Here is a 144,179-nt window from a genome sequence, read left to right as displayed (position 1 = left end):
ATGCTGTAAAGAGCAATATTGCATAGGAACCTGGAATGTTAGGTCCATGAATCAAGGCAAATTTGAAGTGGTCAAACAGGAGATGGCAAGAGTGAATGTCGACATTCTAGGAATCAGCAAACTAAAATGGACTGGAATGGGTGAATTTAACTCAAATGACCATTATATCTACTACTGTGGGCAGGAATCCCTTAGAAGAAATGGAGTAGCCATCACAGTCAACAAAAGAGTCTGAAATGCAGTACTTGGATGCAATCTCAAAAACAACAGAATGGTCTCTGTTTGTTTCCAAGGCAGACCATTCAATATCACGGTAATCCAAGCCTATGCCCCAACCAGTAACACTGAAGAAGCTGAAGTTGAACGGTTCTATGAAGACCTACAAGACCTTTTAGAGCTAACATCCAAAAAAGATGTCCTTTTCATTATAGGGGACTGGAATGCAAAAGTAGGAAGTCAAGAAACACCTGGAGTAACAGGCAAATTTGGCCTTGGAGTACGGAATGAAGCAAGGCAAAGGCTAATAGAGTTTTGCCAAGAGAATGCACTGGTCATAGCAAACACCCTCTTCCAACAACACAAGAGAAGACTCTACACATGGACATCACCAGATGGTCAACACCGAAATCAGACTGATTATATTCTTTGCAGCCAAAGATGGAGAAGCTCTATACAGTCAGCAAAATCAAGACCAGGAGTGGACTGTGGCTCAGATCATGAACTCCTTATTGCCAAATTCAGACTCAAACTGAAGAAAGTAGGGAAAACCACTAGACCATTCAGGTATGACCTAAATCAAATCCCTTATGACTATACAGTGGAAGTGAGAAATAGATTTAAGGGACTAGATCTGATAGACAGAGTGCCTGATGAACTATGGACAGAGGTTCATGACATTGTACAGGAGACAGGGATCAAGACCATCCCCATGGAAAAGAAATGCAAAATGGCAAAATGGTTGTCTGAGGAGGCCTTACAAATAGCTGTGAAACAAAGAGAAGCGAAAAGCAAAGGGGAAAAGGAAAGATATTCCCATTTGAATGCAGAGTTCCAAAGAATAGCCAGGAGAGATAAGAAAGCCTTCCTCAGCAATCAATGCAAAGAAATAGAGGAAAAGAACAGAATGGGAAAGACTAGAGATCTCTTCAAGAAAATTAAAGATACCAAGGGAATATTTCATGCAAAGATGGGCTCAATAAAGGGCAAAAAAGGTATGGACCTAACAGAAGCAGAAGATATTAAGAAGAGGTGGCAAGAATACACAGAAGAACTGTACAATAAAGATCTTCATGACCCAGATAATCACGATGGTGTGATCACTCACCTAGAGCCAGACATCCTAGAATGTTAAGTCAAGTGGGCCTTAGAAAGCATCACTACAAACAAAGCTAGTGCATGTGATGGAATTGCAGTTGAGCTATTTCAAATCCTGAAAGATGATGCTGTGAAAGTGCTGCTCTCAATATGCCAGAAAATTTGGAAAACTCAGCAGTGGCCACAGGACTAGAAAAGGTCAGTTTTCATTCCAATCCCTAAGAAAGGCAATCCAAAAGAATGCTCACACTTCTGCACAATTGCACTCATCTCACACGCTAGTAAGGTAATGCTCAAAATTCTCCAAGCCAGGCTTCAGCAATATGTGAACTGAGAACTTCCAGATGTTCAAGCTGGTTTTAGAAAAGGCAGAGGAACCAGAGATCAAATTGCCAATATCTGCTGGATCATCAAAAAAGCAAGAGAGTTCCAGAAAAACATCTACTTCTGCTTTATTGACTATGCCAAAGCCTTCAACTGTGTGGATCACAATAAACTGTGGAAAATTCTGAAGGAGATGGGAATACCAGACCACCTGACCTGCCTCTTGAGAAACCTGTATGCAGGTCAGGAAGCAACAGTTAGAACCGGACATGGAACAACAGACTGGTTCCAAATAGCAAAAGGAGTACGTCAAGGCTGTATATTGTCACCCTGCTTATTTAACTTGTATGCAGAGTACATCATGAGAAATGGTGGGCTGGAAGAAGCAAAAGCTGGAATCAAGATTGCCAGGAGAAATATCAATAACTTCAGATATGCAGATGACACCACCCTTATGGCAGAAAGTGAAGAGGAACTAAAAAGCCTCTTGATGAAAGTGAAAGAAGAGAGTGAAAAAGTTGGCTTAAAGCTTAACATTCAGAAAACTAAGATCATGGCATCTGGTCCCATCACCTCATGGGAAATAGATGGGGAGACAGTGGAAACAGTGTCAGACTTTATTTTTGGGGGCTCCAAAATCACTGCAGATGGTGACTGCAGCCATGAAATTAAAAGATGCTTACTCCTTGGAAGGAAAGTTATGACCAACCTAGATAGCATATTAAAAAGCAGAGACATTACTTTGCCAACAAAAATCCATCTGGTCAAGGCTATGGTTTTTCCAGTGGTCATGTATGGATGTGAGAGTTGGGCTGTGAAGAAAGTTGAGCGCCGAAAAATTGATGCTTTTGAACTATGGTGTTGGAGAAGACTCTTGAGAGTCCCTTGGAGTTCAAGGAGATCCAACCAGTCCATCCTGAAGGAGATCAGTCCTGGGTGTTCATTGGAAGGACTGATGCTGAAGCTGAAACTCCAATACTTTGGCCACCTCATGCGAAGAGTTGACTCGTTGGAAAAGACCCTGATGTTGGGAGGGATTGGGGCAGGAGGAGAAGGGGTAGACAGAGGATGAGATGGCTGGATGGCATCACCGACTCGATGGGCGTGAGTTTGAGTAAACTCTGGGAGTTGGTGATGGACAGGGAGGCCTGGTGTGCTGCGATTCATGGGGTCGCAAAGAGTCGGACATGACTGAGCGACTGAACTGAACTAAACTGAATATACATTTGATAACTCCAAATTCTTAGTTTATTCCCTTCATGCTATCCCCTGCATTTCATAATTTTTAAAAACCTTTTTGCTATCGGTGAAAGACAGAGAGAGTCAGAGACCTCAGATGACTGATGTGAAGTCACATCAGGTTTAACAGAAAACAGCCCAGAACCTAAGCTTACCAGTTCACATCAGAGTCTGGACCCTCCTCCAGGCTTCTTATTTCATCCTCGCCGAAGGAGATGGAGAAGGTAATACCATGTCCATGGAGAGCTGAAGGTCAGAAACACAGGACAAGTCAGTGTTTAAGGAGAAACCGGGCATACAAAGCCTAGTGTGGGCGTGTGGGTGACGAGGGCGTGGGCAGGAGAAGCTAAGGCATACAACGATAGAAACTGAGAAATGCAACAATAGAAGTCCGTGCAGGGTATGGAGCTTGTCCGGTTCAGTTCAGTCTCTCAGTCATGTCTGACTCTGTTGTACAGGAGTGGAAGTAATTAACTTCTCTAGATCCAGCTAATTGCAAATATATCTGGGTTGTAATCAAAACTCTAAGAATCTTGTGACTGGCGAGGCAATGTCTAAAGCTGCTGTTTTGTTTTGATGAGACTGCATAAGAAATTTAACAAGGAATCTTGGGGGGAAAATAGCCTTATGCTTATTGAATCAGAAACTTTGGAGATCCCTAAGTTAGTTCTCTCCACATTTCAAGTCTGAAGAGCACAGGTCTACAATATCCCTTTCCTGTTAAACCTTCACCTTATCAGAGAAAACCAGGCAATATGGTATAGTGCTCTTAGTGAACCCAAAAGGACTCCAAGCCGGCCCAACTTCTATCTCCACCTTCCTTCCCAGTCTAATGTTCTCCATGTCCATCACCCTCTGGTCAAGGGTTATAAAATACCAACTCAGATATTCTCGCAACTTTGGTTGAAATTCAATATCTAATTCATGGACACTCAAGAGTTTCAAGCATTTCCCAAATTCACCTTTGAAATATCTGAAAAGTAAGTCATCATTTGCACATCTCTAAAGATTTCCCTGGTGGCTCTGTGGTAAAGAATCCACCTGCAATGCAGGAGCTGCAGGAGACGCAAGTTCTATCCTGGGTGGGGAAGATCCCCTGGAGGAGGGCATGGCAACCCACCTTGTATTCTTGCCCAGAGAATCCCATGGACGGAGGAGCCTGGTGGGTTAAAATCCATAGGGTCACAAAGAGTCGGACACGACTGAAGTGACAGCATGCACACACGCACATCTCTAACTTCCCAGTAATCCTCTAACTTCCCAGTAATCCCACAGTTTCTTGCCAAGTAAAGCCCTTGGGCAATCCCATCTGCTGGCTTTCTTTGCCCCCTTATATGACAATCAATCCTTTGGATTCAGAGAGCCGGGTGTGTTCACAAGTATCTGAGGAAGCTATGATGAGTTCTATCCTATGCTGAAGCTTCAGGTTTCTCATACAAGTGTTCCTTTAAACCAGGCTCCATAAGGGCACCTGGAGAAGTTTCTTCTTGCTTGCAATTACTCGGGGAAACCCCTCCAGCCTCCATCCTAGGATAAGGGAAGAAGGAATTATCCTCCTCTGGTCCAATTCTCACCACTCAACTAAGAGCTTCATAGCTAGTGTAACTCATTATTAAAACATTAAGAGAAATTTTAAATAAATAAAATTGCTCTCAAGTCTACCACCCTGACAAGTTCATGGTCCATATACATGTAGAGCTAAGCTTACATATGGATTTGCTTTTTAACTTTCTTCAAAAGTATGTCGCATTTTCAAATATGGCTACAGATTTCGTAGCCTTGCATTGCAATCTTGATAGTCTATGTATATGGAATCAATCTACTTCTCTTGGACATCCAGTTGGCTTCCAATTTTTCATTTTGAGAAATACATTCTAAAAGCTAATTTTAGAGATTTTGAGAGATTCAATCCCAATATTGAACAATTATCCTTAAAGAAAAGAAGAAGCTGGCCCAAGGCCAGGATTACTTTGCTAACTTCCATTAGCCTACTCATAAGTGTATATCATTAGTCACAGGGGCGACCAGGCAGAAAAGTATAAAGAAAACTATATAAAATGGATCCATTTTATCTTAAAAATCAGCTGAATGTACATGTTCTACTAAGAGACCCAGAAGTATCATTTTTCACGTACGATTTACTATAAATAATATAGATGAAGTATGTTATTAATATATACAGGGTTGGCTTCATTGCACGGAAAGGTTCTGAGTTACAAACAATTCATGGGTTAGATAGTCGGCCACTTCCTGATTAGATGCCTTCACTTGGGTAGAGCCAGCTAGAGATTTGCTGCAGCCTAACATTGTAATGCAGCTGTAATTTGATTGCATTCTCACTTTCTGTTTTAGACTGTAGAATTGAAAACACATTAAAATCTGTTTAACCTTTATTTGACTACACTCAATCCAGCCATGGCACTGTGAGCTGGCCCAACATCTGACTTCTGTGTTCCCTTTTCTGTTCTATTACTTGTCCTTGTCCCCCCACCCTCCGCCCCATCACCAATGACAATGACATTGGTTTTGGTAGAGCATGAGGGAGACAGCAGAAGCCACACAAGCCCAACTTGGGGTTGGGGACAAGCTATCTTTTAAAATTCATTTTCTGCTTCTCCTGCCTAGATCTTCTACTTAGCAAAACAAGCAAAAAAAAAAAAAAAAAAAATGCCAGAGGAGCCCTTGTCACAGAGGACTTTAAAAGACAGGACAAAGAGTCTGGATAATAAGAAATTATTTTAAGCAAGAGTAAATCAGATCCAGATTTGTGCTCTGTAAAGATTTAGCTCGGTGAAGTGGATGGAAGAGAGAAGGGCCTGCCAAGGCTAAGTAAATACGGAGCTACAAATGCTTAAGAGCTGGTGAGAAGGGTCTGGATAAAGAGGCAGCAGTAAGAATGGAATGGACATGGGAATAAGAGAGGAACAAAAATCACTGGGTGAAGGAGGCAGGGAGAGTTATTCTTAGAAAGTTGTTATCTGGACAATCTCCTTCTAGGCCCTATGTCCTAAGCAAACACCAGATTTTACAAAGCCATCTTCTAAAATAGCAAAAGTCTATAAGACTCAGGTGTAAAACTGGCTGAAACAATCATTTGAACCTGGGCACCAATGTCATGATTGAAATGGAAATGTGTCGCTGACTTTGTGACCATATTTGAAAAGGACCAACAGTGTGATTTGGTTTGGTTTTTTGACTGATGCTGCCCAGTCTCTGAATGGCTCGTCACCTCAGTGGACATGCACAGCCCTATTACTAAACAGCTGGCAACAGTGATTAAGCTGCCTGGCCCTACCTGCCCTAGAAGACAGGAAATTCAGTGAAAGGCACTGTGGAGAGTCTCCATCTTCTTGGAGAAGCAAAGGCAAAGGAAAAATGAGAGCGGCTGAGTACATGTGGGTTTAAATAGAGTTGAGAAAAGTTGTATCAGAGATTCTGGTAGGACTTTCACTGAAAATTAAAATTGCTAAGTAATTTGCCAGTAACTTAAAACATAAAACATGCACATCCAGCAATTTCACGCTAAGTAGCCATGCTAGAAAAATACTCATAGCAAATGAGTAATATGCATAGGAGCACATGAGAAATACTTGGACTCATAAGGAAGTGTGTGCAGGTATATTCACTGCAGAGCTGTTTATAATATCAAAGGGAATCTACCTCTAATATATGGGAATAATACAGCTATTTTACTAGTCATAACATGGGGCTCTAGAAACAGAAAGAATGATCTGTATCTGTCCACTAACAAGGTAATCTCTCCAACATACTGACGAGTGAAAAAATCAAGAGCATAATGATATTTACAATATGAAACATGTTTTATACCAAAGACATCTTTTCCTCTAAAATAGTTCATTTTTTTTTAAAAGTCAAGTGAGGTATAATCCAGGAGTTAATGGTTGAATAGCAACAGATGATAGACAGACAAGCCAACCCGCATTGGCAAACTCTGTTAGAGCTACCAAATGTATGTAGGATTACCAAATTAGCTCTCAAAATAATGGTACAGGTGCCATAGATTAAATAATTTGGCAAAATAAATATCCAAGGACACGCCACTGAATTGTCAATGCAGGAACATCCTCATTTATGTCCTATTTAAAAGGGAATGTGAAATATTATTTCTTCCTGAGATGAAATCCAGCAATTGAGCTGATTTGAAATCAACTCCAAATAATCTAGACTGGAATTTATTCTCTCAAATATTTTTCTTGGTTTAGAAGTAAGTGGAAGCAAATCATTTTCCAAATTAGAAACTACATCTACAGTACCTTTCAATCAGTTCTAATTTTTGAGGACAAGGTAGAGCTGATGCAATTTTAATATAGTTTAGCAGATAGTGATTATCACAAGATTTTCTTTTGATCCCTTAGGACTTTTTCAGTTAAAAAACTTGATGGTGTTTATGGTAAAGTGTTGTAAGAGGGATTCTAGCACATAAGGGAAAAGAAAATATCAACCCACTATGCAGCCAAGAGCTGGATTAATCTCTTAAGCAATTCAAAAGAGCATCAGAACTTGAACCCTAAAAGACAGCTCAAGTATTCTGAAAACTGCTCGGCTACCTCCACTGCAACAGTCCACTTTAGTGGGTCTTCAGTTATTTTGGTCACCTTGCTTTGACTCATTCAAGTCTCAGAAGTAAGTTTTCACGTAAGTTGTTTTCTTTTTCATGTGTTTGAAAGTAATCGCCACTGAATATTTCTTTGAGCCGAAAAGTTGAACAGTCTGCCAGGCTGTGAGCACAGGAGGGTCACTCTGGGAAAAGGGTGTTTAATGAATAACTTTGCAGTAAAAGGCCTTGAAAACTTCCTCTAAACATTAGACCTGTGCTTACTTTTGGAAATACATTAACAGCCTCCAGAAAGCTGAGATGCTGGCAACGCTGTTAGGCAGACTTCAGACATCCCTGACATTTGAAGAGCATCACAAGATGTGCGAACACTCCCTCCCCTCCTCAGCCCTGACCCTGCTCCTTGCCACCCCCGCGCCCCCACCTCCACCCGCAGCCGGCGTTTGGAGATCATGTGGACTGGAGTTCTCCTGGAGAGAAAGATTGATAAAGCAAAGCCATCGGAGTTATTTCCTATGCATGAAATTGATTAAATGCTTCACTAAATGGCTTATAAATTTGCTTCTCATATTTCTGTCACCCACTGAAAAGATTACAGAAACTCTGCATATAACCATGTTGTATACAATACCAAATTACAAAAGGTTGTAAAAACTAATGTTTTGTTTAAAGTTTTGAGCAGGACCATATGCCTTCAGTGACCTTGAGTAAGCTATTTTAATTCAAAACATTTCAAAGAATAGAGAGGGGAGAAATATTCAACTCCATAACAAACCAGACAAGCGGTGGGTAGACCTCGGTTAACTCTGCTGAACTTCTGTTCTCTCCTCCAAGAGCGGAGAGTGAAGCCCTTCCCTCCGGCTAAACGCCTTGTAGTTGCAAAGCTGAGAAACGCATATGGTGTCAACAATATGTTTACAAAGGAGATGAGGAAAAAAGGCTTTGAGACCTCCCAAAGTTGAATCCGCTCTATTATTTTTAGTTCAGAGACACAACCCAGTGAGTCCCGTGTCTTGGCCAGACTTGCAGGACTATGGAGAAAAGATGACAAATGTTAGCATGGGTGATGGGATTGTTTTCTGTTTAGGATTCTTGTTTGTGTATATTTCATCTCTCCCCATCTTTCAAATGTCAGTTCTCTTCTTTCTTCCATTTGAGAGTTTCTCCCAACTCTTGTGTCACCAGAAGGGGACGGGGTGGGGTTTTTAGCAAAGAAGCCACTGGTAGGCAACCACGTGACCTATAGATGTGACTTGGGAAACTAATCCTTTGCCCAATGTGGCCTTAAAAGTACCTTCACTTCTACAAGAAAGATGATATTCTTTCATAACGTTTATAAGGCATCACATCCCCAGCAAGAATTAGCATTTGGCACTAATGCACAGCTCTGGAAAGAGCTTCAAGAGGAGACGTTTATAAGCAAGGGTGTGTTTAAGATCCCTGCTGGGCTGACCTTTGTGGTACACACCCCCAACCTCCTGTCACCATCATGATTAGCCAGAGGAGGAGCCAAGATCTGCCACAGCCACCACCATCTGGACCTCAGTGTGGGGGGAAACAGATAGGGCCTGCTGTCAATGGGATGGGCTTCCCAGGGGGCCTGGTGGTAAAGAATCAGCCTGCCAGTGCAGGAGACTCAGGTTCGATCCCTGGATCAGGAAGATCCCCCAGAGGAATAAATGGCAACCCACCCCAGTATTCTTGCCTGAAAAATCTCACAGTCCCCGGGGTCGCAGAGTCGGACACAACTGAGCAAAGACACACCTCAATGGGGAATGGGGGGAGGAGCGGAGGACAGGACTTTCCAACACCAGCTTAGGTACACATCTGCTTTTGTGGGACATTTCTGGGTACAGGCAAGGAATTACGATGGAACTACCCCTCATTTGTAAAAACACAGTGTGATCTCAGTAGTAAAATCCAGTTTGTTCTTTTTTTTAATGAGTACCTGTTCTGGGAGATATGCCAACAACTCAGAGATGATTTAACCAGACCATCAACAGCTGGACAACTTACTTAACTCTTTGGTGATGGCTACATGAACCTTCTTGTTGGCTTCAAGCCACCACATAATTAATGTTGATGCCAGACATACAGGGTTTAATAAATTATAACAAAGAGACTCCTTACTATACAACACAGAGAATAACTAGCTTCTCTCCACGGGTGTGAGCCATCTTAGAAGATATGAATGCATGCTTCCTAAAGGTTACTCCCTAGAACACTGATTCTACAAGGTTATCCTTTATAAACCTGGAGGGCAGCATGGTAACCCTCTCCAGTACTCTTGCCTGGAGAATCCCATGGACAGACAGGCATAGCAGGCTACAGTCCATAGCGTCGCAAACAGCGGGATATGACTGAAGCGACTTAGCAAGCATGCACACACACATTCTTTATAAAAAGGGTTTTGTTGATCAAATACATTGAAATGAAAGCCACTCGGTCACGTCCGACTCTTTGTGATCCCATGGACTATACAGTCCTTGGAATTCTCCAGGCCAGAATACTGGAGTGGGGAGCCTTTCCTTTCTCCAGGGGATCTTCCCAACCCAGGGATCGAACCCAGGTCTCCCGCATTGCAGGTGGATTCTTTATCAACTGAGCCACCAGGGAAGCAACACTCTTTGGGAGAATCGTAACACACAGGAAAGTGTTAGGACCCCTGTTGCAAACAATCCTATCTATTCAGTGTACCTACAGCTTCTCACTTGACATGAGATATTTTTTTATTTTTTGTATTAAGCTTAGAACCTGGGAATTTCTGTTTGTGGAAAACACTAATTTAAACATACTGCATATCTGGCAGACTGGGCCACCTCGTTTGAAAGTTTAACAAGTTCTGGAATGCCCCTTCAGTAAGATTCTCCAGCAAAATAAGAGAAATCTCTAACCTCACTGTAAGAAGGCCTCCTCCTTGCCATATACCAGCCTTGAATCATGCACACTTTCCTCTCCTAATTGGCACAGTTGCGTGGCTGTATAGATATATAAAATTTTGGCTCTGTTGAGTCTCAGTTGCAGGATACAGGATCTCTCCTTGAGATCAGCCTTTCCTTTCCTTCTCCAGTTGTGGCTCAAAGATTCCAGAGCCTACAGGTTCAGTAGTTACAGCACCCGGGCTTAGTTGCCCCGAGGCATGTGGGACCTTACTTCCCAAAGCAGGGATTGAACCCGAATTCCCTGCATTGGAAGGCGGATTCTTAACCACTGGACCACCAGGGAAGTCCTTATTTTTTTTTTTTTTTAAGTAGATCTGACTAATCTACACAAGCACCTGTGGGCATTGAATGCCCAGATGAATATTGCTATTTATCACTCAGTCGTGTCCAACTCTTTGTGACCCCATGGGCTGCAGCACGCCAGGCTTCCCTGTCCATCACCAACACCCGGAGCTTGCTCAAACTCATGTCCATTGAGTCAGTGATGCCATCCAACCATCTCATTCTCTGTCGTCCCCTTCACCTCCTGCCCCCAATCTTTCCAGCATCAGGGTCTTTTCCAATGAGTCAGCTCTCTCAGATGGCCAAAGCATTAGAACTTCAGCTTCAGCATCAGTCTTTCCAATGAATATTCAGGGTTGATTTCCTTTAAGATTGACTGGTTTGATCTCCCTGCTGTCCAAGGGATTCTCAAGAGTCTTCTCCAATACCACAGTTCAAAAGCATCAGTTCTTCAGTGCTCAGCCTTCTTTAAGGTCCAGCTCTCACATCCATACATGACTGCTGGAAAAACCATAACTTTGACTAGACAGACCTTTGGCAACAAAGTGATGTCTCTGCTTTTTAATATGCTATATAGGTGAATATTTGTTGTATTTATTAGTAAATAAATCCTTCACATGCCTTGATTTTTCTTTCTAAGATTTCTTATAAACCCACTTCCCTGTTCTATTTTAGATATAAGCCACAAGCCAGTGTTTCTCCTTTCCTTTCTGTAATCAAAGTCACTCAGACATCAAGATCATTCAAGAAAACCCAGTGGTATGTGGGAGTGAATGATAGTGACAGTGATTATGGAGAGAAGTTGGATCTGCCCTCATTTAATTTTCTTTTAAGTAAACCATTTGCACACTTCAATCTCCTCACTTGTATGGGTAGAAAATGACCCGTGAGGTGCCTGAGAGGAGATGGTTGATAGCGCTAGGTGACAAACCCCTGGCAAGGATCTTGGCTGGACAGCCTTGGCTCACAAACTGTGAGGAAGCATCAAAACCATCTGGAGGCTGTGTTTTAAAAAAAAAAAAAACAGGTCTGGGCCACACCTTCAGAGTCTGATTGATTGAATGTCTGTACACCGAAATACCAAGGGCTCCAGAAATGAGTCAGTGGGTCGGAGCACAGGCCTGAGGATTGGCGGGGCTAAGGAGCGCCCTGGCGATGCTGGTCTGGGACCGAACTGGGGGAGTTCCAGCTAGACCACAACTCCCCAACTTGCCTGATCAGTTACCTGGGGGTGTTCTTGCAAACACCAAAGAGCAGCCCTACCCCAGACTCCAGAGATGGCATCTCTAGGAAGGAAACCTGGGAGTCTGTATTTGTATAATAATAAACGCTGCAAAGCCATTCAAAACATCCAGGCCTGGACTACCTCAGCCAGAGAAGCAGAGCTTGCCTTTTAGATCAGGGCCCTGGGTCCTGGGCGCCCCGCCTGCCTGGCCCGCGGAGGAAGCCGCCTCGGTGCCCCGGGCCTGTTCAAAGCGCACGAAGGCCGAGGACCCGTGAATGCCTCGACCAATAACTTGTCTGGTAATTGGTATATTGATTGCTAATGTCATCATGTTTTAGTATACATAAACCCCTCACTCTATTCCACAGCCCCCAACAATCCCCAAAGTCATTGTTTATTCATCGTCACTCCCAAACTGGCCCCTGTCAGTTCCCGCTGGAGGGCTTGCTGATAAAAATCACCAGATGATTGGATGCACGCATTCTTAACATGACTGACTCATGACATCTCAGAGGGCAGTCTGGGAGCCTGTCATTACAGTACAATACTTTCCTTTCTTCCTCTTATCTAGCCCCAGATGACTTTGAGATTTTTATTAACTCATTAATGACTGAAGATGTCATTAGAACCAGTAGAAGGGTTTGTAATTTTTTTTTCTTTCATTCTTTCCTTCTTTTATTGAGAATAAGTGCACAATTTGCTCCTGGTGAGAGGGGCGAGGCGGGGGATGGGGTCATAGATGAAACAGCCAAGGAGAACCCAGTGAAGAGAGCCTTTAACTTTATTAGAACTTGAAATCTGATTGACAGGTACGAGAACTGAACATCTGTACACAGAAAAACCATGTTGCTTCAGAAATACACTGGGTGAGAAAAATGGAGCAACTGGAAAGGAAATAGCAACTCGTAAAATTCAGCAATTTCTATTGTGTGGTGGGACCAATCGTTCCAACCTAACAGCTAAATTAAAAAAAAAAAAAATTCAGAGGAAGGCTACTGAAACCTCTAAATGTTTCTTAACCTATACATTCATTAAACCATATCTTGTTTCTGCCTGCCTTTAATTTTCACATCTGCAGAATTGCTTTTAAAAATCAAATTAGATCTTTTGAAGGCACTTAAATTGCAACAACCTTATGTTTTTTTATATACTCTTGGGTTTCAGGCTTTTCATCTGGGTTGTGTGTCCAATTAATGGGATATCTCAAGGAAGCACTAATCATTTCGAAAACTTGAGAATCTGAAAAGCAAGCAGACTATTTTCATTATAACTGATTGGATTGAGAATAAGCTACAGAGGAAATGTTCAATAATTATGATAACTTTTTTTAGATGAGATCACAAAAAAATGTCAGTCACATAAGGTACTTTTCCCTGCAATGAAGTCTTTGAAGTTCGTTTCAGTGGATTCCTCTTCGGGTTCAGCCTCGGGCATGTCAGAAGGCTGCTTAGAGAGTGGGTTTACACTGATTTTATCAGGCTGGGTAATTCACTTGGCAAAGCAAATGTCTATTACTCGATGTATCTCATATGTTATTAAGTGTTTACGAAATTTTACTATTGTCAAAACACATTGTAAATTAACAGATTCTCAAAACACATGGAAACTACTCCACAGAAGAGAAAATTATTGTCTGAGGACCTAAAAAGATTTCTACCCAAGGAAACTGCTGTCAGTAAACTATGACCAAGATTTCAATGTGCCTGAAGCCAAGTTTTATTCTTAAATCACCTAATTATATCTTTCTGTATTTATTTGCCCGGTGGAGAATTTTACTCATTAAATGTTATGCTAAACAGAATAATTAGTTAATATCTGCAGATTAATTAAATACAATAATTTTCTCTAATTCAGTAATAACCATATTAATTTTTTTAAATTGTTCAACTTTCTGTACATGATGCCAAATACTCAGATAAAACCTGGGAGAAAATGATTTAAAAGCCCAGATGTTTTTAAACATCCAGATGTATGGTGTCAAGTAAACAAAACATCAAGGTTTTTTACTATTTTTTTCCCATTTTCATCCAGATGTTTGGTGTCATATAGACACACTTTTAATCTGTTCAGTCATAATCACAGTGTTCTTTAATATCATTTACCAATATTTGGATCCTTTCTTCACCATATTATTTCTAAAATTTTTGTTTAATTCATTCATGGGGGAAAACACAAAGAAGTAAAACATTTAACAGCCAGAAGACTCATAACACAAGACCACCAGCCAGAATGATGCCCAAGTCTTTTTGTTGCAAAACACTTTTCATCTGCATTTTTAAATGAGGAAAGACAATTCAGCTTAAATGGTTGGAATGGCAACTTAATTTTAATTGACAGGTACATGCTAATTTCAATTCTAGTAAGTATATAGGAGACAGAACCCCAGGCTCTCAAGTGTAAATGATGGCCATCTTTTCAATGGGTTCCTTTCCCAACTTCCCAAATCCCAGAAGAGATGACATTTTAGGAACAATTTCTGCTCTGGTGACTTTGGGAATGTAGAAGCTCTGACCTAGGACTTGAAAGACTTGCCATTGAACTTCAACTCTTCCATTTTCTGACTGGGTTACCCTGACCTCATCATTTAAGCTGTGAGCCTCAGTTTTTTCTTCTTTAAAATGGGAATAATAACCCTTCCCTCAGTTAACCTGAGGATCTATCTAATGAAAGAAATCTGGAACTGCAAAATGCTTCGCAGGTACAAATTATTGTTAGTTATAAAATATTTTATAATTATTTTAATGTATTATTAACATTTAAGTGGGGCTTCCCAGGCGGTGCTACTGGTAAAGAACTCACCTGCCAATGCAGGAGATCTAAGAGATGCGGGTCTGATCCCTGGATTGGGAAGATCCTCTAAAGAAGGGCATGGCAACCCACTCCAGTATTTTTTGCCTAGAGAATCCCGTGGACAGAGGAGCCTGGCAGACTAAGTCCATAGGTTTGCAAAGAGTCGGACATGACTGAAGCAACTTAGTAGCAGTGTTTAAGTATTAATAGGTAAAATGATTGTCATTGTTAATATGGAACAGTAAAGATAACCCACTCAAAAAGATCTGATTAACTATTTACAGTTTCCAAATTGTATACAGAAATGACTATAATTCTTGGGTGTACAAAACAACATCAGATTACATTACCGAATCCACGCTCACTCTGCTTGCCTCACGACAGGCCGATGAATCCAAGAGACAAGGTGTCGAGGCAAGGAAGAGGCTTAATCGGGGAGCCAGCAGACCCAGAAGACAGCAGGCTAGTGCCTCACAATAACCATCTTATTGGGGTCTGGATGCCAGGTTCTTTTACAGATCAGAGAGAAAGAAGCAATGAGGAACTAAAGTCAGAAGGCAGAATAGAGAGGGAGATGCAGTGAGGAACTACAGTGAAAGGGTCTTCAGTCCTGTGAAACATCTCCAAGGGGATGTCCAGCCTTCAGAAGGGATGTGTTCATCTCCTCTATTCACAGGGCAGGGACAAACTATCTCTCCTTGAGCTGAACAAAGGCACTTTAGTTTATAGTCAAGCAGAGGGGCAGGGTCCTCCAGGCAAGCCACGAGTATGATTATAATAATAAAAGCAAGTCAAAGAAACAGGTTCCAACGTGGAGTCAGATTGGCTTCCTCCCTACAAAGTTAAAACTCCTCTGTGTGTCTATGCCCTTCCTTCACTTCATCTAGGTAAATGGAGAAATAATTGTAGGGATATTCTCTTAGGTAACTAAATAGACTAGTTCTAGATCCCATTGATTTGGTCTCTACTACAATAGGGCACTCCTGCCGATCTAGAACCGCATTCTTGACCCACTGTTGCACTTAACTTTGATGGACTCGCCGACCCTCCTGGCTAATGCAAAGACTCAAACATCTGCATATAGTAATTTTGTGGGCTGCTAAATATTCAAACAGACCTCATGGTTTCTATCAAGGGAGAAGGCTTTTACGATTTTGTGCTATTAGCAAAACGTGCATTCTAAAACGTTGTTGTCAAAGAATAGGCCAACCTTCCTGCTATGATATAAGAGGGTTTCTAAGTGAGAAATCAGCTCATGCATTTGTAAAAACCCTAAACACTAAAAACCTTTCAAGCATTCTAATCTTAGACTTTTTCGTCATGACTCCAAGATTTGGGGGGGGAAAAAAAAACCTCAAAACGTTTGGGTTCTACTTTTAAGATACGGAAGGGTCCTTGAAGTACAAGAAAGGGAAGAAAATAAATGCAAGGAAGACAAACCTGGCTACATTTAATTAAAAAAAAAAAAAAATCCACAGCGTCAGAACACCACAGTACAAAAAAGCTGCCACGTTAAGAAATTTCTTTCAAAGTTGAGTCCAACTTTTTTCTTAATATGTGACCATAGAGGAGGTGGAATGAGGAATTGGGTTTTAGCTCCTCAACTTTCTGAAGTCACGGACCTCTCATCAGCATGTGGCTCTGTGTGATGAACACTTGCTGTGAAGAACCAGAAATCAATGCAAAAGGAAACAATAATAATAAAAGGGACGCTTTCCACCATCAGAACAGGGAAAGGTGTGTGAGCTGGAAGAAAGTACAGTACTGAAGCCCATGACAAGTCATGATAAATGGGTCGTTATAAAATTCATGTTTAGGCAGCACCAGGCCGGGGATAATGCCATTCGTCATGGCAACACTCGGCCGCTAATGAGCCCTCATTGCATATTCATGTCCGTGGCGTTTCTTCTCTCCCTCCCACCCCGAACTAGTGCCTGGAAATATCTCCACCTCAAACTGCAGCTCAGGCCTTCTTCTTCTTCTTCTTTCTTTTTTTTTTTTTTTTTATTTGTTATGTTGCAGCAATTACACTGTAAAAGTGCTGCCCAAGATTGATTGCTCTGATCTGTAGTTCAATTGTAAATTAGAATACACATCCCCCCAGGGACACACGGCCCCTATTTGTGATTAAGAAAAAAGCCCCATAATAGACTAATAGCAAAAGTTCTCTCTCTTTTACTTTCAGGCAATTAGCTTGATGAAATGGCCTCTTTTTGTGTACCCTGGAAGTGTAAACCGATATCATAATGAAGTATATGATGTTTATTCTATTATTTTCACCTTCCCGGGTATGCAGGAATGCATAAGTAATGGCTGCTTTGTCTGGGGCATTTACTGATTCACAAGTGAACTATTTCTTAAAGATGCAGTGTGTGCGTTCTGAGGCTTGAGGTAAGCAACCCCTGACTTTGGGTTAACCTCCACGGAAAGAACTCTACTAAAGAGGAGAGAAATTCCCAGGTAGTGGTGAGGGCAGGACTCACTGCCTGCTGGCTCTGAGGTGGGTGAGGTGGTAACATTGGAAGCACTGAGTCAGTGAAGACGCCGGGACAGCCTGGCACAGTGTCCAGCGGTGACTGTGTCCAGGGAGCGTCCAGGTGGCCAAAATGTGGGTTTCATCTCCCCCGCTTGGTTTTGGAACACCAGCTCAGTCTATGCTCCTGGGTTAGAGCAGTTAAAGCTAGGGTTAAAGCTAGCCCTACACCATGTATTTCATTGTACAACCATCTTTAAGTGAACTGCAGCCCCCCCCCAACAAAAAGTCTTGTCTTTTCAAGTTGCTAAACTGTCATAAGTTGTCAAGAAAATATTCTTCGACTTCCTACACAGGCCGGCTGACAAAGGTTTTGACCAGCAAGCCAAGGAAGGCAGCTGGTGCATTTCCAAAACTGTTTGTGCTCTCCATTTGCAATATTTTAATATTTATTTTATTTCATTCATGAGAGTCTCAGGAGTAAAGGAAGAAACAAGTGTCCCAACTGGCAAGACAGAAAGAGAAAAGAAGGAAAAACAGAACAAGACAAAAATCTATCTTGGTTGAAAATAGTTTATGGTGGGTTACTTACCAAGAGGTTGATTTCTGTCTCAATTCCACATTCCAATCTCCTGCCATTCATCAATAACCCAGTTTGTATAACCCACCAAACACTTCCTGGGCTTGTGTAGTCTGGGCCAATCCAACCCTCCCCTTTTTAATGGGAACCTTATTTGCTTTTCTCAAAAAAAAAATCACTTTTATAGCAAAAGGATCTCACTGACTTCTTAATGCTGAAGTGGACATGCACATTTAGATTTGTTATATTTTAAAATTAATGTTTGTGATAGTCTTTTGTTACATATAAAATGTGTTTGCATTTCCTCCTAGTTCCTGGTTAAATAAAACCTTTTGGGAAAGTTTATTACTATATCCTGTAAAGTGATACTAATGTTACATAATTTTGAATAGTACCACAAAATGAGCTACTCAGAAATATTTCAGAAAAATTTACTTGATACCTTTCTTGCTAAAAATCTAAAGTTCATATCAGTCCTTATGTGGGGGTTTTCTCCTTAATTTTTACAACATTGAACTCTGTGTAAAATATAGACCTGAAACATAATAAATGCACATTTTCATTGCTCCTTGAAATGTTTGACTGTGTAGCTGCCACATCGCTGCTGTGTTGGAAATAGATTATTGTAAACTTTCCAGTGGCATTAAGTCTAGGAAAGTTTCCTCCATAGCACTTCCTTGCTGAAACTTGTCACAATTTTTTAAGAGTATGTTTATTCTATAACAATAATGACTTATGTTTACCTTGCTCCATAGCTTTTGCAGTTCTTTCATATAAATTACACCATATAAATAATGCTTTGAGATAAATGAGGCAATAATTTCATTAATACCCCAAAGTTACAGGGGGGATAAGTGAAGTTCAGAGAGGTTCAGTCATCTGCCTAAAAGTTACCAATCATTAAATGCAAAGTTGGTCCTTGTCCCCATGCCTTGAACACCAAAAATCTGAGCACCTTCTGGCAGGCCACGCTGTTTCTTTTCTGGCTGCGAAGTCACTGTTAGCAGCAGCTCTTCAGAATCTCATAGCTCTTACCATAAACAAACCTTTCGATCTTTATTTATACTTGCGTAAGACTGAAAAATGAATATAAACACACACACACCCCTTGATAAACACCAATAAAGAAAAGAGTAGAATTCATACTGCACGGTTACTTCCCTACCTAAATTTAAGATAAATAATCTATATTTCATTATAAACATATGCTGAGACTGGAGAGATGTCAGCCACAAAACTGAAGTAGTTATCTAGATAATTATCTAGATAATAATTCTAGAGGTATAGAGCAAAGGCCAAAGGCAAAAGATCTCTTTTTAAGAGCTATTGGTTTGTATCCAAATTTTCCAAAGTCTAGGTCGAGTCTTTTCACCAAACATCTCTCCATGGCCTTTGAACATGCCCTCTGCCCCATCCTTATCCCTTGCTACCCGTTCCCACAGAACTAACTCAACCCTGACCATCATTCCAGAATCAGCTCAAAGATCACTTCCCTTCCAAAACAGTGACTGACTTCTATCTCTACCCTTGTTCCAAATACCTCCTTGATTTGATCTCAGCAAGCAAGCCTCATCCATCCCAGTAAAGGCCTCCTCCACCCTGAAGCCAGTGAAGATGGGATTTACATCCTAGAATCCGGAAAATACAAATTCTTTCAAGGGCGTGCCTCACTCATCTGTTGTTTCCTGCCCTCCTAACATGCCACGCTCATGACTCAGAGCCCTGAGCTTAGCAAGGCAGTTCTGGGTGGTTCTTTGAGAGAAACTGGCCACCAGTTTGATAAGAGACAGGCACCTGACCAATGGCTTGCCACTTGTAGAAGTGGCCTTGAGATGACAACTCTCTCAAATAAAACTACTTAAGCGGAAGCCTACGGGAGTAGGCAAAAGTCAAAGATAAAATCACACCAGCCACGATTTCCTATGGAAAAAACTATCCCTGCCTGAATTGGGAGAAAGAGAAGACACCAGAAATGGGCCCAAAACAAAGGATCCCCAAACAATGTGTAAGTATGATGTCCAAATCCCAGATGTGACGTTACCTGACCTTATGGGAGAAATGAGGGGATGTATCATCATTTCGTTTAGTCATTTACCCCTTCATTCAATGATTCATCCAACAGATACTATTGAGTCCTCAGGAGACAAGGGCAAAAACAGATATCATCCCTGCCTTCATGGAACTCACAGTTAAGTGAGGGAGACACATACATAATCACACCAAAAGACAAGATTGCATACTCTATAATACACACGGGAAGTATAAAATGGGGATAAGACGGGGACTCATAGTGGGATCTTGATATACAGAAAAGTGCTTCCATAGAGAAAGTCTTACACAGAAGCCTGAAGAATGAGGTTATAGATGAATGCTTAGGGAATGCGGGGAGGGGTGGACACATTCCTGGAAACAGAATGAGCAAAGGCCCAGGAGTACAACACAGCTTAGCAGGTTAAAGGGCCATTGAACAGGCCGGCATGACTGGACCACTAAGAAGTGGAAGGAAAGGATGTGTTGAAGCTGAGGACATAGGTAGGCAGTCCGTGTAGCGGCTTGTAGACCCCAGAAAGCATTGTGGATGCTACCTTCAACTAGTGCAAAGCGACAGAGGGGCTCTAAGCAGGAGGGGCTTTTGGTGACGATGTCACAGTTTGAGCAAGGCACCTCACTTTGTTAAGAAAGAAACACACGGTGGTTTTGTTTCTCTAGCCCTGGTACCAGCTGAGCTCTAGGGAACCACTGCCTCTTTGCTGCTGGAAAACAGCCCTCTATCTGATGTGTGAACCCAGCAGCAGGGTCCCAGTGCTGACGGAGGAGCTCTAGCCCAGCAGGGATGACACCAAAGACTGACACCAAAGACTGACTGTTCTAAGAAACAGTGACTGTTCTCAGGAGAGCAAGACAGCTGCTCAAATGCTGCCGCAAACCTGGAAGATGATGCACAGGCTCTGAATGACATGGATGAGAACAGGTCCCAAGATCCATCAGCGGTCAGGTTCAGAATCTTGGAACGCTGACTGGGCTACATGACATCCCCCTGATTCACTGTCCTGCCCCCTCTGACTGCTCAGGACCTACCCATTCTGAATCTCCCTGTGAGAGCACTCTGCTGGCGGGGCTTCTTAATGGTCTGTTTCCTCCACACAGCAGGAGGATCCGCAGAGCAGGAGAAGCAGGGATCTTAAGGCACCACTGATCACTCAGGCCTGGTACTGCGCTGGACACGTGTAGGTGCCTGGTAATGTGGGTTTGTTTCATTTGTATTATGTTCTACAACACTCTGTTGCCATTGTGGATTTTTTTTCAATCTCCCTCTGTGAGTTCTTTGAGGGCAATGTCACCATGTTTGCATCTCCAGTTGGCACTTGATATAGGATTGATTGTTAAGTAATGCGTGGATAAAGTAATTAATATGAAGGTACTTCACAAATGCCAACCTTCTCTCTAGAATCCTACATACCATCGGTATTCACTGATGAAAGATGCTCCCTTAACACTGACGGTTAATGCATTTCTACATTCTAATACACAATCAAAAAGAGAATGCATGTAAAAACTGCTGAATTCCAAATAAGGTCTATAACTGGGTTAATAGTAGTGAATCAATTTCCCACTGTTGACAAGGTATGGTGGTTACATAGGATGTTATCTTTGGGAAAGCTGAATGAAGGGAACAGGGGATATCTCTGAATTCGTTTCACAATTTCCTGTGAGTTTAAAACAGTTTTAAAATAGATTATAATGACTCAAAAAACAAATTTTAATTTTTTTGCTCTTTACCTCTCTATATATTTTTATATTTTTTACTTTTAATTTTATATCTATTTTGAGCATAGCTGAGAAAAATGTAATGATTTAAATGATGCTATCACACACTACACCAGCAAACAGGAAAGATAATGCCCTAATTCTGGGCACTGTTCTTTTGGTCCTGACAGGTTGGCATTTAAAATATGCTGGGAGAGGAACAAGAAGCATTACTTTTGCCTGATTCAAGCATATCCTCGAAATGGTAGTTTCATAAACAAAGTGCCGACGGCTATGATCTTCTCTCCTCTTCTCCTTTTATCCTAAGTCAGGTCAATAACAAGTATCTGTCTTCTGCAGAGCCCCAGTTTTGGAAGATAGAGAGCAATTGCAGACTACAGGGAACTATTCGTGGAAAACTCACAGGAAGCCAGAGTGCCTTTAAACTTCCTTCTGCTGAGCACCGTTCTTTGAAAAAAAATGTCAATGTTAGAAAAAGATGTTTTAAACAAATATGTTTAGTGTGTACACTCTCATGGTGTTCCTGGAGTTTTTAAATTACATTTTCAAGTGTCCACTGTCAGTTACATGGATAACAATATGGGTCATGACTGCAAAAATCTGAAGCATGGTAGGCAATTTTCCTACTATTGGAAGATCTGAAAACCACCAATAAGAAATCCCTGTGTACACAGATTAAGGTGAAATTGCAGTTTATCTTAAACTGCTTAAACATGGAAGGTCAACAAGAACTTCCCCAGCCTAAAAATCTGTAATTTCCAATACCATTCAATTAATAAGCTTCCTAGAAATCCATATGATGAAAATTATGAAAAACCCTGTAGATATCATAAACATAAAGTCAAATTCAAAGATAAATGACATTCCCCCATTTATTCATCCTTCTTCTTTTTCTGAAAACTGAAAACCTGTGAATAGGTACATCTAAGAAGAGTACCTGCTCAGAAGTCCCTGTGGTTTTGTGATAACCTGTTTAAATCAAGTTCAGCTCCAGGGATGGCACTGGGACATCATCTTAGCAACCCACAGGCTTGCCTGGAAAAGAGGCAGAAGGACTGTGTATGATAACCAGGTGCAGAAGAAGAATGCCTCTCTGATGGCTGGAAAAGCTCATTAGACAAGGGCATCCATCTTTACTTCTTCAGGATAACAGCCACATGCTGTAGGGACAGAATTTCACTTAATAAAAGAAAGGGAGGGGAAAATCCAAGAATGTTTTTAATATTTGGCTTATTGATTCACGAATCAAAGAAGAAGAAACTATAATTATCTCTGGTTCTATCAGAACTGAGAGATTTCTTCCACACAATCTTTTGTGTGGTGGGAACAAAGCTTTATTCCAAAGAAAATCCACTTTAAAATATCCCCAAAGAGATAAAATACCCGCAAGATTCTACAGCTCTTTAATGCTTGCCATGGGCCAAATTGTGCAATTAGAATCAGTCACTTTAAGTGCTGAAGTCATATAATGCTAATAGATCACTTTATAATGTGAGCAGTTTTTAAAAGTCGTATTTAATTTTCCATTATCACTGGACTGAATGCTAGCTGTGTCCATACAGTCAGTTAGAGAGTCTCCAGTCCAGAGAAGACGGACGGCCACTTGCTAGGGCATTGCTCCACCCTGGCTTTCATTCTCAGGTCTGAGTTGGAACTCTAAAATAGACCATATTTCCACTTTCTTCCTAACTGTGTTTATTTTTATTTCCAAACCAAATGACAAGGGCTCCTTTTGGTTTTGTTATTATTTTATTTCAAAAGTACAGATTGAGACACAATCCTCTGTGGGATGTGTGTGTGTGTGTGTGTGTGTATGTGTACATGTGTGTGGTTTTCTTTAAGAAAATGAAATGAACCATAAAATAAGCCCTTAACAGTAACCTTAGAAATAAAACAAAATCATTTACAACACATGGGATTGTTGCAGGATATGTCAAGATTAGATGGTTTAAGGGAGCTCTCCTGAATGTGGAAGCAATTATCATGAAATTCATGACTCATTAGCAAACATTCCATATTGTTTCGTATTTCTGGGTCAATGTTATTAGGAAATATAGACTTAAGATTTAGCTGTTTCATTGATTTTAGAGCTAGATTAGAGATAGTTGAACCATATGATAATATAAAGCAAAGATTCCATGGTTTTGAAGTTCTTCACTTCTCAGACATAGGCACCTTGGTCCTTGAGTTAAGAAGAATGAAATAACCTCGAAAGCATATAGGTAGGAATGAAGTTGGTGATAGAAGGGTTGTCTGTAAATGGAAAGCAAGAGTGTACGCTGCACATACGTACTGGCTGATGTCAGCTGGGATTTCGCAGACACGCTGCTTGGTATGCAAAATGGCTGGTGAACTCAAGTACCCAATACTGTATATAATGGGAACCAGATGTCTAACAGAGAGAGAAAAATATTTTATAGCAATAAATGTGACATTGACTCTTAAAGGGTTTGCTGCTTTTAAACAACTTCCCAATCTTTCCTTTTCCTAGTGTATTTTAAAGCAGATTGCGGAAAGAAATTATTTTCAGTTTTAAAGAAAAAGTGTTTAACTCACCATGAACTGCTAAACTGCATACGGAAGGGGAAATGATCTGAAAGAGATAATTTTGGAATTTGTGAAAGCCCTGTGCCCCCCAATGCAAAAAAGAAAAAAAAAAAACATTATTAAGGCTAATAAGGCCTAATTCCTCCTGCCCTTTAAGAACTTAAACATACAAGATGTGATAAGATGCATACAGCTGTTATGGGGACATGGCCAAAGCAGGCCCTGGGAAAGGGACACGCAGTACTCTGAGGACTTAAAGGAGGCCAAGAAAACCCCTAGGGCTGGCAGGTCCCATGAAGGAGGATCCCTCTGACTTATCCTGCTCTAGGCCTCCCATTGCCTCCTCTGCATGCACCAGTGTTGCCCTGGTGAAGGCCTTCAGCTCTCTGGCTTGCCACTGCAGTGGTCTCCCAGCAGTTCTGCCCTCAGCCGCCCCCCACCCACTCCCAATATAACCCTGATTTTGCTGCTGGGGTTGTTTCTGTTTAGTCACTTAGTGTCTGACTCTTTGTGACCCCACGGACTGCAGCACGCCAGGCTTCCCTGCCCCTCACTGTCTCCCAGAGTTTGCTCAAACTCATGTCCATTGAATCAATGATGCCACCCAACCATCTCATCCTCTGTCACCCCCTCTCCTCCTGCCCTCAATCCCTTCCCAGCATCAGGGTCTTTTCCAATGAGTCAACTCTTCGCATCAGGTGGCCAAAGTCTTGGAGCTTCAGCTTCAGCATCAGTCTTCCTGCGAGGGCAGGGGTTCTGAAGCCTTGGTGCTATCAGGGAAGCTGGTTACGTTGCAAGCTCTCTAGTCTGGCCTGGGTCCGCATCTTGCCTTGTCACTTACTGGTTGTGACCTTGAGGAATTCATTTATCCAACTTTCTTCAAACCTGTATTTTTTCATCTGTAGGACAAGGATAACCAAAGTGCAGGTCTCATGGGTTTGGTGTCGGGAACTGATGAAGTCTGCGCAGAATTTGCTTCAAAGTCAGGACTCTGTTGGTGGAAACTCTTTTAGCTCTTCTACTATCAATCATCAGATCCAGTTTTTTAAAAAACAAAATCTAGTGTGCTTGTTTTGGAGTGCCAGGCTGCTCAGGAGCTGGTGTTTGCCTGTTTCTCTAATTCTTTCTCTCCATCCCCTCCCTCAAACACACAACTCTCCTCCCATCCTTGTCTGCTTATCATCATCCAAAGAGGCCTTTGGGCTTCAGCCCCTGCACCTTGGCACAGGGTACCATGCCTGACATGGATGCCTCACCTTCCACCTACCTACACAGCCAATGCTTGCTGACCCTGCTCTCTAGCAGATCTCTCTGTCTTCCCTGACATCCTACGAAGAAAAAAATAAAGTGTTCCCTTTATGAGGCCAGTGGTTGCAAACTCAGGGTGCACACAGATAGCATAGCTAAGGGAAGCAGGACAAGGTGAGGCAGTAGGGAGTGGTGGGGACTGTGGCAAAAAGGAGAACCCCTGCCCTGGCTAAAGGGTCAGCCACTCCTCACTGTTGCCATGAGAAAATGAGCATTCAGTATTGCCAAAACTTCCACTGCTTCAAGGGAAGAAAGAAACCTACATTTTCACCTGAAATCCCCAGTCATTAATTGTTGACACCTAAAAGGATTTTTGTCTCCCAGGTGGCACTAGTGGTAAAGAATCCACCTGCCAATGCAGGAGACAGAAGAGATGAGGCTTTAATCCCTGGGTCAGGGAGATCCCCTGGAGAAGGAAATGGAAACCCACTCCAGTATTCTTGCCTGGAGAATCCCATGGACAGACCAGCCTGGAGGGCTACAGGCCATAGGGTCACAAAGAGTCAGACAGGATTGAAGCAACTTAGCACACACGCCAAAAGTTTATTAATGCTATAACTTCGGGCTGGAAAAAACCCTCTGGGAACCAAATGGCTAACTGTATGCAGACCTTGGCTCTTGAGTCACCAGACTTAGAGATTTCCTTACAGGTGCACACCTCCGTTCTTTGCCTATAATTGTTAGCACACCTACTTCTCCAAGAAGGACAAGGAACATGTTGGGTGTTCTTCATCTTTTCAATGCCTACAGAAGTGGCTCATAAAAGCATCTCAGAGTATTTAACATTGATGTTTCCTAAGCCTGAAAGACAGGGTAGGGTCTGCAGGTGGTAGGTCATTCCAGGCAGGTCAAAGAATCAAGGAGTTCCCATTCCCAAAGTCCCTCTTTCTAAAGAGAAGAGATTTTATAGATATCATCAGCCTCGGTCAGTATCTGACTTCCTTAGAACTGTCTGGGACTCTTCCTACAAAGTTTCAAAGTCTACTCCATGATTAGCAACATTGGAATCAGCCCTGAAAATATAAGCCTAGTCTATAAACACAGACTACATATAAATTAATCTGTACCTGGCACGTGAGTGAATAACTCAATGAATGAGCTAAATCTTCCTGCCAGAGCCCCCACTCAAGGGTTAGACATGACACTGTCTTAATTTTGTTGGAAGGTGATCAGAGAGCAAATGCTGGGTCAGAGACATGCTGTCTCTGAAACTGTAGATAAGAAGAAAATGTTAAAGACTGAGATGTGGACAACTCAGAAGATTCAGCAAAAGCAATGACAGTATGTTTTTTAAACTTTTTGAATACCCAGTCTTTGATCTGATGAGGTCCTTACTTCAAGGAATGAAAAGTGAAAGTGTCAATCACTTAGTCATGTCCAACTCTTTGTGACCCCATGGACTATAGCCTGCCAGGCTCCTCTGTCCAAGGGATTCTCCAGGCAAGAATACTGGAGTGGGTTGTCATTCCCTTCTTCAGGGGATCTTCCTGACCCAGGGACTGAACCCAGGTCACCTGCAATGCACGCAGATTCATTTACCATCTGAGCCACCAGGGAATAATCATGCGTAAATGCTTGGCTATAAGTATATTCACTGCAGCTTTGTTTATAATGTTGAAAAAATATATGAATTCTTACATGAGCAGTAATAGAGGATTTACTATTATTAATATTTATTAATTAATAAACTATTATTAATAATTTGCTGTTATTAATGACTATTATTAACAATAGGTGAAATCTATTGAACTCTTATTTATGTGGCAGACTATGTACTTGGAATGTTGGGTTCATTTTATCACTTAACCATAATGTTGTATCCATCTTACAGATGAGGACTCTGAGACACAAGAGTGTTTAAGTAATTAAGTCCAAATCACATAGCACAGGCATTTGAACTCAGTGCTTATTCAATACCAGAGCTTAAGCAGGATCTTCCCCTTCTCCTATAAATAACTGACATCCATTGTGGTCACTGTGAAGTGACTAAAATTATAATCTAGGAGAATATAGGATGATACAGAAAAAGCTTATGTAAAGTGGAAAATGCAGGTTACAAAAAAGGTTCATCTTGCTCTGGCATTGTTAGAGGAAAATATCAGAATCTGTCAGACACTGCTCCATCACTGAAGAAGGATTTGAAGTGAGAAGAAAGGCTACCTCACAAAAGTCACTGCAGGGCCAGTGTCAAATACAAGGAGTACCTCTCGCATCCTTCCATTTGTTCCTCTGCTTCGCACCCTGTGTCTCATTTACTTGTCTCTTGCAAACCACCTTCTTCTGTAATCTCACCTCAGTGTAACCGAGCTGGGGCCTGAGATTCCCCCTTGTCCACTAAGCTGGGGTCCAGGGCAAGAGTTCTCTAACAGCTGATCCACAGAACAGTAAATGGTCTGGAGGAAAGCACTGCCCATCTAAGGAATAATTCTATTTTTTGTAACTATAAACCATAAATATGTGGGGAAAAGATGGGAAAGATCCACATCAAGGTATTAACAATGTTTAAATGTACATTTTTCTCCTTATGTTTGTTTCTCTATGCATTCTAAGTTTTCTACAGCAGATACAAATTATAACTGAACAGCAGACCCTACCTGAAAGTCATCACATGTGGAGCAAGACCTCACCTTGAAGATGTAAAGTTGTATTGATGGGACTTCTCTGATGGTCCAGTGATTAAGACTTGGTCTTCCAATGCATGGGGACCAGGTTCGATCCATGGTTGGGGAGCTAAGATTCCATGTGCCTTGCAGCCAAAAAACCAAAATGTGAAACAAGCAATATTGTAACAAATTCAATTTTAAAAAGACTTTTACAAATGGTTCAAATTTTTTAAAAAATCTCTAGAAGAAACAAAAACTGTTATATTGATGGAGATGCTAGGCACTGACTGCACCAAGGCCATTGTTCCATAACTACGCGCTGAGCTAATGGTTCCTAGGATAGACAAGACAGAGCAGAGAAGAAAGGCCTGAATGTCTTACGGAATGTAAGACACACAGGACCACAGAAGGTATAGTACACAGAAAAGTGAAGTCTTTGAAAGAAAGGACAGTTGTGGAACCACGGTGGAACAGGAGAAGAAAAGAAAAGTAACCGGAGAATGAAGTACTGAGGACAAACATTTGGGCTGAAATAAAGCTGGGAAGAACACCCAGGAATGTTATCCATTGCTGTCTTACTTATCTTTCAATTCTCCCCAAATTGTACGTTGCCACGGGCCTCCCTAATCATGCTGTGCTGGTGGCCTTTCTATAGGCAAGTGTTCATCTTATCTATCACCTGGTACCTGTTTCCCTACCACCTTGCTCACCTGGAGAATAAATATTTCATTCCTTTTCACTAATTACTTCACTGAACCTTTTATAAGTCCAACTAGACAGGAAGCTCCTGAAAACTGGAACGTTGTGATGAGAGATCAGCAATTTTAAGAGGTGTCCACAAACTTTCTAACCCTCTTCAAATCTAGAAATGGGGACTATGTGCTCTTGCCTTGAATCTGAGCTGAGTTGAGTGACTGGTGGACAAGTGATGGGCGTTGCAGCCTTTGCCTTGTTCTCTTGGGATGCTGTCTTTGGAACCCTGAGAGGCCAGGAAAGGAGCGTAAGAGCAATGCTGTCAGGAAGCTCAGGTCACATGGAATGACCAAGCGCTCCAGCTGACAGTCCCAGCGGAGGACGCAGCGGAGAAGGGCCAGCATCAACCATCACACCCGTGAGCGGGGCGGTCTCAGCGGTCACTCCAGTCTCTGCCATCTCATCCTTCTGGAAGGCTCTTTGAGACCCACCCCGCTGAACCCAGCAAACGCTCAGAACCATGACGGATAATATAAAGTGTCTGCTGTGGTTTTATGTGTGTCTATGTCCGGGTGAACCTGTCATGTAGAAACAGATAACTGGAGCAGGAACTGTTGGTTCTCAACAAACACATGTTACAGTTCATTCAACAGCAGATAAGGGACAGCAACATTGTCTTTTGATCTTTTTCTCCCTTTTTGTCTTACTCTCCATTATTTTCTGTTCTATAGTCAGGCTCTCCTTATATCTTCACTCTCTCTCTCTCTCTTTCTCTCTCTCCAAATCCACAATTTTCCCTCTGGAAAAGAGAGCTGCATCCAGAAAGTCAGGCTTCTCTTCATACCTATAAAAGGACTTTCCCCCTCTCTTCTGGAGTGTACGTGCATGTGTGTGTGTGTGTGTTAGCTGTTCAGTCATATTCGACTCTTTACGACCTCATGGATTATAGCCCCCCAGTCTCCCCTATCCACAGGATTCTCCAGGCAAGAATATTGGAGTGGGTAGCCATTCCCTCCTCCAGGGGATCTCCTGATCCAGGGATCGAAGCCAGGTCTCCTGCATTGCAGATGGCTTCTCTGCCGTCTGAGCCACCAGGGAAGCCCTCTTTTGGAGTAAAAGAGCCCAAATTCTTTATTTAAAAAACAAAACAAAGAACTGTTCTCCTTTTCCTGTTCTTTGCTGGCTTTATTCCTCCTTCTCCAATGATCTTTGAGTCTTGGGTGTACATTTCAGGTTGTAAAGATTAGGAACAAGCTACTCTAGCCATGATGCTCTTGGTTATAGCCTTACCCACACCTGGAAAGCTCGGCTGTTTTGGCCACCTTGGGATCGTCCTGCGGCTGTCCCACCTGTCGGCTGCAGAGGTCCCAGCTCGCTTCCCCAGGCAGTACAGGGGGTCCGCAGGCAGCAGCCCCATGAGGAGCTTGAGGAGGAAGGCAGCAAGCGGGGTGGTCAGAACGGCTGTGATGAGGATGCTGAGTGCCGCTTCCAAAGGGGTCTCACAGGAGAGATGCTCAGAGGTTGTAATCTGGAGATGACTCACCTGACCCGGGGAGGCACTGAACGTGTCACCCGAACGGTCACTGAACAGCTGAAAAGGAATGGAAGTGAGAGATAGGCACGAACCGGACCAGAAGATTCCCCCGCCCCTGGTGCGCAAGGGTGTGCGGTCCATCTGCGCTGCCCGCCAAGGAGCAGCCCGCGCCCGACCTGGAAACACCTCCTACGGGAATGCCCCGTGAGAGCACACCGACCGAGCCGGGCGGCTGCAGGCACGCTCGGGGATTCCGGAGGCGCACGGGGCGGCCCAGCAGAGAAAGGAAAAAGCCACCCCCAGGAATGGCAAACACGCTGCCTCGAGGACCACGTGCAGGCTTGGCCCAGCACACCAGCAGCAGGCAAAGTAATATCATCTCAGGTCAAGGAGAAAACCCACAGCCCAAAATAGCCACCCTCCCCAGTTGCCGCTGGGTCTAAAATTATACCATGGAAGATTTATTCCTTTGCACACCTCACTTTCCCTGGGGGCCAGTCTGGGTGGGGGCAGGGACCCGGGCACCCATATGTCTTCACATGAAGGTGTAAAAGGCCTGACAGCTCGGCGGAGTTATGTGGGGGCGGGAAAGGAAGGGAGGTGTTGAAAGGAGTGGAACAAGGCGAAGGAAGTGTTGGTGAGGAATACCAAAAGGAAACTTCTCCTATTTCAGAGTTTTACCCAGAAGGAAGCTAGCTGGCAGCGACATCATAAAACCAAGGCCTGAGCGATTTGCCAGTAAATCTGAACCATGCATGTAAACAATTCAAATCATTCATTCCTTGAAATGCCTTTATAATACATCATTATGCAGAGTTGGACACGCCTCTACTTCAAATTGCCCAAAGGGTGGTGGGGTAAGGGGTGGGGAATGGCAGTCGGAGGGAGGGGGAACAAATGAAGGGACAATTAGAAAGTATAACAAGAGGAAACAGAAAATGTCAGACTGGAACACAAAAGGAAGCTACAGGCAGGTAATCAGACCATCCTCAAGCAAAGTCACCATTTCTGGGGCAAGATGTCCTCAGAAATTCAGGCAAGGCCTCTGTCTTTACATACAAAAGTTTGATTAACCTGACCCTAGAAGATTAAGCTGTAGACAAAATAAAAACAAATAATCACTGTTGGCAACACACCTCCAGTCTTCTGTCCCAACAACAACCAGCTCCATCCTCTTCTGTCTTTAAAGTCCTTAAAATATAGACAAGAATGTCAGAAAGGTACCCCCCTCCTCCTTTCTTAAGCTAACCTCTGGAGCAGAAAGCCAAGTACATGGATGCCATGGATGAGCGTTAGGTAGAGGCAAAACTCCAAATAGGGAACAGTAGAAGGATAAGAGCAAGAAGGAAAGAGAGCCGAGTGCTTCGAAGGATGGGCTTCCGAAAGAATGAGACACATGTTCACACCATTTGGCCATTTATAAAGGGCTGTCCTTTAACCTGACCTCCAATCCTCCCGACTCGGTGAAGAAAGGAAGGTTTAGTCATCTTTGTATGAATGAGAACACGGTGAATGAGAGAAATTCAGCGACTTGGCCAAAGTCATACAGTTGGCTATTTAGGGCCATGGAGAGGTCTTAAAAGCTGAGTCTATCTGATTAAATCCCCTGTTCCTTCTACTCTAATAGTCTTTGGAGTTACTGAACCCAGAGATTCAAGAAATGTTCCTCCTGGGTCTGTTAGTAATACACTGATGATTTCTGTAACTAAGATTTCCCTTCTTAGCCTTGATTCATTTTTTCACTCAGCCACAACTGAATCTCAACTAGAGCCAGGCCTTGATCTAGGAGCTGAAATTAACCTACGTGGGGATATCACATAGATGATTCCTTGATGGTCAATCTCAAATGTCCCCTCTGCAGGTGGATATTTGGCCAGACAACCTCAAGTGGCCCCTGGCATCCTTTCCTAGTGACAATTGTCTAATTTTCCCAGAATGTGTAAGACATCGGAAATGATGTAGATCCTATCTTTATCCACTGTTTTACTACTTGTCTTCTCTCTCTCTCTAGAAAATGAGGTCGTTCAGAGCAAGGACCTTCTCTTATTCAAAGCTGTCTCTCCAACACTTAAAACAGTTCCTGCCCAGAATAGGTGCTTAAAAATATCTGTGCAATAAATGACACTGAAAATCACAGAGCACTTTTTCCAGTGCCTACTATGTGTCCAAAGCAGTATAAGACTGTTTGCCTCAGCCCCAGTCCGAGGGGGCGTAAAATTTAATCAATATTACACATCTAAATAGAAAGTATATGAAGAAGACAGGATTTTAATAATGGCGGAGAAAGGACTTGGAAGAATTAAAGCTCAATTTGAAATGCCTGTACACTGTACCACTTAATGCAAGAACAAGGGCCATCTTGTGATATTAAAAGGTAATAAATTTAAAATGAATAAAAGGAAACACTTTTTTAAAACAGCATATAATCTACCTGTGGAATTCACTGCCGCAGGATATTATTGAGGCAAATAGTCTAGCAAGATTCAAGAAAGGATTAGACATTTATATGAATAGGAATAATATTGGCAGTTACACTAACTAGGTTAAAAAGTTACAAGGCATGTCCGTCCTGGGCTCCAGGGCATAACTGCTCACCAGCTGGGGTGAGGAAGGAATTTCCCCTTGTGATAGAGCATTGCATAATTGGCCAGATGCACAATGGCTGGTATTTTTGCAGTCTTCTGTAACAGGGGTAGAGACCACTGCCCAGGGGAAGTTTCTGCAGAAGTCAGACCAATGACCTCTTACCATGGTTATTTCTGTGTTCTTGTTATATAGTCCTGAATAGAAGGTAGAGAAAACACATAAATTTGGAGGGGATTTGTACCTGAAAAATTTTTAACTTCAGAAAACAGAAAAGGTAAAAATAACTTTCTTCTTTTTGATGATGAAACTATCTCAGAAAATGAAATCATACTCTAGCTGTAATCTTATTAGTGGCATAGCCAACAGCTCTAGGAGGCTACCTGTGCAATTCCAAACCTCAGCAGGAGTCCTGGGAAAATCGTGTATAAGGGCATCATCCATCTATCTTTCACAGCCGTCTAACACTATGCCTTCTGCGTGTGCACTTAACACATATGTGTTTAATGAAAGTGCATTTTTGCAGACGTGGGAGGAAAGCTGTTCATAACGCAGTCCACTCATATTGTGAAGCTTTTCTCTTTGTTAGAGAATCAGTTACACTGCCAGGCACTTCCTTTAATTCTTATAATGCATGCATGCGAGTGCTCTAAGTCGCTCCAGTAGTGTCCAACTCTTTGCAGCCCTACAGACTTGCCTGCCATGGGTTTCTCCAGGCAAGAACCTTGGAGTGGGTTGCCATGACCTCCTCCAGGATCTTCCCAACCCAGGGATCAAACTCGTGTCTCTGACATCTTCTGCAATGGCAGGCGGGTTCTTTACCACTAGTGCCATTTGGGAAGCCCCTTAAAATCCATATTCTCCGTTCTTCATCCTAACACGGAAAACCAAAAAGGCAGTTGTCAGCCATGCATTGGAATACAAGTCTCCTTAATAACATGTGATCACATTAAAGAAAACATCAAAACTAAATTATTCATTATACTAACTTACTTTACAAATCTTAGCTATGCAGGTGTAGACAAGACTCTGAAGAAACAGTATCAGTGTTTGAATGATTTAAGAAAGAATACCTCCCATATTGCGGGACAAAGAATATTCTGCAAGCCAAAACATAAAGGGTAATTTTAATTTAAATCCTCAAACCAGAAATGAACCCAAAAGGTTTCAAAGATCTCTAAATAAGAGTAGATAGATATACAATAAAATGTATATATGATAATACGATGGGATCTTGTTACTCACGGATTCCTCATCTGTGTGTTCACTCAATCAAAATTTGATCCACAGTTAGATGAATCTGTGGATTTGGTACCCACTGTGATGGAAGGCTAATTGTACTACATCATCTTACATACGGGGTTTGAGCATCTGCAGATTTTGGTATCCTCAGAAATCCAGGAAACTATCCCAGATGGAGACGGAGAAACAACTATATTAGTGGTTTTTTTCTGGAGAGAGAGAATCAGAGGTGAACTGTAGTTATCATTAGTGTTTTCAAATATGTTCTCACACAAGGACCCACCCTACAAGAAAATTCTCAAGTCACTTTGGACACAATCTTTTCCATCTGTGTACAAAAGTTGCTCTCATAAGATTTGCTTCCTTACATTCGATCATTAATACTTAGATTCTCTTAGTAGAAAATCAGACACATGGGATCCAATTCCCACCCAGAGGAAAACCTTAAACATTTAAAGGTTGTTTTAGACAGCTATCTGTCATTTTATTTAGTGCAGGATGAGTCTTTTCAAGTTTGGCTATTTTCTCCTGGTTCAGGTTTTCCTACTTACTTTTTCATGTGATTACCATTAAGAATAGGGCTTGTCAGATTTTTGTTTATTGCTGTTGGGTTGTTTTTGATTTGAGGTGTTTTTTCCTCTATTTTTGGTGGCTGATGTTTGTTTTTTACCTGAAATTAATCGCATAGCACAAGGAATTATATGTTGTGGAAGGTCTGCTGTCAACTAGGATGGGGTTCAAATTTCACCCTAGAATGTTACTTCAGATAAACCACTTTCTATGACTCTCTTTCCTCATCTGCAAATTGGAGCTATAATATATTTGGCTTAATCTGATGAACAGATAAAGGAGACACGACTATAAAGCATTTGCCACATTGCCTATCATATATTAAGCAGACAATAAATTTCATCTACTTTATAACTGTGGATATTTTGCCTACATATTTGTAATCATTAAGAATGAATATCTTATTTCAATATTATTATATCAGCTGCATAACAGTAAATATAAAGAAAATATTTTATACTTCCATTTCCCATATTGGTAGGTTTATATTAGGTTCTAACTATTGTAAGCAATACTTTGATGAACCTCTTCAAGCATTATCTTTTTGGTACTGAGAACAGACTCCCAGAAGTAAAATTATCTAGTCAAGGGCTATTTAAAAAGCCAGTGGCTCTTGACACATGTGATCAATTGAGTTTCCAAATGGGGTTTTGCAAATATACCCCCATCTCAGCCATATAGAAGTGTCAGTTTCACAACTCTTTGGTGAAAAAAGGGAATTACTATTTACCAGTAACAAAAATGAAAAAAATAATAATAATAATGAAAAGACTCTGTATAAGCAAGCTCTAGTGTTTCCAGATCTCGGAAAATAAATATTCTGTGAATGGTACAAATTTCCATTGCTTCAACAGCAGCGAGTTTCCTTCCAAGTGTTTTCTCAAAGTGTTGCATATAACCTCTCAGGAACTTTTCAGCCCACAGTCACACACCTTGTAGTTTTCAGGCTGAGCAAAGTCACATAGGGGAAGGCGCAGTTTCCTGATTTTCCTGCCAGCTGTCCAGTGGTCCCATGAAAACCAGCGATTCAGCTGTCGCCACTAGCATGAAAGCACTACACGCAGGACCATTCCCAGAGGAAATGAGACCTGGTGAGACTCATATGTAAATATTTTCTTGCAAGGTGGCATACTGGACAGTGGCACAGCCCCCATCTGACCACAAAACCTGGAAGGTGTAACCCAAGGAGGCATATCACCTGAGCCTTGAAAGGGATAATCTGAGGAGGAACAGTTGGTTTGTGCAGCTTTGCTAGAGACTAAATAATAGCTGGGTTTGTGGGAAGAGAGGAAAGAAAAGAAAGAGACTACTTTGGCCTTTGGTGGCGAGTTACTGCATGTGAGAGCTGAGGGGTTGACAACGTCGAAATGGAACTTTTCTAACTCAAGGGGACCAAATAGAGACTTTTTCTTCCCTTTCCACATCAGTGCCCTGCTGACACCCTCTTTCTCTTTAAACAAATCTTGAGGAGCCCCAAGTTTCATTTGAAATCTGTGTGGGCATTGTTCTAACAAGAAAACATCTGACCTCCCTGCTCATCCACACCAAACTCTTCAACAAGAAATCTCTTTTAAGATGCTATCACTTAGGAGGTTAGTTCAGCAGCATCTCCTGGCTCACTCACAATGCAACATTCACAGAAAAACTACAAATCAGAGTTGGGCTCTTTTGACATTTATAGATGGTGTAACATTATTTGTTAAATTCCAGAATCTGGTGTGGGTAAACAGCTAAAAGGATTAGTGATTCCAAAGGTGGGATCATTGGCATGGACGCCGGCACACCTGAGTATGAAGTGCATCCAAACGCAAGCAACATGGTAGAAGGGATAAAGACTCAGCCTCCCATCAATACTACCTGTGTGATCCTCCTCAAGCAATGAACCTCTCTGAGCCTTTGTTTCTACTCTGTTAAATGGAGACAGCAACACTGGCCTTGCAGAGTTATATCAGGAAAGTGTCAGCTCCCACTGTAGGGGAGATCTTTATGTCCACGGGCTTCCCTGGTGGCTCAGAGGGTAAAGCGTCTGCCTGCAGTGCCAGAGACCTGGGTTTGATCCCTGGGTCGGGAAGATCCCCTGGAGAAGGAAATGGCAACTTACCCCAATACTCTTGCCTGGAAAATTCCACGGACAGTGGAGCCTGGTAGGCTACAGTCCATGGGATCACAAAGAGTCACACATGACTGAGCAACTTCACTTTATGTACATACACATGTGTCCACATGCATATGTGAGTACATGTGTACGTGCACTTGAGTTTTTGAAAATCAATTACTCCTCTCCCTCTTTACAGCTCACAAGGTGAGTTTTGAAAAGTCAATCAAGAAAGGAAGGAGAGAAACATATTTTCCTCTCCAAGAAAAATCAATTACATGTCAAATATGAACTGTTCCTGGGAGTAAATTTTTTTAATGGGTTAAAGGCTTGGCCATTACAGACCTCCAATATGTAATTTCTAAGAAAGGACCAGGTAATATTTTTTTTAATTAGGTGGAAGATAAAATGCTCAAACCAGTGGATCCATTCAGAAACCACTTTTTTAGCCATTTTCCGGAGCTTCCCAATTGCATCATGCCTTTTAAGAGGCCTGACTTAATAGCACTTTACTTTAAACCTTCATTTGTGAAAAGCATTGATTTATGATAGGGCTGATTAAAGCAATGGTATCTTGAGCAATAATGATTTCAATTATTGGACTTTCACCAATGGGCATTATTCTGACTTACTCTCCCTTCTTTCCCCATTTTGATTCACTATAACAGAACAGATGTAATTTTGAAAAGTTCCCACACAAACGTAATATCAAAAGGAAAGGCATAGACAGATGGACTGCTGTGCCCTTTTTGATGATGTGAGGATGTTGCATTTTAATATGCTTTGACAAACTAGAGCCCCAGTGGACTCCTATCTGATACCATGAGGATTATCCAGAACTCCAAGACCACTCGAATGCCCCTGGAGCACAGAGAAGTCATAGCAATGAGCGTAGTAAAGACCAACCCTCCAAGCCTAGTACCTTGAAGCGCGCCTTCTCTTTTCATGGACCTGGAGAAAACAGTTAAGCCCACACTCAGATCTTTAACTCCATTTGAAACTAGCATTGATGCAAAGCAGACCAAAGATTCCCTCCTGATCTGAGAGCCTGTCCCGTGGACCAGGCTAGTAAATTGAAAAGTGAAATTGGCCTGGAGTCATATGCTAGGGAATGGTGGCAACTTGGAAGGAACCCTGAGTAATGGGGGCAGCTGCTCCCGCGCCTCAGCTAAGTGTCACCACGTGCAGCTGTGGCCCAAAGCCTGCCACGTCTCAGGTGTCACAAGAGTCCAGAAACCCACACTGCTGTGTGAAGCTGAAGTTTCTCCCTTTCTGAAGGTTAGGCAAGCACTGGCCAAACAACCTGGAGGCCAAATCTGCTCGGATTCCTAGTGGGTCACAAGTGGTCAATACATCTAGTTACTGGGGGGAAATATGCCACACCTTTTTAATTTTAACACAGTGTTTTTATTCCACTATTTCACAAACATTTAACAGGAATATATTATGTGCAAAGAACTACATGCTGGGTGAAAGTGAAAGTTCGCTCAGTCGTGTCCGACTCTTTGCCACCCCATGCACTGTATAGCTGATAGAATTCTCCAGGCCAGAATACTGGAGAGGGTAGCCTATCCCTTCTCCAGGGGATCTTCCCAACCCAGGGATCGAGCGTAGGTCTCCCACACTGCAGGTGGATTCTTTACCAGCTGAGATACAAGGGAAGCCTGGGTACTGGGAACCAAAAAGAGAACAGGACCTTTTATCTGCCATCAAGGAACTGACAGCCTAGCATTTATATCCAGGAACTATGGAGGCCTTCCCTGGTGGCTCAGCTGGTAAAGAATTCACCTGCAATACAGGAGACCCTGGTCAGATTCCTGGGTCAGGAAGATCCACTGGGGAAGGGATAGGCTACCCACTCCAGTATTGTTGGGCTTCCCTGGTGCTCAGCTGGTAAAGAATCTGCCTGCAATGCAGGAAACCTGAGCTCAATCCTTGGGTTGGGAAGATCCCCTGGAGAAGGGAAAGGCTACCCACTCCAGTCTTCTGACCTGGAGAATTCCATTGAGTATACAGTCGCAAGACACCACTGAGCAACTTTCACTTTCACTTTTCATGGAGGATTTAGGGTTTAAAATTTTGAGAAGAAATAACCTAACATTGGGGCTCAATCTATCACATTCCTTTTTTGTATTTAACTCCCTTGTTATCTTTTAATTAAGTTAGTTTGTCCCTATGTTCTGCTTTGAAGCTCTCTTTGAATTTGAGGACTACTGCCAGGATTTCTAAAGTCCATGTTGGGTGTCTTCCAATGATTGGAAGGGAATATTCCAATTGTACCTTGACAGTTCATCTCCATCAAATTAACTTTACAGATTTCTTAGTTTGGTGCTATTAACTGGACGCTTGCATGATTTGAATCTAGCTAGTCAATGCTGCTATAGTTTTTTATGAGAGCTGACCAGCAAATGCTTTATGTATTAATCCCTCTAGAAAATCACCTCAATAACTTTTTTAACTTTTGGTGGGGAGAGGGGGGAATTATGGAAATCCCAAGACACAAATAAAAGCATTTGGGTCCAACCACTAGAATTTTTTCAGTTTCACATTTGAAAAATGATGTGCTTAATTGCTTTATAGAAGAAAATCAGATCAAAGTTAAGATTCTTCTTTTTAAACTTTGTGATTATTTTTCAGACTCCTACTTGAAATGCCTTAAAATACTTCCATTGAAATGTATATGGATTTTCCCCTCTTTCTTTTGAATTTACTTTGACTTTGCTGGGTTGCCTAAAGTCCTCAAACATCACCATCACCTGCATGATACAGAGACAGACAAAACCGGTGGGGCGTGGTGCTAAGAGCCGGCACTGCACCGATTTAAAAACAGTATTTGATACATTCTGCAGCTCAAAAGCAGGCAATTACGGGAGGTGTCATTTCCTTGTTTGTTTAGAATTCCCAGTCAACCCTTTGCCTACAGATCCCCTTTCCATCCTCTCTTCCTCAGCCTGTCCTCTAGCGATGTACAGCTTCTCAGGGAGCACTGAATCATGGGTAGCATGCTCTGCCGGCTGTGGGTACCAGATGCTGGGGCACATCTAACCCTTTGCACTTGTTTAACACAACAGGCAATTCTTACAAGGTCACTGACTCTCTTAGTTGAAGCTTCTTTGCTGACTCATCTCCAAACACGTTATGTGACAGATGAAGGAGAAGAGACTGAGAGAAAGGAGCTGACTTCCCCGGGTCACACGGTTAGCACTTAGACTTCCTTAGAGTGTTCCCCTCTCTGCAACTCACAGTCATAGTACTGTAGGAACCACGTCTCAAACAGAAATTTACTTTGGCCTCACAATAAAAACTAACGTATGATAAAAGTGTGGATGGGCTCCGTTTTGTGCCAAGAGCTTGCCCATCAAAGACAGAGACTCAGCAATGAATGGGAAGCAGTCTAATCCTGATCCAATCGCCTGTTGATAATCCATCCTCCCTGAGTTGATGCCCAGTCAGATCACTGACTGGACGTTGCCTAGAGTGTAAGTGGAGGAACCTTAGAACTTTCTTCCCAACTTTTGTTTTACAGAAGAGGAAATCGAGGCCCCTAAAAACTGTAAAAGCTAATTCCACCCCAGAGGCAGATCCAGAACCAACGATGCTGATCACTGACCTGTGTTCACTTCCATGCCTCCACCTAATTCCGACTGCAGCCTAACACGGGAGCCCAACCTGTCACGTGGATTACCCATATCTCCTCTGTCATCCTTCAGGTAAGTTAGTTTGTCCCTGCACTCCACTTTGAAGCTTGTGTTTTAATTTGAGAACTAGTCCCATGAATACTAAAGTTCATGTAAGGTACACTCCATTAAAATCCCCAAGAATCAGACAGTAGTCCCGGGACCCAGAGTTTAGCATGCAGTGACCGGCACAGTATACGCATGGGCCCCAAGGGACAGAGATTGGAGAAGTCTCAGGAAAGAGGAGCAGAGGATGAATAGAATCTCCATTCCCAGCTCTTGGGTCCCGCCAAGCACTGGGCTAAAACATGGAAACTGACAAGTACACAGAACACCATATACCCAGAGCTCTGACTTTTTCAAGACAAAGGCAGAGAAGTGAAATCATAGAGACAGAGACACTGAGGTTAGTGTCTGTACCTTTACCAAACTAGTGGGTTTTTAAGGCTTCCTATAGATATATTTAAAATAGTAGCTGCAGTTTATATATCTTTTCAACGACCTTGTAAATCAACAGTATTCAGTAACCTTAGCTGAAACTATAAATGGCTGCTGGACCCATTAAAGAAGAAGTAAGTTAGATCTTCTATTTTTTTAAATGTGGTCTTCCAGGAAGCTGCCTCTGGACATAAGTACAGAAAATTAACACAATAAGTAAAGCATTATAGAACAGCTATTAACTGATTACACTAATAAAAACCAAATGGGGGCCTTAATGCTGCTCCTCTGGGAGAGAGGGACAGATAAAATAAACAACAGGAAAAGAATATGGAGTAAAGGAAATTGATTTTAAACAAAAATAATACAGAAACCTCCCACCACGTTAAAAAAAAAAAAAAAATCAGATCTCTAGCTTCACTTTGGGAAAGATAGAAGAAAGTTTTCACTCTGCCTTGGCCAGGCTTAAGTTTGATACTAATAAGCATGTTCTCTAGGCTAACAAATTGGAAAAGCGAAGGTGTGCTGACAAGGAAGTCCTTAAATGCCAGGCACATGGCCACAAGGACTATCTACTGTATTATCAAAACGAGGAGCCCTTCTGGTCCCCCTTAGTGGAAGAGGAAATCTAAACATTTGGAGCCCCAGGTTCATCGAGGTGGGATGAAAGGGTGATTCCGGTGATATTTGGCATTCACGGCAAAGACCACGCCAGACAGCAGAGAAGAAACGCGTAACAGTGTCTGTCTCCTTGGGAGGTGGTGGTGGGCAGGCAGGGTTTAAGGACGGCACTCCCAGGCAAGCACTGACTGTTAGCTAAATCCTAAAGTCCTTGAGTGGACTTGGGGTTAACTATGTAGAAATTTATAGCAAAGAAGGGTATCTTCTTCCCATTTTGTTACTTATAATGTGGCCCAAATCCTTCCCTTCAAACCTAGCCAGAAGCCAACAGTTTGTCTCAGTAACTGCCCACTAGTTGCCAAGCGTCCTCCAAAACGCCTTATACACGTTGTCTCTCATTCCCGTATTCGCTTGCAAGGCAGGTGATGGCCCAAAATTAGAGTTGAAGGAATGAAGACTCAGGTGATTCAGAGACCAGCGCCATTCCCACCTTACAGGGACTCACCCTTCGTGCTCCCCGTAGGTAACCCCAGGCAAGATCCGGAACCATCACCCTTCCTCCTTTCCTCACTCTGATTTTCACACATTGTTCTAACCAGTGGAACCCAAGGAGCCAAGCCTTTTTGCACGGCATATGCAAAATCCAGGTTATTTTTACTCTTCACTGGCAAAAAGTCAGCAAATTCAAATGAAATGATAATTTCTATGTAAGAAAATAGTTTAGCATTTTCTTTAAATGCAAACTTAAAAAAAAAAAAAAAACCTTACACAAGACCGTAACTTCTAAGTTGGCAGAAAATAGCCTGGCAGTTTCATGGGAGGCGCTAAGTAAAACAACAGTGGTTTAGATGTATTGGTCTGAGAATTGAAGGTGAACTTTTCCACAGTGAAATGTGGGTGTTTAGACTAGGTAGGTAAGTGATGAGACTGTCTATATAGAGATAAAACACTTGTGTATTAAGACTTGTGTAAAACTTGTTCGGTACTGAGCAGAGAGGGCTGGGAGATATAGAGTGAGACCAGTGGACAGAAGCTTCAGGAAGGGAGATCGAAATTTGAAGCCTTGAACACATTCTAAAAGCCAGAGCCCTTCCAAAATACGTTATATTCAGGCCATCATACATGGTAGTAAAATACTGTAGGCATTCTGAATAAAGAATAATTTAAATACTGTGGAAGTTGACTCTTTTGTAAAAAGATTGGGAAAATGAAGGAATTATATAATTTGAAGGAAAGGGACAAAATTATTATCTGCAGATGATAGTAGTTACTTAGATGGCTCAGAAGAATCCACTGGCAAATTCTTTTGAATAAGAAACCAGTAAAGTAGGAAAATACAAAATAAAAATGCATAAGTAAGTCATTTTCCTCAGAAAACAGTTACAGGATTTAGCTGAGAAATTGTATTCACAATAGCAGTGAATAAATTTGACACCATGCACATTGAAAAATACATGAAGAAACTACAACTTTAACAACAGTTCACATGAAAAAAATAAATGAGAAGGCATGCCTTACTTCTAAATGAGAAAACTCAGTATTAAAGACTGCAAATCCTCACACACTGATCTATCAATTGTCTCCTCTTACATTTTGAACTTGATGAGTTCTTATGGGATAACAAATAGGGAGGCATAACCCAGAAAACTAATTGTAAAGAAGAAAAAAAAAAAAACTTGCATCACTGGATATGAAAGCATATCCTTAAATAGTGATTAAAAAAAAAGGAGGGTTTTGGCAAAAGAAGTGATGAAGACAGAAAGATAATGAATAAAATTCTAAAATACAGAAATAGGTCCAATAAATAGCAATGTTTAGATCAGTGAGGAAATAGATTCTTATCACACAGACCAAATATATGAGAGATTTAAGTGTTTGGTTTTTTTCTTCTAAATAACAAGAGCCACAAAAAATACTAGTAGAAAATACAGGTTAATATTTCTCTGACCCTGAGATGTGCAAAGCCTATTTAAGCACAAAAGCAAAGGAAGAAAGACTAAATGAAAATAGGTATATATTTAAATTGATAAACATATACATTAAAAATCCACTAACAATTTAAAAAAATCAAGTGACAGAATGGAGAAATGTTTGCAATGGGCAAGAGTGTAAGGGTTAATAAATGCACTATGCAAAGAACTTTTACATCTTAACATGTAAAGATCTAACACCATTAAAAAATTAAATACAACTTTTCCAATTTTAAATACATAGAAATTAAAATAACAGGCAAATAACATGCACACAAAACAAGACAGCCAATAAACATGAAGTTAGCATCACAAATAATCAAGGAAATATGGATCACAGTAGGTTCGAAGTTTCTTATCTCAGTTTGTGAAGCATTAATGATAGTTTGTGAGTTCTGGATTCTCTTTCACGGCAGGTGGGAATATAAACTGGCATAAACACTTCAGAGGGCAACTCTGCAAATTATAGCCCCCCCAAAAGGTTTTGACCCAGGAATCTCACTCACAGTTATTTCTGGAGTGAACAGAGATGCACACAAATATTTTAAAATGCAAAAATTTACAATGTTCCATGAATATCTAACTAGAGGTCAAATGATTTTACCATCAAATAAGGAATTATGATGCCAAGAGAAAAATCGTGTTTTATAATAGTTTTAATAACCCTCTCAAAGATCTCTTAGGACTAGTCAGATAGGAAAGCCAGATTCCAAAACAGTGGATGGCACCAGGGCCTCAATTGTACTTTTTCAGCATACGAATATATGCATGCAAGAAAGCAGAGGAAAAAGATGAGAAAATGTGTATTCATATACTGACAATGATTATACACAAGCGGCAGGACTAGAAGAATTTCTATTGACTTCTTCTTGCTTTTCTGTAATTTTCAAATGCTCTGCGATGAACGTGTATCTATTTTATTTTTATTTTTTAATTGGCCACACTGCTCTGCTTGTGGGATCTCAGTTGCCCAGTCAGGGATCCACCCAGGGCCCCTGCAGTAGGAGCGCGGATTTCTAACCACTGGACCGCCAGGGAATTCCAGGACATGTGTTATTTTTTGCATTCAAGAAAAACATGGTTTCCTGTGTGTTTTTTTTAAATCCTAGCTGGCTGGAAGCGTGGAGGTGTGAGGTAGGCTGCCCAGAGAGGATGCTGCAGGAGAAGAAAGGGAACCTCTCAACCCCGTGAGTCCACGCCCTTACCTTATCCTGGCTTTTTTTGGCTCTTGTCGCGAGTTTGCAGCTTCCAACACCATTTCACACGCTCCTCCTGTGAGTGACGGAGCACAGTGTCCCAACAATACTTTAATGCATTCTGTGTCAGGGGCCCGTGGGTCAGCAAGGTTATTAATAAGCATCGCCTCTTGTTCTAATTTGGGTCCCTTCTCTCCTCCTGCCCTGCTTTTCCTTTCACTTCTCTCTCGGTCTGACCATTTTCCCCTTCTCCCTGATCTCAAGGATTCGGCCTTCATTTTAGCTTGACTTCTGGCACTCTTCCCACAACGCGTCTCTGATGTGTTTGTTGGTCCAGCAAAGTTTTCACAGGGAATTTTATTTTTGAGGAAATGCTTCGTGTCCTAAATCCATTCGTCGCAGGCTGATGTGATGCTTTGACCTGACCTGCCTGAGACGGACGGCAGGGATCAGTCAGATGGAGGCAAATGTGCATGAACGGGGGACAGACCTTGTTTTTTAAAAAGAATTTCTGTTAAACGAAATTTACTAACCACAAAGTTTAGCCAGATTGAAGAGGCCACTATTACAATGAAGGGAGGAAGGCAGAAGGCAGCTTAATTTTATTATTATTTTTCTATTCTCTTTGATGAGACAAAGAGAATTTAAAGAATTTATCATGTATATTTGGATGTGTGTATATCCATCTTATTTTCCATTTACAGCCTGATTTACGACCTCAGCTTATACTTAGAGTAAAGCTTGCTGTATTTCTGCTGATTTCCTTACACAAATAGAACTGGTTGCATGGTCACCACCACTACCAAATTTTTACATACAAGCTCTTCACATCCCCTGAACGTGGTGCAAATTCAATTTTTCTTTTCACTTTCAACACTTCTAACTACAAAACTTCAAACCAGAGATTACTGAAAAAAGTCGGTTTTGTGTGCTCTCTCCAAACTTATTAAACTTCAGTTGTTACTTTCTTCTAATAAACATGATATTGCATCTCCCATCAGAGCCTTCAGAGAGTTCAATGTGCCAATGGGAGTTACTTAACAAAGGTAGAGCAATATTTTTATATCGGCAAACATAAAAAGAAATGTATGACTTTTTTCCTGAATTACTCATACTTTTTGAATTTAACCTAGCGCCCTTCTTCCTATTCAAGAATGCATTCTTATAAAAATCTGACCAAGACCACCTTTTTTAGAGTGAATGGAAGTCTTTTGGAGTGATGTAATTTTTTAACACATGATTAACGTGATTAATTCTACTCTGAACTAGGGTCCTCATATTGAAAAAAACAAAAAGAAAAAAAAAATGAAGAAATGACAAGGAAACTAAATTTGTCCAGGAGAAAGATAGTTTTCTATACCTAAACGTGTTATCATGAAACATACTAGTTGTGCTGTATTAATGGAATTGCACCTGAGTTTGTTCTTTGCCAAACTGAGACAATCTATGTGAACTTTGAATGAATTATGCATTCAGCTTCTTAGTATAGTCACCTCTCAGCGGTCCACATTAACAGTTCAGGGATCCTAAACTCAGCTCAAATCACCACTGGAAGGAGCCACTAATCAGACCTAAGTAAATGTCTAATTTGTTTCCTTACCCTTTAGTTGTTTATTTTCCTTTTGAATAGATTATTCTTATCTGTTCTGTAACAACTATCAAAGGATGAGGATAGCTTTAAATGTGCTCTATTCCATATGTGACCATTTATCATTCGTGGGGTACTATTTATTTTCTTGAAATGCATTATTTTTCTTAATAGCCCTGGGTTTGCATGAGCAGTAACTTCTTAGACTGTCTTGGGGAAGAAGAGAGGAAAAAGAAATAGGAGGAGGAGGCTTTTCTTGAGTACCTGTGTGCTGTGTGCTAAGCTGTTTCGGTCGTGTCTGACTCTTTGCGACCCCACGAACTGTAGCCCGCCAGGCTCCTCTGTCCATGGGGATTCTCCAGGCAAGAGTACTGGAGTGGGTTGCCATGCTCTCCTCCAGGGGATCTTCCCGACTCAGGGATCGAACCCACATCTCTCACGTTTCCAGCATTGGCAGGCGGGTTCCTTGTGACTAGCACCACTTGGGAAGCCCAGACAGTATGACTGTGTACCACACAGTGTGACACATGGATTCATCCATTTGATGGAGCTTCATGCTGTTTTGCACATCTTTTCTGGTACTCTCTACACAGGTGAGAAAACCGGGGCTTACAGATGCTAAGGGATACGTCCAAGACACACAATTAGTGTGATGCGAAGCATGGACTGGCACCCAAGCCCTGCTCGCCAAACTTTCTGTGATTATGAATAGACTTCATTGTCTGCAGTGGCAAGGGCTCAGAATGCAGATTAAACCCTGGAATTTACTGTAGGCTGGCCTTGTGGTCAGTGACCCTCATCACTTACTAGGTATGATTTGGGGTTGTCTGAAAAGCCAAGACAGACCTCTCAGAGAATTACATTAGATAACATGACAAAAACATTATGAAAGGGCCAAAAAGAAATGCTATACTATATACCACAAGGCCCACGACACCTGTGTGTGACTCAAAATAGACCAGCGGCTTTCAAGAGCGGGCCATCTTTGTGACCTTGTGGTATGTGTTTTAAATATTCTCTATTTAAAGAGGGTCATTTGTTCCAAGATGTTCCTTGAAATTTTGATAAATGTTCCGAGAATCATCTATGGGGAATTTTTCCCTCACATAATCAGGTTGGATGCAAAGCACAGTTTTATGCCCTGTAGCAGGCCATTTTTTATTTTATTTTATTTTATTTTTTTATGCCCTCTCTGTTTCGGCTGCTTCCAAGTTCCAGGCTGGAATCGGCAGGTTGCGTGATGAGGGTGGTGTGGCGGGTGTCAGGCTCCAGTTCTTCATGCTCTCGGGATGAGATTTCCTATGAAAACTGTCAGCTTTTTTGTTCTTCCTCAGCCTTTTTAACACACAGCCTGGTCTCTCTGTTTGGCTGCGCCCGCTGCGGCGGTGACCGTACTGAGCTAAATTTATGCCGCTGACAAGTCCCATTGAAGTTCGTCGGTAGCACAGTCAGTGGGAGTTGTGTGTATCTAAGCGCGGGCAGCCCTTGGCCCGCTGAGTGTAATAGCATCTCTGCCTTGGGAGATTATGGGTATGATATGCGCGATGCGTAATGGATAGGGCAGTCTGTGTACAAATTCCCAATGACTCGCTACACCCCTTTAGGATGGTGGCTGTCAAAAGTGTTAGCACTTTACACACACAACCACCCCGGATCCTATTACCAGTGGCCCCTGCTCTCGCAGACCGGCTCCTCCTCCAGGTTATTGCTGCGGGGATACCTATTGAACACGTACAAAGGCGAAAACACTGGTGAATTTGTTTCTTTGAGCTCCACTGTATTAATGGAGAAGGAGGAAAATACCGAACGGGTTTGAATTAGCCTGGACAGAAGTTCAAAGAGAACTCCCTGTAAAAGGTATCTCTGAACGATTTAAATTTGCAACCCGAGGAGAACTTGGTTTAACACCCGGAAACTGAAAGGGGGAGGAGGGCGGGAGGAGGGGCGGGCATTATGTTGCTATGCACTTAAATCAAGACCTACCCTGATGTTAGCACTTCATTGTGGGTGTTAATGGAAAGGTACGCAGATGCGGAAACTTCCACTGTGGCTATGGATGCCGTTTCAAACGTTTAAATTGTTTAGCATGTCTTTTGGAATGAGTTTCCCTATGGCTGGGTAATCTACAAAAGTTTAAACACAAAGATCTGAGTGAGGAGCATTAGGATTCTTGGGTTAATAGACTTTGCATGCTAAAGATAGTGTCCCCTCTCGCATTGGTGCAGGCAAAATTTAACAGTACCCTTGCCCTTTTTCTGAGTTGAGAGTAAACTTCAGTGTCTGATTTTTCTGGTCTTCTGAGCTAAAGCTAAAGCTTCCGAGACATGAGAGATTAGAATCAGTAAAGACACTGGTGACAATGATGATCGTTCCTAGAAAAATTAGGGACAAAATAACCAGTCTGATGATGGCCCGAGGTTGAACAGTGTACAATTTCATGAGATGGTGGGATGGCATCACGGACTCAATGCCCATGAGTTTGAGCAAGCTCCAGGAGTTGGTGATGGACAGGGAAGCCTGGTGTGCTGCAGTCTATGGGGTTGCAAAGAGTCGGACACGACTGAACTGAATGGAACTGAAAATATGTTAGCATTGGAAACCATAGCGTTGCTTATATTATCTGTCTGCATCTAGTGTCCAGAACACTATGGAAACTCACTCGTCCATATACCCAATTTATTTAGCCCTAAGTATATTCTAGGTACAGTACTAGTCTCTGGAGATACAGATATCAATGAGAAACTGTCCCTGTCTTTAGGAACTTTGTCTTGATTTATTTTCATTGTAAAATAAACAGTGCATGCTATGTACCTGAAAAAGCACCTAGTCCAAGTGCTTTACATATATTAACTCATTTAATCATCAAAACAATCATATATTATCATCCGCCCATTTTACAGATGAGGAAACTGAGGCACAGTCAAATCAACATACCCAAGGCCACGCTCCTGGTATATCAGCAGACCCAGGATTTAAATCCTGGCAAATCTAGTTTACAGAGGTCCTACTGTTAACCACTGCTTATGAGCTAGTTGAAGAAATAAACTTCTATTTTCAACATAATTACTAGTGACATCAAAGAACCTAGAAACCCCAGAAACACTGGCTTCTGTAATATGCAGATCAGTGATTGGACAAAACTGTGAGACATGCTAATGCAATTTGTAAAGGAACAAAAGATGAGAGGGACAGACTTTAAAAGCCACCAAAAAGCCAAAACAAAATGCAATTTAATGGGGATAAACATGAGACATTCTTAAATGCAATAAATCCCTCCTTACACGCTCCTTGATGATTGAGATCTGACTCCACAGTATGGGATTCCTCCCTGACCAGGGTTCTGATTAAAGTCACTTGGCATGGTACACAGAACTGGACACAGACTTCTGAATATTTTGTTTCTGGATGCTTCTTAAGAGACTCAGAAACTAAGGCCAACTCAGGAAGACAAAACTCTGAGTCCATATCATATGGGAAACTGGGGAATTTAGCCAAGGGGATGGGAGAAGAATGAAAGTTACCTTGAAGGGTTTGAAAATCTGCCATATGGTATAGGGATGAGGTTCAGCTGTACTGCTTCTGAGGACAGACTCCAACTCTGTAGAAAGACGCTCCAGGGACACGGTTTTTGTTCCCATTTGTGTGTGTTCAGTCATGTCCAACTCTCTGCAACCCCGTGGACCCTTTGTGACCTCATGGACTGTAGCCCGCCAGGCTCCTTTGTCCACAGAATTTTCCTGGCAAGAATACTGGAGTAGGTTGCCATTTCCTGCCCCAGGGGATCTTCCCGACCCAGGGATCGAACCCACATCTCTTGCATCTCCTGTGTTGGGAGACAGATTCTTCCCACTGCACCAACTGGGAAGCCCTTTGGTTCCCATAGAAGGAACAAAACTTTCTAAAGACGAAGCCCCCAGTAGTGGCAGCTTCAGAAAAAGGACCACCATCTGTCTAGGTGGTCAGTCAGGATTAACTGGCAGGCTTCACCCAGGTCTTCATATATTTACGTGACCTGACTTGAGTTTACAAGTCCTAAAAATCTGTGTCTGCCTGCCCAACTGCCCATTTCCAGATGTCTGGCTTTAGTGGGAAGTTGGACCAGTGTTCTCCAAGCTTCCTTTCAAGGGAACTGTTCCGTGACTTCTTGATTCCATTATGGAGCCTTCATTTAAGGCTTCCATGGCATTTTAAAAACCAGTTATCCCTGTTTCATAGATGAAGAAATATCAGAGGGCTGAGTAACCAACAGAATTAGAGGCTGATAACATCTCCCCCTCACACCTAGATTCCTGTTCACATTTGAAGAACTACTCCTACACAACCAACCTTAGCATTGTTACAGAGTAACTTGGTCCTAACCTTATTCTAGAAAATTGGCCTAGTCCCCAGTGGCCACTATATCATTTGGCTGAGCGCTTACTATCATTTCTAAGTTAATTTGTGAGTTAATTGTAGATGTCTGGAAGCACTGACACTGCAGAAAACGGTAAATTATTGAGATAGACCAGCCAGGGTCAGAAGAATCCAAAATGAATACAGTTGATTGTTGATCGGTTTTTATAAAAGATATACATATATATGCTGACATCCAAGGGGACTGAAATGTCCTCAAATATCAGTTGCCTCTGAAGAGAGTCCTCCAGGAAGTGGACACTGGATTCTTGGGTACAAATGTTTTCCAAAACAAAACAAAAAAGTTTTCCAATCCTAAGATTTCCATAATACTTCACAATCAAAACCCAATCACATTTTTACCTAAACAACTATCCAACCTGTGGAACTTCAAAAAGCGAGTCCACTGCCTGCGATGTGTCCAGCTTGATGGTCTAAACGTGATATTGAAAGTGGTTAAATTATAAACCTCTGCACACGTGCATTTCAGCTATTGGTAAAATAATGACTCGTCTTTTCCACAGGTCTGTGCTTCAGGAATAGATGCCTCTCATTTCTTCTTCTTGTCTGACCTCTGTGGTTCCTTTCCCTCCCGGCAAGGTCAAGCCCTTAACATCAGGATTACGTTAAAAGAAAGACGAGAATTTTTCCCAAACTTCTGGAATCATCAGGATTACATGCAATGGGGGCTGGCCTCCTTAGTGAAGGGAGAAAAGGAAATCTCAGTCCCAAATGCTTCCAACTCCTTTCAGCCTCCACGTTTTGGCCAACTAAGGCCTCTTTTTTGCCCACATGAGCTGTGTCTATGCGTTCTCGTGGTCATAATGCCACCAACTCCCGTTTGTTAATGATTAATCTATGGCATACTGGAAAACAGTGTTAAAGTGGAATGCAATGGTAGTGAAGCAAAAGATGTCAGAGAGCCTTTAGTTTTAACTTCTTTTGCAAAAATAATTTTTGAGGAGTAGCAAACCGAAAAACCACATCCTGACACAGCATGCTCAGTCAATTAGACCCTTCCCTGAGTGAGAAAATGCATGCTCTCCTCGCAGAGGATCTATGTTAAACGTCTTACCTGGAAGACAACATTCAGTTTCCCACTCATTGACATTTTAAGGCAAGTAACAACAGGGCTTTTCTAGCTGATTCTCTCTACCCTCAGACACACAGGTCAAAAGAGACAGCAACGTTAGGCTGAAATTTCTATAATTTACAATCTCCAGCTTGTGGGCCAGAGCCAAATGGCTCTTGGCTACGAAGTGTAAACAGAGCATTGTTGCCTCTTAATCTGAGTAATTGGTCCCAAATGTTGTTGCCACTTTTCAGATCAGATGCTTTACATACTTCTTAAAGAACCTGGAACTTTTCTCCTTTGGCAGGGAAAAGTTTGGAGCGTAACTCAGCCTTTTCATCAGCACTAAGACTCCTATAAACAGCCAGGTGATTTCATTTGGGGGCCTGTAAACACAGGAGGCCTGCGGTCCGCTTGGAGTGCTCCAGTCCACGTTCGAATGTCCGTCCACCTATCGTTTGCTCCCCCATCCAAGCCAACTTCGGAGGGTTTACTTAACACACACAGCTTCTGTGAGAGCTGAGCAGACAGGCCAGCTCTTAGAGGATGTCTGCCAGAAACCGGGCTATGTCCCATTCCGGCAGAGTATGTTCTTATCAGTGTGTGCCCCGGGGAGTGATGCCCCGCAGTGAATTTGGCCTAAAACCAATTGTTCTGTGACATCATCTTCTGGGAGAAGTCCTAGGGATGCTGTGTGAGAGAAGACAGTGTGTGATGTTCTGGGAAGAGACAAAGCTTGGGATACTGTGGGGGGACCACAGGGCAGGACCCTGGGCAGGTAACACAACCTCCCGGGGCCTCGGTTTTCATGTCTGCAAAATGGGGCTAATAATGTAAACCTGACAAACTGACCATGAGGATTAAATGGGAAAGTGAATATAAAGGTTACGGGGGCAGGCTACATATGACTGGGCTTCCTGGTGGCTCAGATGGTAAAGAATCTGCCTAAAATGAGGGAGACTTGGGTTCAACCCGTGGGTTGGGAAGGTCCCCTGGAGATGGGAACGGCTACCCACTCCAGCATTCTGACCTGGAGAATTCCATGGAAAAAGGAGCCTGGTGGGCTACAGCCGATGGGATCACAAAGAGTCAGACCCAACTGAGAGACTTTCACTCCCTACATGTGATTGTGATGTCAAGCACTTTTTAAAATCCATATATATGGTTTTAAAAATCCTTTATGTTATAATAGTATATATAATAGTAATAGTGTGTATATATATTACTATAGTAATATATAACAGTATTTATATATATATATATATACACACACACCTATCTTTCTGCTTCAGGCTTCCCCAGTAGCTCAGGGGTAAAAATCTGCCTGCCAAGCAGAAGACACGGGTTTGATCCCTGGGTCAGGAAGATCCCCTGAAGGAGGAAATGGCAACCCACTCCAGTATTCTTGGCTGGACAATTCCATGGACAGAGGAGCCTGGAGGGCTACAGTCCATGGGGTTGTAAAGAATTGCACACAAATTAGTGACTAAACAGCAAAATCGTCCTGCTTCAACCTACACAAGGCAGGGAATACATTTTTGTTTTCCTGTGAAACTTCCGGCTTGGGCTTTAGTATTCCAAAAAATATATATAGGTTTCATTACTGGTCTTTCAAGAACATGACAAAATCTAACTAACTGAGTTCCCTTAATTTGTTTTTCTCTCAGACCTTCCTCTTCACCTATTTCTAATCTCCCTGGTGACATTTGTAGGCCTTGGTTTTTCTTCTAAATATCTCTAGAGTGCTACTGAGTTCTAGATTAACTCTTGCTTTTCCAAGTTTTCCTTTTTTAGTTCTTCTGATCGTCTCTCCCCAGTCATCCTCTCACCCTGTCATTTTGTTATTTTTTTTCCTTTGAATTCCACCCCATTTATCTCCATCTCTGTGGCATTAAGGTATTCTACATATGTAGCATTCCAAGTAGAAAGCTCAGCAAAGACTTGAGGGAGATTGGAGCCTTCAACTCCCTTCCTACTTCTGGGATAAGGAGATTAGACAAGAATGAGCTTTCTCTACCTTGGTTTCTGCCATTACATTTACTACTGTTTTCAGCAGTTAAAAATGGGAAAACACTTCTGCCACGTATGACTGTAGCAGTTTGTTTTGCAAACAACATGGCAATTACAATTTTTCCAGGGAGGCAAGAAAGCACTGTACTTAGGGACAGAGAGTCCAGAACCCAACACGCTGGGGTTCAAATCCCTTTTAGGAGCAGTGTAACCTTGGGCAAGTTACGTAATTTCCCCGTGCCTAGTCTTCCTTATCTGTAAAATGGAGATAATAGTGTTTGTCTGGTACTGTTGTGGTCAGCTGAGTTAACACAGGCAAAGTACTTAAAATGGTGCCTGGTTATAGTAAGCACTCAAGAAATGTAAGTTACTGATATTTCATTTAGATTTTCCTTTTTGAAAAAAATCATATATGTATTTAACTGTTGATTCCCCTCTGGTCTCTCATATGTGGTCATATCTCCACATGTACCACTGAGAATGCGCTTCGCATACTGTTCTCCCCTACCTCAGAACCTTACAGGAAATATGAAATAAAATAAGACAAAACAGTAATTCCAGAAACATCTAGTTCTCTTTCTCAGCCCATCATCTATTCATCATTAGCTAAAGTGGGATGAAAGTTTTATTATGAACACAAAATACATCTATAGTTTACCCCAAAGTGAGTGAATCTGGGTTAGCTTTAGGAAAACCTGGTTTGAATTTTAGGTGAACCTCCTTTCTACTCTCAAATGCCAAAAGAGGATTTATAGTTTCAGGTGGATACCAAATGAAATTTGGTAGGTTCATCTGAGTTTTACTTTGGCTTTGTCATTTGAATGAACTCAAATTTCATGCAGCCTTAATCCTTATATTTATGGTTTTCCTGCCATTTTCACCTTAGTTGATAAAAAACATTTTTAAAATAAAAATTGAGACATGCTGTTCAATATTTAAGCAAATTGCAGTATTTTAGAGCATATGAATTTCCTTGTCTCAATAATAAATAACTGTGAGAAAAATATAGTTTTGGTAATATATGCTTTAATGAGTCATGCTATTTTTGCAAATATTCTCCTTTATTTCATACTGTGTTCATTAGCCATGAAATTCCAAGTTGACCAGATAATAATTAACAAAATTATCTATTTCTGTCAACATTTAAAGATCTGCACTTGCATCAGTTTTTAATCCCTGGCTCACCTAAACCATGACTTTAAAATCAAATTTGTATAATATAAGCTTTCTCCATTTTTACATATCTTCTCCCCAGAAGTCAGAAGCCCAGACTTTAGCTAATTTCCTCAAATTATATGCTAGATGTTTGGGGGGATTTAAGGATAGACCTTTTATGTCAAAATGATAGGTTCACAGTTTGTGATTGATGATCCTAGGCACATAAATGATATATACCCATTAAATAAAGGGGCCTTGGGATGAGAAGATTAAGCAAGAGTGAGCTTAGAGAATTTCCAAATCCTACGTTTTCAGAGATATGGGCAACATGCTTCCAGTTTCTGTTTTAAGGCAAAATGATCTTAAATAACTTACATATTGAGACTAATATATCAATGAGCTCTATAAAGATCGCCTGAAAGTGCATTTTTCACTCCAATAGTTAAGTGGAAGCTTTGCAATTGCCTTACTTGGAATACCTACTTTTCAATGGAACTAAACAAAGTCACTTTGGGATTAAAAAAAAAAAAATTCCCTAAAGAACTGTGCATTAGATAAAATTTCCTCTAAGTGCTGCTGATATCTTTTCATAAATTAATCACATTTTATATTATGTAAAAAAAACAAACCTGTAAATACATACACAGAAAGTCATGGTTTTTTTCTTCCTCTGATCTGTAGTCGCCAAATGCCGGGTCATAAAAATAAAGTTTACAACATCTTTCAGAATCCCAAAGAACCCCAGTAAAGATTATTTTGGCTAGAAAAGAAAGCAATTTTGATATTCAAAAATTTAGCCTTCCTTAGTCAATCCCCAAGAGGGAAAAAAATCAGCTAATCTTAGAAAGATGATAAATTTAAGTGAATCTGTAATCCAAGTTAGTCCTCAATCGTGTTTTGAAATATGATCAAACAGTAAAGACTGGGAAACGACAAAGAAAGTTTCAAAAATAACTCCGAATAGAAACATCGAGCATCTCTTTAAGAGGCTTTTGGTTTCTAAATTAGAGGATGAATACCATCTAACTGGAAAATAGCAGCAAGTTTGTGCTGGCATGCCCACTTCATGGTAACAAGAAGAAAAGAAAAAAAAAAAAAAATCCACTTAACATATTTTATTACCGGATCATTTAAAACAGCACGAAACATCAGATTTTTGTCGCTCAAGTATTCCAGGTATCACCCTAGACAGCAAGTCAGCTAAATATGGACCCATCTATACCCAAGCTGGAACACTCACACAACAAACGGCATGCACGCACGCTGGACACGCATGCGCACACACAAATCTACACACCCGAAACCTGCTCGGGTTTCGCTCTGGGTCCTTGATAACTCTGGCATATTGTAAACGCTGGAAAGAATTTTAATCTACATGGACTGAAAATAGGAGCCTTTTAAAATATGCTGCATACAATTTGTGATGGTCATCTCTAAAATGCTCCTCCATTATCCTTTTCCATTTGGAATGAATGAGGCTAATTAATTTCAGGCCATACTTGATGAGGTCAGCACCATACGAGGGGTGCGTGCTAGACATTGCTAATCTCTTTCAGCTGAGAGTGATGAATTAAAGATGAAGCATGCCTTTGCAGGCCTAATTTAGAATGTATATCAAAAAACCTACAGCCAATAATACTATACCCTACAACAAAGGAAAACTTGTTCACTCGGGTTCCCTGAGTTGTGTTGATTTTAAAGACATTTTCAGTTCTCTTTGGAATTCCATCTGTGGATGGGTAAACCATATCAAGAAAATCAAGCCATCTCTCACACATAGCGCCCTGTGGACAAAAAGTGGGATTAAAGGAGACAAAAAAAGAAAACAAAAACAAAATACAACAATCAGCGTTTGATCCCTTGTATATTAAAATTCTACCTACGCATTAGACTTTTTTTTTTCCCAGAGCTATCAGACTGACAAAATTCCCAAATTAGCAATACCTATATGCAAGCAATGACCACCCAGCTCTGCTGGGACATTTCAAAGCAACACGCTAAATGAGGCAGCCTGTTGTTTTTAAAGCAGATATCTTAATGAGGCTTATTAAGTTTTTCCATGTCTCTGTTTTGAAAGCTGATAGAGATTGACCAGGTAGATAATGTGATACCTTTTATTAAGCCAAGAAAGAGATTGTAATACAGATGCCTCCAGGCCAAAATGTTCTTATGAAAGTGAATGCAAAGCCAACTTCCGAGTTGTAAAAAGGGAGATACTTGCTGATCTAAACTCTAAAGAGAAGGAATTAGTCATAATTTCTCAAAGGTAACTACTCCAAGTCCCTAAGGGTGGCAAGAAAGGTGGCTCAGCCCAGAGACTAAAGAATACACCTTGCAAAAAGTATTTCAACATACTGTACCTAGCAGGAGACATCCAGACATTATTCTAATGGGTTGGCGTTTCCAACTGGTGGCCACAAGAACTCCTGACTCTGTATCCCAGTAGCCTTCATTAGAAAAAAGCTGCTTCGAATTAGGTCCAATCTACATGCTGAATCAATCTTTCATCCCTTTGATTGCTTCTGAAAATATTTATATTTCTTAATAATGCACATTTTGTCTTGCAACTTCTGATTAAACCCAGACGGGTTTTCCCAAATAGCCAATGTATGTGGAAGGGTGATTTGGGACAGGAAAAGGAAGATAAAAAACACAGGTTTTCCCCATTGGGGAACCATTAGAGAATATAAATCTAGCAATTTTGGTTATGTAAGCATCAGAGGAGGGCTGTAATAAATACAGATTGGGATATTATAGTGACCTAATGGAGATTATAGAATATTTTTATTATTGTGTGATTCTTCATTGCAGCTTCAACTCTTTGGCTGGCTAGCTTAATAGATTTTATGGAAAATTACTGTGGTGGAGATCTAGGAAGATTTCATGTTACAACCAGTACTAACCCACACAAATTATCATATCGAAATAGAACGGAGAAATAGTTGTAATAAGGACATGACCAGATCATCTAAAGTATGTTTTGTTTTGTTTTGTTTTGTTTTGTTTATGAATAGGAACATAGTGTTTGGAAGATATAGGAGGAGGGTGGATTTCTGGTTTAGGAACCAAGAGACAAGGAGTCAAATTTCAACCCTGTCACCAATCAGCTAAGAGAACTTACAGAAGTCACCCAGCTTCTCCAGACCTAAGGTTTTTCTTCTTGGTTTTATCTGAGAAATAAGGGAGGTAAAGTTTTCCTTGTAAATTTTAAATTCTAAGGTTTTGTAAAGAACTGTCCTTGTCCTAGGGCTTCCCAGGTGGCGCAGTGGTAACAAATTCACCTGCAGGAGATGTGGGTTTGATCCCTGGGTGGGGAAGATCCCTTGGAGAAGGAAATGGTAACCCACTCCTGTATTCTTGCCTGGGGAATCCCAAGGACAGAGGAATCTGGTGGGCTACAGTCCATGGAGTTGCAAAAGAGTCCGACACAACTGAGCAACTAAACAACAACAACAAAATCCTTGTCTTAAATATTCAGTGCTCTCTGGCAGCAGAGAGGAAGAAAATAGGGACCTTGTCCAATGCTGAGCATCCCCAGTGCTGGTGTCTGAGAGAGAGTAGTCACACCTTCTCAAAGTACCTCGAATGTCACTGGTCCCAGCTCTCCTCCTCCTCCTGTCACTTTTCTGTTCCTCACTTCTTTCCTTTTACAGACCAAGACAGAAGGAAGTACCCAAAAGCAATGCCCATAGTTTCATTTGACCAAAGCACCCCATTTGAGAGATGAAGAAAGTAAAGATCAAATGAAAGTGAAAGTGTTAGTCACTCAGTCAAGTCCAACTCTTTGAGACCCCACAGACTGTAGCTCACCAGGCTCCTCTGTCCATGGGATTCTCCAGGCAAGAGTACTGGAGTGGGTAATTATTCCCTTCTTCAGGGGATCTTCCTGACCCAGGGATCAAACAAGCAGTGGAGGTCAAATATTTGGTAACTGGCAAAGCTGGAATTTAAACCCAGGTCTATTTCCAAACCAAGATCTATTCTTGTAAAACACACTGCCTCAAGAGTCTGAGGAATTTTTATATTACCAAAAAAGTAGAATTTCTTGTGACTACTCAGTGCAAAAGCAGAGACATTGCTTCGCCAACAAAGCTCCGTCTAGTCAAGGCTATGGTTTTTCCAGTGGTCATGTATGGATGTGAGAGTTGGATTGTGAAGAAAGCTGAGCGCTGAAAAATTGATGCTTTTGAACTATGGTGTTGGAGAAGACTCTTGAGAGTCCCTTGGACTGCAAGGAGATCCAACCAGTCCATCCTAAAGGAAATCAGTCCTGGGTGTTCATTGGAAGGACTGATGCTGAAGCTGAAGCTCCAATACTTTGGCCACCTCATGCGAAGAGTTGATTCATTGGAAAAGACCCTGATGCTGGGAGGGATTGGGGGCAGGAGGAGAAGGGGACGACAGAGGATGAGATAGCTGGATGGCATCACCAACTCAATGGGCATGAGTTTGAGTAAACTCTGGGAGTTGGTGATGGACAGGGAGGCCTGGCGTGCTGCAATTCATGGGGTAGCAAAGAGTCGGACACGACTGAGTGACTGAACTGAACTGAACTGAGTGCAACTGAAGACTCCTTGCATTTGGGAAGAAGAACATAGGTTAGGGCAGCAGCTTTGAATGTAGACTTCCTGGATTTGAATGATGTGTCCCAGCTTACTAACCATGTGAGTTTCAGGCAAGTTCCTGACCTCCATTAGTGTCCCTTTGCTTTTGTTGTGGTGGTTTTCTCATGGATGATGGAAATTAGCAACAGTATCTCCCTCAGAGTTGTATAAGAGATTAAATAAAATAATCCATGTGTAGGACTTCGCTGTGGTGCAGTGGCTAGGAATCCACCTGCCAATGCAGGGGACACGGGTTCCACCCCTGGTCCGGGAAGATCCCACAAGCCACAGAGCAACTAACCTCATGCGCCATGATTACTGAGCCCCTGCTGAAGCCCATGTATGTGCCTGGAGCCTGTGCTGCAAAACAACAGAAGCCTCCACAGTGAGAAGCCCACAGAAGGCAACGAGAGAGTAGCCCCTGCTCGCTGCAGATAGAGAAAGCCCAAGGCAAAAACAGTGAGGACCTAGCACAGCCAAAAGTAATAAATTAATTAATTTAAAAAATAATAATAATCCATGTCTATACTCACCATAGTTCTGGTGTGTGTATATATATATATATATATATATATATATATATATATAGTAAATGTTGACTGCTGTTAGCATCACCATCATTTTCTTCATTTACGTAGTGAAAAGCCCTGAAAGGATCCTAGGAAACCAAGGTATGAATTCTGACTTTCCTATTAGCTCCATAGCCTTAGATAAGTCTTTGAGCCTCAGTTTACTCATCAGCAAAATGGGAATTTAAAATCTCAGTCTTGCAGGATTTTGGTAAAAAAAATCCAATGAGTTATGCATGTGAGGATAACTTTTGTAAATAGTTAGAGCCCTATAAAAATGCAAGGGTTGATGGTTTTATTAAAACATTATTATTCCTAGGTCACAAGGCCTCTCGATGCTTCGAGCCGGTTAACAGGTAATACAGGAACTAATGCCACTGATTTGTTTCTCAGATAAATCACCTTAGAGATGAGATATATGCAACACCATGAAATCAAAAAGAAAAAATGCATTTCCTCAATTATCACTGTTATCCACTTAGTCCTGTTCCACTGTTCTCTACTTAAATTTGTAATTCTCTCATAATTTTATCTTACCAGGGAATTAGGAGATGTTGAAGTGACAGAGACGGGGTTTAGAACACCGAAAACAGCACTTTCTTCTTTGCCTTTCAAGTAAGGGAAAGAAAGAAATATCTCAAAGTAAAGAAAACATACTTTATGAAATATTCATTGAGCACTTCCAAGAAGGCTTCATGACTGTTAAAATACTGGGAAACTTTGCCAATGACCAGCTGTCCATTGCATGTGAATTTAAAAGTATATACATGATTAAGATACAGTTTTGTTTAAGCTAAAGAAGCATCATGGGATGCATAATTGTTTTGTGAGGAAGATTAGTAAAGAGTCAGGGCCTTAAGGTGTATGTCTATTTTAAAAAGAAATTTTCTGATTGCAGATAACTTCTCAATTTGATTTACTGTCGAACGATAGTGATGGGGTTGATAAGTGAGCATTCATCGGTAATTCATCTTCTGCTGGTAGAAATTTACAGCAAAGCAGTGCTTTCCCAACAGTGACAAGCCCTATTAATCTTCTTCAGACACATTTCAATAGGTGTTCCCATCTGTGGCCAACATCTAAACACTCTGGTATCACTGGCGACTTGAAGACACCTTCATTTCAAGTCACACTAGTGAAAATGTGATACTAGATTGTACTCTATTTTTTAACCTAATTCTCTCTCTTTATTCAATTAGCCTTTCTTGCCTGGATTTTCTGCTCATGTGTAACATCATTTCCCAGGGAGAGCACTCAAAGATTTGGCTTCTTAGAGATGCACAATCTCAAGGTTAACAACCAACAACTTTTTTACAAATTAAAATTGCATATAGATTCCAGTTCTGACAGTCACTGGCCTCTGATGGTGTATGTCCTTAGAAAGTAGAACCTGCTCAAATACAGCCACCGGTGCCTTGAGATGCTGGAGGAAAAGAGCAAGGCTGGAAAAGCCACTGTGTTCATATTCGGAATTCAAGGTAGTCTCCTGAACTGTGATGCTTAATTTCAGCGCAGGGGAGTGCTGGGAAAAGGAGATGTTATTATGAAAACGGAACAAAAAAATGAAAAAGAGGCCCAGCGTTCGAAATAGCCACATGTACTCAACACAGTCAAGCTATAGGATCAAACCCCTCTACTGTTCCTTTGCATCTGCGGGAGGACCTCCGTTAGGAAAGAAATACAATAATCACTTTAGGGGTAGATTATTTTACTTAAATTGCCTCTATCTACAAGCAAAATGCTCTCTTTAGCTGCAAGGTTAGTCTAGGTGAAAAATGTGGAGGGAGTGTTTGATTTTGGATTGCACCTAAGTGCTTTTTTTGTGCCGTTTCATCCTTATAATGGGTTTGGTCTTGCAAGGAAGGTGCATTTGAAGAGCATTTTTCTTGTGCACTTTAGAAATCAATCAAAAGAGAAAACTGGCTGACATTCTTAGTTTGGAAGGGTTAGATCTACCTGCATATTTAATGGATTTTTTTTAATTTATTGAGCCTTTTTGTTTGCATATGATCTGAAATGTATATGTGTTACTTTGTGTGTGTGTGTGTGTGTGTGTGTATATAGGTAGCTACATATATATGTATGTGTACATATATTCACATGTAATAAAGATAGTCATTCTCAAAAAGATCTCCTTCCCTCACACAAATTATTTTTCACAATGATCATTTGAGTTGTTACAGATCTCAAAAATCTTATTGTAGGTGGCAAGTTTAAATGTGCCATATTAATAACTTGTTATCCAAGACAAATTAAGTCCTTATGTGTCAAAAGCACTCGGCACTGGATTATCTACAAGACAAGTATTTATTGAATAAATGTTGAGTCCAATTTCATTTTAATGTGACTGACTCTATGTTTCAGCCTCTTAGACAAAGATAAAAACACTCAGACCTATAACTGTGTTGCAACATTACACCTAACTTGTCTATTTCTATTATTGTCTCCTAACTTAGAATATGGAAAGAAGGCTTTTTTTTTTTTTTTTTTGGTGGTGGTTGTTCTGAAGAGCAAGGGGAGAGATAGAAAAACGGCTGGCATTCAGCCTAAAGAGAAATCATTGAAACAAATTAATCCTATGCCGTTTAAATTGACATGGTAATCCATCATCAGAGAAGGCAAACTCTGAAAGCAATCTAGAATCTACCCTGCTCTTTCACTGGCCCTGGAGGCACAAGACAGATAGTAAAGGAAGGGGGATGCGGGGGGCAGAATCATAAAAGTTAGGAATGCCTTAGAAAATAATAAAGTTGGTTATATCAACTCTCACGGTCCTGCCTCTGAAAACCTTCTTTGGAAAGGAGAGGTTAACTTTCAACAGTTGCTTTCCAAACTTTCCCTCTAAGTGGTAGGTCATCTGCAGTGAGCTCAGAGAATCTGCCTCCTTTTTGAGGCTGCCAGGCTCCTGGCTGGAGTGTGACCACTGCCTGGCGAGTTTAAAAGTAGACCAGCCAGGAGCTCGGGCAGGACCCCAGTTAGCACAGAAACTTTCCCTGAAGTGGTAAGGGACTTCTTATGTGGGGGTTAGGATTGCGGTTTGTTTTGGCTTTTGTTGGTGCTTTGGTTTTTTGGTGGAAAAGAATGAGAGGGAATCTTTTCTTTTTTCCCTATAATTATCTTGCTTTGCACCTGATGAGAAAGCATGTTATTGTAATTTTTTAAAGTAAAACTTTCATAACATCCCTAAAACCGAAGACAAGCCTCATGCCCTGTCAATTACCTGTGTGTGTGTGTGTTTTTACTTTGGAGGCTTATTTTTCAAATCCTCCTTCACTTCAAAAAGCCTGTGATACGTTGTTAAAACTTGATATAGTGTTAAAAGTTGCTCAGACTTCAAAAATTATATATAAAACTGAAGTATCCCATCTTGGGAGATAGTTAAGATGAAAAAAGTCTTATAAAGACCTCCATTGTAAAAACAATGATTCTATATTTCCAACACACTGAATCCTAAGATTTATTTTTTTTTCCTCTTTAACTTGTGTATATAATGATTTTGTTGTTGTTCTTGTTGTTGGATTTGGCGGGGGGGCAGAGAAGTGCAGAGACTCAAGTCCTCATTATTGTCTGGACATACAAATTTGAACACAGAACTGAATATTATTTTCCAATTTAATAATGTATGGAGCTATAAAGACAACTTGAAAATATTTTAATCTCAAAATCTGCTAACAATAGACAGTGTGTGAAGACAAGAGCCCAGATACCTTAGTGCCAAAGGCAAAAAGGCAGAAGGACACGAATATAAACCATACCCAACAGCTGCCCTATTTAAATTTATCTAGGATAGACTTTCCTCCAGTTTATGAAGAAAACTTTACATGTTCCTGAAACTTCAGAATAAACATCACACCTTTTCTCTATAATTAGAATTTTATTCACTGTTTTTCAAGAGGATGGATAATTCTTGCATTTGGACTAATGCTTTTTTAAAGTATTTAAGCATAAAAGACAAATTAGAGGCATTTCCCAGATAAACGAGAAGAGAAATAAAGGCTCTTATATAAAATATTCATCCACAGCCATGCCAGTTGTAATTTTAAAAGTTGGTAGGAAAGAATAAGTTTAGGTGTTTAGAACCTGGGAAATTTATACAGTAGCTCTTTAACAACTGAATATTCAATTACACTTTCTGAGAAAGATCTGATGCCTTTAAATTTGTTTTCAATGTAAAAACAATGTAGAATTCATCACAATAGTACATGATTTTAAAAGGTATTAATGAAAATCATATGGAAAAAGTCAATGAGTAAATAAGCATAATTCTTGGAGACTATAAAGAAAAATATTAAGATTTTTTAAACCTCACTTAAATTTCACTTCTTTCTATTTGGATGGCAATATGACAACAAAATATATTAAAAGTAAAAATTTCCACCATAACTTTTGGAGTCAATAAATCTATTATTAACATGCATTCTGCAGAGAAATAGGAGTGCCTAAATTTTTAGCTTCTCCCTGACCTGTGATGTAATGTAGTCCTGTCAAGAAATACCCAATGTGACATTTTTCACCGAAGTCAATATTCTCTTCCTTTTACATTTTCACTTTTGCTTTAAACTATTTTAAGTGATATCATCTCAGTCAATTTGCCTCAGTCAAGCACATTGTAATCCCTTTGATAAGGTTGACTAATTTATTATAAATTGTAATAGACAGATAGGAAAGGCACCTTTCTCTATTCTGTATTCAAAATAAAAACGATCAGTGTAAATTTTATTTAAACATCACACCCTGTAAAACCTCAAGCGATACTTCCTACCATCAAAAAAATAAAATTGAATATTATGTTAAACAGCCTCCTCTTAATTTTGCACAGTAGTCCTTTATTCTTAATACGTACCTTTACCATTTCAAGAAACCATCCTTTTAAGAGAAGTACAGTTGATAATTAACTAATTAATTATGTTTTCTAAATTCATACATTATGCTTTTCTATTATGGCAGTATATCTTTGTCCATTTACTTACTTTTCTGATTATATGCTTTGTACTAAAACTGGGGTTTTTCAACCTTCTAAAAGCCAAGAGAATGGAAATTAGCCCTTATATTATTTTCTCCTTCTGAAATTCAACTTAAGTTTGTGGCTAAAGGAAATTAAACAAGATAAATCCCCTCTGTTGTTTTATTTTGTATTTTCTCTAAGTACATTGATGCAGCTAATTAACAATATTAATTTATCTGGATATTTGCCTTACTAACACCTTCACATTTAAATGACTGGCACTTGATACCATTTGATTAATGCCTTTTTTGACATACCAAAAATGAACTGTCATTTTAAAGAATTCATTACCAGTCTCTTAAGAGAAAAAAAAAAAAATACAGAATCAGACAATCTTTCTTCACTCTGTCCACTTCTAAATAAGAACTGATGTCCGCATGGCTTTAGATGTCTTTAAAACTTTTTCAACAGGAGTTGCCTTGTAAAATAATATTAAAAGCATATACAGACCACATCAGACTTGGTTAAATGGGCAACAAATCCCTTATGCTATCATCTCTAGCTAGAGCCTATTCTCTTTTAATTCTTCAATTCACTGAAAAGTAAAATAAACAGTAGGGTATTGTTGAATTTTTAAATAAATATATTAGACAAAAGATGCTCATCTTTTGTTTAAATGCCCTGCCAAAGCTACCAAACTGAAAACTGACATTTTTACTTTGAAGTATCTTTCTATGATTCTGCAAGGCACAATAGCTTCACCAATACTAAGTTGCTTCAGCTTGTATTTCAACAATAGTGATTCCAAGGAACTCATTCGAAACTCTTTTTTGTACTGTTTTTCCCCAGAACCCCAGCATATACACATGAGTGACAGCCTCTATCTAGTGCTTGAGTATATAAACCTTTAATCCATCATGGAACTTCTACCACCCTAAGAATATATACACACCCATGTGCATATACCTTCATGCACATAACTATTATATAACTACTCATTAAAAGGCCACCAGGTATGAAAACTGCAGAATGTATTTTCCAAATCTCATCTGGATTTTATGGCTATAATTTGACTACTGACAAGATTCTAAATTAGCTTTTACTTAAAGAAGGTAAAATATGTATTAAGATTTGGGGGGGTGCTTAACCCCTCCCCAAATAATTAAGTGCTGCTCACATGTTAGAATGATTTTAAAGTGAACTGGGTGGTCAGTTAAATAGAAGGAAATATTTCACGACATTGCGTTTTCTTATTCCCCAAAGTCCATCTCGGTGGAGTGAGGTACCTTGATGGATGAGACTGCTGTCTGTCTCAGTGGAAACCCGCTTTGGTAGGAAGGGTGGGGGTGGGGGAGGATCAGTGAGAGCTTTAAAAATCCTTGCAGCTAGAGTGAATTTACCTTTCTGTCCTTCCTCCCTCCCTCCCTTCTTCCCTCTTTCCTTCCTTCCACCCTTCCTTCCTCCTTGCTACAGCCCCTTTGGTGCATTAGTGTAGTTAACCTTCGCTCTGGCCGAGACCAAGAAGGGTTAATAGAGACCCGGCTCCTGACAGCCTGCAGGTCAGCGATGCTCTCGAGCTTCCATCGCAGGAATTAAAGGATTACCGAGGAAGGAATTCGAGGCACCAATCGCTTCACACCTGAACACATCACTCCAATCCACTGGGATTCATATTAAAAAAAAAAAAAAAAACTCCCTTCTGAAAAACGGTTAATTGGATCTGCAGTTATATTTCCTGTTGCACCGAGGAGCCAAGTAGGGCAGCCTGAACTGAATTCCTCAAGCTGCCAAGGAAATCGAGCAAATTTGGGGAGAAGGAAAGTAAATAAATAAATAAGCCAGCAAGCTATCAGCATCTTCAGGAAGAGCAGATTGTTAGGGAAAGGTTAAGAGCGAGAAAGCGACGAAGAAACGAAAGAGATTCTTCCCTTTCTCGCCTTCTGTCTCCCCCCTTTCCCCCCGAAATTTGTGCCTTCTTGATTATTTGCAGCTGTTTCGAACCTCAAGTTTTGTCCACAGGAGAGAGCGATGCCTCTTCCGCTTCCAGCAGTGAAAAGCCATTTTTTTTTTTTTTTTTAAACTCCAGGACTTTACTGCTTTGAGTTTGGGGAGAAGATTTTCCTCTTCTTCCCAGCAAACTTCCCCCCTAACTTCAGCGAGCCCCGCAAGCCTTTGCGCTCTCGCACTTCAGGCCCCTGCATCTCGCCTTGGGGCCACAGACCCATTTCCCTCGCTGGACCGTCGCTTGAGACCCCCGCCCCCCCAAAGCTGCTTTCCCAGCCCTGGAGAGGACGGAGACCTCCTTAGGGCGTCTCTGGTGTGTGCCACCCCGCCTCTGCCTGTCTGCTCGCCCTCAGACGTCCCCCCCCACACCTGCCCAGGAGCCCCGAACCCCGAATCCACTCGCCCTACAGTCCGCAGCGGGTCCCGCCACCCGGCGGCTGCCCTTGACCCTGGGAGGGTGGGAAGGAGACGCAGCCCGCGGGGCTGGGCCGCTGCGTCCTCTCCGGGAACACTAAGGGAGACGGGGGCGGGGGGGGGGGGGGTCCAGAAATTCACCCAGGAGAAAGTTCGGGGATGCTACGTGGAGCGGCAAGGGGAAACGCAACCCGTCTGGACCACACGGTTCCTCCAGGAGGCTGCCTGGAGCGCTCGAGCTGTGGCCAACCTGCCAGCATCCCGGCGCCGGGGCTGCGATCCCCTTCCGCGGCCACCTGACCGCCGGCCCGCGCGACGTGCAGCCCGAGAGCCCAAGCCCTCGGCCCCGCGGCGGCCGGCTCTGCGCTCACCCCGCGCCGGCCCAGCCGAGCCGGGCCGCGCGGACGCCGGGCCGCGGGCTGCGCCCTCGCGTCTCCCGTCGAGGACAGAGGGACTCAGGCCTGCGCCCGCGAGCTCCCCGGCGGGGCTCGGGCCGCCCCCCACCTCTCAGGCTCGCCAAATCCCTGAAAGCCCCGGCCCCCTCGGTCACCCCGGGGGCTTCTAATCACTCCGTATCGATTTCCCTAACTCTTTTCATCCCGTTGAAGACACATCTTAAAACACTCCAGCCCGGAGTGTGCTCTGGGCTTTATCCACACTAATAAAATGATTTACCCTTCTCTCTGAGCTCTCCTCACAGAGGAAAATCGTTGGAGCCCCGGCTATTTGTGTGTGATCAGTAAATATTTAGTGCGGTGACATCCTCAGCTCGGCTTCGGATCGATCCGGGGCCCACCGGGAGGTGCGCACGGGCCGGGCGGGGCCGCGCCGAGCGGGCTTCTCCCGCCCTCGCCGCCGGCCGCTGATTTACGGCCTCAGCAACCAGCAAAGGGGAGGGGGGTGGGGGGCGAAAGCGCGCCGGGAAAATTGGCTTTTCAACCTTTTTACTTTTGACATTCAGCCGCCTCCCCAGGCTCTAATTCTCGCCCTACTTCCCCCTCCCCACCCAGACCCAGGGCGCCCCGTGCGCCCCGCGCGCCCTTCCCGCGCCCCAGGGACCACCTATCGCAGCCCTGCGCCGCGACGCGGGGAAGCGCAGGCCGCGGCCCGGGAGGTCGTCCTCTGGGCGCGCTGCACTATGTCCGCCCACACCTCCGAGGGCGGAGGGGGTGTGGGGAGGCCCGTGGAGGCTGCGGGACCCGGCCCACGAGCTACTGTCCTGGCGCCCTCGTCTCCGACCCCCGGTCTTTCCCCCAGTTCTGCGACTGGCCCTCGACGCCCCTTGGGCCGCTGGCGTCGGGCGGTAACTTCACTTTGCTCGCCGAGAAACTCCCGTTTCCTCAGAAGCAGAGAAAGCCCGTGGCTTGGACAAGTTGGAAGGGGGCTTCCTACCCTCATCCCGGCTGCCAGAGGGCTGCGGCCGCGGCTCTGTCCGCGCCCCCCAGGCCCCGCGGGCCTCCCCGGGGTGCACACGCCTTCCTTATTTCAGGGCCGCGCCCAAGATCTAGACACCAGCCCTGGGCCCGACCTGGACTCGCAGCACCACCCTTGCCCGCTCCTGCGGGACCGCCACCTCGGGCCGAGGGTGAGAGATGTCAAGCCCCTGGGCTCCTCCGCTCTCCGGTCGGGGTCGCGGGCCTGCAAAGCTCCTACACGGCCCACCTGTGATCGGCCCTGGCCCCCTCTCACCTGAGGCCCGAGTTCCTCAAATCCCCCGGAGCCCAGGGAGAGAGGTGAGCGACCTTGCTGGCCCAGGCACCCCCTCCCCAGTGTTAGCCCTCTCTCCTTTGTCCCACACGTGATTTTCTAAACCGCCTTATCTGCAGACTATATCTTTATACTAATGCATACTTAATTGGTCCGTCTTGACTGTCCATATAAAACAATTTAATTAGGGTGCTTTCTGGCTTTGGAGAGCAAAGAAAAAAAAATCTGCCCAGTGCTTATTGTATTTAGCACCAATACAGGCAGAAAATGTAGCACAAGTTTTTGGTTGAAAGAGCACCTCTGTGCCCATTGAAGGGCGTTGATCCGAAAAGACAGAAAGGACAAGTAAAATCGATTTGAAGCGACCCTCTCTGTCGCTTTCACACCATTCAGAAACTCCATTCCTTCCAAGACAAAGACCAGCGCCTTGGGAATTCTCAGGGGAAAAGAGGACTCCAGTCCCACGAGCCTAGGGCACTTTTGAGAAATCTTCAACATTGCACTGAAAACCCGCTCTCAGCTCTGTGTCCCCCGCGTGCGGGTTTCACGGGCATCCGCTAGGAAGCGGCAGGCGGCCCACTCCTCCGCCGGCTCGGCCTTCCGGCCAGGCCAGATCAGCTTTTTAGGGTTACTGCAGACCTCACCTTTGACCCCTGCTACACTGCGGAGTGCAGCTACATCTCAGGCCGGAGTTCAACAGCAAAATATGTCTCTACTCCCAAACCCAGAGAAACCAGTTCCGGTTCGGTTGCCTGAACCATCTTACCCAATAAACACCTCCACCCTCAACTTTTTTTTTTTTTTTTCCCCTCCCTTCTTCTTTCTTCTTTTGCAATGAACTGCCCTAGCCACCTCTAAAGGAGGGAACTTGGGTTGTCAGGGGTGCTTCGCTGGGTTGCGATGTGTTGTCCTCCATTAGGAGCTCAACGCCAGGTTATCCGACAGGCGCCCTGGCTGGGGAAGGCGGTCACCGGTCAGACCTGGCTGGAAAGGGAGGAAGGGAGGGGAGGCGAGGGGAGGCGAGGGCGAGGAGAGGGGAGGGGAGGAAGAGGCTGGGCTGTGATCACCTTCACCTGCCCTGAGCCCGGCCCCCCTGTTCAGCTATCCCTCGACCTTCTGCTGGGGTTAAAGGGGGCGGGGGCGAAAGGGAGGGGGGCACCCCCAGTTACACAAGTGGCCTCCTTCTCTAAGAGAATGAGTTCACCACCTCCCCAGAGGAGCCTCACCATCCATCCCCTCGGTGTAACTGATGAGACAAACCGCAAGGAAAAACTTCTGTAGCCCATATTTATGGTATTAATGAATAGTTAAAAAAAGATTTACACTTCTTATGATCAATATTCTGAGTTATTTCCCTCAAAGTATATAATTACAGTGTCTTCAGAGTTTTCATCATTGTTTGAGGTGGCAAAACCATTTGTAATTTTCATTAGCCAGTAAACATGTAATTAACATTCAGCACTGTGTTTAACTTAATTCCTGTTTAAGACAAGGACAAGAAGCAGCCGAAGAGCGTTAGTTCCATTTGTTAATTCTGACATACATCTTACCATAACAGTTTCCTAAAATAAAAGATCCGTGTTTCCCCCATTATTCTTCTCTTAAAACAAAACAAAACAAAAATCCATTAGTTAAAACTGCATTAAACTCTGAGAGGCAACATAGTTTATTCTCATTTTTCGCTAGTTACTGTATTCCTGCTTCCTTTATTCATTTTGGGAGGTGGATGGAGGGAGGGGGTGAATTAAGCATTCATTATCTGAAGACTCGGAGTGGGGAACCCCTCCCCCCCCCAAAGAAATAGGTTCCGGCTTCAGGAAAGTTCTAGAAGCAGAACTGGGAAAGGGGGGGCATGAATGTGCAGGGGAGAGGGAAAAATCACTTTGGGGGGGATAGTTAAAAGTAGAAAATGAGGATTTCAACGGATTCCTAGGAAAAATGTTGCCCTCCTGTTTCAAGTTCTATCTTTGATCCAGGGTGAGGGGAGCCTGTCTGCCAGTCTGTGAGGCTGCTGTTTTCCCCTCCTCTCCCACCTCTGTTTTTTTTTCCAACTTGCTTTAGGATTAGTCTCCATCCCTCTCGACCCCAAACAGTGGAATTTGGCTGTGCCTTGGGTCGTCTTTGCTCTGCACTATCGCCTATAGTTGTTGGCGGTTTTCTGCTGAGGCTGAGCCGTTAGCCCCAGCCTCCGACTAAACTCATTAAGTTGGGAGATTTTTTTCAATTGGACGGGTGTTTTTAAAGTCTCCTCTTTCCAGCCCCAAACAAGGTGTAACAACGCACTCTTCCTTCTAAGGAATGAGATGAGAGACAAGGATCACTCCAGACATCTCCTACCTACGGTTTGGGGTTTTTTTTCTTAAAGGCGAGGCTTGCATTCCTCAGCAGCTATGTACAAAGCTCCCTGAAACCTCCTCTCTCTAAAGTTACCGTTCAGGGCTTTCCAAGGCTGAGAGCGTCTGATACATGGGGAAGCACTTCCTTGAGGTGGAAGATCTTTCCCTTCACCTTTCCTCTTTTTCCCTGCAGGCTAGTGCCTACTTTTTATCAGTTTGCACAATCGCTTAGATAAACACCGAGGAGGAGATTCTCTTTAATTATCAAAGACACATCTTTTCAGGGGGCCAACAAAGCGGTTTATTTCACCCGCCAAACTAAAGGAGAGTTATTCCTGTTTAGAAGGAAGATGCAAGCGGTTTGGGACCTTGAACAAGGCAAATATGGTTTTGGTATGTTTACTTACAGTATTTTTTTTTCTCTCTCTCTCTCCTTTCTCACTTTTCTCCTTGTGCTATGTGGGGTTGGGGATGACTTGGGGGTTTTCAAAAAAAATCGGATTGCTAACGTGTATGAAATGCCTAGGACTGTGGTTTAAGGGGTTCGGGGAAGGGGAGACAGTCAATTCAATGCATTGCCATATTTTATTACATGTGTGTGGTAGGAGAGGTGGTGGAGGGGGGAAGAGGGGGAATATACAATTGCAAAGCTGCCAAAATATGATTAAACCGAAGCGTAAAGACTGCGGTGCCTCCCATCTCCTCAAACTCATTTCCTTCGCTAGAGCAAACTAGAAGCCAGTCCTTATAAGCGTGTTTTTCCAAGCATCAGACGACTCGGTTTTCTAGCAAAGGAGCTGCTAGGCTCGCACTAAGTGTCAGAATTTACTGTTCGATTTGCCTCGGCGCTGCATTTTGCAACCTTGTGCCACTGACAGCCAGCCAGGCAGGGAGGGAAGACAGCGCTGCCCGGCGCCCTCGGCCGCGGCTCGGGGAGGCGAGCGTTCGGTTAAGCTAGGAGGAGAATCGCGAAGAGAAGGGTACTCACCATCGGGCGGGGTGGTGGAGCTGGCGTGCGAATTTCAGGCAAACGTTTACCTTTTTGCTGTCTATTGCAACCGCGTCGGGCTGACTTAAGCAATTCTGTGCTCTATCCAGAACGTTCAAGGAACGGTTCCTCATTTTTAAAAAGCCAGCGAGAGAGACGACAGAGACAGAGAAAGAAAAAGAGAGGAGGGGGTGAGGGGGACGCACATAAACCCAGTTCAGGAAGAAAAAAAAAAAAAAAAATCATCACCTCTCCGCCAGGGAATCGGGAAACGCAGAGGTAGCGAGATCTGAGTCCGGTCCAACCAAGTCAAAGCCAATTAATTTTAAATCCTGAAGAATTATTCATATTAAAATGTACAGAAGTTTCATTCTGCTATGCCTACGTGAGCTCAAAGTCGTTTCCCTTTAAGAGCTCTTTTCTTTTAAAGTTGAATTTTAGGCAGCGAGGACTCTTACACTAGGGGGCAGACAGATACTGTACTAGCTCCAATCTTAAGCAATTTTTTCCCTCCCAGCATATGCTCTGATTTAGCACTGTAAATTTTTCAGAGGACCCAACTCTGACAGCCCCTGGTGATTTTCAAAGTACCACAAGCCAGTGGTTAAAAATTGCATTGACTTGGAAGTTCAGAGAGACACAATGGAAGCCCCTTTCCCTATTCATGGAGCTCCAGTGTGGTGGAAGAGAAAAACACACACGGACTAGATTGAGGGGAAGGAGGATTTCAATGAATCCTGGTGGACAGAACTGGTTTCTACTGAGTTCAGAGTTAAACTCAGCATTTGCTGGGGTCTATATTCATATTGTGATTTAATTTGTGGAGAATTACAGCCACTTTCTGCAAGAAAATCATATTCCTGGGTGGGTCCCCCCCCCCACAGTTAAACAAATGTTTTTTCAACTTTCTCTGGCCAAATTAAAGCTTGCCATTCTTCTCATTAAAATAAATTTACATCTGCAATAAAAGACTGGGCTGGATTAAAAAAAATAACAACATATTGATATTTATCTTTTAGCCTTAGAGCTGTTTTATTCAAAGAATATGAGCATCTCTGAAGAAGACATTTTAAGACCTGCTCCCCTCTTTTTCATTCTCAGTCTGCAATCTTCTCTCTTCTTCTATACAATAAAATTAACTGCAATTGATAGTCATTTTTTTCTTTTTGTTTTTTGGCTTTTTAATAGCACCCCCATAACTGAATGAGTCCTAAGATACAGAGTAAAACACCTCTGACTCTATAGCAGCCCTGAGGTCATATGCCTAGCAGACTCCAGAGCTGTTGAAGATGGTTGGGAAATCCTTCATTTAAAATCTGAGGCCATCAGAGCGTACTTCAAATACCAAAAATCTCAAAGTGGACGGGGGAACTCTTGCTCCTCAAAATTTTCTCACTGCATATTTGTAGAAGGTTATCTTGCCACAGAAGTGCCTGCACCCAAGAGGCGAGTTTAGGGTTTCTCTGTAATCAATTATTCTTATCTTCTATTAAATTGAGATAAGGATGCCCATTAGATTTTCTATCTCAACCCCAGCCCTACCACATCTTTGCTGAGTTTGCCCCTAATCTACTGACATCTGTAGCATTAGGCAATTCCTCCTCAAATCATAGAGATTGAAAAGAAAAAGAAGAAAAAGACACAACCTTCTCTGAAATGATTTCTTTTCCATCCTTCTTGTCCTCTTTAGAAGAAAATTATATTGTATCTATAATCAACCTGAAATTTGCTGCCTGGCTTCGCTCTACGGCAATCTCATTACACACCAGGTTCATGATAGTTCAGTGTTCACTGGAGGTTTAAAAAAAAAAAAAAACTTCCAAATAATCCCAGCACCTGCAGCTTTAGTGAAATATCTGATTTCAGCGGAGAAAGGGTGAGGGTTAAGAAGGTTTCAAGAATGAAGCAAGGAGGATCTTTCCTGCCCTAAAACCAAGCCCCTCTCCGCCTACATCTTCCTTTAGTTCTTACCTTCTATTCTGCCCGTGTTTGTAAAGGGTGTTGAATACAAAGTACAATCTACACATGTCAATTATTTGTACAATTTATTTTTAAAAATTCTTCATTGCCTCGATTTCTAAAACTATCAAGGATGCCTTCCTGTGGTCATTAATTTACTCTTTATGTGTGTTCATGTTTCCTGAGGCTCAGCATGCTTCGTGTAAAATATCTTGTTCATAAACCTGGTTGGATTACCAGTCCATAGATTTCTCTTGGTGCAAAGAGTGTATGATGGAGTCGCAATTTTGTGCTATAAATGTTGAATAGTCATGATTCACTAGCTGGTCAAAAGCGAACAGAAAGATTACTGTGTTGGAGTATAATGTGTTCTGGGGGACAATTCTAGATGTTTGATGTTTAAAACCAAATGCTCCAGAATTCAGAGATACAACCGGCTTGATGATTTTTAGCACATTGAGCAGAATAGCACAGGCAATGAAGTTGTTCTCATTGCAGCGAATCTCTTGAGGTAGACTGTGGCTTGTGCAGTGATTCCTGTGAATTGTACTTGGTATTATTGCCAATTTGGGGCAGAATCTCTGTGTGTGTTTTAATGACTGTATGAATGCTTAAAAGGAACTTGAGGAACAATGAAGTCCTACTCAACTGTTCTATGACCTAGGAGCATAGTCGCTGAAGTCTTTGTCTGTGTACGTTGACAAATGTACATCTGATACATGTGCGCTTACATGTGTGTACAGAGGGTACGCACAGGGGACGCTGGAGGCTGCGTCCACTTGTCCATCAGCCGGCAGAAAGGTCTTTTCACCTCTCCCCACGACTGGGTGTGTGGCAGGACGCTCGCTGGCTTGGGAGTTAGCTGAAACTAACGAGAGAGAATAAAGTTGAAGAAAATTGATTTTAATTGCGTCATGACAATGAGATGAAGTCTACTTCGGCTTCTCAGCATCTGAGATGCTTTATTTGAGCAATTAAAATGTCAGGCCACATACCTGTGAAATGTTAACCCTACATGGACAAAAAAAAAAAAAAAGAACCACTGAATGGCTCTTTTTCTTTAAAAAAGAAAGAAAAAAACCACCAAACCAACCAAGTGATCAGACTTGAGTAAGGGAAGGGTCTACCATGCACCCGGATTTGACCAATTGGTTCGTTTGGAAAATGCCTGCCAGCTGGGCTCTAGGTATCTTCCCATCCTCACCCACTACCCCTCTGCAAAGAAACCGGGCAACTTTTCTCTTTCTCTGGCACCGCGGGCACCAAGATGCGCCGGGAGTCCCGGGTGGTGCGCGAGCTGCGGATCCGGTGGCATTGCCAAGTTGTGAGAATCGAAGTCCCCGATTCCATCCAAAGCCTCTCGCGGAGCCTTTAAGAGGCGTCGTTCCGCGCGCGCCGCGCTCCTCTCCCCGCCGGGGCGGAAACCTCGGGTGCGGGGTGCGCAGAGCGCGGTGGCCGCGCGCCAGGGGACGGCACGGGCCCATCCCCCGCCTGGCTGCGGCGGGGGCACCGCCACCCCCGCCCCGCTCCCCCCCCTCGCCCCGCGCCCCCGCGCCCCCGCCCCCCGCGCGCCCCGCGCCCCGGCCGCGACGCCGCTCGCGCTAGGACCGGGCTGAGCCCGCGGCCGCCATGGCGGGGCCGCCGCGCTCCGGCCAATGACGGCGAGGGGGCGGCGCGCGCGCGCCTGGCCAGGCCAACCCCGGCGGCTGCCTTATAAGGCGCGCCGTCGCCATGGCAACGTGCGCTAAGTTGCAGCAGTCGTGTCAAAGTTCACTATATAGAGAGCTCAGTGAGCTGATCGCGGAGAAGCCACTTCTGCCAGCCCCGGCGCCTATAAATCGCATTCCCTCCCGCGCCCCCCTTTTTAGCATATTTGATCACTTTGATTCTCTGTTCTTTTCTCTCCGCGGTGTGTGTGTGCGTGCGCGCGTGTGTGTTTTCTCGTCCTCCTCCTCCTCTCCCCGAGTTGCCTTCTTTCTCCGGGTGCCGTGCTGCCTTTTTCCCCTCTTTCATTCTTTCTCTCCGTCTTTTTCTCCCCCCTCTGCGCACGAAGGATGTGCTTCTAGGTGGTGATCTGCCCTCCTCTCTCTCTTTTATCATTTCTCCCCCGCCGCCGGCGAGTTGACTCTTTCCCTATGTGTGTGAGGCGGCTCCGGCGGCAGCAGCAGCGGCTCCGGCGGCGGCAGCAGCGGCAGCAGCGGCAGAGGCTTCAGCGGCGGCGGCGGCGCTAGACGCGGCGGCTCCGGGCCCGACCCGGCGGCTTCGGCGGCGGCGGCGGCGGCGGCTTCGGCTCCGGCTCCAGCGGCGGCGGCGGCCCAGGCGGCCCGCAGGGAGCAGCGAGCGGCCTCTATCCGGCGAAAGCGGGCGGCGGCGGCCGGAGCGAGCGAGGCGCGCGCCGGGGCGCCCGGGGCAGGCGGCGGCGGCGGCCCAGCGCCAGGACGACGCCGCGCAGCGCCCGACGCGGACCACTTTCATGCTGATTCCCCCGGACCCGGGCAGCGCTCCGGCCACTCCGCGGGCCGCCGGCCTCCGCCCCGGCCTGCCTGGCTCTCTGGGCGCGCCCGAGACCGGCGCCTCTGCTCTCCGAGTCCTCCCGATTTCGATGGCTTTCCTGAATGGCTGACTGTGGGCTGCCCTGGACTTGGCCCCCGGACAGTCGCCTGTCCTCCTCCTCCTCCTCCTCCAACTCCTCGGCTACACACCAGCTCTGAGAGCGAGAGAGTGAACGAGAGAGGGAGGGAGAGAGTGAGCGAGGAAGATCTTTGGAGAGATTTTTTTTTTTTTTTTTGCCTCCTACTTCTGTCTTGAAGCCAGACAATCGACTTGCAGCTCTCCCTCCCCTCCCTCCCTCTCTCTCTCTCTCTCTCTCCCTCTCTCTCTCCACACGTTCTGCTCCCACTTGCTCTCCCCCGGCCCCATCCCCTCGCCTCCCCTCCCCGACGGAAAGCCCCCCGAAAGCAACAGAGCTGAGCTGAGAGAAACAAACAAAACAAACACACCGGGCCAGACGAGCCATCGACAAAACTTTGCAAAAGCAGAAACAAAAAAGGAAAAACTAACCAACCTCAACCAACCAGCCCCCCCGAGCCACCCGGGGCGCCCTCCCGCGCCCTCTCGCACCCTTTGCACACACAAAAGGCGGCGCGCCGGAGCCCGAGACCCGGGAGCCCGCCGCCGCCCGCAGCCAGGGGAGCAGGAAGTCCGGACGCGGCCCCCATAGATATGGCAATGGTAGTCAGCACGTGGCGCGACCCCCAGGACGAGGTGCCCGGCTCTCAGGGCAGCCAGGCCTCGCAGGCGCCGCCCGTGCCCGGCCCGCCGCCCGGCGCCCCGCACACGCCACAGACGCCCGGCCAAGGGGGCCCGGCCAGCACGCCGGCCCAGACGGCAGCCGGCGGCCAGGGCGGCCCTGGCGGGCCGGGCGGCGACAAACAGCAGCAGCAGCAGCACATCGAGTGCGTGGTGTGCGGGGACAAGTCCAGCGGCAAGCACTACGGCCAGTTCACGTGCGAAGGCTGCAAGAGCTTCTTCAAGCGCAGCGTGCGGAGGAACCTGAGCTACACGTGCCGCGCCAACCGGAACTGTCCCATCGACCAGCACCACCGCAACCAGTGTCAGTACTGCCGCCTCAAAAAGTGCCTCAAAGTGGGCATGAGACGGGAAGGTATCGGCCTCTCATTTCTCCTCCCCTCGCCCGGGGTCCCGGGGCCCTGGGTGCGTTTGGCTAGCCTGCTCGGGGTAAGGACACAGACGCCCCAAGCTCTTCTCTTCGTATTGCAGCTGAAAGGGGGTTTTTATACTAGAAGCAAGTTCTGCAGTGGAACCCAGACCCCCCCCCCCCCCCAAATCCGCATGCTTTGGCCGACTGATTTCCTCAACTCTCTCTTCGGGCTGTTTTCATTTCCTTTGCATTGATGGCCAGTTCATTCGAGGTCGCCTTTCTGCAAGGGATGGGGAGGTGGTGGTGGTGGTTTTAAAGCCTGGTTTACTTCTCTTTCCTCTCCGTTTCTCTCTCTCCTTGTTTTCCCTGCATGTTCAACATATGTCCCTCCTCCCCACCCCTCTCCCCAGCCCCCACCCTCTCAAAAAAAAAATCAACCTGAGATTGTACTTTTTGTACAGGAGGTTCAAATTACAAATGGCAATTTTATGCACTTCGCCGTATTAACGCTGCCGCCCGGGCAGCGCTCATGTGACCCTCCGTGGATTAACATTCGGCTAAAAAAAAAAAAATACCTCTGTTTTCTTTTTTCCTTTCACTTTTGAAAGGAGGAGAGCGCGATAGGGAGTAGGAGTAGGGTGGGCGAGGGGCCTGGGGCGGCTGCTTTCGCTCTGCGCGAGTTGGGTCTTTGTGATACGAAATTCGCCGAGCGCCGCGAGCCCTGCTCGGCCAATGGCGCGCTCAGCGCCGGGCGCGGGCTCCGGGTTGCGGCGAGCGAACGCCCGGGTTTCTTTGTGTTTCTGCGAGAGCGACTCTCCCCGTCCGGCGTCAGATAACCGCTCGTGCCCGAGCCTGGCCGGCCCTCGCCGGCCCTCGCCGGCCCTCTCGGGCGGCGCCGCCGCCAGCCGCCGGCTCCCCGCCTCTCGCCCGGCTTCCTCTCGCCTCGGCCGGCCTGTCTCTCCGCCCTCTCTCTTCCTGCGAGCACAGCGAGTCGGCTGCCGCCAGACCTTGGCTCTCGGCTCGCCTCTCGCCAGGGGTGGCCCGTGGGGCCGGGACTGCGGGCTTGGGGGTCGGGGGGGGGGGCGGGTGGAGAGCGGTGCTGGGGTGGCCACAGGCCGTCCCGGGTGAAGCTCCTCGGTGTCTTTTGCAAAAGCGTCTCCCCCTCCCCCCAGCCTCGCGCCCCCCCCCCCCCCGCGCGCTCCCTCTCCTCCAATCAACAAAAAAATATATATATATCAGCCGTTCAGCAGTAAAAGAAGAAAGATGCCCCCCACAATGCTCCATCCCTCCCACCATGCCGGGGACCCCGAGGCAAAGTGGTCCATGCTGGGTGCTCGGCCTCCCGGCCCGGAGCGGGCCTCCGAGGCCAGTGGTCCGCCCTGATTGCCGGAGCTGGCCTGGGTGGTGGTCGGAGGAGAGGGCGGCCGGGCCCCCGGCGCCCCTCGGGTCGGTGGCCCTGGCGCGCGGGTGAGAGAGGGACAGGCCTGCGGGTTCCTGCGCCGCGAGGAGTCGGGGTCGGGGGTTGTGAGGGGCGGGGGGCGGGCTTGGGGCCGACCCTGCCGGGGGGAGCAGGGAGAACGAGGCTGGGCATTAACGGCGGAGTGTCTCCTTTCCTCCCCGCAGCCGTGCAGAGGGGCAGGATGCCGCCCACCCAGCCGAGCCACGGGCAGTTCGCGCTGACCAACGGGGACCCCCTCAACTGCCACTCCTACCTGTCCGGATATATTTCCCTGCTGCTGCGCGCGGAGCCCTACCCCACGTCGCGCTTCGGCAGCCAGTGCATGCAGCCCAATAACATCATGGGCATCGAGAACATTTGCGAACTGGCCGCGCGGATGCTGTTCAGCGCCGTCGAGTGGGCCCGGAACATCCCCTTCTTCCCCGACCTGCAGATCACCGACCAGGTGGCCCTGCTCCGCCTCACCTGGAGCGAGCTGTTCGTTCTGAACGCGGCCCAGTGCTCCATGCCCCTCCACGTCGCCCCGCTCCTGGCCGCCGCCGGCCTCCACGCCTCGCCCATGTCCGCCGACCGGGTGGTCGCCTTTATGGACCACATACGGATCTTCCAAGAGCAAGTGGAGAAGCTAAAAGCGCTGCACGTCGACTCCGCCGAGTACAGCTGCCTCAAGGCCATAGTCCTGTTCACCTCAGGTAGGAAGGAGCCCTGCTCTTTCGTGCCTCCGGGCTCCTAGCTCAGAGTTAGGGCCTAAAACTCTTGGGAGCCCCCAGAGCCGGCCCAGGCCACACTGTCGAGGGAAACTTGGAATGGGAACTCTGCCTAGTGGTGGGGCCCTGGCAGGCCTGTCCTGGGGAGGAGAGGAAGGCTGGGCCACGGGAAGGATGCTTCAGACTGTTGACTCTCTCAAAATGGGCCATGGGGAAGGCTTGCAGGCCTGTTGCCCTTCCACCAGACTAGGTTGCACGCTCCTGTTCCTCCCTCACCTCAGGCACTCTGGGCCAGCTGAGCGGGAATCTCTTCCACCCCCATGGCTCTCTCTGTCACCCGGGCTGAGCCTCCGGGAGATGCCTGTAGGCACTGGAACAGTCCTGGTATCAGTCCCTCAGGGGAAGGTTTGCCCCTGGCGGCAGGGGGAAAAGTTTGCCTGCTAACTCAGTGCGAGTTGGAGCTCCAGGCCCGGCCAACCTGAGGGCAGCAATTTTCAAAAGCATATTTTTTATTAAAACAATGCAGACTGTCCAGAGAGGGGAAAGAGCTGTCAGGAAGGGGCAGGAGGAAGAAAGGGGCCATCATCACTCTTCAGGATGTCTGCAGGGGGTTCAAGACTCAGGCCTGTCACTTCCCCTGCCCAGGCAAACACTTAAGGCAATTTTTAAACACCCCAAAGTGTGTGCAACTTGGGCTGAATATGAGTGTTGCCAGAGATATAAAACCATTACTGACTGTATTATGAAATCTAATTAGTTTGCAGGCAGTTTAACCTGAGTGAGTAATAGATCTAATATTAATTAACTCTGGAGGTCAAATGATCATGGAAGGTGTCTGGCTTACCACTTTGGGCCACACCTGAGCCTTTTGACTGGCCCCCCAGGCTGAGCTCAGCAGAGCCCAGGTGGGTGGAAATCACCCCTTCCACATGCTTGTTCCGAGTTGTCAGCTGACCCCCTTTGTCATGGCTGAGAGAGGAAGGGGGCTCCCAGTTGAAGATAACAAAATTTGGACCTGGGTAGGGCTTGGAACCTAGTCACCCACTGCAGGTTTTGCAGCTTGTAATCAGGACACCAGGAGAGCTGAGGAGTTCCTGTAGCAGACAAAAAGATCCACAGTCTCTTCCTTATTGTTCCAAGGAAATCTGGGGACCCACGTCTTGAGCTGAGTCGGTTGTAGGTTCTGAGTCCTTAACCCACTTTCTTGTATATATTGCTGCTTTTTGCATAAAATCCACCCCCTCCACCACCACCCCCAAATTCTGCCTTTGAAAGTCCTTAGGTAATCAATTAAAGGGCAGTGTCTGGGCAAAGAAGGGCTCTATGCAGAGGCTTGGATCTGGATTATTTTTCTCGGGGGACCTGTCACAACTAGAATGGTTGCCTGATGCAAATGTACAGACAGGATCGTCCCCTAACCCAGAGTCACCTTCAACCCTTCCTGCAACCCAACACCCAGCCCATGTTCCCAGACCATCCAGGCAGTGGTTCCTTTCTTGAGCTCATTGTTAGCTCTTAGACTTACCTTAGTCTTCCAAGGAAAGAAATGCCTGATACTCTTGTAACAGTTTAATTTATTAGTGTTTGTAAAATGTAGAGGCCTGTGTGGAGAATGCAGATCGCCTCACAAAGAGATAAAGGTCCCTGTTATCTGATTCTGAGAGAGACAGTGCGCTTGTGGAGAGAAGGAGTCCAATGCAAACAGATCTTTTAATTTCTGATCACAGACACCTATGCATTCTATAGACACGCAGAGCTCTAGAGCCACACATGAGGAGGTTGTATGTGTGTTCTGGTTCTTAGGGTGGACGCAGTGGCGGCTTTTTTTGAATATCTACTTTAAGGATTGACAATATGCATGTGTTAGCCCCAGTCTTGCCTGAGGAGCCCCCAAAGGTCAGGTCACAACCTGCACCGCCTTCACTGAGAAGCCTCTCATTTCAAAGGCACTTATTGTATTTTCACATATCCGAAAAAGAAACGTGTTTTCCTGAAGATAACGGGGAGGGGGTTTCTTCTCGGAGGGACCTGGGTTTACAAAAAAAAAAAATCAGGGGGGTGGGTAGGAGAAAAAGGGAGAGAGAAGAAAAGGAGGGAAAAGAAACAGCTCAAATGAACAGAGAGATCACAGTTTGCATGGCTGCCCTTCAATAGGCTAAACTGACAAGATCAGTTTTAAAGGGCCACTTAAATCAGTTTCAAAGACTGGAGAAAAATGAGTCGCCCTCTTTGGGAAGAATCTGAGGCTGGGTCGTGGGCGCCATTACCGGGGCTGGGCCAGGTTGTTGCCCACCCCCCCCCCACTATATAATTATAAGCCAAACTATTATTTACAGAGGAGGAGGGGCGGAGCACTGGTAGTTTTGGTTTCATCTGTTTGTCAGTCTGTTTACTGACCTGAGCTAGATTCACGCAGTGCACTTTGCTTGGGCCTCCCGGTCACCAAGCCTGAGGACTGGGACATGGAGAGCCTGCAGTACGCTGAGTTGTGCTCTGTTTTAAAGCTAATATCCCAGGACCGTCACACACGGTGCCCCCCTCCCCAGCCCCCAAGTTTTCAGTCCGTAGGCATTTGCTCCAGCTCCGGTTGGGGCAGTTTGACAGAGCACTGTACACACACTTCATGTGACCCATTTCAAACCTCTTAATCTGATGACTGAATTCTTCGTCGTCGTCTTCTTCTTTTTTTTTTTTAAACTTTCTTCCAGATGCCTGTGGTCTCTCTGATGTAGCCCATGTGGAAAGCTTGCAGGAAAAGTCCCAGTGTGCTTTGGAAGAATACGTTAGGAGCCAGTACCCCAACCAACCAACACGATTCGGAAAGCTTTTGCTTCGCCTCCCTTCCCTCCGCACGGTCTCCTCCTCAGTCATAGAGCAATTGTTTTTCGTCCGTTTGGTAGGTAAAACCCCCATCGAAACCCTCATCCGGGATATGTTACTGTCTGGCAGCAGTTTTAACTGGCCGTATATGGCAATTCAATAAATAAATCAATCAAAATAAGAAGGGGGAGTGAAACAGAGAGAAAGAAAAGGCAAAAGACTGGTTTGTTTGCTTAAATTCCTTCTGTTAAGAAAGGATATAAAAGGATGTTACAAGTTTGCTAAAAGAAGAGAGGGGAAGAATTTAATGGACTGTGAATTTCCAAAAAAAAAAAAGACTGTCGAATGAACTTTTACAGAATGCATTAAAAAAAAAAAACAAACTCCTGTGTCGGTCAGAACAACTTGCTACTTATCATTTTTGTATAAAAAGGAAATTAGTCTTTTTTCTTTTTTTGGTAAATTTTGGAAAAATATTGCTAAAAGTGCATTTAAGGAGATTGGGAGAAAATTAGCAGAATGGAGAAAGTAAGTCTTTTTTTTTTTTCCAAATTATTAATTGTCCTGTGTCTATGTACCTCTAGCTGTTCTTTTTTGTACTTTTCTGGTTCCAAACCAGTTTATTCTGTGGTTCTATAATAAGTTTTGATATAATCTTGGCTTCTTAAAAACTGTGTATCCTTAAAATATATGTTCTGCAAGAATTAAAACTGAGTCCATGAAAATATCATAGGAAGACATAAAACTTTAAAAGGCAACTCAAAGATGATGGAAACGCACTTACAAGTGGTGACCAAAAATTTTAGATGAAGTTGAGCACTCTAATTTGAGAACTGGAGGAACCACATACAACACTTAAAAACTTCCCCTACCCTGACCCCCACCCCCCCAAAAGACACCATGACAAACCTAGCTTTTTAAAAATATTTTAAGAAAGAGAATGAACTGTGGAATTTATTGGCAGCCAAGGAATGTGTCCAAGACACATGCTGAGGTTTTGAATAAAAAGTGAACTTTTGTAATTTGAATTGGGTCCCGCTTAGTTCTTGAATTGTTATGAAAATCCTATATCTGTTTGTATATTTGCAAACCCTTTGTATTATAATTGTTGATATTTTCCCTTTTTAAAAAATACCATTGAAATCAGCATGACAAAATAACACTGTTGGCACTTATAGGTAACGTGATTGATTCAGTATCTTAGAGTTTACAGTTTGTGTTTTAAAAAAAAAACTGAAGGTTTTTTTTTTTTAAGTGCAACATTTCTGTATACTGTAAAAGTTATAATAACTGAACTGTTTGGTCGAGTCTTTGTGTGTTATATTCCAAGGAAATTGAAAGTATTCAGAAATTAAAATATTATTTGATATCTGAAACCTGTTTGGCTGTCCCCACTGTCTTTCCATCGAGAAGCCCCTGTGAGCTAGCTCTCTTTGAGCTGGGCCAGGGGCTCACTCTATTTGTTCACTTCCCTCAGCCAGTTTGTTCAAAGGTAGACTAGTGTATTTGCCTGTTTAATTTGGGTGTGATGGGGTGGGGGGAGCCGAAGTTAATGGTTTATCTATGGTTTAGGAAGTGCCATACTGATATAGTAAACCACCCCCATTCACCTAATCCTTCTTTTAATTAAAAATGGATTTTCCAGGAAAAAAAAAAAAAAGGCCCTTATATTTGTCACACTTAAGTGCCTGCTTAGGGAAGGTATTGTGAAAAGTATTAGAAATCTTGAGATCAGTATCTATTTTATGATCAGGAAAAAATACTGTTTTGTACATTTCTGACAGTTACGCAGAAGATGGTTCAAGCAAGCTAATCCAGCCTTGTCAATAGAAGGCAGTTGTTTGCAATGAGTTTTTCCTTAAGTAGGTGTGATTTTTAAAAATATTCTGTGGTTCTCATCTAGGGTGGTTGTTGAGAGGATTTCAAATTCAGTGATGTAGCTTAGAGTGGCTGAAGGGTTTATTTTTAATGTATATATGATAACTTGCAGTTGGCCTGCCTTCCCCTCCCCCCTGTACGTTCCTTCTCTGAGAGCATGACCACAGGTCAAGGGAATCTTTTCCATTGGAGTTCTGTACATAAAAACACAGCGACATTCTGACATTTCAGATTGTGTAGATACAATCTGTACTACTCTTGGGATCCTTTGTCCTTAAAAGCCAAATTAAGAAAAAGAAGAGAAAGAAAAAGAGAAAGAAAGAAGGAAACTTTATAGGGTGTGTGGATTTGGAAGTATTAACTATTTTGTTTTGGAGGTTTGTTTGTTGTTGTTGTTTTCTTTTCCCTTTCTCTCTTTTCCTGGTTTGAAGGAAGCTCAGTGTGTGGGAGCTTGCAATTTTTGTTGTTACTGAGGCTTTGCAGCACCCACACCACCATCATACATCACTGTGTTGTGGTTTGATTTTAAAAGGGGGTGGTGGGTAAGGGGATGTGAAAGAAAAGGGATCATTTTGTAAAGTGTATTAAACTTTGATACTCAGTTCCAGTCAATACATGTAGACCAGAAAAATCTGTCTGATTTGTGCATCTGAGCAGAGTTCTCCATCTGACCCTCAGCTTCTTTCTGTAGATATATACATACATAAATCTAAGTATGTTCTTATGACAGAACATTGCTGACCTCCAGATTGAGGTTTCATAGGTTGTTGTTTATTTTCTCCTCTTGCAAGTGCTATCCATGTGAGTGTGTGAAGTTTTCTCTAATAAGTAAAACACAGGCCCTTTGCCCTGTTTGTTTTGTGTTAGTTTATTGTAAACAGCCATTTGTTGTAAATTATTATTGGCATTAAATTATAATTTATGATTTTCAAAGCAAAAGACAGTCCCTGTTTTATTCTGCTTTAAGCATGTGTTCTAGACGTTGGAAATCTCTCTCTCACTCTCTAAGTTTCAGCAATGTAGCTTGGGATCTGCGAGGCAGAAAAACAGGACCCCCAATTTTTCAAACGGTTAAAACAAAACCCCTTGTATATGTTTAGAGTGGCTGGAGGAGGATCTGTTTAGAGTCTTGAGTTTGGTTTAAGTTTATAGCATTTAAAGAAAGTTTTTCTTTTCACGCTGAGTTAGAACAAAAGATCTTTGCTGCGACTGAATTGGACAAAAGACGAGGGCTGGGACCCAGCGAGTGCGTTCTGTGTGAAATTGACGAGATCTTTTTTAAAAAGCTGCTAAACATGGCGACTCTTTCCCTTTAAGTGTCTCTTTTTCCTTGCTTTTTTTTTTTCCTCCCCCCCGCCCCCCCATCTGATCTGAGCTCGCTTTATTTCTTTTCCCAACCCCGCTGCCCCTCCTCCTGTTGGTGCTCGGGGGTGGGGGGTGTGTGAGAGAACCCAGTTAGACGCGAAATGCAACAATGGTCCGAGGAGAGAGAGAGAGAGAGGGGCGACCGCTGCTTCTCGCCACTCTCAAACAAACCCGGGGCAGACCGAGCTGGGGAGGGGAGTGGTGATGGTGGTGGAGGCGGGTGGGTTGCGGAATCCTAGCCCGTGCGCTCGGCTCGCGGTCGCCCGGCCTCGGCCCCTGAGCAGCGAGTTCTCGCCGGGGGCCGGGGCTCAAAGTTCGCAGGCGGCGCCCGGGGCCGGCCCCGCGGAGACGGGATGCCGGGGCGAGCATCCGGCCGGCCGCCGGGCCGGGGGCCGGGAGCAGCCGCAGGAGGGGTGCCCCCGGCCCCCGGCCCCCGCCGACGCGCGGCACGGCCCCGTCAGCGCCCCCCGGAAGGCCCGGGGTGCCGGGCGCGCCGGGCCGCCCTCCCGGGACGCGCGTGAGGCGGCGGGCGGCGCGCGGGGGGCGCGCGCGCGTGCGAAACTCGGCCGCGAAGCCCCGCTCCCGACTGGGTCCTGTGAGCGGAGCCAACATGGCGTCTCCCAGCGCGCCGCGAGCGCCGGCCTGCCAGGCGCGGCGGGGCCGGCTAATGGGAAACACATTGGGTATCCGAAAGGGGGAAAAGAAAAACGGGGGCGGGGTGGGGGGGGGTGGCTAAAGGCCGCTGCTTCTGCAGGCAGAGAACCCGCTTTTCAAACTCTCCCCGGCGAGTGAGTGCGGGCCTCGGTGGTGCCTGTCGTTAGAGCGGCAGAACTGCGAGGGGACACGCTGGCGACGCGGTGGCCCCCTTCCCCGTGCGCCCCCCGCCCCTCATGACCGGGAGAGGTTATTCCAGGTCTGCCCCCTCAGCAAGGGCCGAGTGAGAGAAAGTCGGCCTCCGCAACCGCTGGTCTTCAATGAGTGGTGGAGGGGGAGGGGGCGAGGCCATAGGAACAGCCCTCGGTCAGTCGTCGCGCTCGTTAATGTAGGGGCTGCAGCTGGGGGGGTCGCCCCGCGAGCCCCTCCGAGTTGTTGGAGTGTGGGGACCGGTCGGCCATCCCCCCCGCAGGACGTGGGCACAGCTAACTTGCTGCTTCCGTGGCAAACTTGGAGGAAAGGGGGCTTTCCGGGTGGAGGGCAGGCTCCGGGCGAGGGGGGAGGGGTCGCAGGCTCTAGAAACGCACGAGCCGGCGTGGACGGCACCCCTGACGGGAGCGCTTCTGCAGTGGTGGTGGGGGGGGCGGGGGGATCTCCTTTATCGAACAGGTTTGAGAGCAGGGGAGGTCGGCCGTGGGACAGATCCGGCCGCCCGTAGAGGGTCTCCCGAGGGCCTCTGCAGAGACTCTGGCTTGGGCCCGGGCTGAGCTCTCCGCCGCCGGGGGGAATCGCCCCTGAACGTCCCACTGCAGCTCCAGCCCAGGCCTGGAGACCCTTACCCTCAGCCTCCTGGGAGGGGAGCGAGGTTCCTCTCTGAATTCCGGGCCTCGTCAAGATTTATTGAAGTTAGGTTTCAAAAACGTGCTTCAGATGATTTTTTCCCATTTTCTCAGATTTCAAAGGCTCCCTGCAGTGCGGCTGCCTAATTAATGGTGAAATTCAACTAAATCTAATTATGCAGTAATTTTAAAGCAGTTAGTGCTGGGCGTTGGTTTGTAATAGGACCCCAGTTTTTTAAAGTTTGCTTACTGTGTTGGTTTAGGAGAAAGCTATCTTTTGTATGGCAAAGAAAGAGGGGGAAATAGTTTTCCTGCGTGAAGGCCTGAGACCGCCCCCCACCCCCTCCATTTCCATCCCCACTTCTATCTATCTATCTCCCTGCCCTTCTCGCTCGCTCTTTTTCCTGCTGCCAAGCTCAAGCTGAAAGACTGAGCGAGGTGCTAACCCAGCCAGGAGACCCAGTTTCATAGCTAAAGGGAAAAGGCAGAATTTTTCACAAGGAGACACAAAGGGACTTGGTATCTGCCCTCCTGGACGCATCTGTAAATGCCCGAAAACAGGGAAGGGACTCTCATCTCCTCTAATAGAGAACAGATTTCCTCTCTTTAACATCCATTGTCATTAAGGGGAAAAGCTGACTCTTGGAGTTATAAATCTTATCGTCCTTCTGATAACAGACTTGTAATAAGTTAGCGTCTTATTCAAAGTGAACTGTAAAACTGCCTCATTTAATATGGCATCTGTGTCATTAAAACTTTTCCATTTTTTTCCCCCTTGCGTCTTGCAGGCCTGGCATTCAGGCAAGCCCTGAGGTGCCTAGTGGGCCTCTGGGGTTGGACCAAGAGGGAGAGAGGTGTAAGAGATGGGCTGCCTGGTTTTAGCCTCTGGATCTCAGTCTGGGGGTGAGAGACCCCTGAGACAGAGAGGACCTGGGTGGGGGGGATGCTGTGTCCCCCTTTCCCATTCCCTGGGGCGGCCCCCTCGAAATGACGTTCCTTGAAAGAAACATGCTTGTGATTAGCTAAGCAAACACATCTGCTTTCGGAGTTGGGCCTTCGTTAATTAGCTGAACAAAGGACCGTTTTGCTTTTTACCTTTTGCTGGGGGAGAGTGTGTTATTTCAGGAGTGTCGCGGGCCCTCCTCTTTTCAATTGCAGCCACGACGTTAATTTTATTGGGATTACTGATGGGAAATGAGGTGGCGCAGGCTTCCGAGAGGAAAAGCTTGATCATTACCCCCTCTGGAACTATATTTTTCCACCCAACCTCCCGCTTGCGAGGAGGGGGTGGGGGGCGAACTGCGCAGCAAGTTCGGAGCAATTGGAATCAGGCTCGCCGGCCGCTGATATCGGGTGACAGAGCGTGTGTGGAAGCTGAACTCTGTAATTTGCGCTTCTGTTTCTTTATTAGGCCTGGACAACGAACTAATGAGCTTTGGCCCAGCACAGTGTCACTTGTATTTATTTTCTTAGGGCAACTTTGAGGTAGCGGAAGTGTTCCTCACCAAGAGCCCGGGAGGGCCAGGAGCCCTGACCGAGACTGCCCTCGGCCGGGGCTGGTGGCCGCGTCCCCGGGGAGCGAGGAGGCGCGCAGCACTGCCGGAGCCCGGGGCCTGGGCCTTTAGGTGAGGCCCTGGGGCTCTCAGGAAGGGTTAGGCCCTTTGGAGGCCCAGGCATTCCCGCAGGCCCAGCTCCCTGAGATCGAGGTCGAGGGCCGTGAGGCCAGCCTGGGGCAGGCCCCCAGGCGGGATGACGGTCAGAGGTGCAAAGGTGGCGTGGCTTCCTCCTGGCGCCGGACAGAGGAGGGCTCCACAGGCCGAGCAGGTCCGGCCAGAGACTCCTTGGAGCGAGCGGGGCTCTCCCGCCCCGTGGCCGAGGCGCCCGTCTGCTTTGTGTTGAGGGAGGCCTGGCTCAGCTCTTTGGCTAACTGGTTGGGGGGTGGGTGGGGCGGAGGAGACGCTTTGAAGGCGCTCTCGGAATCCTGAAGTGCCGGGGCTTCCCTGCCGGTGCTTGCTCCAAGGAGTGTCAGTTGGAGAGGCCTGGGATACAGTCAAGGAGGAGTTGGGGGCTGGGGGCCGCAGAGGGTCAGCGGAGGCAGCGCGAGCATCCCTGCGCTGCGGCTGAGAACACAAGCCCCCCAGGAGGAGCGGGGGGCGGGGTGCGGGGCAAACGGGAGCCCAGGGAACTGCGAGGCGAGCGGGGGCTTCTCCGCCCCGCAGCCGGAGGCTTCCCGCGGCTCCCGCCTCGCTCCCCGCCAGGCAGCCCCGGCTAATAACGCCCAGGCGCTGTGCCCCCGCCCGCCCCGTCTCCCCTCGCCCCATCCCTCTGCTTTTTCTCCCCCCCTCCCCACCTCTTCCTTCCTTCCTGCAAATGGGTGTTAACGTGGGTCTTTATGTTCTGTCTATAACTAGGATGTAATCACGCGCCCCATGCCTCTCTCTAAAAGCATTTAATAAATGTCTATTAAAGCGCTACAAATGTAAGATGAATTTAGTGGCGCGGCTGCCTCCCTGAATCCAAACGGTAATGATGGATTTATCAACGGGGATTCGCCTTCAACACAGCAAGGGAGGTTTACTCAGCAAATACGTCGGCGAGCACCCACCCAAATACAATCATTTGACCCCCTGCGGGCATTAGCCACCTCAGCTCTTCCGCCGCCTGCTTGGGGGGTGGGGGTGGGGTGGTTAGGGTCGCCCGAGGCCGGCGCCGCCCCTCTCCTGGCCTCTAGCCCCTCCTCTGTCTCCTCCGGGCCTGCGGGTCTCGGTCTCGCCTTTGGGACGAGCGGGGGACCCGGCTTGCAGGTTTGGGCTTGGGGAGTGGGTGATGGCAGTGTTAGAGCGCGCGAGGAAGTGTGGGCTGTCTTGGTTTTGCCAGGTGACATCAGTGAGCGCCCTTTTGCTCCTCTCGGTTTTGAAGAGATAGCAATTGTTCCTGCGAGTGGGCTCTCGAGTCCCCAGCCTTCGAGCACATCTTAGGTCCTCGGATCCTCGCTGGGCCCTGGACACCGTTCTAGGAGAGGCGGCTCCAGGACAGAGGCCTGGGCTGCCAGGCCCTCAGAGGGCCCCGGTGTGCCCAGAGTGGGTGCCCGGCGGGCCTGCCGTCTCCAGGCTCCCCAGACCAGCCAAGCCAAAGCAGAGGCGGCTGTTTTCCAAGGTTAGGATGGAGCCCCCAAGGCGGAGGGCAAAACTTCTGAGTGTCTTTCCCCTGAACAGGTCTGGCTTCTCTCCCACCTGCCCTGGCAGAGCCCACCCGGCCATTTTAAAGTTTCTGTGGCTGTGGGTTTTAGAGAATTTGGTTTGGACTGTGATCATTAACGCGCACAAACCCCAGTGACCACCACCTCTTTCTTTTTGTCTTTTTATCTTTCTTCTCCAGAGGGGAGGAAAAGTGCTGGCCTGTTCCATCAAGCCCGGTTCGCATTTGCTCTGGCCTCTGATTTCTCTTTCTTCTTTGGAAATTTCATTGAGATGTCTCTGTACTTCGCTTGTCAGTTATCTTTGTTCCTTTTAAATAAAGGGCTTTTAAATGGACTTATTGCTCCCAGCGTGGGTTCCTCTCTCTAAATGTTAGAAAATTGTGCCATCTACCCGCTATGCTGAGTACTGTCACACTCGGAGACCTCGGGGACCTCCGGGCCGGCTTCAATGCCGCCGTGTCAGGGGCCGCGGGCAGCTGGCGGAGGGGGCGGCTCACGTGGATTTTTGCAGATTTCCGCCAGCAGCAGGCCCGCGTGGCCTCGCCAGGGCCCGGCCCGCCCCGCGCGCCGCCGCCGGCTTCATGGCGGCCGCGAACCCGGGGCTGCGGCCGATCCCGAAGCACATCGCAGGCGTGGTCGGGGCTCTCCCCTTCTCCCTTCCCTCCTCCGAGATGCCCCGGGCCGGGAAGGGGGGCGCCGGGGCTGCCTGTGGACCGGAGCAGCCGCCGGGGGGGTCGGGGATGACCGCGGACAATGCGGGGAGGCCGCCAGGGAGGGGCCGCGGGGGGACTTGGCCGCGCCGCTTTGGAGCGCTCCTGCCCGCCGCCAGCCCCCCTCTCTGCCTCGGGGAAGCCGGGCCCAGGCCTGCGGAGAGCCACGGCCGCCGACCGGCTTCTCCGCCTCGGTGAGCGAGAGGGGAGCTCGGGCCAGGCAGTTCGCTGGCAACTTTCAGCTCCGTTTTCCCCGGTAGAGAGCCTTCTGTTGTCTTCTGGAAGGCCACTCACTACTTGCTTTGCTTCAGGGGAGTGTGGTTTAGCTGAACCGAGTTCGAACAAATCAGATGTCTGACGTGGGGTCTCCTCACCCCGACCCCTCCTCTGCAAAAACCACAGGTTCTTTTTGAATGAGTTAAAATGGATTAACAGTTTAGATTTTATTATGTGGCTACCCCTCTCAGATGCCCTTTTTTTTCTTTCTTTTTTTAGCCTATTAAAAGTATTAGCTAAGATTTCCAAGTGTCAGTCGGGTATTTATGCTAGTGGAGGTGGGGGTGGGGGGAATCTCCGATACGGTTTATGACTTTTATTACATGTTTCACACTGTTCGAGAAATGGAGTTTTAAACAACATACAATTAAATCTATATTGCTCTTTGGAGAAGGGCCAAGGAACTCGACAATCAATTAGTTTAGATATTTTGATACTTGTTGCTAAAATCAAAGTGTAAAACCACCACCCCAAGGTAAAGCTACCTCTCCATTTTTCCTAAGGTCATGGAGCTACCACATAGGAAGTGGCAGTTGCTTTTTTCCACTCCAGGCTGTTTTTCCTGATTACTCTGCACAGATTGGTCTTTTTTAAAAAATTCAGGTTCTTTTCCATGTTTTTTCCTCTCGTTTCTCTCTCTCACTACCATCTCACATCTCCTGCCTTTATCAGTCAGGTTTAGTTGTAAAAAAACACATTTACTTTTAATTTGTATTATTTGAAAATGAGTTGTCTTGCTCACCCTCTTCATCCCTCTCTCCTTGCCTTGACACTAAGAAGGGAAGCCGGCTTTTTTAATAACCGCAGTAATACAGTGGTTTCCAGACAAAGACAAAATTATGTTCTTTATAACTACAACATGACGAGAAGAGGGGACTCATCCTTTCTCTATCTCTTTCTTACTCTCAGTCTCTCACTCACACTTCTGTCTCTTTCAATAAGCAGTTTAGGAAATAATCTGCATTGAACAGAAACTGCTTCCTTCTTTAAAATGACAGCTTTTCCACCTCCCTGGCTGTCTCTGGGCCAATCCCCTTGACTACCTGGTGGCAGTCTGCCTGTCCTTGGACCTGGCAGGGGCTGGGGGTGCCTATGGAGACCTGGAGCATCGTGAGAAAGTGGGAGGTCCAGCTCACCTGTACAGTGCAGCTGAGGCAGGGCTTCTAGCGAGTTCCAGAGGGGAGCTTGCTAGTTTATTAGATAGTTCTTACTTCCCCTTAGCATCTTCTCCTTACAGACACCCCAGGTTCTCTAAAGGAGGGGGGTGTCTGAGGTTTTGCATCTGTCCACCCACCCCACCCCACCCCCACCCATTTCCTTTTCTGCTTTCTAGGCTGGGCAGCTTTTTGCCAGCTTCATGACTGATTTGAAAACCCTGTGGCTCTTGGGATTGAGCAGGCCAGTCCCTGAACTGGCATCTCCACCAGGATGGGACATCCAGAACCTCCCTGCTTCTCCAAAAGAAAGGCTCTGAATCCAGGGAAGGGATGGGACGGGATGCCATTAGCCTCCCTGCAGAAGCCTTGCTCTTCCTCCCAGGGAGTGAGGACTCCTCCCGGAGCTGAGAGGGACCTTTGCCTGGACTCAGCGATGTGGCCTTGCGGCGCCTGGGCTTCCCGCTTCCACCCTGCCTTGCGCCCACCCCCATGCCGCGGCCCTAATTGTGAGGAAGGTCTGGGAAACATTTTCTCTGTGCTAATTTTATATTTCCCCTTTCCCCCTCACAACATTAAACATAATTTTGCGCTGTCAGTGTCACTAAGATTGCGGTTTGTTGACGTCTCTACTTGGAAACACGACCCCTCCGCCTCCAACGGGGAGTCCTCCCTGCGTAGCCTCTGGGAGGCCGCTTCTCCACCGAGGCTTTCAGGGTTTCTGGAACACCCTGAGAGAGAGAGAGAGCGAGAGAGAGACTGCAGTAAAGGCCATAAGGGTCCCTACCAGAACCCCGCAATCATTTCAAATCCCCTCTCCCTGTGACAGCAGGAGCCAATGTGTTTTTGATGTGCGTTTGGTTGTTGGCTTGTTTGTTTAATAAAATCCCTGTGTGTGTTTTACTGTCTCAGTGTCTGTGACGTGTAACCACAGCCACTCCACTTTAAAAATGTCCCTTTGCATGTCTTTTCTGTTGGTCTGTTTTAGTCTGTCCTCTGCAACTTCTTCCTGTTCTCCACCCCTGCCCCCTCCCTCCCCAATATATTTCCTTGGCCTTAGCAGTAATCCTCAGGCCCACCGGCCACGTTCCTGGAGATGAAATCCATCTATCCCTTGTGTTGCTTCACCAAGGCCCAGTTATCTGGGGCTTTTGGTGACAGGAGCAAGAGAGAGAAAGACACTTCTTATTTTTGAAGGCCTTGCTCCTTTCTTTCTTCCATGTGCCAGCCCGGAGGGGCTTGGGACTTAAGCAGATGCACCTAGGGTCTGCAGGTTTGCTCTTTGTGCCTGGCCATGGTTCTGGTGGCTTCTCCTCTGTTTTCCTTTTCTTTGGAGGAGCTGCTGGCTACTCTGCCCTGTCCACAATGGTGTTTCCGCGCCTGTGTGCACCAAGGCTGGTGGGTTTCAGGGCGATTATCTCATTTCGCTGGTGCAGAGCGAAGCGGCTTGCAGCCCCTGGGTCAGGCATTCAGCAGAGGGCCCATGTCACAGACCCAACCCAAAGGTTAATTTTCCCTCATTAGCATGTCCATAGTTTGCTTCTAGCCCAGGAGCTCGGGTCCTCTGTGTGTCACCTCCCGGCTCCCCTCTAAAAGTCTCTGGCACCTTCGCTTGCTCTCCTGGACCTCTCTTCACAACCTCACATTCTGCCAGGTTCCTATTGGGCTCATGGACTCTAATCTCTGAAAACCCATCTCATCCATTTTCAGACAGCTTGCCTGTTTTCATCCTAGAGCCCCGGTCTTCCATCCACCCCTCTTTTTGCCCCCCTCTTTCTCTTTCCTCTAGGCACCTCATTTACAAACCGATTCTGCTTTATTTGAATTAGTTCACTTCTCCTCTTTTACTTTCTCCCCCTCCCCTTATCCTTTCATTCAGGGCTAGTAAAAGCAAAAGATACAAAATGGCAAAGTTCAGCTGCATGTGGTGGGGTGGGGGGAGCCAACCATCCCAGCCACCTAGAAAGAAGCTGAAGGTTTGTAATGACAGAAGAAACAACAAAAGCGAATTGCATATGCGGCTTAAGTGGGCGAGTGTGTTTGTGTGTCTATATCTGTGTGTGTTTTTCAGATTTCTTTGAACTGCTTTTGTGCTGACTCGACAGAGACATTTGCCGAAGCTAGTCATGGTATAGAAACTTTGAGTTAACCTCTTATATCAAATGAATCTTTTCATTTAGAGACTAATAAATCTCAATCTCTAGCTACCTTGTGTAGACCCAGCCTGAGCTCAGTGAGACAAGACTGGGGCTTATAATAAAGACCAGATAAAGTTTGCCAAAGTTTTTTTTTTTCCTCCCCCCTCTCCATTTTTTTTTCCTTTTTAACCAACGTGAAAAATTCCCCCATCTAACAAATAAAACTTCAGGGAAGTAGCAGCTTTTCCTCAGCAGAAGGTTGGGGATTTCTTTACCTTCTTGCAGCAAGCCTGTTGACTGAAGTGGTTTTCCGAGCTCAGACACTGAAATGATTTATAGTTTTTCAACAAGTCATTATTTTGGTGTGTTGTTTAGGTGGGGTTGAGACAATCTAATAATCCATGTAAGATGGGGAGGGGGGAGGGGATTGTCAGGCACCAAGAGGAGAGTTAACATCAGAAACATGAAAGCCAGTCTGGTCTCCGGGGATAGAATTTGGGAAAGAGCCTGCACACGTCTGCTCCTGGGCTATAAAGAAATACATTGTTAACAACAACAAAACAGACAATGCCTTGAGCTCTGCCTTGATTCAGAGCTGAGCTACTTTCAAGATTTTTTAGCAGCACTGTTCATTTTGATGGGGTTTCTGGGCCATTTGAAATTCAACCTTTAGCCAGCCTGCTCATGGGGTATGGTTACAGAATTCATTTTCTGATTTACTATCCCTCCTCCTGTATTTTCTTTATTTCCTGATGGCCTCCCATGGGGCTAATCTTTTATTTTTTTTCCTTTTCTTTTATATTATCCAGTTTTGTTCTCCCCACAAACGACTCAGTGTTTTTCCTGTTTCTAGTGATCACTCATTTGCTTCCTTTTTCTCTTTCCTTCCTTAAGAGACAGAGGAAAATAAAGAGCATGGGAGGGGGATTTCCAAATCATTCCTAAGTGTTATTAATTACTGTTACAAGGCAGGCGATTCTTAACTAATAACAAAGTTGTAAATTACCCCTGACTTTCAAATATTTCTCATTTGTCAGCTCTGATTGATTTGATTAATATTCCGTCCTTTGAAATAATTTTAGCCGCACTTACAATCAGCTCTACTCATGAAGCAGGGAGCAAATCATCACACTCTCACAGGACCTTGCCCCTCTGCTTTTACTTTTCAAGTGAAGTTTTGGTTTCCATCCTGAGCTCCATGATTCTGACTGGAAAGCAACGCTGGAAAAGCTCATAGGCAGTTAAACGGCAGAAATGGAGTGGATGGGGGGACGGTACCTGCGTATGTTCAGTGATTTATGTGTAATTTTGAAAACGTTGTTGAGGAAATTAATTTTATTGAGACAACCAAACAGCCTCATTTCCTAGTTCTCCTAAACATTTTCTCCCTCCAGATTCAGGCTGAAGGAATGGATTTTTATAGGATTCCTAAACACAGGACATTCACCCAGGCCAAGCCCAATTTCTCCTTATTTTTCTCTACACCTTTTCTCAGAAAGACCTGGTCTACCCCTAGTCCACCCAATCAGAGATAGGGATCGCTGCTGGGGGGAAAAGGTGTATGCTGAGTGTTGGGAGGTTGAAAAGGTCAAAAGGGCTGCCCAGAGGAGAGCACCCTGAAAACCCCACCCTTTGGGAAAGGGGTTTATATTTTCCAAAAGTCCTTTTCCCTTCCATCATCATATTCAGAATGCAATTTTTGAAGCTATCAATATCCGCTGCCTCCAATACCTCTGGAGTTTTCATCTTAATTATATTATTAAGTGAAGTACTGTGCTGTCAGGGAATTGAACATGATTTATGACGTCTGCCTATTAAAGGATCGATTGTGAATATCGCTACTATCATCTATCAATATTCTTAGGCCGGGGGTATTTCTCGCTCCACGGTTGTTACTTGTAATACCAAAATGATAGACTGCAGGATAAGACTATTTCTTCTCAGGACTAGCTTTCCAGGTGCGGCTGTGAGTCAGCGTGGGGAGACCGGAAGCTCTGCGCGGCCCACCACATCTCGCACCCAGAAAGGGTTTAAAGTTTTGTTTTTTTCTTCTTAATGTGAATTTTCCCTCGGGTCTAGTAGAAGAAGCTAGAGTCGCTTTTTAGAGAAAGAAGTAACCTCTGCTGGTCGATATCAGGAGCCTGTGTTTCTGAGCTGCCAGGTGATTCGCAATGAGACCAGAAGCCGAAAAAAAGAGCGAATGGGGGCCCTTTCATAGGAGAGTGGCTGGGTGGGGGCAATCGGGGCGGGTGGGGGCAGACTGGATATTTCTAGAGCAGGTGCCCGGGTCGTGCCGATGCCCTGGGCCTCGGAGGTGTTCCGTTTCTGGGATCAGTCGGGGCTCTCTATCCCGACCACCCCGACCACCTGCCCCGCCTAGGTGGAGGCGGGTGCGAAACGTGCTCGGGCCGATCCTGCACGCGGAGGCCTTTTGTCTGCAGACAGAGCGCAGCGTCTGTTTTCTTCCACCCTCGCGGGGCACGGCACGGGGTCACCGGCGAGTCTCAGCCCCTGGTTTAGGGGGGCTGGGAAGGGGAGGCCGTGCAGGAGGAAGCCAGGGAACCCTTTCCCGGAGCCGCTTCGGAGCGGAGGCCGGGGCGCCCCGGCGGCGTGGGGCGTGGAGAGCGGCCGGGCCTGCGCCCAGCTCCGGCCCCGGGGCGCGCCTGGGGCCGCGAGGAAGGCGGAGGCCTCGGAGCCGGTGCAGCGCCCGCGGCCCCACGAGGGAGGCGTACCTCGCCCGCAGCGCCGCCGCGCCCGGGGCCTGGGCGGCGGGAGGAGGCCTCGGGCCTGGTCGCGGGCCTAGTCTCGGCGCGCCCCGCGCTCGCCCCGGCCGTCGCCAGGCCTTCGCCCTCCTCGCGGCCCAGTCGCCTTGCCTCCTGAATTCCAGCAGGAAGAAGTGGGCACATCAATGGAGCTCCTAGCCCTCCTTCTCCCCGGCCGGAGGTGGGGGCCCCGCGCAGTGCGTGGCCGCTCGGGGCCGGCCGGACGTGGGAGGACCACAGGCCGGGCGGGAGGCCGGCTGGGCCCGGGCCTGGCTGCCCCGCGCGACCCCTCCTCTCGGGCAGAAGACGCCTCGGGGTCCCACCTCCCTGGCTACCTGCCTGCTCCCTCCCTCCGGCCCCCTGCTCTGCGGCCTACCCTTGACCACTTCGGGGTGTCCCAGGGGAAGGACAGTGTCTGGTACACAGTAAGCACTCAGTCCATGTTAGCTGTGGCTCTTAGCATCATCGGGCACTCCTGCTTCCTCCGTGAGCATCACCTCTCTCATACACGTTTAGTACAGATCAACCACAGCACAGCCGCGGGCCCCCAGCCCCCAACTCGTACCTAGATGCCCAACAGCTGCTTCTGGCCCCTCTGAGCCCAGAGCCACAGCCGTCCACCCCTAACACCCGGGAAGAGCACCCGAGGGCCTCGGCCCTTCCTCCCTCTCGGAGCGTGTTTGTCCAGGTCTGAACCACCGTGAACCCAAGACACTGAGGCCCGAAGCAAGTGTTACCCGGTTTCTACTAAGCTCTGCCCGGGTCAGCGCCAGGAGATGGGAACTTCTATTAAATAAGAACTTCCTTGGAAATGTTGGGGGTGGGGGGGCGATATTTAAAGCAAACAAGAAAAAATGACGATCTTCAGTGTGGGGTTTGGGGGTTGTAGGGGCAGGCCTAGACAGGAGGAGCAGTAATAGCTGAGTCAGAAGCATCGGAAGGACACCCTTTGCTTCCAGAAACACGTTCTTGGGTAAGCCTTTCATCGGCCTGGGCTGAGAGCCTGGGCTGAGATATCGGAGACCTGCCACTAAATATACACACGACACCTTCAGGCCGGATTTCATCTTACGACCCCAATTAAATATCACCCCGCCTTCCTGATTCTTCTTATTATCAATAATACCTCTAATATTCTTGTTATTATTTGCAAACGACGTTTGGGCGGCGGATGTCCCCTGGAACTGCAGCGGGAGCCACGCCCAGGAAGGCGCTCACCTGCTGCGCGGAGCCCGGGACTTTGCCCCCATCCGCGTCCCTTGCCTCCTCCCCACTCCCCCAAGGCTGCCGGATAGCCTTGGATGTGGAGCCCTTTAAAAATGACAAATGCCTTGTCAATACAAACCATCCCTCCCCTCCTGCTTTCCAATTTTCTTTCTTTTTTTTTTTCCGGGAGCGAGCAGGGACCCAGGCGCAAGCCCAGCGGCGCGGATTACACGGCCTGCGTTGTACCGTAATCGCCAAAACCTTGGCCTAATTTACAGCTAATAGATCTCAAGCGAGGGAGTCGGGAAGAAATCAGTGGCCTAAGGAGCTAGATTGGGGCTTTGGAGGGATCGGAAATTAAGGGACTAGGAGGAGGATGTGATTCATATTATTCACCGCTCCCCCCAACACACACACACACGCGCGCGCGCGCGCGGGACCATGCGCCTCCCGGCTCGGCCTTGGCGAATGCAGTCCTTGGTTCTCCGCGGCCTGTGTCCCCGTCGCTCGCTTCCCTCGATCCGGACCGCTGAGCGTCAGGGACGCCTGCGATGCGCTCAGACCCCTCGCCCTCTTCCCGGCTTCCCCCAGCCCCCGGGAGGAGGCGCTGGCGCCCGGGTCGGCCTCTGGTCCCTCCCCGTCGGCGTCCCCGGAGCCCCCATTCACAAAGCCCCGCTTGGAGGAGGCCACACACACACACACACATACACACACACACAGACACAAACACACACACACACACACACACACACACACACCCCGAAGAGGGGAGCTTGATCTTGTCTCATTGGTGTCTCGGGCCTGAAAGGAAAATCGTTTGGGTAAACAGCCAAGCTTCCAGGCTTAGCGCCCGGCTCCCGCCCCCGCCCCCCGCCCCTCCGCCTCCCCCACTCCCCTTCCACCCCGCCCGCCACCCACACTCCGCTCCGCAGCCGGGCCCCGAGCGAGCTCCGCGCCGCCGGCCGGGAGCCCGGGGCTCACGAGTTCAAAGGGCCGCGGCCCCGAGGGGATGCCCTCCTCGCTGTGCCCCGGGGGGCAGAAGCGGACCGCAGGGCGGTGGGACCGGCCCGGGCCACGGTAGGAACCTCGAAACCTCCCGCTTCCCCAAATAGAGCGGGTGTCGGGGGAGGGCGCCGGGGAGTTCCGAGCCCGGAGGGACTGTTTGGCCAAGACCGAGCGGAGGCTGAGCCCCGGGCCCGGGCGGGCCGTCCAGGGCAGGTGCGCAAGTGTGTGCACGATCGCGGGCGAGGGCGGTGAGCCTCCGCAGGCCCCGCGGCGGTCCGCACACTGCGGGGTGACTACCGGGTCCCCACCTCCCTCCAAGCGGGGCGGCTCCTGGAAAAGCCTTTAATCTGATATTAAGGGTTTTCCGAAGTTTGATTCTTTCCAAAGGAGAGTTCTTCACTTAACTGACTATAAACATAATTAATAGTTATTTAACATGCAAAGAAAAAAAAAGGCAACCTTTATGATGTTTAAAAGGATATTGCTCTCTCTCTCTAGTTCACACTCTTAAAACCTCGAAATCTGAAAATATCCTGATGGGATTATTAGACTTGATTATATGGTGACATCCCCCTCCCCTTTCCTTTAATGAAATTCTTCTCTCTCCTGCCTTCCTCTCTCTCTTGTTCTCTCTTTCTCCTTCTCCCAGTCTCAATCTCTCTCTAATCCAGGAGTCATTAGCAACACCCTCTGGCTACATGTTTTGCATCAGTGAAACATTGTGACATAGTTGTAATACAAACTCTGCCGCCTTGCACTGCATCTTGCGGTAGGAAGTGTAATAGCAATAAAAATCATTTTTCATCTCCAGGCATTATTCAGTGGGAAAAAAAAAAAAAAACAGAAAATCTGAATGTGAGAAGCCGAGGGGGTGGAGAGAGAAATGAAGAAAGAGAAGATAAAAGGAGGGAAGGAGAAAGAAGAAAAAGCTTTCCAATTTAGAGACTTCTCAGAACTAGAGGCACATAGATTCAAGCCTATCATTTTCTCTGCTTTCCTCTCCTCTGTTTTCATCCTTCTCCCTCGGTGGACCCCTGAACCCTGATAGGAATTGTCTCCTAGTTCCCAGGGTCTCTCAGCCATTCCCTTCGACCCCAACGTAGCATCCCTTCTGGTGAGAAAGCCCCAGAACTCCCAGGGGCTGGGCCACCCCTTCTCAGCTGGCTGGGGTGAGGAATCCTCATTCAAGTCCTGTTAGGAAATTGGGGCCTCTTTCCCATCGGGTCTCTCAGGAATCTTTCCTGGCTTGATGGAGAAGGAACAACCACCCAGCAAGCCAACGTGGCTATTTTCCTGATGCAGCCCTGTAATTTGCGAGCAAGGGCCCTCAGAGAGCCCCCTAATCTTCACTGAGGAGTGCTGCTTACAGGGAGAAGGAGCATTCCCTCCTTTCCCTCCAGCCCTTTGAGAACTCACCCTGCCAACTCAGGGAGGGCAGAGTTTCCGGGAAAGACTCTCCATGTTGCCTTTGCCTGGGCAGGAAAATGCCAGGGCTTACCCACCACCACAAGCACAGTCTCCCCCCACCCGCAGTCCCCAGACCAGCCATCATTCTATGTGGGACCCACCAAGTTCCTTTCAACAAAAACAAACTTGCAGTCAAAACTCAATTAGAGACAGGTTCTGTACCTGCCTCAAAACAAAGAAACCACACAAATCTTCACGGGCCCCTAAAGTAAATACTCTCTACTTTTAACAGGAAAAAAATCTTGTGTTGTGAAATATTTTACTAATCACCCTGTGTCTGGGGCAGTGCGCTTTGAAACACCAAATTGAACAAATACACATGTAAGTGAGTTAAATTTTCTGTGTGTTTTTAGTCGTGTGAGCTGAAGGGTAGGACAAAACTCTTAAGTTACCAACCGGATAAAATAGGGTCAAACTTGCACCTTGAAGAGAAATGCTGTGATTTGCACTTCTTGCCTTTCCTGTTTTCACTGACCTACAGGTGTGCAAGTCAGGGGCGGCATTTTGTGGTTATTTTGTCAGCAGAGACGAGGGTTGGTGAGGGACAGGGTCCCAGTAGGCTGGCCACAGGCATGGCACAGCCCCTCTTTATGTCCATCTGATGAGAATGAGTGGATATGGGTGGAAATCGTAATTGGGAAGGTCTGACTTCATAAGCACCCGCCTCCTGGGAGATATTCGCAGCCGCCACAGCTGAGTGGCCCTGGAACACACGACGGCCCAAATCCGTGGCCTCCGAGAAGACACCGCTCATTTATTTCATGTTTTCTATGAAAGCAACATCACCACTTAGACTCGGTGATGCTGTAGCTGTATATTTGCTCCTCTTTCTCCTATGATTTTCCCTTTCACCCAGTGCAGACATTGCGGGGTATGTCGGTCACAGATCGGTGGGAAGGCGGCCTGTGCGTTTCGGCTTGTCTTCAAGTTTAGATGATGCAGGGAAAACTCTTGACGGTCCAGTGAGGCGGGAGGCTGCGCGGGGCGGCCGAGGAGTTCCCGTTTCCGCAGCGAGGTGGCGCTCCAGGGCGCGGCAGAGCGCCCGGCCGTCCGCGCTGAGCGCCGCGGCCTCGCTCCGGCAGAGACGGCGGCCTGCGAGCGTCACTCCCGCCGGCTCCCTTTTGCCTCGGCGCCAAAAGGCGGGGAGCGCTCAGACCCGCTCGGCCTGCGGGTTCTCGGGGTGGGCAGAGGCCCAGGGCCGCGACCGCGAAGCTGGCTGGGTCGGGGAGCGCCGCGGGGCCCCGCCGGGGCGCGTTGAGGGCGCCGTGGTCCCGGGAGACCGCGAAGTTCGTATTCGCAGCGGGACCCGGGCGGGGCCGGCGCGGCGGCGCAGGGTCCGCTGGCCCGGTGAGCGCGCGCGGGGTCAGCCCCGGCCCGGACACTCTGGAGGGTTAGGCAGCTCCTCCCCGGACTCGGGAGCCTTCCTTTTTTTCTTTTCCTTCTTCTTCATTTACGCATATACATATATTTTAAGGAAAAAAAAAATACAGGAAAGAAAATCTAATGTTCTCCTTATTGGTTTGTCCCCAAACTAGGCAGTTTTCCAGTTTGATAGTTTTTCTTTTTTCTTTCTTTTCCTTCTCTTTTTAAGAAAACTTTTCTCGCCTTTGGTGTCCCCCACCCCCTTTCTGTTTTCCCTTCTTTTTTCCCCCAACCTATTATACTTCTGAGAGCTGGTTCCTTGTGGGTTGGTGGGTGAGAGAGAGATTAACACTAGCTCCAGAAGACCCAGCATTGGGCAAATGATAGCAAAATGGAAGAAGAAACTATTTCAAATTATTTAACTATTCCCATCCACAAGATTTCGTTTCCACACTTGCCTTCTGTGGGTATCTCGCAGCTCTAAGTCAAAGGCGACCGGCAGGAAATGCGTTTCACCCTGTCACTCTCAACCTGCGGTTGTGGGGCCCATTAGAACCAGTTTGGAAACAATGTCAGAAATGATCATAGTCATAAATAGTCATGGTGAACAGAAATTCTATCCTGCCTGAACTTCCTCTGAGGATTGCCCCGGGCTCTCTGGGACCGGGGCTCCAGGCGCAGACAGTAGGCTGGGCCCTCTTTTCAGCATTTCGATTCCCGGAGCCCTGCCCGGAGAGTTGCCCCCTTACCTAGGGGCTTTGGGTACCTGGCCTAGGCCCTGGCCCCCATCGGGGAGACTCTGTTGAAGCTGCACCCGGCTGCCAACTTGTCACCAGCTGCACTTCTTTTAGTCCGTATTTCCGGCTCCCTCACCCTCCCTGGCATTTTCTGGTATAAATGCAGGAAATTTCAGTCCGATTTAGGAGTCTACAGAAACTCAGAGGGTCAGGTCATTAGAATGTTAACGTGGCGACCAAGAATTATAAACATGATCTAAAAGTCTCTTCCAATTCATTTCTTCAAGTATTTATTTGAGTTAAGCGATGAAAAGTGACAGTTGTGAAATAGACAGCTTTTAAAAGTAATGAAGTCAGATGAGGCTTTAACCTGTCGATTGCGATAAATCAACTTTGAAAAAGAGGAATGAAGAATATTACTTGGGCGCCTAACCACCAGCGTTTGCTGGGCAGGCTGCAGATTCTGAAATCGGCCTGCGATTGCCCTGGGAGCTGTGGCCTGGTGAGGCCCTGAGACTGAAACTTGGCCCTTGGGTGACCCAGCAGTCCTGGCACCCGCGCTGCCTGAAGGCAACACTTTGACAGGGATGGGTCTCTCTTTCCGCTTAGACTTGGGCAGATTTCGGCCACCGCGGTTTGTCTGGGCAGGTGACTTCAGCCCTCAGCACAGTTAGAAATTCAGAGGGACCCCCACCCAGGAGACTAACCGCTATGTATGAGAGAGATGGGAGCTCAACCCAGCTCCCCACCCAGCTGAGGGTGTCAACTTCCTCCAGCCAAGGTGTAGAAAGACCAGGACCTGCTGGACCCCTTTGGAACTGGTAGCAGAAGTTGGAAGGTGTAGAAGAGCAGAAAACTAAATTTCCCGGGGGCCCTGGGTGGGTGGCGCTGGGAGCCCTTCCGGTTCTCACTGACATCAAATGGCCTTGTCTAGGAGGGAACCTGGAAAAGACAGTGACCCCCGGGACAGGCATCCGGAGGTCTTGCTATGGGGAGAAAGGTCTTAATTCTGCATCTCCCCGAGTTAGAGGGTCGGAGATACAGTTCTAAGGAAGGTGAACTGGTAGGGTGTTTTAAAAGAAAGTTGACACATCTTCTTGGAGATCTCAAGCTCCCCACAACAGCAACTTTGGGCCCAGGCTTGGGGGGACTGGTCCCCTTCCCAGGGACTACAACCCCCAGTCCCTTCCCCGCCCCCCCCCCCGCACCCCCGCCCCGCAAACTCTGAAGGGGCATGCCAGGGGCTTCCAGCCTTCTAGGTCTGCCAGGTCTCTTGCCTCCAACAATTCTCCCGGGAGAGGAGGGCCCAGAGGCTTCCCCCGTTCCCTCTGCCCCTGTGCGATGCTGCTTCTTGGAGAAGCCTGTCCCCCGGGGAGAGGCACCACTCTGCTGGAGCGCCAGCAACAGGTCCCTGCACTTGGTCCCCCGAACCCTCCTCCCCTTGCTCTCTCCATCCTCACTTCTGGGGGCACCTGGGAAGCCTGGGAGCACCTCTCCCGTCTTCTTTCTCGGGGCCAATGCAAAACTCAAGACCAGCGAGGAGACAGCGCCCGAGTTTGCGGGCAAGTGCGGGGGCGGGGGGGGGGGCTCTTAGACCTCTCCTGTGCTTCTCCCCTCCCCAGCCTTCGCCCAGCTCCAAATTCCGATTCTAGTCTGGAGGCTCCGACTCGCTCGACTTTGAAGATGAGACCCGGGGAAAGGGAAAGGAAAGGAACCACGCCCTTCCCGGGGACAGTCACTAGCGACGTAGGGGCCACGCTGGGCTGGTGGCTCCACGCTGCCCACCCGGGCCTGAGACGCTTCCCCCTCCCCCGCGGCCAGGGGGCCTGCTGCCCACCCGGTGCAGCGGCCTCTCCCCCCTTCCTGTCCCTTTTCCTTCTCTGCAGACCACGCCGTGGTGAAGGAGGTGCCCCACCCGGGCGCACAGGTCTCCCACTCTCCGCGCGCTCGGCCCGCCCTCCGGGTCAGCCGAGCTGGAACCCGGCGGCGGGGATCCCGCCAGCCGCCGGGCGGCCACCGCCCCCTGCCCGCCCCTCTGGCGCCAGGGTTCCCAGCGTCCCAGGCTGGGGCTTCGGGGGGCGCGGGGGCGCCCGGCCCGCCGGGGTTGGAGGGTGGGTAGCGGGGAGAGCAACTCCCAGTTTCCGGCCGGGCGGAGGGGGCCGCTGAGACTCCTCCTCCTCTCCGCCCCGAGGCACCCGACCGCGGCTCGCCGCGCGTCTCCGCCCGCCCGAGCGTTTCCATAAATCAGGCCGCTGGCAGGCTGCTAATTAGCTCGGGCCGAAAAGAATAGGCAGAGGGAGAGTCCAGGAGCGCTGAGGGGGGTGGGGGTGCCAGCTCGGTAGGTGGGAGATCAGAATTTCCCCGGGACCAACCGGAGGCTCCGCGGGGCACGCCAGCAGCCCCCGCGGAGGACCCCTCACATCGCTCCTCCCGCCCCCCACACCCCCCTCCAGCCGAGGCCTCCAAGCTGGGCCCCCAGATCACAAGCCCCCCGCACCGAGCGCATCCCCGCGTTCGACCCGGCCCGCCCACCCACGCCGCCGCCCGCTCTCCCACTCGCTGAGCCAGCCCCGCGTTAATTATCTCTCCCCTCACCCCCTACAATCTCGCAAGACTTTTCACAACTCATCCCGAGTGTTTCCTCCTTAAGCCCGCAGCCTCCGGCGGGAACAGCCGCCGGGCAAAGAGGGAGGTGGGTCTGGAAGGAGGGCCAGCCCCCCTCCAGGCTTTTGGGATGGCGGGATGCTCCCAGGTATGGAGGACGCTGTGTGGCCTTGGACCTGTTCCCCCTCCCCCAGCGACAAGGCAAGGCAGGCCCTTCGAGATGAGAAATAATAACTAAAGTTGGAATATTGATGGCCGTGTAAATTCAGAGCAGAGCACGCGGCGAGAGAGCAACCGCTGTTTATTTTCTCTTTCCTCCCCCACCCGTCTCCCAGGCCGCCTGGCTCCGCTCGCCCCCGCCTCCCCCCCCAGTCCTCCCCGCCCTCGGCCGGGAAGGGACTCTGCGATGACATCAGCCTCCCCGCCCCCGGCCCCGGGACCCCGGAGCGGAGATTGACAGGTGTCGCTCGCAAGGACAATGCCTTCCAGGTGTCATCATCGCCTACTCAGCCCTCCCCACCCGCCCTCTCTGCCCCCTTCACTTCCAACTCGCCTGCGGCCCCCCCCCCCGCCCCGCTTCTCCTCCGAGGGAAGCGCTCTCTCCACCCCTCCCCTAGCTCCTCGCGTCTGGGCCTCGGGGCCTCGGTCTGTACGGGCGGGGTGGCGGGACTCCGCCTGGTGCCTGCGGCGGGGCGGCCCGGAGATGCCCCGAGCCCCGGGACGGGTCGAGGCTGCGAGAGGCAGCTCCGGCAAAGGCCGATCGGTGTCTGCTCTCCATCCCCATCCTCGCCCCGACCCCGAGACACTCCACAAGCACACGCGCGCGCACACACAATATAACAGACGCGAAGATAATCCTGCCATCTGGCAAATCCCAAATTTGGCGCCCAAGCTCTGAAAGCCACGGCGAAGTGGCATCAGGGAGTAGGTGGCTGGCTGAACCTGCCCTGCGCTCTGGAGCCGAAACGAGGGTGCTGAGTTCCGCGCCCGCAGCTGCCCGCACCTTGGCTGATCCCCCATCCCTGCCCTGACCCCTCGATTTTGTGAGGTTTTGCTCTTACAGTGGACAGAGGTTCTGGGAGTCGGGAATGGGGACACAGGAATTCTGGGGCGGGGGCGGCCGTCCCAGTTCCCACCAACACTGCCTCAATGAGCTAAAACCCAAATTCGGCTTCATTATGTAACACCAAATGTAATTTATAGCTGGGCGGCCTGTCGGCAGCGATTTAGATCTTTTGGTGATAAGGATCACACTTATTAGATTTCTTCAAAGCCAATGGGGGTTTTCTGTGTATGTGTGTGTGTGTGTTTAAGGAGGGAATTTGTGCTAAATTGCCCAGTGCTCGTGTGATAACTGTCAAAAGTTTGACATCAAAGGAGCTAATATTATTCAGTTACTAGAGACGCTGTCTGTCTAAATAAGAATATCTTAATTACTGCATGACAAAGGTAGGAAGGGGTCGGATCTGAAAAGGGGAGGACATTCAGACACTCCTTTTGATGCGCTATCTATATTAGACCAATGCGTGGCTCTTAATCAGGCTTCCCCCGATTTCCCTTCCTCTCCCCCGTCGGTCCTCTGAACTTTATAACTATATGTAAACACGTTGTCAGTGGGCACATAATCTTCTCGGGTTCTTATTAGAAGAAATTTCCATCCTTTCCCGTTCTAGATTAGCAGTGGAGTCCGCTCCATCAATGAAGGGACTAAGGTTTCGTGGACAATAATGTGGCAATTGTTGATGGTTTGTGACCCATAAAATGTGGAGGTGACTGTTCTGGCTTTGGTATGTAATTATGCAAAACACTTTCCATAAAGACTTGCCATTCGATCTAATGGCAGTCCCTGCGGTCTATTTCAAATAGGGAGGGTCTATGTACAGAGAGAGAAAAGTAACATTTGTTTTAACACAGGTTTTATGGGGGGGATGGATAAATACAAACACATCGCAACTGCCGCCCAAAGTATTTTTTCGAGTCGAATTAAAATAATTACGAGGGGGTTTAATAAGTTAATCATAGCAACACGGCCTATCCAAACACAGAGGGAGGGGCGTTCAGGCTTCAGCCCACCACCTCCGCGACCTGGGACTGGGCTTGTGGGTGGCGATTCAACCTCCCGCTTAGGCAGAGGAGGGTGAGGCTCCGTGCCGTCTCGGTCCACCTGGGTGCCGGGCTGGGCTCTCAAGCTCACTCTGGGGCTGAGATTGGGGGAAGGGTGGGCAACGTCCCCACCCCGAAATCTTGTCCGCGGAATTATTCGACAGAGGGAAGTTTAACAAAGCAGTCGTCTCCCAGGAAGCCCTCCCCCACACTCCCTCCGCCTCTAGCGCCCTCAAACCCCCAGGATCTGGGGCCCACAGAAGGCCTGGTGGGAGGGGATGCGGGGCCGGAAGGAGTGCCCGCAGGATTGGGGTGAGATGTCTAAACTCGGCGCTCTGGCTCAAGACATAGTTGCGGGCCCGACTCCCAGCGGCTGAAAGCAGCACCTTTCCATGCCACCTGAGGTTCTGTTTTGTTCTTAAAAAAGAAGACGACTCTAAAAAAGCTTGGAGAAGAGGTGGAATGAGACACGAGGTGGTCAGCCGTCCCAGCCGCCGGCTACAAAGCAAGCGTTTCTCTGTAGCACCGTTGCCCCCCACCCCGCCCGGAGAGGCGCCCCCCAGACTCAGATCCGCTCTGCGTCCAGCTCCGCGGCCTCTCTGCCCGCTGCGCAGTGACGTGGCAGTGTGAGTTCCGCAGACACAGGCGACAGGGGATTTTTTTTTTTTCCAAGGGGGAAATGATGATTAAAAGAGAGAATCATCTAAATATCAAAGTGACACATGGGGAGACCTGGAAAAAATATTTAAGCTAATGAAAAGCAAATAAAGAAGCAGGCACTTAGGCCGGGAAATTAAATATTATGTTTAAGATGGTGCTTTTGTGCGGGCTTGAAGATTTCCGATTCATGTACACATAATAAACACTCAGGTTTGTCATCTGGAGGTGCAAATCTGAAAGATATTCCAACAAATGAAGTGCCGGCAGAGAGAGGAATAAAGAGATCGGCGCCTGTCAGGGGTCAGGCAGCCTGAGATTGCTTCTAGAGATCTTTTGAAAATTTCACACGATTGAAGGCTTAGGGGCTTCACTGTGCTTGCATTTCAAACTCAGATCAGTGGGATCACAATCAAAAATAGAGGTCTGGAAAAATTTGATGCAAAGATGGCCACGGGCTGCAGCGTTTCTCTCACTAGCTCACTCTTTCTCTCCACCCCCTCCCTTTTTTCTTTCCAAGACAGACACCCTGACATGGCTGTGATCCTTTGGATGACAGAGTTGTCAGAAAAGAAAGAGAAAATTGCATCTTGTCTCGTAACTTCTTTTCAGTCAAAAGGAATTTAGGATCTTATTTCCAATAAAAGAGAGAAAAAATGACCATTTTCTGGCAAGCATAGGACCCTAGCTCAAAAGAGTTTTGGGTTTCATAATTAGTGATTTACTCCTAGACATTTAGGTCTGGGTCTCCTCTTCATTTATCCAGATTATTAAGATGATTTCTCATTCAACTTGTGCCCCTACATTACATTTAAATTTCTTCCCACTGTCAATCTTATACAAGTTCAGGTAGATAAACATAAGTACACACTTACACATATACATGTATATGCACACACAACTTTGTTAAACCTGGAGATTGGCCTGGCTGCTTCATATTTTGTGGGATTTCGTGCCCACTCAAATTGCATCCAACCCCTCAAGATGTCAGCATTTTCTGGTTCAAACAGGACACAGGAAAATCAATTGTCTCTCTGATTGATCCATGGCTGGTGCAGGGAGAAAATAAAGGAACAGGGAGGGTGGGTCCTATGAGAACAGTTCTAAGGAACTCTGAAATGGGACCAGGCTGAGTAGACGCAAAGAAGCTGGTTTGACAGTCCAGGCTGTAAAAGACTTTGTGAACAAGCAGAAGTAATGCCAGCTATGCTAAAATGGGAGTCATCTAAAATGAGTTTCTCTTAGTTTAGCCAACTTTAGGAAGATAAAAAAGAACGGCTAATTCATCATCATTTTGCCAGTTTTCCTATTTACCTAGCTAGCGTAGACAAACAACAAGGTACTTTGGGGAAATAATCTAAATTATCGTTGGGTTTCATTAAGTCTGAGACCAAGATGAGCAGAAGTTAGATTCCTAAGAACTTCTCTTAAGTGCATGTGTTAAGAGCGGTGACCTCACAGGGGAGGAGGAGGCCAGAGTAAAGAATGTCTCCTGTTCTCTGAATTACCAAGTCAAACCGTTTAAAAACATGTGTTCTTTAACAGGTGGGCAGAAAGGGAAAAGTGTTAAGAGTTGCTCTAACTGGTTTTACAAGTTCAAATCCTTGACTGCTCTAGGTTCTGTCCACCCGAGCGGCCGCTGCCGGCCCCTCCTAGTTGGGGAGCAGGGGCTGAACCCCGGTCGCGGTTGGGGAGGGGGACAGGCCTCCGCTGCAGGCAGTCTCCCCTGTACCAGCCCGAGGGGGGCGACTCGGCTTCGGACCCCCTGGATTTGGGATTCCGGAAGAAAGGCGGAGGAAAAGCAGAGTGCCCCTCAAATCTCACATCCAGACCCTTGGCATAACCTCAGGTTATCAGGGCAGAACCTCCCGCCCCGGAGGTTTGGGAGTCAGCGGCCCTATATCTACAGGGCGGCGGCTCTTCTAAATCGGCATGTCCTATATATATATATGTCTGGATCTATTTTCCAGACCCACAGGAAAGGAATAGACAGCAGCCCTGAGTATAACTTCTAAACACTTGACCAGAGATGCAAACGAAGGGGAGCCTTCTCTTTGCAAGAGGGCGACCCCCTGGGTTCGCAATCTCGCCCTTTCTCTGTCTCCTACGAGGGACCGAGGCTCCCAGCCGGGCTTTAAAAGCCGGGCTTTTGTCCTTGAATACGGCGGGGCCCTGTCCTGGCTTCCAGGAGGAGCGCTGGAAAAAGGGCCGGCGGGCTAACGGACAGAAAGCCGGGGAGGCTGGAGAACACCCTCGGCCGAAAGGAAACGGCGCCGCCTCCGAGCCGGAGCCGCGCCCGGGCCCCAGCGGGGAGACGGCCCGGCGGGACGAGGGTTAGGCGGGGATCAAGGCCACGGCGGGCGCGCCGAGTGCCCGCCATCCCCGCTGCACCAGGGCCGGAGAGGGCTTGGGGCGCCTTCACCGGGACGTCGGGGGTCTTCCCTGCAGTATGCAGAGCTGGCAGGAGGCTCCATCAAGAGACGCCACGAGGACGCGGTTTTGAGGACTGCCCGCCCTGCCCACCACAGAGGGCCTGGAGGGGAGGTGAAACTCCCGAGTGTCGGCCCCGCCAAGGACCCGCGCGGACTGCCCCTTCCGCAACCTATTAAACAGGAACTTCAGGAATGGGGAAGAGGGTGGTCGCTCCAAACCACGGGCTGCGGGTGACCTCCGGGTCCCCACGTTCTGAGGTCTCCAGCCCTGGGAGCTGTGGATAGCAGTAACCCGTCCTGGCCTCGCCTTGGGGGAGAAAAAAAGGGCGACACAGCGGAGAACTGCAAAGTGCAGGTCAGAGGCTTCAGGGAGCGGGAAAGGAACCCGCGCCTCTAGGTTTTAAAGCAAACAAAGCCGAAAACCACCCCAGAGCCCCTGGTAGCCCCTGAGCCAGAGCTCGGGACGTCCAGGGTAGCGCGTGTGCGGAGCACCCTGCTCCAGGATCATCCCCGGGCAAACCCTGGGCTGGGCCCCGCGCGCGCCTCGGCCTGTCCTGCCTCGAGTCAGGAGACCCTGAGAGTGCACCCCTGTTCGCAGCTGCTGGACCCCTCCGGACAGGGTGGCTCTGGGGGTCGCTGCCTAGGGCAGGGAGGGCTCGGGGCTCAGAGGGGGAGCCCAGCGGCGCTGGAGGCTGGCGCGCACGGCGGGGCCCCATTTCAACCCCTCTGCCAGGCTGCACGCTCTTGCCCTCTCCAGGAGTGAAACATGCAAACCTTCCCGAGAGCTGGGTGGGGAAAGGGGAGCAACCAGAGGCATCTTCTGGCTGTGTTACCACGAGCTCGGAAAGCTCAACGTTTCCACTGTTGGAAACCTCCCGTGGTGGCTGGGAGAGGCCGGCCCCGCGGGGCGGTGAGAAAGTACTCGAATTCCCGCGTTGCCGTCTTGGCCTTTTCTAAAAATGATTTAAAAAAAAAAAAAAAGAAACTAAAAACTCCAGGCGAGGCAACGCCTTTCTTCCTCTTTTGATTTGACATCCACTAAATAAAATCCGCTTTTAAGCTGTCTGTTCTCTAACTTCAAAGGAGCAAATGTTAATTTTACCTTTATTTAAATGGTTGCCAGGCTGACTCGTGAGGGGTTCTCCCCCTCCTCCGGCCCTCCCTCTAGATTTTAACATATGGAGTACTGTAATGATTTAGCGCCACTCCGGAAAGCAGGCAGCTCTTCCCACCTGCCTCCTGCCTCCCCCGACACTTCGCCTCATTTTTGTTGATATTGTTAATTTCATGGACCGCTCCTTAAAGTTTAGCCGGAAATGCACGGGGCCAGGACACAAATGGCCAGTGTGTGGGTTGTCTGCAGAGGCCTGTAAGTGGCGACACACCAGCAACAGACCCCAGGTCCCCTTGGGTGCCTGCAGACCAGGCCACGTGGGATTTCGTGGGCACCCTCTCCTGGTGCCCACGGCTCATCCATCTAAGCCCAGACATGAATATTTTTACTCCACACACGCCCAGGTGACCACACTCCCGGCGGTTTGCCACTAGAGCCTGGAAGTCTGTTCCTTGAAGGCAAGGCTGCAGACCTGTAGGGAAACGCAGGGAATTTCAGGTGATCTTTTTGATCACACCTCCAGTTTTTAGGATCGCCTGCCAATTTCTCAGTGTGTTTCTGTCCAGATAGACTAAGCTCTTTGTAGTTAATTAACCTGTGGTCCAGCTATGATTAGTACACAGCGAAGAAAAGGCTGGAAGAGGGGATATTAGAAAGAGGAGAGGGAAATAAACAGCGTGCGTTTAGCCCCATTCCTTTGCACCGGTCGGCCGCAGTTCGTTACCGACTTTCCAGCTGCGAGGACGCTGTGCGCCATTTACAGTAATTGAATTGCTGTTATAACACCTTTCAGGGGAACAGCAATGCGTTTCAAAAAAAGTTGTGCACGGCCTGCGGCTGCCTTTCCTGCTCTTGCTACCACCAGCCGCCCGTTGGGCAGAGCTGCCCCTCGGGGACTGGGGACACCGGCCCTGATGACTCCAGCCCAGGGCGGGCACGTCCCCAGTCCGGCAAGCACTCTGAGGTTGCCGGGGACCCCGAGAGGCCAGAGCCCGAAGCCTAGTCTGAATAAAAGATGAGGACACGACCTGGAAGTGTAGAAACTAGGGAAAGCAACCTGCGATCCAGAGAAATCCGGGCGCCACCAAGACCTCTGCCCTCACTCTTCCACTGGATTCGGATTCCCGGCGCTGCCTGCAGCTAAGGGTGGTTCAGACAGCGCTCCTTTGCCCTCTGCCCTTCCCCCAGCCTTGGCCTGGCATCTCTGGGTACCTGATTGCCTTGAGAAAGAGGAAAATCTCCTGTCCAGGGCTAGGCACCCGAGTTTGGGGGCCTGTGCTGAGACAGCCTGTCATGTGTTTCCCCCAACCCTACTCCCATGACCTCCCCAGCCTCCGATTTTGGCCAAGTGAGGCTGTGGCAAAGCCTGGGAGGCCCCAGGATTCATCACCCCCCTCTAGTCTCTTGGCAACAGCCCTGGCCTCCTTCCTCTTCCGAGGTGGATCCCTCCAGCCCTTCTCCTATCTCTCCTACCCCGCAGCAGTGGCCTTGCTGAAACCTCGGGGCCAGCCAACTCTTTCCCCTGGTACCCTTCCCTCCAGGCTGACTCCTCTCTTGAGCGCTACACAACTTTCTAGGTGGAGAGAGCAAACTTGATTCATTGGTTTTTCCCTCTCTCCTCCTCCCCACCCCTTTCTGCTCCAGGACAGCCTTTGGCTCGGTGGTCTGGGCAGCAACAGGTTGACAGAAGTGTGCCTAAGTATGTGTGTGTGTAGAAGGAGTGCAAGGGGATCTCCTCACCCTTACCCACCGTGTAAGACCTGTATGGCTAGCTTAAAGAAACTAGGAAAAGAGAAAGGCGTGAACTAGAGGCTGGGCTGTGTTTCAGCAGGCCCTGGGAGGTAAGCCCAGTGCGGCTGGGTGGGACTAGCGCACGGGGCTGCTAACCCAGGGGTCTGAGCCTCGTCTACCCAGGTCAGCCAGAGAAACTGAGATGCCAGTGGCCACGCTAGGCCCCCCCAACCACCCAGTGCTGTGCAGGGTGGGAATCAGGCTGAACGAACTGTCCAGGAGGAATCGGGACTGAAACCAGTGGGCAGAACAGTGTAGAAGGAGAAACTGCTCCTGCGGGGGAGGAGCAATGCGCCACTGGGTGAGGAAAGCCTTATGGCCTTAGTTTGGGATTCACTGAACAGGTGTGTGTGTGTGTGTGTGTGTGTGTGTGTGTGTAATGGTGACAGGGACTCATGGTCGGGGAGGGGCCACTTATCACTGTGGCTCCAGTTAACCTTCTCTTTTCCTGGGAAATCTTCAGCTCCCTCCCGGGCTTGCTAGACTCAATGTTCCCTCCAGAACCAAAAGTCTATTGCTCCTGGAGGCATCCAGCCTTGGAAGCAGGAATGTGCTCTGTGGTCCTGCAAGGTGCGGGCGCATTCGCATGACCCTGCCCCCAGCCACACACAACCCTTAGCCGCCTACCTCTACTTTTCTGCAGAACCAAGTTCTCTGGCTTTCCTGCGTGGGCAGGAGATGGGGTGGGGGGAATCCCTGCCTCTTGGTCCTCCATGGCCTCCTGAAGCTGAGCACAGTTTGGGGTGGAGTTGGGGAAGGGATAAAAATCTGCAAGAACTCGGTAAAGTGACTTGGGGGGGGGGAGGCTCGGGAGTGTTGGGAGTAAATGGACTCAAGCTTCAGTTGAGGGCAGGAGAGAAAAGCGGGTACCTCCTGTGTCTGTAACCGGTACCCGCTTTTCTCTGCCGAAAACCACGGGCTCTTAGGTTTGCGCTTCGCATCTTGGAGATGGAAGAGGTGCGCCCCTGCCTCCTTCCGCTTCGAGGCGAGCCGGAAGAGGGTGCGCGTCAAGGGCGCTCGTTCCGCTCGCCCAGGGTGGGTAGCAAGGTCGGGGGAAGGGGGTGGTCTGGCTGGTAGGAGACTGCCCTTCACCTGGGAGCGCAGCCAAGGCTGGGCTGGTGAGCGACTGAGTTCCGCTGCGTTGTTCAGTTCCATCTGCTCTCGAAGCCCAGTTGAAATCCATCTACTTTGCAGGTTTGACCCTCCCATCTCTAGACATTGCTCAGGAGTGATTTTCGCCGGATATTGACCTTTGCGCAATAAAGTCGATTGCCAACGGCTAGAAAGATTCTTTAGGGAAAGTCATGGACCAAAAAAAAAAAAAAAGAAGAAGAAATAAGACTGAAGCAAACCCTGAGCCCTGCCCGCGGCTAGGCATCCCACCTTAACACTCCCACAAGCCGCCCCACCCCACCTCCCCACGGACTTAGGAACTGCCCTTGTCTCCTCTCTGCTGCTAAAGAAACTGAGCTTCAGGGAAGTTAAGAACCTTAGGTTGAGCCCACTAGCAACAGACCAGGCCTGGATGGAACCGGGCCAACTTGTTGGAAGCCAGCTTCCATTCCACACTGGATTTAGGAGAGAAAGCTGCTCACTTGGAGGGTAGATGGAGCTTCTCTCGGGACAAAGCCGTGCTTCCCCCAGTGATGTATCCTTGCCCAGGGGGCCAGGAAAGGGTTTTCTAGCAGGCTCCAGCCCGTGGACCACTCAGCTGAGAGGTAGCAAGCAGGTGGGCCAGCGATTCCCCTTCAAGGCACAGCCTGCTGCTTCCTGCGACGGGAGACAGTATGCCCCCAGCACTTTCTGTATTTCAAAGGTGCTTGCTATGTTATGTGTGCCCACAAAAGAAGCTTGGGATTGTTATCCCTTTTAAAGAGCTTATTAAAAGAGCACTTGGATTTGTCAGGGGAGCGGGGAGGGGAGAAAAGGGAAAAAAAAAAAACAAAACCTCTGTGGTACTTGGGCATATTCATCTTGGGAGTTGGAGTACAGGTTGGTGGCAGGAAACAATACGATTTGCAACATCAGAATAAACAGTTTCATTTCAAACTTTCTGATACGCTCCCTGTTCTGATGGGGAAAGACAGTGATGTGAACACAGTCACGAGAACTTCCCTCTGACTAAAAAGTCCCATTTCCTCTTGGGATCCCAGGAAAATGTTGTCAGGGTAGAGCAGAGAGTTGTCTAAGACTCAATGAACATGAGTTTGGGCAAACTCCAGGAGACGGTGAAGAACAGCGAAGCCTGGCGTGCTGCAGTCCACGGGGTCACAAAGAGTCCACACAATTTAGTGACTGAACAACTGCAGGTCACTAAGGAAAGCATCTTCCCTGGTTTTCTTTTTAGTCTATTTCCATGCTCTTTTCACGCATTTCATGAGGAATCAGACTTTAGAACTGATTATTTTTTTTCATCTAGGAAAGCATACTATGCTTTAAGCATAACCACAACAAACTTACATAGTAGTGTTGATAGAGAACCGTAAACTTTCCTGTCAAATTGGTGTAGGTAGTATTTGACTTCACCTTTTCTTTTTTCAGTTTTTTTTGTTTCTCAGTTTTCTCATGAGGGTGAAGTGAATTTAAGGAAATGCTCTCCATAATGTCACTTTCCCTCCTTCCATACACATATACAAGTTACATCTCCATGAGTCTAAGCATCCAATAGTTTTAAGGTCGATGTGGGAAAAAAATCAGTGTACTGAGGTAGTCATTTTTTAAAAATTCAAAACAGAAAAATGACAGATAATATTCACGTCTTCAGCTTGTAGGAAGGAACCACCGCGTGTGTGTTACTTACTTGGAAGGAGGTGGTCAGCTTGGGTCAGCCAGTCCTGGGGGAATATTGTTAAGTCAGGATCAGCTGTGCCTCTGTGATGACACTGCAGGCTTCTGCATTTACAGTTTCCTGAATTTAGTGCTTCCTGCCTTGGGAAGTGGGTCATGAGTGTCGGGAGGAGGTGGGAGCATGGGTGGGCTGTGAGTGTAGCATGGAAAATACAGGAATCCTGGAGGAGGAGGAAGAGTGATTATCTTCTCACCATGGAAACTTTTTCACTTTTGCATTTACTTAACACCCACTTATTAAGCAGGTAGGATGTTCCCAGCGTGGTATGAGGCACTTGTGGACACAAAGATTAGTAAGTCATGGGCCCTGGCCTGGAGGAGGTTTTAAGTTTGCGGCAGGCAGCGAGGCAAGCGAACAGGGCATAATACTCTCTGACAATGTGAACAAGGAGCTTTGGAAGTTTGAAAGATAACTGCTTGGGACAGATGTCCAGTGTAGGTGATTTCATTTGGTATTCAAAAAGTATGGGAGGCAGGGCAGAGCAAGGAGAAGGAGGAGAGAGAAACGGGAACTTCAGCTGGAAAGAGGCACAGAGTAAAGGTAGGGAAGGTCAGACCAGGGTTCTTATTTCTCTGGGGGACAATCAGGTGTACTGTTCCTTGGATTACTGGGGCTTGTATAAAGAAGCTGGAGGTTTCTCCCATAGTTCTTAAGTAGAGTGGGTCTTCTGCCTCCCTTTCATTTCCATGAGGAAAGGAGTGGATTTGAGATGATTTTCTTTTTAGTCTAACTGATGAGCCACATCCTTCTGGAGTGAATAAATTGAGTGAATAAATTGAACTCCTTGTCCCTTGGGCATTTACCTGAAGGTTTAAGACAGAGAGAAGGACACAGAGACATGGACAAGGTTGTGGAAATATCAGAGGAGATTAGTATAAGGAGGATAGTGACAAAAAAAAAAATCCTGCCAGAATGAATTCCTAACTTTGCATTGAGTGCCAGAAGTGTGGGTACCATCGGCTTCCTCTTCAGTGCTTCCACTTCTCTCGGAACAGATGAAACATGCTGTTTTGGTTAGCTCTGTGTGTCTCTCTCTCCCCTGGGGCTGGAAGCCCCTCGGAGGCTGGGAGTAGAACTGTTTCACTTACGTTCCCAGCTCCTGGCACAGCGCCAGGCACATAAAAAGAGCTCAGTCCATTCTGAATGAATGAATGCTGCAAGTGTAAGGATGTTGGCTTTTAGTTGGTGTTCATGATGGAGACTCTGAATATCTTTTTAGGTTTATCATTTTGGGTTTTTAATTGTGATTGCACAGAGTAATCACTGGAACAACTAGTTCTGATAATAACTTGTTTTTATTCATGGTGGAACTAGTCTGTTGAAGTAAAAGATTTGAGCACAATAGTTATTAAACTGTACCCCCTGCCTTGACCTTGGACACTCACTTACAAGACACTCAAGAGCCACAAATTGAAAAACCACTGTACTAGAGGCTTCACATCAGCGTTGTCCAATCTGTTGCTCTCCTTATTCTCAGCATGATGGTTTGACTTAACTGTTCTCTCTGAGCTGGTCTTCCTACCATTCAGAGTCATGGTGAACTTTCATACAACCAAAACTCACTTTTGGCATAGGTTTTGCTGTTGTTGTTTTTGTCATTTCATGTATGACTTGTACATTGGCCAAGATACTTTCATAGCTGGACTAAAGAAAGGTCAAGATACCGTCTTCTTCCGAAGGTTTCTGTATAACTTTTAGAGGACCCAAGGAATGGCAGTCATCTGGGTTCTTAAAAGTCAATATCTTATGGCCACTTACTCAGGGAGAGGGCAAGATCTATGTTGGAAGAGGCATTAATATACGATGTTTGGATGTCTTTCTTTTGCACTGCTGCTCTGTGTTAACATTTTCCAACATATTAGATCTTGGAAACAAGCATGAAGAAAAGCATAAAATGAGATCAAAACATGATCAGCTCCCTCTGAATTCTACCTTATGTTTTAGCCAGTCTATTGGCTCCTTGGCTTGGAGTAATTTCAAATTCCCACTGGCTTAGTGGCAAGACATCTTCTCATTCTTTTCTAAATACACTCTTCCTTTAAAAAAAAAATTCCTCCCCACCACCTTCTCTCTTGTGAATTCTCTTTTTAGAATTCAAAGTGCAAAGAAATTCATAAGTGAAATAGAATACATTTTTGAGCACTATGTTCATTGTTGTTCCTAGCTCAATGGAGCAGTAGAATATTTCAGTAAAGAAGTTTATAGTTTTGTTTTGTTTTGTTTTGCTGTGAGTTGAGGAGGCTATGTAATCCTTGATAATCATCTCAGTGATACCGTGTCTTGGTACCCAGTCAGCTGAGGTACAATACAAGTATCATCCAACCTTGATTACATTGTGCATACAAAGGCAAAATTTTGAGGGCTGTGAACCTCTCAGGGCAAGGAGAGTGTCAAACTCTCCTATTAGCAATATCAAAATATGATTCCAGAGAACCCATGATGAGAGATTCAGATGGGATTATATGATACAAATGCAAAGGATGGGAAATTCAATTTTAGATCAGTTGCCAGCCCTTGGCATTCTGGTGGCTCTGTGAAGATTATAGAAAGTAGAAACTTCACTTCTGAGATTCTGATAGAAAGCCAATATGTTATAGTAACCTCTTCCATCTTGGAGAACTGTGTTCACATCCGTATCCCTACAGAGAGGAATCTAAGTAATTATTACAACTAACATATCAATTTATTATTCTCAATGTGCATTCCTAAGAACTAATAAGGAGGGAAATTATAAATTTATAGATTAAAAACATAAAAATCATTTGATTAAAACTTGAGATGCTAGCACATTTCCTTTTGTTTAAATTATGGCTGCCTCAAATGAACCTATGTCTCACAGACATAGAGAGCAGACTTGTGATTGCCAAGGCAGGGGGGTGGGGGAAGGAAGGGCTGAGAATTTGGGGTCGGAAGGTGCAAACTATTACATATAGAATGGTCCTACCGTATAGCACAGTGGTGCTGGGTAGCTCAGTGGTAAAGAATCGGCCTGCAATGCAAAAGACACAGGAGGCCTGGGTTTCATCTCTGCATCAGGAAGATCTCCTGGAGGAGGGCATGGCAACCCACTCCAGTATTCTTGCCTAGAGAATCCCATGGGCACAAGATCCTGACGGGCTAGAGTCCATAGGGTCACAAGGAATCCAATGCAACTGAAATGACCGAGAACTCACTGGATAGCACAGGGAACTATATTCAGTATCCTGGGATAAACCATAATGGGAAATGACATAAAAAAGAATGTATATATGTGCAAAACTAAGTCACTTTGCTGTCTGGCAGGAATTAACACAGCATTGTAAATCAACTAAACTTCAATAAAAAAGTAAATGAAGACAAATAATAAAGTATGGCTGCCGGTGCTGTCTGTACTTCCACGAGAAGGTCTGTAATAATCTTCCATGGTAGCCAATGAAAAATTTCTTCCCATGCTGCCAACTTAGTGAGCATAAATTACTGGGAACTTTATATGGAATAAATTATGTTCTTAAGCCTTCTCAGATGTGCAGCCAATAGAGATTTTAAAGCAGAAAACGAAATGCAAAATTGAGCTCGAAGGGGCATTTGTTGTGTTTGGAACCCTCTCTGGAGTAGCTTCCTCTCTAGCTCTGGGAGGGGATTACGGGCGCTGCCTTCCAACACCAGGCTTTCTTAGCCACACGCGGCTCTTCAGAAACCTGCATGTGGTTTGCTTCTTAGATTTAAATAAAGCGATGTGGACTGTTGCAATGTTGATGTGGCAGTGGGCCCTAGGAAAAAAAAATGAAGAACTCTGCTCGAGTGACAGACAGGACAAAGAGGGAAAGTGTCACTGACCCCAAATGTGCCATTGCCTGACTTGCGTGCTTTTGCTGAGAACCCTGTGCTGCCATCTTTTTTTGTACGACCACTGTAAGTGCAATTCATGGGTACTCTCAAATCCACGGTGAGTTTAATTGATTTGTGGCTTTCCCCACTGCTGACGATGAAGTGGTGCTTTGGCTGTTGAAAGGTGAGGGGAACTTGATTTCAATGCAGAGATGAGATGAGATGCAGCATTCTGTAAACCGACAGATGGAAATTCTGCTTCAGAATTCATTATTTGACGTGGAAGATAATGGTGAAAATTTGAATCTTTGAAAGAGTGCAGTGGGTCAAAATACAATCAGACCATTGAAAAGTTAAATGAATTTCACTGGGAAATACATTTAGATGGCAGCTTCTAGGTTCCCTGATGATCTTTCTGATAGCTTTTTCTATGTCATCTTAAGTTTTCCTCATTCTCTTTGAGCTATTGAGGTGCCTGACTAGAACTTTAGATGCATGCATGTATGCTGAGTAGCTGCAGACACGTCTGACTCTTTGCCACCCATGGACTGTGGCCCACCAGGCTCCTCTGTTCGTGGGATTTTCCTGGCAAGAATACTGGAGTGGGTTGCCATGCCATCCTCCAGGAACTAGAACTTTGGGTCTGTGTAATTCCTGACACATGAATGGAAAATGATATTCCTTATCTGAAGATACCAGATATCTTGTGGGATTGATACTTTCTTGGTCTCCTATGAAAAAGTTGAAATTACATGGCTTTATCTAGTTTATTAGTAGAAAATTAACTGACTCATTTGAAAAGACCCTGATGTTGGGAAAGATTGAGGGCAGGAGGAAAAGGGAAGACAGAGGATGAGATGGTTGGGTGGCATCACTGACTCAATGGACATGAGTTTGAGAAAGCTCTGGGAGTTGGTGATGGTCAGGGAGGCCTGGCGTGCTGCAGTCCATGGGGTCACAAAGAGTCAGACATGACTGAGCGACTGAACTAAACTGAACTGAAGTTACAAAATAGCATCTGTTAATTGCAATTAATCAAAAAAATTAAAAAGTTATGAAAAAATTCTTTTTAATAATTTCTTTTCTAATCAACTCCCCTCCATGGTTTTCAAATTGTATACATGGATTCTTTGATGCTTGTCTTTGAAGGATGGAACCTATTTCCCAGAAATGACATAGAACTGCTTTGGAAATTAGGTAATAAAAAGCAATCGTGGCTTCTGATTTGGGTGCAGGCTTCTCTCTCTTTTGGATCTCTGGCTCTGGGAAGCCTTACAAAAAGGTCTACAAGGGTAGGAACTGAAGTCTCTGCCAAGAGCCAGTGAACCACTGAGCCTGCCAACAAGTAGGAGAGTGAACTTGGAGCCAGATTCTGCAGCTCCAGTCAGTCTTAAGATGACCTGAGCTCCAGCCAATAGCTTGACTGCAACCTCACAAGAGATCCAGAAGCAAAACCACTTCACTAAGCCATTCTCAGATTCCTGAGTCTTAGAAACTGTGTGAGATCACAAGTGTTTGTGCAACTTGCCAAGTTTGGGGCTAATTTTATACAACAATAGATAGCTTGTACATCACTCAGAAGTAACTTGCACAGTGTCTGGTGCTGTCTAGGAGCCTAAAAAATATTTGTGGAGTGCATGAATTAAAATGAATAAATGAAAAGTTGAATTTAGATCCTTCCTTGCATTCCCTATTATTTAACAACCTTTTAACTAGCTCCAGAGTGTTTCTAAGAAGGGTCTCTTCAATTATTAAAAGTTCAGCCATTCAACAAATATTCATGGCTGTTACTGTTTGTCAATGAACAACTCTTTCACTGTGAAATATTGTGAGCCCATTGGAGCATCTGCCAAGCTTTTAAAAAGAAGTGGTTGTGGAAGCTCTCTGTTTAAAACAGTTGAAAACTAGGTTTGGGGTTGGGGAGACACAAGTCACCAAGAAAAGTGAAGGATTAGGAGGAGGACAACATTTATCTCTACACTGACAAACTCAAGGTATTCATAGGTGAGAATGAGACCATCAGTGAACGGAGGGATATAAATAGTGTGAGACATTCAACAGTGAGTGTGGACAGTGAGGGGGGTGTGGTGTGCCCTGAGCTGCCTTTTGGGTCAGATGACCTGGCTCAGAACCCCACCTCTTCCATTTACCAGTTGTGAGAACTTAAGGAACTCATTCAATCCTTTGAAATCTCATCCACACATTAAGCAAGCAAAGAGTATGATGCAGGATTTTAAAACAGATGAAACAGGTGAAAGGTTTAGTCTACTTCCTGGCATGTAGTAAATCCTTAAAGAATTGTTATTTCCTTTTCTTATGATGAATTGTCATGTCTCCTGCATGGTTAGGCCTCTTTCCTGCTCACATGATCCTCCCTATGAGGTTCTTTACTATGTGTGACATGTTGAAGTCATCTGAAAATGTGGAGTCACGGAGTATAATTAGGACATGGTTAGATTCATCTGCTACTCTAGGAGGAGCCTGGTAAGATGAGATAATGGGAGCCTGGACACATCTACAGTCTTTAAGGATGGACACTACAGAAGATGCTGAACTCGCGTGCTACTGTTCTTTCTGCTCCATGTGGCTTTCTGCTTAGGTGTTCTTTCCTCTTAGGTTCTAGCTTTTAACTGGTTTCTTGAAGAGACCAAATGCATTTGGAGGCTCCTCCTGGACCATCAGTGTGACCTTGATGGTTGGTCTTGCATATCTCTAAGCGGTCATTCTGAGGTTTGAGCTACCTGGGCCATTGCAAAAATAGTTCAGCCAGAAGATTTCAAGGCTCTTTAGTGAGAGACAATGCCGGGAGGAGAGAAGGAAACCCAGAATGGGCCTGGAGCTATGCTGCTTCCTCCTCTCTTCTCTTCTTACTCCTGTTATGTGCTTCCGCTGCAGAGGCACTTTGGAATTTGCCCAACAAGTGAGTTTATAGGTAGATCCCACTAGAATATTATTCAAGCCCTTTGGGACACATCTGCAAATAAATATGATGAACAAATTAAATGTAACGTCTAATGATATTAAAGCTACATTTCTGTTCTGTTCACTATTTTTTGTTTGTTTTTTTGTTCTGTTCACTTTTATATTAACATGTGTCTTCCAAGTTTGACTCCGATTTGTTTTAGATATTTAGCAAGATAAAACACACCTTTTAACTTTTTGAAAGTCCTGGTGGGAGGAATTGGAAAGCATAATCGAGAAAATTCTGTAGAATGCCCCCTCCTAGGGGTAGAGAAACTCCATGGAGCCTTTCCTTATCTTTATAAATCTATCTCTCCTTGCAACTTATAAAGAAAAATATCCTAGAAGATCTGTGGGATTCATAGCTTCTTTTTGCTCTAAATCCATTATCTCAGCATTAAAAACATATGGCATGGCAATTGTATCAATGAGAGTTTAGAGAAAACATGGAAATAATTTTATTTGTAAGGATAAACTAGATTATGCTGCTGTAACAAATTAGCACTAAAGTATTAGTGATCTAACAGAACAAAGACTTTTTTCTACATATCAGTGGCAGGTTGGCAAGGGGATTCTGTTCCACGTACCTACACAGAGCCCAAGATGATGGACGCTTTACTATCTATTGCTGGACCACCCTGAATTAATCCCTGGAGAAGGGAATGGCAACCCACTCCAGTGTTCTTGCCTGGAGAATCCCGTGGACAGAAGAGTCTGGCGGGCTACGGTCCATGGGATCGTAAAAAATTGGACACAACTGAGCGACTAACACTTTCACTTGAATCAATGGCATCCTCTGTGGCTGCAGCAGGGGAAGACATTACTGAAAGGCTTCATGACCAGAAGTAGCATTTGGTCTTTCTTCTCATACCCTGTTGACCAGAACTAGTCGTCTGGCTAAGCATAACTGCCAGGGGTCTGGAAAATATATAGTCTTTTATGTTTTTGGAAAGCAGCAGAAAGCCAGATGTTGGTGAGTGCCCGTGTTGTCTACCACATTACAAATTTAATCCCTTCAAGAAAACCAAGGACTAGCAGGGGCTGTGTCCTAGGTCACAAAATAATCCAGGGACAGCGTCAGTACTAGAACTCAGCTCTTTTGGTACCGGCTATTATTTCTGCTGTTATTTTTGCAGCAGTTAACTCCTTCCTCTGTGGGAAATAATGGCACACGGATAGGTGGCACTGTTGGTAAAGAACCTGCCTGCCAACGCAGGAGACACGGGTTCTGCCGGGGTCCAGCCTCGGCAGGATCCAGGGGTACCCTCAGGATGCCCCTGGAGGAGGAGAATTCCATGGACAGAGGAGCCCGGTGGATAACAGTCCGTGGGGTTGCAAAGATTTAGACATGACTGAAGTGACTTAGCACGTAGCGCATGTAGAGTAAATCATCAGGTGTGAATGGAGAATGATGACCTTGCTGTGATTTTTCTAAATGATCCTTTTCTATCATATGCCAGGCAAAGCTTATTCTCTTGTTGTGGCTTAGAGGAGTTCCAGGCCATATCTCACTAGCAGAGAGTTTTCTTTTTCTTAAGCAAAAATGATTTTTTTTTTTTTTTACACTCAAGTAGTAACAATATCCTGTATGTACTTAGACAGAAACTTCTGAAGTCATTTTCAAGTATCTTTTCTCACGTGCTTTACACATAATGTACGAGAAATAAGGAGGTTGCATGTCACTTAATTTTACAGATACCCAAGGCAATGAGAATACGCATACAAGCTCACACAGCCAGTGAGTGGTGACCCTGGGACTAGAATTCAAAGCTGTGATTTTCAAAACTGGCACTGAAGCACAAGCTGGTTTGCTTCCATCCTTTCTCCTAGCATTGTGGATTTCCTGGTGTAAAATAAATAGGTTACTTTCTCCAAGCTTCAACAGCTTTTCCGTGGTAGGAAGAGGAGCATAATTTGACTCTTAACCTCGGATGCTTCTTCTAGATTCTTATGTTGAGAAAAATATAACACACCCTGACATCTGGAGGGTGTTACATTGAGGCTCAACTTATGTCTCCAATACTCTTCTGAAATACAAAGACTGTTTTTGCTCTGTTTACCTTAGTTGGGAATAATAATATAACTAAGACATGGGATTAAAAGAATGCCTCTCATATTCCATATACTATACGCATGTTTGCTGTTACTTATTACTCAATATTCTGGGATAATCAAGAGAAAAGAAGGAATATGAAACAAACGAAGTAAACTCAGCTCTACAAATTCCCTTTCTATATCTACTTTCTATTCTTTAGAAGCTTTCAGAGTACTGATAGACAGTATATGTCATACGTAGAAATTTTGTACAACTGATACATCTCCTTGGGCTAATAAGGTTGCAAACTAATAGAACCTTGAAACTCCAATACTTTGGCCACCTGCTGCGATGAGCTGACTCATTTGAAAAGACCCTGATGCTGGGAAAGATTGAGGGCAAGAGGAGAAGGGGATGACAGAGGATGAGATGGTTGGATGGCATCACTGACTCAATGGACATGGGTTTGGGTGGACTCTGGGAGTTGGTGATGGACAGGGAGGCCTGGCGTGCTGTGGTTCATGGGGTCGAAAAGAGTCAGACACAACTGAGTGACTGAACTGAACTGAATAGAACATTGGGCTAATGGTTGCAACTAATAGAAATAATAATGCTTGCTTCCAGTTGCAGATAATAGAACCAGGGTAGAAACTGGCTTGATCAAAAAAAGAATATATTACCTCCAGTAATGGAAAAGAGGAGGGAAAAGCTAAGTGTGCAAATAATACCCCTAGGAAATGATTTTTTATCTTTTGATTCTGCTTTTCTTCGTGTTGACGTCATTCTCAAGTAGATTCTTTTGAAGTGGCAGCAAAGATGGCCACTAGTACCTCAAAGATTATAGTTTTGTAATTTAGCTTTTTTTTTTGTCTTGGTAGTTGCATCAAACATTTCAGGGTTAATAACCATAGGTTTGATTGAGTCTCATGCCCAGTGTTGGAAAAGTCACCATCGTTTTGATTGGTCAGGTCTCAGTTATCTGTCAACGGCACCCAGTTGGTGGAGTCAGCTCTATTTAAACCTTAAGGACTGAGATACAGAAAAGAGGTGTTATCTTAACAGAAAATCCAGCTTCTATTACATAAAGAAGGAATGGATGCTGCGCAGAGAAAAATTACAGATATCTATTCCAGTACTCAACTATATTCTCGAGTACTCAACAAATGTAGGAGAGAAACATAGATTATTACCGCCAAGGGTGTTATTTTATGTTGAAAGCAAAGAGAGCTAGGATGCTAAGGACAGGTGGAAAAATCTGATAGATGAAGTCAGGTCTCAAGTCACCTTCTTCTCTTTAACACTACAGTTTCCCAGAGCTTTACACATGTAATAGAAGTTGATAATAATTTTCACAATTTTTTTAATAGAAAAATATATTGGGGGGAGGGAAGGTCTATAAGCTATAAAACAAAATTTTGAAAGTTTGTAAGATGTAAATCCATGGCTGATTCATGTCAATGTATGGCAAAAACCACAACAATATTGTAAAGTAATTGGCCTCCAACTAATAAAAATAAATGGAAAAAAAAAATAAAAGTTTGTAAGTGATCAGTCTTCTTCAGGTAAATAAACTTGGAGATGCTGGTCTACTCTTTAGATAAGATAGCTTTTCAATCCCCAGGCTCCCTGTTATTCAATTGGATTTACCTTTGCTTAATTGGTAAGCAGTGCTGATCCCAAATACAACTGCCCTCAGAAGAGGAAGCTTATCTTTGATGTTCTAATTTTCTAAAAATGCCAGTTACTGGTGCCCCAAGCCTGGAGTGCAGTTATGGGACAACCACTTCCTTCTACAAATCATGTCCATTTATCTCTGTGGGCAAAGTCCATCATTTTCATCTACCTGTCATATCTAGTTTTGGTGGAACTCATTTGCAACCATCATACATAAAATATTCCTTAAATACCAAGTAAATTGATACAAATCCATCAACAGGCTATGCTTGTAAATAAACTCTATCAACTGATACTTGTATAGCACACTCCTGCTTCTTAAGTTCTTGCATGTACACCATCTCACTTGATCATCATGAGAGCTCTGGAAGGCAGGAAGGACAGATAAGAATATTACTTTTCTCCTATCAAAACTAATGAAACAGAGATGGAGTGATCTGCTCAAACTGATGACTACTGTGAGGTTTGGAGTCCAGATCTCAGGTTTTTCCCACTACATCTTGCATCTGAATTTGGGTGAAGGCTGTAGTGTTCATTGAAAGGTTCAAGAAAAAACTCAGGAGTCAAGTGAACAAGTGTTTTAAGACTGACCGCTGATTGTTGTATGACTTTGGGCAAGTTTCTTAATCATTTAGCCTCAAATTATTCAACTGTATTGTTTTAACAATTCCATACCTCATAGGATTCTTGTGATGATTAAATAAAATATTACGTGGACAGTGCTTAGCAAAGGTTCTGTATGTAAATTCATGCTTCAATATTCCAGGTATTGTTCTCATCTTATATCTCTAAATGCTTATTTAACTTTCATTCACAAAGAGAAATAAAGATTTGACTCATTCATCTGGATTGCTCCATGCTTATGCCTCTGTTAACTGCATCTTTTAGGTATGCCTAAAACGGGAGAGCAAATTGCCTGAATCAGTCTTTTACCTCACCATAGTGACATAGTGACATAGTGAAGTCGCTCAATCATGTCGGACTCTTTGCGACCCCATGGACTGGAGCCTACCAGGCTCCTCCCTCCATGGAATTCTCCAGGCAAGAGTACTGGAGTGGGTTGCCATTTCCTTCTCCCAGGGATCTTCCCGACCCAGGGATTGAACCCGGGTCTCCTTCATTGCAGGCAGATGCTTTACCCTCTCACCATGCTTGCATCTAATTGCTTGATCTATCTTTTTTGCCTTTCTGATCATCCACTATAAAGCCAAGTATCTGTTATTTGTACTCAACAGATTATAAGGTTAATACTATCCTGCATATTCTAGGAGATAAATATAAATTCTACAATATGATCAAACAATTTAGACTAATGTAAACAACACTACCACCCATTGGAGTCCTGTTTTTCAGACTAAATAAACCTCAAAGAAAGTTATTTCTCCATTTCTCCCCTTTTACTTTGTTTTGAACTTGTCCCAATTCAGGCAGCATTATAGATTTCCCCAGTGTTTGTTTTATAAAGGTAGGCCAATTATTTCCATGCAGCCCCAACATGGTTCTTCTGTAACCTGGCTTTGAGTATGATAGCCAAAACATCCATTTCTTTTGAGCAGAGCCTCATCAGCGAGTGATTTTGTCGAGTAAACGCGAAGGGAAATAGGAAGTGTGTTCTTGGAAGCAGGCAGGCTTTCCTGCTGGTCCTGATGCTTTCTTTCATCTCAAGGTGTCAGAACTGGAGCTCAGTGACGGGAGCACTGGTCCATGGCGGGGCCAACTTTCTGCCAAGGGGAGTTTCTAGTCTAATGGTGGAGGCAGAGAGTCAGCAGAAAATAAGAGGCGGTGACTAAGAGAGCAGGGCTGTGAGCATGTGGACGGGAGCGCCGAGCGCAGATTTGGTGTGGGGGGGACTCTCCAGGGTGATGACATCCAAGGAGAGGGCTGGAGGATGAGTGTGGATCCGCCACATCAGGATTTGGTGGGAGGAGGAAAGAGGCAACTATTCTGGGCCAAGAGGAGATGCAAGGACTGTGAGGAGTGAGCAAATCTATCAGGATTAAGGAGCTCAGAATTTAAGGAGCAAGCTGGCTTCTCTGGCAGCTCAGAGGGTAAAGCATCTGCCTGCAATGCAGAAGACCCACGTTTGATCCCTGCATCAGGAAGATCCCTCGGAGAATGGAGTGGCTACCCACTCCAGTATTCTTGCCTGGAGAATTCCATGGGCAGAGGAACTTGGCAAGCTACGGTCCGTGGGTGTCACAAAGAGTCAGACAGGACCGAGTGACTAACACTTTCACTTTTCACACTGGCAGAAGAGAAGGCAGAAAAAAGGGTAGGGACCAGAATGAGGAGAGAGTGTAACCTTGGAAACTTCCCCCATTCCTACACCTAACTCCACAAAGGAAGAAATGACCTCTGATGTCCCATTCTCTCCCAGAGGAAAGATAGTGAAGTCAAAGTCGCTCAGTCATATCCGCCTGTTTGCGACCCCATGCAGTCCATGGAATTCCCCATGTTACTTTAGATTATTTAAACAATCCTGTGGCACAGGCATTACTGTGGTCCCCACTTTATAGATGAGGATATTGAGACAAGGGGAGAGAAATGACCTGCCCAAGGCACTCAGCTGAAGGCTTCCTTGGGACTGAATCCGAGGGAGGCTGGCGCCAGGGAATGTCCCTTCCACAAGGAGCGCTTGTAGCAGTAAGCTGTCCCGTGAGCTGATTCAGGAATTCCTCTAGAGCTTCCAGCAGTGCCATGGCCACTCTAGAAAGCTCTCCTGAAATTCATATACAGCATTTACTCTTTCATTGTTGAAATTTTTGGTCAGGACAATGTTTTAATAAGACCTGGTTATGAAAATAATGATGTTTTTAAGCTCAACTTATAACTATTATTGCAAGTTATGGAGGTTTATCATGAAAGAACTTCCAGACACCTTTTATCTTTACTTTTGCTTTTTTTTTTTTTAACATGAGTAATGAAACTAGACAGGTCACTGTCTGTTAAAGTCAGTAACATTTCCTGGTTTCCAGGAGGTGACAATGATGACTTTTCTTTGCCTTTTCAGCATGGCTACACTTTGTTGAAATTCAAGATCTGCTTTTATTATGACATATTCAGGATTTTCTTTTACTTTGCAGTTTTTAGCACAATTTCTCTCTCTCTCTCTTTTTTTTTTTTTAGATTGTATTACACACTTTTGTCCCCAAATGAAAATGCAGGCTCCAGCCATACTTCCAACAATGCCTTTTGGGGTGTCTTGTTCAGAAGTTCATATGTTAGGATGTCAAAGGTACAATACGACTTTTGATACATGGGTTGTAGCAAAAAGTGAATTTCTAGAGAATACACTACAATTTCAAGGAAAAAAAAGAGTTTAAAAAACGGAGCAGATTCCATAAAAAAGAAGCTAATTTTAAACTGAGATGCCTTTATCCAGGGGATTTGTTATTGATATTTTACATGACAACCTCGGAATTAACATTGCCTTGCTAACATTTCCAGTGCATGTATAACTTCTGACTAAACTATGCTCTATTGGGAAAAAGAAAGTCATGTTTGCTAACTGTTTTCAAACTTGGCAGATTTATTCTGAGAGTACTAGTCAAGCAAATCAGATTCAAAAACAAAAACATCATGTCATATTTATAGTATCAGAAAAATGTTTTTATGAAAAATATTTTAGGACTATCTATAATTAGTTCCTGGAATAGTTTTTTTTTTCACTGTTTAATTTTTTGTCCCTGTCAACAAACATTTGTCATATTAGATCAGGTCATTTGAGCTTTGCATCCTATTTCGACATTTCTTCTAGGACATGTGAGCATGGGCAAACACTCTTTAATTATCCTGATCAAGTGTGGGGGACATCTTTTTGCTGACCCCACTTGTAATCAACTGTGATCTTCTAGAAGCAGGTGAATTGATTGCTTTTATCTTCCCCAACTAGTCAGAAGAGTGGGCCATATATTATTCTACCCTTTGGAAAAATGCAACCCAGTGATTGATTTTATGACTGCCCCTGGCAGCAAATTCCTCAGAATGAATTCTACAAGGTGAAGAAGTATTTCCTCTAACTTGCTTTAAATTTCCTTAGCATTAACTTCTCCGAGTGGCCCAGTCTCTTATGGGACAATGTAATAAGGATCTATCAGTTTTATTGCCCAGCACCTATCTTTAATGCCTAAGTAAATCTCTCTTACTTTCCAGTCCTGACTCTGTAATTTTAACTTCTGAAATCTCTCGTCATGAGTGAATCCACCCTGCACTGAGTTTCTTGCCCTGCTCTGGCGCTCTGCCTTCCCTGAACTACATGCCTGCAGATGAGAAAGTGAGAAATAGAGACAATATCACAGATGGCCGTGTATGATTCTCCTCCACAATGCTGTGGCACTGTGCTCGCTCATATCTATCTTCTCTGCACACAAAAAAGGGAAATTCATGGAAGACAACAAAAAGTTGCTTTGAAGAATTTTTATCTAGTTCATATCCACAGACAGTGCAATATTCTCTTTTATAGCATTATACACCCTGGGATTTTTTTTTTAATCCTATAGAGAATGATCTATAGGGACTTTGACACATCTTTGCTCTAATTTCTACATCCCATGCCATGGAGGGGGGCGGTGCCAAGCTTTCTTTTTATTTAAAACACTAGGCATCTATTTCTTTAAATAAATGGAGACCTCAAGCATTAGTTACTAGTCAAATCAAATGATAATACAATGTATAACTACTCAAACTCCACGTTTTTCTCTAGATTTTTGCCAGGATACACATCATCTCCACCTGCACCCCCAAATAATATTATTTCTAGTGTCTTAGTTTTGTAATGCCACTGTCAAGCTGGACTTACCTGATGACAAGAAAACTTGTGTAAGACTTTCAAACCTTAAGTGAAAAAACTGTATCGTAACAAAACATATTTTGTCATTTATTTACTGAGGTGTATATGAAAGAGACAAGATGCTTTGTGCTTGTTGAGTAAATTGGCTTTGAAATTGTATATTTAAATCGTGGAGGCAAGACCCAGAAGGGTCAAAAAATAAATAAATAAACATCAAATTGGCGTACATACTGAGGCAAGGATGATTTTAATTTTGCTTTACTTAATGGCTGTTCCGTGAGGAGGAGATGAGAGAAGAAGAGGTATGACAAAGCAGGAATGCCTCTGCAGTGATGCTCTTTTGCCCTTTCTCTCACATTCTTCCTTCCCTTCCTTTCTCTCTCTCTCTCTTCCTATCTTCTCTCTCTTTTATTTCCATCAAAGATTATTGAGCACCTATCGTGTGTACACATGGTGCTGGGTTCTGGGATGCAATAGTAAAACAGAAATAGTCTCTGAACAGAGCAGGAAAACTGCAGTCACAGAGCAATTGCATGAAGTGCCTGAGAAGTCATCGTCCAGGAATTGGGAGCATGGGTAAAGAGCCACCGTCCACGATGTGAAGACTTCCTGTGGGGAGCCATTTTTAAATTGATGCTCAAGGGATGTGCAGAAGCGAGCCGGAAGAAAACAGAGTTTGGAAGAGAAAAGGTCATCTGTGAAACAGACGGAGCGCGTGGCAGACAGGCTGAGGGAAGTCCAGGCGGGCAGGAGGGCTGGGGTGCTGCAGGGCAGGGAGGGCTGGGGGGCAGAGCTCCAGGGAAGAGTTCACTCCTGAGGAAGGACACCAGGGCTCAGGGGGCCAGCTGTTGCTTTGGAAACAAAGGAAAGACAGTACCTGGGAAGCTATTTGGGGAAAAGGTGTTCTTTTCCCTAAATCTCATCAAGATTAGTTTGAGTTCAAATAATTACAATAGTCTTTTGAAGTAGCTTCAGAACTTAAGAAAAGAGGACATTAGAGATTCAAGAATATACCAAACATTTATATCCATGCATCCCCCTCCCTAGATAGGGACCACAATATGGGATATGGGCAGACTAGCTGGGTGTAATGGACTTTACTCTCTCTGGAAACTAGCAGAGGTTCACTTGGTGCAGAGATTTTTTTTTTTTCTTTAAAGGCACTCCTTTCAGCATCAGGCCCATACAGCTGAGAGATACCACAGAAAACACCTTTCCAGGTATGTAGTACTTTTCATTCTAACTTGCAAACCTTTTGTTTTTTTTTTTGCTGGTAAAAGCCACGGCAGTCATAAAAATTAATGTTTTCGCTTTCCCACACAGGGGGAGGATCAGTCTTTTGATGAGTGGAAATTAATGATCAGAGTCAGTAGCATATTTGAATCAGTTCTAATGAGGTGGATGAGCCTATAGCCTATCATACAGGTGACGTTAAGTCAGAAAGAGAAAGACCAATATTGTATATTAACACATATATATAAAATCTAGAAGGATGGCCCTGATGATCCAACTTGCAAGGCAGCAAAGGAGATGCAGACATAAAGGGCAGATTTTTGGACACAGTGGGGGAAGGGGAGGGTGGGATGATTTGAGGGAGCAGCACTGAAACATATACACGACCATATGCAAAACAGAGAGCCAGTGGGAATTTGCTGAGAACCCGAAGCTGGTGCTCTGTGACAACCTAGAGATGTGGGATGGGGAGGGAGGTGGGGGGGGGGAAGGTTCAAGGGGGGAGGGAATGTGTGTACACCTGTGGCTGATTCATGTTGATGTGTGGCAGAAACCATCAAAATATTGTAATTATCCTCCAATTAAAGATAAAGTTTAAAAAATAGAGGTCAGAGTCAAGATCCCCCTGCCCATCTACACATTGGTGCAGAAAATAATTGCTCTGACTGCACCTGCAGACAAAAAGGCCCAGTGCATCTCCATCCATCCATCCATGTCCCCATGACTGACAGGAGACCAAGGGCCATTCAGCTTCAAGTGGAAAAGACAGCTTGCTAGACTAGGCCTCTTTGGAGCCCAGCACAGTTCTGCCATGTGGCATTGTGACTCACTGGACATCAGGAAGGCAATTTGAGCCCCCGTCATCTTCCATATACTCTTCATGAATGAGTTCAACATCTCAGTTTACCGACCTGCTTGTTGATCTTAGTTGATCCCGTAATTTTGTTTTTGTTTGGCCTAATGAAGGCAAGTGGTTAGGAGAGATATCTAAGATACAGGTTCTAGTCTGCAAATGTAAGAATATATTCTGAAATTTGGTTGGGAGACTCAGTGTAGGGTCCTAGACCACCATTCAGTTTCTGACCTTAATATTCTTTTATATCAAAAAAATTAAAGCCAAAATTTTCATACCAAAAAAATTAAAAATTGAAGCAGAAGTTATATGCCAAATCATTAAAGAGGCATGATTCATCCATGTTCTCACTGAGGCTGACAAATGCTTTGGGTACAGAGACAAGCAGAACGGGACTAGGGTCTTCATGCTTTAGGTTGAAAGTGAAGTCGCTCAGTCATGTCTGACTCTTTGTGACCCCATGGACTGTAGCCTACCAGGCTCCTCCATCCATGGTATTTTCCAGGCAAGAGTACTAGAGTGGGTTGCCATTTCCTTTTCCTGGAGATCTTCCCAACCCAGGTCTCCCACATTGTAGGCAGACACTTTACCGTCTGAGCCACCAGGGAAACTTTAGGTTGATATAGTGTTTAAACATTTGGAACCGTGTTTTTCTCAAAGGATATTTAGGAAAAAAAACTCTTTTGCTTAGACATATTTAATGCAGGTAGTTGATATTTAAATTTTAACTTAAAAGGGATTTTAAACTGAAATTGTTTTATACTATACTAATACTAGCTATAATACCCTACTCTACTATACTTATGATTCTAATACTATACTAATGGACTTTCCTGGTGGCGCAAACGGTAAAGAATCTGCCTGCAATGCAGGAGATCCAGGTTTGATCTCTGGGTTGAGAGGATCCCCTGGAGAAGGGAACAGCAACCCACCCCAGTAGTCTTGCCTGGAGAATTCCATGGACAGAGGAGCCTGGGGGTGGGGCTATAGTCCATGGGGTCGCAAAGAGTCAGACAAGACTGAGCAACTAACACTTTCACTTTTCATACTAATACTATGTCTATATCTATATCTATATCTATCTATCTATATTTGGGGGAGAAGGAGGATAGGGGTCAGGATCATGTGTGTGTTAATTCAGATTCAAAAAGGCCAATCTGATATTTTGAAAGACTATGTCCAATTTCATCACTAACTGAACATTTGTGAAATACCCCTTTGTGAGGCAGGAACATTACCATGTCCCCTGGATCCCAGAATACTCCTAGAACTTTTTCCTGAATCTTCTACAGAGAAGGAACTCAAAACACACTTGCTGAACCGAATTAAATAATGGAGCAAGCACAGCTGGTGGCATCTAAGGATGCTGAAATGCTTAGCGCGTGTGTCCATGCCTGAACCCTGCTACTACTAACTTCTTTCCTGCCTATTTCCTGTTCCAGATATAAAAGTATCCATAACTGGGGTAGTTGACTCAAAATAACAATGATGACAACAACAGAGCAGTAATGACCTAGATTGAGCACTCACTATGCATCAGAGACTGTGCCATGCACTGTGATTTTCTGTGATCCTTACAGCAGCTGGAGGAGGTACGTTGCAATGATTATTTCTGTTTCACAACCAAGAAAGCCCAGGCTTAGAGAGGAATGGCTCAGTGTCATGGGACTAGTGCAGGGTGGAACCAGAACTTCAAGTTGTTTTCTATGGTGTGATTCTTGATACCATGCTGTTAATCATTTTCCAAACTCACCAGGCCAGACCTTAAAGCACAGAAGGTTCTAGAAAATCTAGAAAGATTTCCCTGTGCCTCAGAACATCCAAAGCAAATTTAGAGTGGGAGAGCACTCCTTGGGGCCAATTCTTTCCTTCTTCCTTTGTTCTTCCTTTTTCTCATGACTCTATTAAGCTCTGCCAGGTGCTGCAAGACACTTGAGTGGGTGTGGGAGGGCCGACTGAGAAAGACTCTGTGCGTTCTGATCTTCTGCCTTCTTCCTGTTCTTCCCACAGGACTGATGGGCTAAACAGACTAAATGCTTGGCTGTAGGCATCCCTGTGGAAGACTCCAGCAGACCCACATGTCCTACGGTTCAACTTTTCAAACCTACCTCTTTGTAATTCCTAAGTAGGAGTCTGAGCTCTGTTGTCATATTTCAGTTTTACAGTTTCTCTGAAATATTTTGATCCAAATATGCCCTTAGAGTCATGCTTTATTAATGCGATATGACTCATATTAGTGACTGCTTGTTCTTCAGCCATATGCCCTGAATAAGTTATCGGGTTTCATTGTTTACCCTAAGTTTAAAAAAAAATTCCATGCTCTCCGACCTAAACCCTGCTCATGCAGTTAAAACAAGAAAACTAGTTATCTGATATCATGAAGGCAAATCAGCTTGTAGAAGTCCTCAGATGTTTCCATTTCCACTGGTGTGAGGGCATTGTGGGAGCCATGGATTATTCATCAAGAAAGCAGAGGAGAGAATTTCTCTTTTGTTTGTTTGTTGATTTCCAAAGTAAACCCAAGTATGAAGAGATACAGCTGCAGTGCCTTTATTTTTCATTGTTAGCACATATCATTATGTCATCCTGGAAGAACTGCCCAAAGAAATAGAAAAAAGAAATTACCACGTGGATTGCTTAATGGCCCTCCTCCTGCCTGCCTGCAGAACTGTCTGAGAAAGGAACATGCACACACATTAGTCAGGCCCTCGGGGTTAGAAGGCTTCTCACCACCAGCAGTGCCAGGGTAGCCTGGGAGTCTGCAGAGCAGGCTTTGGCAGGCCACCAGAGAAAGGGTATTTCATAATCAAGAACTTACCCCAGAGGATTCTGAGCCAACAAGACAGTGTTGGGAGTCAAGGGCTAGGGAAGAATGAGCGGATTTATTCTGTGGACCAAAACCTCTGCACTTAGAGATATTTCCTTTCTAGTTTTGGTTTCCTTTTATTTTAGCTGCTGCATTTTTTTTCCCTCACCAGATTTCACTGTTCTGTCTTTGGTGTACCTGACTGAAGTGTTACACAAATCCATCACTAAAGAATATACTGGCTATACACTGGGGGGTGGTGGTAGTGATGGAAGAGACCCTATGTTTCCTAATAAGATATAGGAATAACGAACATTTATTGAGCACTTTTACCAAGTGATACTAAGACATGCGTGAGATAGCTCAGGTAATCCTCTGAACCTAGCATTTGGGTACTATTACCAAGTTAATTTCAGTTGAGGTAACAGATGCTTGGAAAGGTTAAGTAATTTACCTGAGGTCACAGAGCAAGTAAGTCACAAAGGCAAGACACACAGCCCTGTAGCTTGATCAAGTTCATGATCTTTTTTTTGTTTTGTTTTGTTAATGGTCTTAAGAGAGACTCTTTGTTCCTCCAAATGGGGATGACCCGTCTTCCTTCGGGTCCACCAGGAGTTGTTGGCAGTGCCTAGGTCTCCGTATTTACTTAAGGACCTATTATGTAACAGGACCTAACTAATATACCATTTAAAACTACAAGAGACACATGGGTTGAAAGACAGTCTGGCAATTTCTTATAACACTAAACACACTCTTCTCGTATTATCTAGCAATGATGTTTATTCATATGAGTTGAAGATTTATGTTCACACCAAACTTTGCATATGAGCGTATATAGCCACTTTATTCATCGTTGGCAAGACTTGGTACTTTTCAAGTTGTCCTAGTAAGTGACTGGATAAACAAACCATGGCACAACCAGACAGTGGAATGTCATGAGACAATAAAAAGAAATGCGCTCGTAGACAGACATGGAGGAAACTTACATGTACTGTATACAATTCCAACTATATGACATTCTGGAAAAGGCAAAACTACAGAGACAGTAAAAAACCCCAGATGTTGCTAGAGGCTTCATGGGGAGAGAAAGGCGAATAGGTAGAACACAGTTTGTTTGTTTTTTTTTTAATTTTTTCTCACTTTTAAATTTATTAATTTTAACTGAAGGATAATTGCTTTGCAATATTGCATTGGTTTCTGCCACACATCCACAGAAGTCAGTCATAGGTAGACATACGTCCCCTCCCTCTTGACCTCCCTCCCACTTCCCACCCTTCCCACCCCTCTAGGTTGTTGCAGAGCCTAGGTTTGAGTTCCCTGAGTCATAGAGCAAATTCCCGCTAGACATCTATTTCACACGTGGTAATGTGTATGTTTCCATGGCAACCTCTCCATTCCTCCCACCCTCTTCTTCCTTCCCGCCTCCCTTGTCCGTAAGTCTGTTCTCTGTGTCTGCGTCTCCACTGCTGCCCTGCAAATAGGTTCATCAGTACCATCTTTCTAGATTCCATATGTATGTGTTAATAGGCGATATTTGTCTCTCTTACTTCACTCTGTATAATAGGCTCTAGCTTCACCCACCTCACTAGAACTGACTCACACGTGTCCCTTTTTATGGCTGAGTAATATTCCATTGTGTATATGTGTCATGGCATCTTTATCCATCTGTCACTGGACATTTAGGCTGCTTCCATGCCCTAGCTATGGTAAGGAATGCTGCAATGAACACCGAGGTCCGAACACAGGGGGTATTTAGGGCAGTGAGACTATTCCCTATGATGCCTAATGGTGGATACATGTCTTTATGCATTTGCCAAAACCCACAGAACATACAACACGGAGTGAAGCCTGATGATGAACCATGATCTTTAGCTAATAATAATGAATCAGTGTTGGAGTATCAATTGCAAGATATGAACCACACCAAAGCAAGACGGGAATAGGAGGGCAAGGTTGGGATGGGATATGAAGGGATATACAGAAACTCTTTATACAGTTCACTCAAATTTTCTATAAATCTAAAATTCCTCCAAAAATGTACTAATTTAAAGAAAAGACTGTGGTGAGTTTGGATGGGAGGGTCGGGGAGACAGGAGGGAGTGTTTTTCCCTGTCCTACCTTTTGCATGTCTATTCAAGGTAAATCAAAAGTTAAAAGCCAGTAAAGGAAAGAATAGGGGATTCCCTGGTGGCTTAGCCAGTAAAGAACCTACTTGTAATGTTGGAGACCTGGGTTCGATTCCCGGGTTGGGAAGATCCTGGGGAGAAGGGAATCACTACCCACTCCACTAACTGGGCTGGAGAATCCCATGGACAGAGGAGCCTAGCAGGCTACAGTTCATGGGGTCACAAAGAATTGGACACATTTGAGTGACTAAGGAAAGAATTCTCAACTTTAGGTATGATCCTGGGGCTATGGCCTATTTTGAATGGTGGAGTCTTGGTCTCCTGTATTATTGATGCAACAGAGGAGCCATGCTCTGGAACCACCTGCTTGGACCAAAGGTGGCTGGGGTAGAGTCAGAAGGTCTTAGGTTGGGAGTGACGATAGGGCTTCATGCCGCCCACTCTGGCCCTGCTCAAATCTGCACGTTCATCAGAGATTTTGGAGAGCCCATTCTGCTGGGCTAGTTTGTATCCTGAGCTTGGTGAAATGAGACAATGCATGGGAGAAAGAGGCAGGAAAAAAAAAAAAGTGGGATGGGAGGAGAAAAAAACAAAGAGAGAGAGGAAGGAGCAAATTAAGGAAGGAAGTGGAAGGAGAATGTAATTTTGGTGGGCCATTCTGAAGGCTGGTATACCTTCCTACTAAAGGTCTGGTCTTGGCAAGTGACGCTGGAGAAAGAAGGAGGTGTGCCTTCAGGTTTTTCTAGTAAAAAAGAATGGGGCTGGAATTTTTCCTAATCCCTCTCAACTTCAAACCTTGGAAGGACTGTTAAACCAAAAAGCTCATGTCTGTCGCCATCTCCAGCATCCTCACCACCAGGCCTGGTTGATGCCATTAATCACACAAGGCATCCATCTGGGTGCCTGCCACTCAAGCTGCTCCCTGTGGTCAGAAAAGCAGATGACAGGCAAATGCCAAACTCTTGCTTGTGTGGGTGTTCAGTGGCGACTCTGGGTGGAGAACTCACTTCCCTCTGCCTACATTTTAATTTTCATTATTCATTACATTTTGTCATTTGCTTTCCAGAAGGAGGCAGTTATGTTTGGAGAGAATGGAATGAACCCAACTCCATTTGGCTCCTTGCTGAACTAACGGCATGAGAGGTTTTAAATATCACTGGGCAGTTGATACAGTAGAAACACACACACACATCTCATATAAGGATTCAAGTATAGGGGCTATCTGAACAAACTGGTTTTCTATAGAATCATTTAAGGAATGTTTGGTTTTATATATAGAATCAGCTAGGACAAGGATTTTATTTAGTTGTGTTACAGGTAAATGACTTATGATTGGAAATTTCCAATTCTTACCAACTCCTCATCTTTCTGGGAGATTATACCAATGAACTCTGAGGTGTAAGGGAATCTCCCAAGCTATGGAATATTATTTCCAACATGAAATTTTATTTCAATATATGGGTCCCCCAAAACCCTAATAGAATTGAATTATTGACTCAATGGGCTTCCCAGGTGGCCCAGTGGTAAAGAATCCGCCTGCCAATGCAGGAGATGCAGCAGACACAGGTTTGATCCCTGTGTCTGGAAGATCCCCTGGAGGAGGAAATGACAACCACTCCAGTATTCTTGCCTGGAGAATCCCATGGACAGAGGAGCCTGGCAGGTTGCAGTCCCTGGGGTCACAAAGAGTCAGACAGGACTGGGCGATTGAGCACATAAACACTCGTTGACTCAATGTGATATTCCCAGAAAACCAGGATTGATGACTCCTTCTCAGGCAGTTTTCTGAGAACTGCCTGACTCTTTCTGCAGCTGCTAGAGGCTGCTGGCTTCAGAGTTCCTTTGGGTTATTTCAAGATAAATCTTTAAATGGCACCTGGTCTATCCTTATGTGCAAGCTCCAGAAAGGTTTGATTCTATTTCTAGAAGTGGATTAATAATAACCATAAGTAAATAATATGTTCCAACTCTACAATCTCTTTCAGATTTTGAGACTCATTTTGGATCAGTGAGGCAGCTTCCCTGAGTTTTATTTCATCCACTTTCTTAGTCAGAAGAGGTGGACTTGAGTTCAAGTACAATTTGTCCCCAAAGCAATGGGTCAAAATGAACTAAAAATTAATGTCAGATTTGCAGAAATAGTTCATTAAGAAGAGAAGGGAAAAGTTAGAACCAAGGAAAAGAATTAAAGAATCTTCCAACTGGAAACCTAAATTTTAAAGTTTGGAACAATTAAACATTCTTACTAATAAAAATTACCCCAAATTAAATGTAAATCTCCAGTATCAACAACAGTGACTGTTTTAGTCTCATAGTCTGAGGTCTTTTACCTTTTGTTTTCTTTTTTATTTTATTTTTTGTTTTCTTTTTTAAAAATCTTATACCAAACCTTAACTTTCATATTTGTGAAATTAAAGGTTAAACAATAAAAACATCAGAGTTCGAAGTATTACAATGATTGTTTTTTTCTTCAAGAATATGACTCATGTACTATTTTATAATAACACTCAGGAAGTAGAAATTATTTGCATGAACAATAGCTTGGGGTTGTAGGGATTATGTGTGAAAGTGAAAGGAGACAGAAATACTTTTATAGGCCTGATAGTCTTCACTTAGGTATAATACAATAAAATATGATATTATCCACTAAGGACAAGAGCAATACTTCCTACTTTGAACCAGGTATCACCAGGTATGATTCTTGCAGTTTCTATTACCTCACATTCGGTATCAAACACATGCAAGTCATCTGACCTACAGAGGAGGGGGTGAAAAAAAAAGATCCGTTTTGTTGAGAAAAGAAATATATGTGAAAGTAATGCTTACTTAACACAGTGTGAAAAAACACAACTCTTGGCTCGTTTTACTTGTTGAGACTGACAAGAGCATCCTAAGCATCTTTCATGGGTTTTTATTTGTGCATTTAGAGCACACTGCGGTAAAGCCCAAGATAAAGCTGCAGAAGAGACGCCGTTGCATATGGCGCCACTAGGAACCAAAGGGCTTCAGCCGCTTACGTTCACAGACTTGAATCAACCTTTCCGCCTCCATCATCTCCATTTTGCCCCCTCCCCACCCACGCAAGTGCAGGCATCACAGGCGGGAGGGAAGTTTATTCTCCATAAACAATTCGCTCTTTGGCCACTCTTTGAGCGTGCCAACCAGGTTGCCAATTCTAATGTAGACACCTGTCCATTTGGAACAGGAATGAAAACAGCCACTCATTTCCTAGAAACCATCAAACACCCTGTCAGGGAACAACAGCTCTCCGCTAACTGCAATCTGGGCAAGACATGAATGGGTCACGTCGATAGCCAATTACCAATCCTCTGAGCCATTCAGCTTCCTTCAGATTGCTGAAAGTTCCTGATTCCTTCACTGCAATATAGTTTGAAGAGGGTTCTCTTTTAATCACTGTGATACTAAGCTGCTAAAACTTGAATTTCTCTTGGGCAATAGACTTTTTAAAACACTGCTAAGCAGAACTTGCAAATAAGGGTAAAAGGCCAATCTGTATTTTAAGGTAACTGCCTGAATGATGGCATCTTCATTGTTCAAACAACAAAAAAAGTGATTTTTAACCATATGGCTATTGGACTCTGGAAATTTTGCATAATTTCAAATACAAGCATGGACATTTCCCTGTGTGTGTGTGTGTGTGTGTGTGTGTGTGTGTGTGTTGGAGGGCTCTCAGCTCTTTATCTTGTTCTTTATCAGTTTGTATCTTTATCTTTATCAGTTTGTAAGACACTGGCTTGGTGTCTCTAAGGACGACACCCTCATGAATCCTGGATGCAGAATATTTTCAGTTAGTGCTGCCTACGATTTTCAGATGAAATGTCACTACTGAAGTGAACTTTTGGAGGAGCCTGGGTCCCGAGTTTACGAGCTCCTCCCCTGGCGGAGGCTGGAGACTAATGTGGGTTTAATGCTGTTATGAGCCAGGCGGCTGAGCGGGGTAACAATACGAGTCTGTTGGACATGTCTTCTGGGTTGTCACGTTCAATTTGCACATGACCTCCTGGCCAAAAAATGGGAAAGAAGTGGTAGAATGTGGGACTGAAAGCTCATATTATTGCTTTGACAGCTTCACTCATCTAGAAGTAATGCAAAATGCAATTTATATTTATACACTCTGACCTCCTGTGCAGAGAGGGAAAGTATCTAATGATGGGCCGAGGTACTGGAGGAAGAAATAGATCTCAATACAGCTGGAATTTGTCTACATTTTTGCTTTTCAACCATTCAATTACAGTCAAAAGATAAATGAAACACGAACAGCGCACTGGTGAGATAGTGACACAATTATTTTATAGTGACTGGGTTCTGGCTTTGAGTCTTGGCAGAGGTGGCCACAACACGCCTTATTTCACTGGAGACAGATAATCTGTCTGCTCCCACTGGACAAAGGCCCTCTGCTTGTAGGTACGTCATTACGCCCATCAGAGAGGAAAAAAGACACCAGCGAGTCAGTGACACTCCAGATCTGCATTTGGAAATTCTTGAGAGGGGCTGACACGTTAATCCTATTAACCAAGATAAATCAAGTCAGGCCTGGTGGTAACTGGGGCATTATTCACTTTCGAGTGGAAAGAGGCAGTAGGCAGAAAG

At 45.6% G+C, this 144,179-nt stretch overlaps 2 protein-coding genes and 1 long non-coding RNA gene across 6 annotated transcripts; all 3 read left to right on the top strand.

Annotated features, from left to right (window-relative positions):
- The first annotated feature begins 71,080 nt into the window (after window positions 1–71,080).
- NR2F2 (nuclear receptor subfamily 2 group F member 2) lies at window positions 71,081–84,359 on the top strand. 3 transcript variants are annotated; one of them, XM_043921494.1, is made up of 3 exons: window positions 71,081–71,782; window positions 79,621–80,148; window positions 82,872–84,359. In XM_043921494.1, exons 1-3 carry the CDS (start codon window positions 71,740–71,742, stop codon window positions 83,144–83,146), a joined length of 846 nt encoding a protein of 281 aa, XP_043777429.1. In that variant the 5' UTR covers window positions 71,081–71,739; the 3' UTR covers window positions 83,147–84,359. The 3 variants fall into 3 exon arrangements, with proteins under 3 accessions (XP_043777429.1, XP_043777428.1, XP_043777430.1); XM_043921493.1 differs by lacking the exon at window positions 71,081–71,782 and adding an exon at window positions 76,680–78,000; XM_043921495.1 differs by lacking the exon at window positions 71,081–71,782 and adding an exon at window positions 79,331–79,464.
- Window positions 84,360–86,255: 1,896 nt separating this feature from the next.
- LOC122706344 (translation initiation factor IF-2-like) lies at window positions 86,256–91,251 on the top strand. The gene is made up of 2 exons (XM_043921496.1): window positions 86,256–86,909; window positions 89,193–91,251. The coding sequence occupies exons 1-2, from the start codon at window positions 86,431–86,433 to the stop codon at window positions 89,206–89,208; spliced, it is 495 nt and encodes a 164-aa protein (XP_043777431.1). The 5' UTR covers window positions 86,256–86,430; the 3' UTR covers window positions 89,209–91,251.
- An 8,838-nt stretch (window positions 91,252–100,089) lies between these two features.
- Window positions 100,090–137,170, top strand: LOC122706784. Of its 2 annotated transcripts, none has more exons than XR_006344461.1 (4): window positions 100,090–100,241; window positions 133,711–133,770; window positions 136,079–136,228; window positions 136,647–137,170. It is a non-coding gene; the product is annotated as an uncharacterized LOC122706784 (long non-coding RNA). The 2 variants fall into 2 exon arrangements; XR_006344462.1 differs by having other exon boundaries at window positions 132,974–133,770.
- Window positions 137,171–144,179: the final 7,009 nt, after the last annotated feature.

The sequence above is a fragment of the Cervus elaphus genome, chromosome 13 (genome assembly GCF_910594005.1).
Source record: "Cervus elaphus chromosome 13, mCerEla1.1, whole genome shotgun sequence".
NCBI lineage: Eukaryota > Metazoa > Chordata > Mammalia > Artiodactyla > Cervidae > Cervus > Cervus elaphus.
Note: the sequence above shows the minus strand (reverse complement) of the source record. Positions and strands in the feature narration are given on the sequence as shown.

What these genes read in the sequence shown, in the direction of transcription:
- NR2F2 (XM_043921493.1), top strand. Translation starts at nt 77,559, where the DNA reads ATGGCAATGGTAGTCAGCACGTGGCGCGACCCCCAGGACGAGGTGCCC. An exon ending in AGTGGGCATGAGACGGGAAG is followed by an intron (nt 78,001 to 79,620) that starts GTATCGGCCTCT and finishes TCCTCCCCGCAG; the next exon opens with CCGTGCAGAGGGGCAGGATG. An exon ending in CATAGTCCTGTTCACCTCAG is followed by an intron (nt 80,149 to 82,871) that starts GTAGGAAGGAGC and finishes ACTTTCTTCCAG; the next exon opens with ATGCCTGTGGTCTCTCTGAT.
- LOC122706344 (XM_043921496.1), top strand. Translation starts at nt 86,431, where the DNA reads ATGGTGGTGGAGGCGGGTGGGTTGCGGAATCCTAGCCCGTGCGCTCGG.